This window comes from Delphinus delphis, chromosome 4 (genome assembly GCF_949987515.2).
Source record: "Delphinus delphis chromosome 4, mDelDel1.2, whole genome shotgun sequence".
Classification (NCBI taxonomy): domain Eukaryota; kingdom Metazoa; phylum Chordata; class Mammalia; order Artiodactyla; family Delphinidae; genus Delphinus; species Delphinus delphis.
The window spans coordinates 23989107-24133285 of NC_082686.1; the positions used below are offsets into that span (position 1 = coordinate 23989107).

General features: G+C 36.0%; 1 pseudogene; it reads left to right on the forward strand.

Moving 5' to 3' along the window:
* Positions 1–30711: 30711 nt before the first annotated feature.
* Positions 30712–102414, forward strand: LOC132424354 (ubiquitin-conjugating enzyme E2 J2-like; annotated as a pseudogene).
* The last annotated feature ends 41765 nt before the right edge of the window (positions 102415–144179 follow it).

Genomic DNA, 144179 nt, shown 5'->3' on the forward strand with positions numbered 1-144179 from the left:
AAGCCTAAAAGGATCTGAAAAGAGTGGAGGTCTCAAATATGTGAAATGAATCTTTATAAAATGTTTTATTCTGGGTTATTATAAAGACTACATACATTCACCAATGTCCCTACACATCCTAGAATTCCAAATCATTATAGTTCCCTGTCATTTTTAAGTAGTAAAGAACAATCCACTTTATTACCATGAATGTATTTATTACAAGATTTCATGCAGGAATACAAAGAATATTTCCCTATTTTGGCGGGGGGTGGATTACTTTTCTGTAACCAGTTTGCTATAATTCCTGTGCAATTCAGTTCAGGTGGGATTTTCCACAACATTGAGAATCTTGGCTTTTTAAAGTGCAATATGTATGTAGTGATTAGAAGAAAGTATACAAAATTGAAGTCTGGAGCCAAAGAATGGTTTTGAATGTCAGGGGCTTTGGATGAATACACAGAGAATATTGTCATTGTTTAAAAAACCAACACCACCAAGGGTATCCAAAGATAGTTTATTTTTCTCGAATACCATAAAATCAAGGAAGAAGAAATTCCTGGCATTTATTTAGTTATTTAAAAAGGTCACCAAGGACTCCAGCTATTAATATATTTCCCTTATGTTATCCTTAGCCATATTGGCTTCATGTTCACAACTGTTGCCTCATGGAATCAAGATGACTGCTGCAACTCTACACATTATGTTCCACAAATCAAGAAGAAGTATGGAAAGGTGACAACAGCTAGGTCACTCCCATTTTATTAGGAAATTTTAAACTTTACCACAAATTCTCAGTAGACTTATGATTATATCTCATTAGCCAAAGTTGTCACAGAGCTGGTGCTACTGAAATGGTTGTTCCCAAATGAATATGTAATCAGTCCAAATATAATTTGTGACCTATTTTCAGTTACAGGCTTTTGTTTGAGATGGAGTTTGTAATGATCGTCAAGGAAAATAATAATGATTGTGAAGGACTCAAAGTATTTAAGCAGGTAAGAATCAGCTCTAGAACTGAGAGTGGGTAATATTAATCAGATAGTTTTGTTTTCGTTTGTTTTGTTTTGATGGCAATGATAACTTACTGGAGAAGTGGCTAGAGAAATGAAAACTAAGAGAAGGAGGAAATGGCAATTAATAGCTGCTAATAATTTAAATGATATTGGGGAGTAAGAATGGTAGATGTTAAAACATATAACTACAGTTTGAGATTCACTGATTTGGAGCCTTGTTTAAACAGTATTAGAAAAAAATAGAAAAGTTACAAAGGAAAGTTTTATGGGAAATGGTGACAGTGAAGGATGGAAAGGTTAGCTCATGAGAGTATCCCAGTTTATTTACAGTCATCTTGAAATGCAGAACTGGATCTTGGGACAAGAGATGCTGTTCTATCAGCCGGCTGAATACAAATAGTAAATGAAAGTGTGGCAATAGAAAATAGCCAATGAAGAGAGTATAGAAAACATGTAAGAAATTAGAAATTAAAACAATACTTGATATTCTAGTCTGTAGTTAGGTGTAGCAGAGATGAGGCAAGGGGAAAAAAAAGGAGGAAACACAGACCTTTTATGCAAAATTAAAGATTTATCACACACCTTCTCTGTGCCTAGCACCATACTAGGGGTTAGTTAAGCATGCCAAAAATAAGACAGTTTCTATCCTCTAGTAAGCTGTCCCTTAGAGGAGAAAACTAACAATTAAATGGGAATGACAATATAGTAGGATACAGGCTGTAACTGCAAAATATGGTGTTCCCTTGAAGTGACCTTCATCCCAATGTGGAGTCACTAGAGATGAAAAGTTTGTGGACTTAAAGAGGTAGTATCTTAGCTTTAAAAAAAAGATATAATCAAGTTCATGAAGGCTTTAAAGGTAATGTTAAAATTCAGTTGTATATGTATACCACAAATTCTTTTTTCATTTATCTGTCAACATACAATTACCTTGTTTCCATATCTTGGTTATTATGAATAATGATGCAATGAACATGGGAGTATAGATATCTCTTCTAGATCCTGATTTCAAATATTTTAGATATATACCCAGAAGTGAATTGCTGAATCATGTGGTAGTTCTATTTTTAATTTTTTTGAGGAAAAAATTACTTTTTTCCATAATGGCTGCACCATTTTACATTCTCACCAACAATGTACATGGGTCTCAATTTCTCCAAAGCCCTTCCAACACCTACGTTTTGGTTTTTAATTTTGTTTATTTCTAATACATGAAAAAGTTATTTGCATAAACAATGACAATTATGAAATAAAGGGTAATGTCAAGAAGATGTGTCAATTGACAGAGATGCCAAGAAAATGAAGCACTTAATGGCATTCCTGAAACTATACATGAATCTAGGAGCTCAGTGATATTCCTCAATAAAGCATTTATGATTTGGTGCAGGGGGAAAGAGAATACAATGTAGGAAATATTAAGAACTGTGTGGATAGCAGGGGAATTGAGGTAGCAAACACAGAGTATTCTTTTGAGAAGACTGTTGTTTAAGAGAAGGAAAAATGTAAAGATATAAATAAGTATGAGTATGGAGGCTAAGAATAGTTAATATTTCTAGATGCAAGTGAATATTGCTTTGGATATTTAATATATTTCAAAAAAATAAATGAAAGCCTATATCTGCCAGTTTCTTTCTCCCTTATGAAACTTAAACTCTCAAATAACCAAAGCAATATCCATTTATTTTTTTAACTTCCTTAAAGGTTGAAATCAATTCTATTTAGCAAAATAGCACACATTGTAGAAAGTAATATAAATTTGTGCTTCCGAAGTACAGAAGTTAAATACATGTGATTCAACAAAGGGCTAAGTGATGCCCCTCTCATATGGTATAGGTATAAATGGCATAGACCACTCAGCCTATCCTTGCCTAGACTAGACACTAATACCTTGCAGTTCCCCTGGTAGTTTGGCAGTACCCTACATGTAAGAATATTACATTTACTATAAGCAATATACATAAATTAAATAGTTTGAATTTTTGTTTGTTTTAAAAATTCTGGTAGTTTAATGGGTCAGGCTATTTTTAGAAAGTCTGAGATCAGTGTGTGTGTGTGTGCGTGTGTGTGTGTGTAGGGAGGTGAACCATGGTGCATGAGCCACATGCAGAGCCACCTGGTACATGCTTTTTTATAGCTGTCTGCCCCTGATTAAGGGCTGGAATACATCACTTGTAATACACTTTATTAGAGTTGTGCAAATCTATTACATCTTGAAACAGAGAAGTGCAGAAGTTATAAAAGAAATAAAAAAGAAATTTAAAATACTTTTTACTTTCATTGATTTGCTACTTCTAGGAAAATGTTACCTGCAATATGTAAAGTTTCTATCTGACTTTCCCCCCTAGACTCCATTAACTTAATCAAATCATTGTAACTTGGTGCTTGCCACCTCATTATCATGTATTATGTAGTTGTCTCTTAAATTCATTAGACAGAGACCTCCCATTTAAAGCACATTAGTTTCTCCACTCTTCTGAAACCTTTAGCCAGAGCTGGAAATTTATAAGGTCTAATGCAGTATCCAAAAAGAAAGACTTTTGACTTGGGATTTCATATTGGAGTAATAGCTGAAGCAGTTTTACCTATCAAATTAATGAAGCTTATTCTTTAGAGTTCCTCATTTTTCCTGTGTTTAATTTTACAATTTTATTCTTTTAATTAAAGCAGCATTTCTCAACGGGGGCACTGTTAGCACTTTTGAATGGATAATTCCTTGTTGCAGGTGTAGGGGGATTTGGGCTTTGTAGGCTATTTAGCAGCATCAATATCCCCTACCCACTAGATTCTAGGAGCTGTGACAATAAAAAAAAAGTCCAGATAGTTTCAAAATCCCCCAGCTGGGTGCCTGGGGATGATGACCATTTGAGAATCACAGACTTAAAGGCTCCCCTTCCCTCAAATTATATAAGCTTCAGCCACACAACACCTGCATCTGGCTTGGAGAGCAGTTATCAAAAAAACTATCGAAGAAAGTATAATATTATTTTAGTTATAACCCAGAATATTATGTGTGAATGATTTTTTAAATTTTATACTTTTTTTGACTTTTAACTAGCAAAATATCTTAGGATCTTGATTTGTTTTGTCTAACGTGTGACAAGCTTGCTGACTTGGAAGTGATGCAGTTTAAAAAAAATTCTTTTAAATAAATAGCACCCATTAAACAGAAAAATGTCATTAAAATGACTGTGGGGTATGAATTCAGACTACACACCATTTATGTGTTAGGTGCAATGAAGAGTAAGCATGTGACTAGAAGTGGATACTTCTATAATTGATGAAGTTAAATGTAAAATACTATACCCTTTGTGCTGTGTAACAGACTCTTTATGCCACAAAATGAAAACTTTATGAAGAAATGACAATTTTTGAACCTAATAGTACACTGCTATCAACGCTTTCAGTAGCAATGTAAGAAGATTATTTTTTCCCTTCTTAGAGAATTAATTAGTACCTAGAGATTCATAAAACAATGGTATATGTTATTTAAAAAATTGTTGATAAAAAGACATTTCAATACATAGGAGTTCCTTAATTTAACATGTTTGTAGTATTTTTTTTCTAAAAAACAGATAGTCATTGGAGAAGAAATAAATATCGTGGGACGAAAATGTAAAATATGGCAGGATAAAATAGCTAAATTATTTGCTTTTGAAATAACTGAAACATCAATATCAATGTCAATTTATATCATGATTTCTAAGTTTTGTTATAATCTCTAAAAAGAGTCAGGAAGTATCATTTTCAAACAGGTGTATGAATTTAAATATATTTGCTATTTAATTAAATAACTGATATAATTTTATAATAGTAAGTGTAAATAAATGTGTCTGGCAAATATACACTCTTTGTTTTAGATTTTCTGATTTCTCTTTCAATATAACCTAGAATTCTCTTAACCTAAAATATCCATAAGACTTAAAATATTTACTTTTGGGACAATATATTGAATCTTAATGTTATTGGATTAAAATAAAAGTATCATTAGTTTAAAAAAGAAATGTAACCACAAAGTCTGATTAATGCTACTGTACTGATTAACTAATATCAGCAAGAGTGTAACTGTTCCCTAGTGTCTCTCATTTAAATATATTTCCTGATGTCAAAGGAGACAATATCAAGGGAAGTCATTAGCAACAGTCAAAGATGAAAAAAAGCGTCTTTCCACCACATTCTACGCTTGAGAAATGAACAATGCATTTAGGAAAAAGACCATGCATGTGTGTGTATAAGAGAGAAAGAGAGAAAGGGAGAGAGACAGAGAAAGAGACAGAGAGAAACAGAGAGAACAAAGCACTGGGGTTTATGGGCGAAATATACTGTCCAGATCAGGGTTTCTTGATCTAGATTTCACTGACCTCTCTCAACCCCTCTGGAAGTTATATAATTCTAAAGAAAAGAGAGTGTCTAAGTGGTCATGAGCTCTTTTCTAAGAGAAGGAATTATCAGAGTATTTTTTTCTTTCCCCCAGCTTTCCAAAATATAAAGTTTCCCGTGTCTAGAGATGTAAATATAGCTTATAATGAACTGTTTTTGGTAAAATTAACTATGATGGAATAGTGTTTAGTGAAATAGAAGGAAAAAAATGCTATCTAATTTATAGTACACACATGCTTAACTAGTATGCAATTGACCAATAGGTACATCTCTGAATCTAACATAATTTTGTTCCAAAAAATTTAGAGAATGATTCCTCAATACTTGTCATTATTTTCACTTGCTCTGCAACATGACAAAGATAACAAATATCATTTTCTGCAATAATTAATAGGTAATATTTATTGATAACTCACTGAATACTCAATGCTGGGCTAAGTACTTTCAATGAGATTTCATGTTTCTTTTAATCTTTCCAACAACCTAGTGAAGTAGGAACTATTATTATATGCATTTTATTGTTTGGAAAACGTAAGCTTAAAGAGATGAATTGATCTCCTAAAGTTCAAAGCACTACTATATGAAAAGTAATATGTTTCAAGTGTGGGGTACTCACAAGTCCTACAGTGCTATACTTCTCTATCACTACTAGATGTTAATGTGGTATTGAATTACTAACTAAAGTGAGGTTAATCAAAGGGTACCATCAAAAAAATGTATTCAAACTTACATCAGCCATTGTGTCAACAAATTTTCACAGATACTCAACTATGCCGATAATTTCTGCCTTCTAGATTTTGCAGCCAAAAGCAGTACAAGTATCTAAAAACGTGTGGAAAAAGTTTTTCTACAAACCTGCAACAGAGGTTTTTCTGTTATTGTATAGGATTCTGAGGAAGTCACATGCAGAAATACTAATCATTGAGCAATTGGCGCAACTGCCTTTAACATGCTGGAAGTAGACAAGAAACACTGGAAAAGCTTTGTAAGATAAACGGCATTTTTTCCACTCCACCCAATGAGGGAATTGGTTTCAAAGAACATCCCAATCAAACACTTGCTCTCCACAGTAAATTGGCTTAAATAATTCACCCTTTGTGGAGAGCTCTAGCAGAATGTAGAGACAAATGGCTCAGGATCACCAAAATCTAAGAATATAGAGACACACCCAAACTAACACATACAAACACTTCAAAGTTACTAACAGACTAGATTTTAATTGTTCTCACCATGGAAAAGAAATGATAATTATGTGACATGATAGAGGTGTTAGCTATTGCTATGGTAATAATCATACTGCAGTATATAAATATATCAAATCAATATCTTGTACACCTTAAACTTACTCAATGTCATATGTCAATTATATCTCAATAATAATAATTATAATAATAATAAAAACACTGCCAGGCAAGCACTTCTCTTTCAGAAGACTGCCTTGACTCAGCTTATTTTTTCTATGCATGTCACTCATTGCATATACTCAAACTTTATCTCAATTAATTCAAACTCCCTTAATTTAAGTAAAATCTATGTGAAATAGATAGTCTTTTCTTTACTTCGTATACATGGAAACTAAAGTTTAAGGATCAAAACACTTGCTCAAAACCTGTTTTCCTGATGCCATCCTCTCACTGTTTTTATCATTGTTTTATAGGCTATCCTAAATTCTAACACAGCCATCTAAACAAGCTCTTAATATACTCTATTGTTTAATATTGTAAATTGAATCACATAATTTTACAGTTGAATGTCCCTTTGAGAACATATAAACTGGATGCATGATAAAATGATGAAATCACCTGAACACTAAATTAAGATCTCCAAAGTCATAAGCTATCTTTTAAAATCATATGGAATATGTCAAAATGGACATATAGAAGATAAAACTGACTTTATTTTACACTATTGTTCTAAGTGTAAACTTAGAAGAGTAAATGGACTCAATGGGAAAATAGAGTTTGGAAGAATTTTCTAGTAACCAAAAAGAAATTACTTTGCTTATGTGACATTTAGATGCCTCCACTTCTGGTGTTCCAGCAAATGGACAATGCCTTGGAAGACAGAATATGCAGTCAACTTCAGCGTCTAAATAATTTCTTCTACTAGATTTTTTCAACTACTCACATTCAACTCAGATGTTATTTCAACCACTTTGTCGTTATTCTAATTCAATGAAATTTTAAAAAGCCACATTCTAAAAAAGCCAATACAAATAATGTCCTATGTATACAAGAGTATTAGAATGCAAGTTAACCCTGATTATCAAGCAATCCAGTTAAATTTTTAACGTTTCCATGCAAATAACACCAGAGATTAATCAAGTCTTTGGCATGGAATACTTTTGCTCCCTGTCTTCATGAAGTTTAATGTCTTTAAATTTCCAAATCAGGTATTGCTTAGTTTATGAAGACTTCTTTCACCCTCTCTACTGTCTTTTTAATCCTGGCTGAGGCAACCAACCAAGCAACATTTCCAGTGTAATTATTTGCTTCCATGTTTACCTCATCTACAAAATAATGTGCTACATAGAGAAGAAAATAAAAAGTCAGTTCTTATTGGTCTTTATTCTCATCTGCCTAGCACAATATTTTGCAAGTACTAGGTGTCAAAAAAGTGTTTATTATATAGATGAAGAAATTAATGATTGCATAAATAAAAGTCATTTGATATTATATAATATGTCAGCCACATATAAGCGTAATAAGGTGTTTATATTAATTTAAGATTTCATAAAGACGCCCAATATGTTAATAATCTATTCTAAAAGAAATAAATTATCAATTTTTAAAGAAGATATAGCAAGAAATTAGACCAGGAAGCATAAAACTTGGACTTTCATTTTTGTTTTATCCCTTAACTCTTGAGTCCTTGCTTCCTTCAGCTTTAAAGTGCAAGCATGTTATGCCTGCATGTTATCTACAAATAGCCTTTAAATTCACACTGTACATTGCCCTTAAGCACTGAAAATACCTAATTAAAATTTCAACAGATTTAAGTTCTCTGATTACAAGGGAGCATGATATTTCTAGAGTGAAGATACTATTTTAATAGCATGCCATATGCTAGAAAATATACTTGAAGTATTAAGATTCAGAGAATAAGGTATGTTTACTAATTTATTTTCATACTATTAAAAATAATAATGTTATTAGCACATTTGGCACATTAAGATGAATTGTCTTGAAAGACTGTGGAGAAAGGAGTGACTTTCTTTTTCTTTTTCCCCTATATGTTGTAAACATTAATTCAAAATATGGGTATAATGTGTATACCCATATAGCCACATAAGCACAGGTTCAAAGACCTCATAAAACATTACTGATGAATCATAACAGGTTCAAACAAGCTGTTACAGCCTAGTGGGTTAAAACCTCTTTAATATTGATTTATAAAGCTGTAAGCATTATTAAAGAACAAAACATGGTAGTATTTTAAAAATTCTTTATTTGTTTACCTATCAGCTAAAAAATAGTAAATAACAAACATTTTCTAATAGTGCATGCCTGTGTGAAAAGTCTGTATTTCTATACATTACTGAGCAGATACAGCCATTCAGAAAGGAGGTAGTTTTATTTTTGTAGCAAAAGGAAAAAAAACTGAGAAAAGATATTAAGGATTTGAGTTTTAAGTCAACCTCCTTCGCTTTAGTTTAGTATATTTTAGAATATATTTTCTTTAGATCAAATTTGTATCTTTGTGTCTCACCAAAGCACAGCTGAAGAAAAAAAATATCTTCCATGTAGAAGACAAGGATTTTTTTTAAAAAAAACTTCTAAATTTATAACTAGGTTCAAAGATGGAGTTCTTAAATCAGGATATGGTTATAATTTTAGGAACATAATTTCAAAATGTCCTTAACTGTACTAAGTAAACTTCCATTTTAAGCTATACAAAGGCAAATCATATTTCCCAAAGACCATAATTTAGCAGCACTTTTTTTTTTTTTTTTTTTTTTTTTTTTGCTGGAAACAGATACATCTTTTTAGAAAACAAGAGAAAAGTAATCATATTATGAGATCATTGCTTTTACATACTGTATAGAAATACATGTAGGATTTTGGTGCATTCAGTCCCATGTTTCTTATTTTTCTCTCTTGTGCAAAGAATTATACTCTTGACAATATATCAAGAAATATTCACTTTGGTTCTTAAATACAATCTTTCTTAAAATTATACCCTTGAAATATATGGACAAAAATTTTTGATTTTTCAGGAATTTTGGTATAAGTTTTACACTTCAAATTGTATACCTTTTATTTGGTAAAATTTGTAACATAAATTTAAGATTCTGAAATCTGAAATATAGTACTGCAAGACGTTTTAGGAGATTTTTGTAATATCACTAAGGTTTACTCTGAATCACTTTAATATCTCCAGATTTTCTAGTGTTTAGTTACTTTGAAAACAGTAAGATAGCTATTTGGGCAGCTAACCAGAGGGGGTTATTTCTATGCATTTTTTAAACAATCCGATAACTGTTAAGTGAAAAGGATAAACTAAGCAATCTAAGTCAAATGTTTTATAAGGTCTCTGGGCACAAAATAAATATTTTCTCTTTCTTTTGCTGCAGTTGAAATAAATTTTTGTTTTTACTCCTTTCATTTTTTTAATGGTTTATGTCTTTGCCCTTTAAAAGTATGTGGCAGGTTTGCTCTCTACATCACCATGGTCTATATAGACATACTGCACTATTTATATATATATATATAGTGCAGTATGACCTGGTACGTACATGTCAATAATATATAATTCAGGAAATACTGTAAATTTACTAGTTTGCCTAATGGTCAGAGAGAATCAGAACTTTAGGTAATAAAGTGAAAAGTTTATTTTAATTGGACATTTTGTATTTTGAGGAATTATAAGAGGAATTATAAGGAATTATAGGAGGAATTATAAGTAAAATAATTTTTTTCAGATCATACATGCTTTTTTTTACTTGCATTTGAAGAAAGCTATTCTTTTATAATTTTATCCTTTTGCCCAGTGTGACTTTTTTTGCCGTTAAAAAGCAAAGGGTTTTAAAATAATAATGATAAAGAAGCAAAGGCAAAAAATGTTTCAATTAAAAACATTAAAAAATGTGTTAAACATAAAATGTGTTTGTTATTGAGAGCTCTTCCTACCAGCTTGCAAGAATTAATTGTATTAGTTTGTTAATGGTGCATAACAAACTACCCCAAACTTAATATCTTAAAAAGATACTCATTTTTTAGCAAACAGTTCTATAGATAGAAGTCTGGCATGTTACGGTTGGATTCTCTTCTTAACGGTATAACAAGGTTAAAATCAGCATGTTGGCTAGACTAAGTTCTTGTCCTGAGGCTTCAGGGGAAAACTGGCTTTCATGCCCATTCTTATTGTTGGTGTTATGAACTAGTAAGTCAAAAGGATAAACTAATCCCCCTAAGTCAAAATGTTTTATAAGATGGTCTCTGCAGAAGATAGATATTTCCCCTTTGTTTGGCTGCAGTTAAAATTCTATTTCCTTGAGGCTGTAGGACTGAGGCCCACATTTCCTTGCTACTTGTCACCAGGTGCCACTCTCAGCTGCTTGAGGCTGTCCTCATTCTTTGACAGGTGGCCCCCTCCAACTTTAAGCAGCAATACTGCTTAGACTCTGCTTAGACTCCTTCTACTTCAAATATCTAACTTCTCATTCAATCAGCGTAAGTAAACTCTGTGCTAATAAAGGGCTCATGTGATTAGATCAAGCCTACCCAGATAATACACATATCATAAAATGAACTGTACCATTTAACATAACCTAAATCATGAGAGTAAAACCCATCATATTCATTATTCTAGAGACTGTCCATAATTTTTACATAGGGTAGGGGTGAGAAATCTTGGAAGCCGTTTTCTTTTCTTTTTTTTTAATTGAAGTATAGGTGATTTACAATGTTGTGTTAGTTTCTGGTGTAGAGCAGAGTGGTTCAGTTTTACATACACACACACACACACACACACACACACACGCACACACACATATTTTATGGTGGCCATTTTAGAACTCTGTCTACTACCATACTCCCCCCATATCCTCACAGGTGCAGAATACATTCACACACTCCCAGTGTTTCCAAGGTTCTCATCCATTACAACGTCAGTTCAAAGTCCAAAATATACATTTAAATCTCTTCATTGTAAAAAGTCCACAATTTCATTTTCTAAACCATCTCAGTCAGAAACAGATGAGGCTACTGAGTGTAACCTATTATTAAGTATAACGCCTACATATAATTCAATCTATGAAACTAATGACACAAATAACCTGAGCTGAACATTTCCAATATCCAGTGGAATGATGAGAATAGAGTAATATTTTTTGACATTCTGGTTCAAAAAGAAAGAAAAAAATGAATGGTTAGAAAGGGTCATCAGATCAAAGTAGTTTTGAAATCCAGACAGGAACTCAATCTGTATTTCCTTGATTAGGAGTTAAATCCTGGGAATAATCCTCTATTAGCTTTTGGATCCACCCTCTGACCTCTTGCCTCTGCCATCTGGAATTTTGGCTGTGCATAAATGATAGCAACTTTTTTTTGAATCTGAGTTGTTTTATCAGCCTGGTCACTGTAGGTAGAATCTTTGGGTTTTAATAACCTTCTTTTATTTTCTACTTTCTCAGTTCCTATCAGTCCAAGTTGCCAGTGTTGTTGCTTATATAATTTTCTTAAAAACCTTATGGGCCTTTGTGGATTTCATTGGTTTTCATTAGTAGAACAAAGCCATGTCTACAGATCTGAGATAATCACTTTGGTTTCTACAGATATGAATTAGGAGCAATTCCTTTAAATCTCCTACATGTCCTATGGCTTAATCAAGACTCTCATGATGAACCTTTCCCCCCTTTTCCCCTGGAAGCAGGCCCTTAGCATTTTCTCCCTATGTAATGTTGCCAGAAACAATTTCTGAATGTTAGCATCTTTGCAATTTGGATAGGCTGAGAATTTCCCAATTCATCAAGACTTCATTCATTTTGTTTAAAAGTTCTTTCTTCAATTTACCTCTTTCCTCTTACACTTTACTAAAAAAGAAAGAAGAAACCAGGGCACATCTTCAAAATGTTGCTTAGAAATCTTCTTAGCTATATACCCAGTTTCATCACTTATGATTTCTGCTTTACCCGAAACTACAGGACATAACTTTGCTAAGTTTCCTGCCACAACAAAACAAGAGTCACCTTTCAGTTTCCAACAACATTTTTTTTTCACTTCCCTTGGAGCCTTCTTCAGCACTGTTTATGAAGTTCATATTTCTACCAATATTCTATTTATAGTGATTTAGGCTTTCTCTAGGGCTATTTAGAATTTCTTTATAATGTTCTTTACTTTTTTATGAACCCTCAGCTATAACATCTTTAAAAATCTATATTTTTACTAACAATCTGCTCAAGAAAATCTAGATTTTTTTCTATCATGCGTTTTGAAATTCTTCTGGCCCTCTCCCACTGTCCAGTTCCAAAGCCATTCACCCATTTTGGGGTTTTCCTAAGGAAGCACCCTACTTTAGGTACCAACATCTGTGTTAATCTCCTATTGTTTTGTAACAAATTACCACAGACTTACTGCCTTAAAAAACACCCATTTAAAAAAAGACAAAACAAAAAAACACCCATTTATTAACTCACAGTTCTATAAATCAGGAGTCTGGCACAGCATGACTGGATTGGATTCTTTGCTCAGGCCATAACAAGACTGAAAATAAGTTGTTGGACAGGCTCTCTTTTCTTCTGGAAACACTTTTCAATAATTTCCTTCCAAAATTAATCTTGTTTTTGGCAGAATTCATTTCCTTGTAGTTTTAGGACTGAGATCTCCATTTCCTTAATAGCTGTCAGCCGGGGTTACTCTTAGCTGGTTGATGCTACCTGCATCCCTTGACTCCTATCCTCTAAGGAGCCACATTGCATGGAATCCTTTTTGTGCTTCAAATCTGACTACTATTCCTTTTTCAGTTAGCCTAAGACTCTAACTTTAAAAGGCTCATGTGATTAGGTCAGGTCCACCCAGATGATCTCTTTATCTTAAATTGAACTGTATCATATAAATAACCTAATTACAGGATTAAAATCCATAATGCTCATAGTGGTGGTAATTATGGAGGTCATTACTATCAGAAAATCGCGCAGCTGTCTCAGAATTCTGCTTACTGCCACAAACTGTTACATTTTTAGGAAATATATGAGCTATTCGATGTTACTTTGATGGCTTATATCTGCCATTGTGATAGTATTTACACTATAGATATTGGCAGCAGCTAAAGATCCAGGCTTTTGTTGTTGATTATTGTCTTGTTGAATTTGTGTGGGTGTATAGAGGGTTTACTGACACAACATCAGTTTATGTATGTATGAGATAACTCTGTTCATCTATATCTATCTATAATAGATAAATATATATAGATAGATAATTACATAGATAAGTAATAGATTGAAACAGATATACTGATGGACAAGTTGAGAAAAAAATACCACACACTACTTTGTATCCTTTGTCTAGATTCATCAAATACAACTTTTTGTCACACTTGCTTTATCTCTCTCTTGCTTTCTCATATGTGTATATCTGCATATTATTATTACAATTCAACAAAAAATGGTTCTTTCCTTGCTTCCCTAAGCTTCTTATTTGCATGTCACCTTTTTGATTGCAAAAACCCTGGCTTCTACAATATCAGTACATTTAATCATTTGTTCAATTCCACAGTACTCACATGAACACAAAAATAGTTGCAGATATCTATGCCCATATCACTACAACAAACAAAAATACTAAGTAGAGTTCAAAATTAGTATACAATTCCTTTTATTTTTATTTGGCCAAGGATATATAAGCAAAATATTGAGTTTAAATTAATTTAGATGCTTTATATGCTTATTTATTTATAGTACAGTTAAATTTGTTTATGTCTGTATTCTATTTGAGCAATACTTCTCTCCATCTTTGTTAAATTAAATTTCATTTTTGAATATATGAAATATTAACATGTTTATAAAAGTGAAAATTATATATCTATCTATCTATCTATCTATCTATATATATATATACATACACACACACACACACACACACACACACACACACACTGAGAAAACTGTCATGCCTTCTTCCATGCCATCCTCTCCGTTCCCACTCATCCACTCCTCTACGTATTGCATAAGTTCCTGGTTACTTTTTCTGTTTTTTACAATTACTCAAAAGCACAAAACTATTCATGCTGTGGTTGTTTTTTTTCTCTTTCATTATTTTACTTAATATTAATATATCCTAAAAGTCACTCCATATCTGTTTACAGTTTATTCAACCATAATTTATTTAACCAATTTTCTATACAAGCAAGTAAGGTTTTTATTTTCTTTCTGTTATGCAACAATAAATAACAGCACAATTAGTCAGATCATACAAATATATTATAGTAATTTTTGAGGTTTTATTATCTTGGTAAGTTTCTAGAAATAAGATTTCTGAGTTCAAGGGTAAGGGCATAGATACTAATAATACTGCCTAATTCCCCTCCAGAGGAGATTCTATCACTCTGCATTGCCACAGGCAATGAATGTATCAGAATGCCTGTTTTCTCAGAGCATTGACAATCAAAGGTATTGTCAAGCTTTGGAATTGTTGCCAAACTAGTAAGCTAATAATATGTATTTAATTGTGATTAATCTGCATGATCTATGTAATGCAATATTTTTAGCATTTATATGCCTTCCATGAATGTTAAAATTTGAACTATGAAAATACAGTAAGTCCTATATACGAACATTCAAGTTGTGAACTTTCAAAGATGAGAATGAGCTACTACCCAGACATCACTGGATTGTTTTTTCAGAATGGTAGAACTGAATCCAGCAAGGAGCCAGATTCTGTGCCGTCAATGTCAGGTGTGAGCGAAATTGCAGCTTGCCCTCCGTCTCCTAATGCTGAAGATCCTTCAGCTCTACCATCTCCCACCTCCTGTCCCTCCTCCAGTCAGTAACTCTTCTTGCCTGTTCACTCGATGCCAGCCCCTGTATGCCAGCTATTGTATTGTACTACTGAACTTTCCAAGGTACTGTACTGTAAGATTAAAAATGTTTTCTTCATTTTGTGTTTTTTTAATGTATTATTTGTGTGAAAAGTATTATAAACCTATTACAGTACAGTACTATATGGCCAATTGTGTCAGTTGGGTACCTAGGCTGACTTTGTTGGACCTACAAACTGGACTTACGAACACGCTCTCAGAACGCAGCTCATTCGTATGTAGAAAACTTACTGTAAACTCATTCTAAAGAAATATGCGTGCATACATATTGCTCATTTAGAACAAAGGTAATATGAAAACTTTAGGCTGGCTGGTATTTAACTAGGCATGTAAATGTACTTTTAACATGACTTTTTTCATCAGAGAAATCTTACTAGCAATAGACTTCATGTTCTATAGATAATTAGTATATGACGATCAAAGACTGAGTATGTGAAGTTTGTTGGAGAACGCACCTGTAGAAACTTCACATAATCATTGACCATCATAGAAATATATGTGTGTGTGTATATATGTAGATATATATATATATATATATATATATATATATATATATATATATATATATATATATATATATACACACACACATATATATAAACATGTGTACATATATATAGTGGAAGTAGCCCCCTTTTCCTTCCTGCCTGACTGCTTAAACTAGGACACTGCTTTTCTGCCCTTGGTGCTCCTGCTTCTCAGGTCTTCCAATTTGGACTGTATGACACTACTGTCTTTCGTGGGTCTTCAGCTTACAGACAGCAGGTTGTAGGACTTCTCTGCCTCCATAATTTTGTAAGCCAATTCTACTAAATCTTTTCCTATAATATGTCCTATTGATTCTATTTCTCTGGAGAATCATGACTAATACATCCTCCTAAGACTGTGGTCACCAGGAGATTCTCATTTTCAAGCTAGCTCACAGTTCATTCTCCATAAATTTATTAAAATGATCATTTAAGTATTCCTCTAACTTTATGGTTTCAGCAGCTTCTGCTCCAGGCAATCAGATCTTGGCAGTGTCTCTCTGCATGTTCCAGATCTTAAAGCCAGATTTTGGGGTAGTTGTTTGCCCTGCAACCTCAATTCTCTGAAGAAATTGAGAAAAACATTTATTTCCAGTCTATTCAGGTTTTATTCTTTACAGTTGAGAGTGAGAGCGATGTGTTTCAAGATCTTTAAACGATAGAGGTGAACCTGGAAGTCTCACAATATTCCTTAATAAACTAATTATTTAGTGCTCCATACAAAATACCTATTATGAATGTATAACTGAATGAATAATTACAAAGTAATTATATTTGCATAACCATGACCTAGATGAAGTCATAGAATATGAACAGTACTCCAGAAGTAGCCCCATTTCCCCCTCCCAATCACTATGCTATCCTTTCTCCTCAAAGGTAACCATCATACTGACTACATTGTACTACTGCAACCTTTGAACAGTATTGCTCATTTTTGTAATTTATATAAGTGCCATCACTCAACATTTATTATTTTATGTCTGACTCTTTCATTCAGTCATTTATTTTGAGATTTATGCATGCTATTGTATATAGCAGTAATGTTTCTATTTTCCTTGATATGTAGTATTCTACTGCCTAGAGATACCATAATCAAATACTTTTTACTATTCAATGGCAGTTTATCCCCCCACCCCGCAGTTTTTAATCTGTTTCAGTACTGCCAATCATTCTTGAATATGTTGTTACACAAATACACACATATACTTTGCTATTATTTAGGAGCATGATTTCTAGGTCAGTTACATGAATATTTTATTTTAATGGATAATGTCAACCCGCTTTTCAAAGTGGTTGCACAAATTTACACATTAATATATTTCATTATATGCAATATATGAATTTGAAACAATTAACTTCTTTTGGTATACAGGGCAGATAAAAATCATATGCAAGATAAGTTCATTCATTATAATTATATTCTTTAAAGTTTTACTAAATCAAGTTTTAATATCTGTTACTGATGACCTGTCATTTAAGAATAGATAACCATCTGCTATTATGCTTAGATGAAATTTGCTGGAATGTTATGAAAAAGATATTGTGATTTTAAGTTATTAATACATTCCCTTACCTATTATTCATCTTTGGTTATGAATCACTATTTTCCACTAATTAACTATGATGCATACCTGTTTTATCATAGCAAATTTATAAAAAAGTGTCCTATTTGTATTAATAGGTTTAAAATGCAGTGTTTAAAATGCAGCTTGAGAGAGCAGGAGAGCCCCTGAGAGCAGTGTCCAGAGGGGGATCCATCATGTAACCCAGCTGTTCTTCCAGAATCGCCACACGCACCCCATGGTCTGCACCCTGACTTAGCTGACTGCAGACCCAGAGGGTGGGGATGAGGAAGAACCACCCATGGGTGCCCACACCCTGTGGCCTGAACCCTTTTGTCCAGCCAGGCCTCTGTCACCCGAGCCCTCTGGAGCTGGAGTTCAAACAGTCTGTATGCACGGCAATAGGGAAGGCAGATCTTCTCAGCATGCGGGGACCCCAGGTGTCATCTGTGACTTGTGGTGACTACCAAATGCAAAAGCAGCTTGGGGTGGCATCCATTGGCCTCTGAGGACCTCTGGCCTCTTGGTTCCCGGGCCCAGCCCAGGGCAATGTTCCAAGGCAGTCTTGGTTCCTGACCTGGGGGTGGGTGGACTCTGGGATGGGCAGGTGAGCACCAAAGCTGGAGAAAGGGTATTTCCTCCCAGGCTAGATCTGGTGTGCTGTGTCCCAATGGCTCCCACAGGATCTTTCATAAAGGTGATTCCATTGTCCCTGGCTCACTTCTGTTATGATGTCATGCAGGTGATTTTGTGGTGGCCTGACAGGCACTGTACCTCTGTTTTAGCCCTTTTCAAGGGGGTGAGGCCGTAAAAGCCGGGTCCCTTCCTTGGTGGGGGGCCTCAGTGGTAGCCTCATGGGGGCTATAAGGGGTCCAAGTATGGGGGTCATAAGCTGAGAAATAAAGGAATTATACTCATCCCCACCACAAATCTACTTCAGTGAGGCAACTGATTCAATGCCAATCTCATTCAGAAACATTGTCACAAACACATTCACAAATAATGTTTAATCTGAGCACTCTGCGGCCAGTCAAGTTGACACATAAAATTAACTATCAGTAAAGCCCCCACTCTTTCATGGGCTTTACTGCCAGGAATTCCACCAGGTTTTCAAGATGAAGATCCCAGAAAGATTCCCTCTTGGTTCTGGCAGAGGGAATAATCATTTTGAAACTCCTTCAGAAATTTCTGCATAACAGAAGCCTACTTTTCAGGGGAAAAGATGTTAGCAGAGTCTTTTCCCTCTGAGGGAGGAGCATTCCACCAACTATAGCCTCCTTTTACCCTCTTATCTCACCTCAAGTGTGAAAAAAGCTATACCACTGGAGAAAGACTTGTGAAGGTCACACCACAGAGATGCAGGCCCATCAACAGACTGAAATTTGATCATAAGATTCTCCTCCCACATACCTTACTACCATACTAACAGCAGCAGGGTAAAATATAGTCAATTCTCCTTATTTGCAGATTCTGTATTTGTGAATTCACCTACTTCCTAAAATTTATTTGTAACTCTCAAATCAACACTTGTGGAGGTTTTGCAGTCATTTGCAGATAAGGACAGAGTGGCGAAAAATTTTAGTTTCCTGACATGCATGCCCCAGCTGAGATGGAATTAGGAGATGCTCTGCCTTCTTGTCTCAGCTCTCATACTGGAAATATATCCTTTTTTAGGGTCTTTTTAGTGTTACATTTTTAAAAAATTGGGGGGCTGGTTTTGGTGATGTTGCTGTTTAAAATGGCCCCCAAGTGAAGTGCTGAAATGCTGTCTAGTGTTTCTAGAGCAAGAAGGATGTGATGTGCCTTTCCGACAAAATACGTGTGTTAGAGCAGCTTCATTCGGGCATGAGTTACAGCGCTGCTCCTTGTGAGTTCAATGTAAATGAATCACAATATGATACCTTCATAAAACAGATGAGGAATTTCACTGATCTGTATCTGAGGCTGCTCTGGAAAGTGCTAAAGTAACATCTATAGTGTGTCATAAAACTACTGGAGATATCAAAAAGCGCCTAAATTTTTGGATTCATAAGAAAAAAAAGAACAAGAAAACAAAAAGCATAGTGGACAGCAGTGTTGTGAGGCTGAAAGCTAAAGAAATTTAGGGTCACATTACTCAGGGTCAGGAAAGTGCTAAAAAGCCTTCTCGGCTAGTGCTGGCTAGCTTGCGCGTTTCCAAAGGCAATGTAGCATAAAAATGCTAAACTTACAGGCAAGGCAGTTTCTGCAGACCAGAGGCTGCAGAAAAATTGTTCAAAAATGTCTCCTAAATGTTGTACAGGCAAAGGGTTATGCAAAAGAGCAGGTTTTCTATGTTTTGTGACTGGCTTGGTTTTAAGGATGTTGTCAAATGGACCTACATAAACCAAAGAGCATTTCAGTTGGTGCAAAGGTTCTGATCAGACTTACAGGAACCTCTCCCTGTATGTACCCTAGCAACAACAGTTCAGTGTTAGTTCATTCAGTGTCTCTGGTGACTTTATAGAACACAAACTATGGTGAGGATAATAAGAATGGGTTGTATGATGACAGTGGATTACAGCTCAAAGAGCTGCAAGACACAAACTGTCCCCTGGGAGGAGAGCTCAGGCAAGACCAAAAGCAAAAGGACAAAAAGGAGGACATTGGAGGGATTTGATGTCTCTAACAGCTATAGATACAGCAAACATTAAACATGGCCCACCTCCTAGCCCGATTAATCCAGATCCTTATACTAAATGACTAGTTGGACAATATCAAGTTGTCTAATGTATAAGTGAGAAGTAGAAAAGTAACAGTAGAAATAAAATATATTTGAAGAATAATAGCCAAAACTTTTTCCAATTTTGAGAAAAATTATAAGATCTTACACCTAAAAAAAAAAATCAAAAAACTTAAACCCCTTAGCAAACACAAAATTAACATGAAGAAAAATAATACCCAGGTATAACATAAACATATTTCTGAAAAATAGTGATAAAAAGAAAAATCTTAAATTTTATTACATATCCAAAATCTCAATGATTCCCAAGCAGAAGAAATATGAATAGAGCAATACAAGAAACAACATGATCAGATTTCTGAAAAACAAGAATAAAATGTATTAAAAGCAGCCATAGAAAAATGACACATCACACATAGGAATTTCAAAAAAGAATTTTAGCCAACTTCTAATCAAACATTATGCATGCCACGAGACAATTAAGTGAGTCTTTAAAATCATGGAAAGCAAATAAACAAGTAAAAACATAAAAATCCTTTTACAGATAAAATATTTTTCCAAGAATAAGGGCAAAATGAAATCTTTTACACCCAAAATAAATATGAAGAGAATTCATCAATAGCAGACTGCAATATAATATGTGTTAAAGGAAGTGCCTCATGTATTGTAGAAACTCAGTTTTAGAAAGATAATGTGTAAGCTTGTAGAGAGCCCATGATTCTAAAATAGGAACACATACTAATGAAACTGGGTACTGATTATTCCAAAGCAACTAACTAATATTATCCTCAGAAGCAAACTACTCCAAAATGTAGTGGTTTAAAACTACAGCCATCAATAAATAAATAAATAAAAATTAAAAACTACAGCCATTTTTTTTCCTTTTTTTTTTTTTTATATTCCTGGATTCTCTGGATAAGGAACTTAGACAGTGTACAGCAGAGGTTGACTGTCCTTGCTCCTTAGTGTCTGGGACTTTGGCTTGTAAGACCTGAAGACTAAGCTTAACACAAGGCTGGAGTTTAGTATTAACTGGAGGCTCCTTCATTCATCTGTCTGGTACCTGAGCTGGAATGACCTAAGGACAAACACTGCCAACCAGAGAACCTAAAGTTGGCCAATCTGTGTCTGGACCCTCACAGCATGGTGGTCTTAGGATACTCAGATTTCCTACATGATATCTCATGGCTCCCACTTCAAATATTCCAGTGGCCAAGGAAAAACCTGCCTTGCTTTCATTACCTGATCTGAGGGTCACACGGCCTCACTTCTCCCATGCCCTACTACAGTCACAGCAGTAAAAAGTTGATGCAAGTCCAGTGGGAAGGGGTATTGATTCTCTCAATGGGAAGAATATCAAAGACTTTGCTGTCATTTTTCAAAACATATACACCTAACTACCCTCTCTGATTAGCCAACAGTTTCTACCACTATCTTTTTCCTTTTCTGGAACCACAAGGTCTGTAACTTGCTGCTTCTCTCTGAATATCTGCTCCAACTCTCTCCTCATCCATTCTCAACCAGCTTCCTTTTCTTCTTGAATATAGCACAAATGACTACCAATGGTCATTCAACATCGTAACATAGGACACACTACCTACAATAAGAGAAATTATCCTTTCCTGTCTTTTTGAGAGAGTATATGAATGGCCAAGCACCATTTGAAAATAAGGCCACTTAATTCATGAGTCAGTGACCAGCACTGAATTAGACAAGACCAGGAAAGGGTAGTAAGAAATGGAGTGGAAGAATTTTATGGCTTCCCCTGATAGAGGGAATCTGTCTGATGTTTCTTGAAAGCCTTCCTGGAATGTTTATAGCTACACACTGTGGTAAATGTTTTACCAAGGTCATAGAACTCTTGGTTTATGAGAGCAAATCACCAGGAAATAAAAGTCTGCTATAACAGAACTTTTAACAGCACAAGTCACAGGACAAATATTTAAAATAGCATTAAATATACAAAATATGACTCAAAACTATCTATATAATCTTCTCTTTTGAAATGTCAAGATTGTTACACATTTGGATAATCTATAGACAAGGTAATTAATTCATTTGAGGTAATGTTAATACAGAACTATTTTTCTGCTCTTTTAAAGAAAAATGAAGTATCCAATATCATACTTTTATATTATAATAAAATCAATCTCCTTAACAAAGAAAATGAATAAAGGACAATGTTAAATAGAACTTTTAGTGATTTTTTTTTCAAAACTTCAAGTTGGGAATAAATTAGAAAAAAAAAATCTCCTTTCTTATTGAAATGATTTAATAAAAACCTTACTCTCCAAAAACTTAATTAAAATATATCAAACTTTTACCATATAACAGATCTTACATAAGCAGTTCATTTTTCCAGTCCATATTAAAAGTCACAAAAAACCTAGAAGCCAGCTAGTATTATCTCCGTTTTCTAGATAACATTACTGAGATTTAGGGTTTAAGTAACTTAACTGGTACAGTATATCAATAAGGACAGAAGAAGAAATTAGATTTAAATCTATCTTATTCCAAAGTGGGGAAATTTTTAAAAATGCCTGATTGCAGACCTTCTACCAAACTAGTAGATAACAAGTTTAAAGCCTTATTATAATTGTATTTGCATAAATAAAGAGATGTGACTTTTCTTATATCCAGATATTAAAAAGATCAAGTAGATAGCATAAAAATAAGGATTCTGAAGCTCAAGAAGTTTAAGAAAATTACTAAGTGCACATATCTTGAACCATGGGCCACAACTCGAACTCAAGTCTCATTTCTCCCATGATGTGACACTCTCACCTTTTCACTTTGTCATAATACAGCATTCATTTGGAATTCCTATTGCAACTCCTTTCACAACCTCTGCATAAATTATTTATTACCTGTCTACTCCACAGATCTTTTTTATGTTATTTCACGTAAAAGTGACTTCCTAGAGCATTTATTCATGTTAAGACTCAATAGTGTATTTGCAGTAGCTTGGTATATATTATACCAATTAATTATCATGGTAGCATCACTTTTGTTAATTTGGTACTTTCTAGAAGATATGGAAATATTTTTTTCAAAGAACATATACAGATGGCAAACAGTTACATGAAAAGATGCTCAACATCACTAATCATCAGGGAAACACAAATCAAAACCACAATGAGATATCACCTCACACCTGTTAGAATGACTGTTACTGAAAAGATACCAAATGTAAAATAGATAGCTAGTGGGAAGCAGCTGCATAGCACAGGGAGATCAGCTTGGTGCTTTGTGACCACATAGAGGGGTGAGATAGGGAAGGTGGGAGGGAGAGGCAAGAGGGAGGAGATATGGGGATATATGTATATGTATAGCTGATTTTGTTATAAAGCAGAAACTAACACACCACTGTAAAGCAATTATACTCCAATAAAGATGTTTTAAAAACAAAATAAAGAAAGAACAAGTGTTGTCAAGGATGTGGAGAAAAGGGAATTTGTGAACTATTTGTGGGAATGTAAACTGGTGCAGCTACTATGGAAAACAGTACAGAAGTTTCTTAAAACTTTAAAAACAGAACTGCCATATGAGTCAGCAATTCCACCCTGGATACTTATCCAAAGAAAACAAAAACACTAATTTGAAAAGATACGTGCACCCCCATGTTACTTGCAATATTATTTACAATGGCCAAGACATGAAAAGAATTTAAATGTCCACTGATTGATGAATGGGTAAAGAAAATGTGCTATATATAGATACAATGGAATATTATTCAGCCATGAAAAAGAATGAAATCATGCCATTTTTTCAACAATATGGATGAAACTCGAGGGCACTATGCTAAATGAAATTGTCAGACAGAAAAACATAAATACTGTACTATCTCACTTACATGTGGAATCTGAAAAACAAACAAACAAATGAGTTTATGGATGTACAGAGCAGATTGGTGATTGCCTGAAGTGCGAAATAGGGGATGGGTGAAATAAGTGAAGGTTATAAATAGATCAAACGGTATAAAAAAGAAAAAAAAAGAGTTGGGTCAATATTACTACACAGCACTTATAAGTGTACCTTTATATGGAAGTTTATTAATGCAAACTAACATGGAAATTAAAGCAATCTTAAATTGCCAGTTTAAACTAACAAAAACTGTCTCAAGCATACTATACAGTAGTTTCTGGAAACAAAACAATTACCCCAAGAGCAAAATATATTTGCTCAATTATATTAACCTTCGATATTATTTAAAGGACTTATTTAGATTAAGTATGCTCTAATGTGCTGTTTTGTACTCTTAAAAATGTGTTCAATATTTATTTTAACCACTGCAATAATATTATTAATTATAAGAAATTAAGAATATTTTAATAGATGTTATCTTGCCAGTGTTCTTTGCTTAAAGATTGTAAAGAGCACAAGTTATGAGCAACTTTCATCTAGTGCAAATAATCTATCACAGAAGAACCATTAAAATTATTTTCAACAAATCAGTTCTGTAATTCAGAAACACCTGCCTATGAATAGATTTTCCCCAAGATCATTTTAAGTACCTAGTTGAAGTTATTCAGCCTGCCTCATCAAGATTTTAACAGATAATTCATTCTAAATTGTTACATACATGTCTCCAGGCACTACAAAAAATTATTTAAATATATTAGAATGAAATGTGTTAAACACTTTCATCATTATCCTGAATTGGAAACAAAAGATATAGACATTTTTTTCTAATTAAAAAAAAGTTTGCTCACAAAATATTAAGAAATTCAAATGATTGCTTTAAATATGCCAGATTAATACAATCTATTAGTTTTTTAAATATTTATTTTGGAGTAATCAAACATTTGCCAAAGTTCAAGGTTATTTAGGTAAATACACACACACACACACACACACACACACACACACACACACACACACACACACAGAATGAGAATATCTCCATTAGAAGATGCTTTTGTAACCCAGATAATAATACATCCTTTGAAATGCATACGACTCAGAGACTATTTAATGTTTAATGGGAGTACTACATCCATGCTTATATGGAGAAAGTTGGCAACCATAATTTCTTTAAAGCTGTTTAAATTATCCTCGAGTCTGTATGCTTTTTTTTGCTGTTGTTGTTCTATTTGATTGGTATCCTGCTCCTTGCTTCTACTTACATACGGAACTCAGTCATTTTGCATGGATTCTTTTAAATGAATTATGTATAAGGTGAATGGACACAGCCTTTACCTTGTAACATATAATAAATAGTCAAGGTTTCGTTCTGTGGAAACGTTACTGAAATCATGGACGATGGGAATTTGAATTACAATGCAACAGAAAACATAAACTGAAACGGGGTATTCTGACAGTTCGCAATTCTTTCCACTCTGCTGTTTTCATCCTCCTCCTACACTCCAGCTCGTGTCCTCAAATCACACCAGTGCTTCCCCAACCACGAGCACAACCCCGACGCCTCCACTATCACCACCTCCAGTGCCACTCCCTAAGGAAATTTCTTTAAAAAGATGCTACTGTAAATTAAATAGAAATGAAGGGAAAGCTTCCTACTTCTGTAAGCAAAGCACTTCAGCTCTTAATAGACATGCTTTGCCTTGACCCTCCCCTTTCAGACCCTGCCTAGGTCCAATCATTTCAATACCCAAATAGGCCAGCAGGTGTTTTCCTAATTAATTCATGTTTCTCCACTAATAGGTGCCAGCTTTCTAAACATATATTGTCTCAATTGTATGTGGTGAAGAGCAATTTTATATGTAACCATATTAATGATAAATTAAGCATATTGTTTCTATAGGGATTTATAAAGAATGTATTAATCATACAACTCATTTCTTTAAAATGTAACTGAATTTAATCTCTGCTGTTAGTGGTTACATAGGATGCCTAATTTAAGAGAGTTTATAGGTTTATTGAATCTTCAAATATTTTTAATTAAAATTGTCATGTGTATAGATATATATCCATAGGTACTTAGGTTAAAGATAATGTTTTTTCATTCACCAAATAGTATTTCAAGGAATAAAGAAATGGCTTAACGTCTTGCTCATGGTATAGAAGAAGGGAAGTGTATATTTTAAAATTAAAATCAAAGGGGTATTCTCTGTCGAATAAGAAAGGAAGTATAAGAGATATTCTTTCTTGCATTTTAGCACAGCATCTTTCTTAAAAAAAATCTTTGACTACCTCTGATTTAGGTGGCACAATAGCTTTCTTATGACACTTATGTTAATCTTTTTTCCCCTTTCCATTACCTGAACATATCAGTATGTTTTCTTGTTGAAATAATTTGGACTAGCAATTTGCAAATTTCCTCTGACAGCCCTTAAGGTACAATAAATTTCTCAAATCAGTGGGAGCCCTTGAAATGAGTTTTCAATACCTCTGCTGCAGATGAAACTAGCGAGCTACAAATGTGTAAGTGCACAGAAAATCAGAAAGAATGAATTTTTCACTTACACCTAATCAGATGTTTCCTTAATTATGTGCAACCCCAGGCTATACGGAAGTTTCTCATTTCAGAATTAGATTTTACAACCAGGATTTTTTTTTGTTTATATGCCTGTACTATATTTAATGAGTTTGGATCAGAAAAAACAGAAAGAAAAACTTGACCAAAAAATACATCACTCTTTTTAAATGTTTTAAGGTATTTCCTATAAACAGTGTTACTTCAACATATAAAACTTTACTGAGTGCCCATGGATAACAAAGGCTATGTCCAGTCTAAAGTTTTGAGGTACGTTAGAGATTTTCTTTTGTGGTTTTGACCATGGCAGGTGCAGGCGGAAGGGAATCCAATATGCTACTGATAGTATTCCATAGCCTCTATATTTTTAGACTTCTATGATTATGATATATTTTATCATTTTTGGTCTGTAAAAATTTTTGTTTTTTCCCCATTTTTGACAATTGCACTTTTGCCCTTGAGGCAGTATGCTGTGGTGATTAAACTGTAGGTCCTGAAATCAGACAATTGGGGTATAAATTCCTGCTCTTCCACTTACTAATTTGGGCAAGTGACTTAGTTTTTGTGGGGGTTTTTTTGTTTGTTTCTTTACTATGCATGAATCACATTTAGGATTGGTAACACATACAAGTAAACCCATTAGATATCTTAATGTCTTAAATGCCTAAGTAGCTACTTTTCTCTCTTATAACTTAATTCCAAAGGTCTTGAATTGCTAGGATGACTCCATTAAAACATCAGGGAAGCAGGTACCTTCTATCTCTACTGCCATCCTCAAGGCTACATGGTAATTGTTGGAGCTCCAGCATTTACACCCTTATTTCAGGAAGAAGGGTAGATAAAGAGAAGGACAAACAGTACAACCTAGCCCAGGAGTTTGTTTCCTTTAATGAGGCTTTATGTGATTTCCAACTCCCACTTAGATCTCACTGGCCCAAACTTATTCACTTAACTATACAGTCAGCTACTATTCCATTTAGTATCACTGACTGGCCACCGCAAACTAACTGGAATAAAGGAACAACTATTTTATTACACTGATAGTTTTCATCAGTTAGGGATTTAGAAAAGCCATAGGAAGAATGGCTTGTCTCTGGTTCCACGATGTTTGGTGCCTCAGTTAGGAAGACTCAAAACCCAGGAGTAACTTGATGACTCTGGGCTTGTATAATTTGAAGGCAACTCACCGACATGCCTGGAAGCTGATAATCACCGTTGAGTGAGATCCCAACTAAGACATCTAGACAACATCAAGATGACATCTGTGTTACCTCCACAAGGTCCCTGGGCTTCCCTAGAAGATGGGCTGGATTCCAAGAGTAAGCATTCAACATAAAACAGGCAGAAGCTGTGTGCTCTTTTCTATTCTAGATTTGAGTAGCACACAGTGTCATTTGAATACAGTCTTTTCCTGCAATCATACTAAAACCTTCCTTCCTATAGTAAAGAGGAGAATTATTAGACTCCACTCTTAATGGGGCTAGTGGCACATTTGTATTATATAAAACCATTTGTTGTGAGAGATATTGTTTTAAGTCATCTTTGGAAAATTCAATCACCTGCCTTCATAACTGAACTGTTGAAAATCTAATCCTTTAACTGGGTGCATTTTACCCCTATGAAAATTACGGTTTGGCTCCTTCTAAGAAGAAGGAAAGAAAGGATATTCATCAGTCTTTGAAAGACCTCTATTTACCCATTTGCAAAATAAGTAATATAATATTATATAGCTCTAAAAGTTCTTATCAGAGATAGGTGAAATAATGCCAGCTATCATTCTGGGGATATTGTAGAGTAATATGGTAACTAAGAGGGTTCCCCACAGCATGCTTTACTCCACATGGATACCATGGGCACTTTGGTGACACACTGACCTTTTACTGCCACGGACATTCTTCTAATGTATTATCAAAACCTAGTGATTCTCAAACTTTTTATATCACATCTCACATAGACAATGACATTTTACAGAAACTGGTGCGTCAAAGGTTGCTCATGGTCTGAGGTGACAGGCAAAGATCTCTGGGTCACTCAGGCCCAATCCAGTTCACCTGACTGCTGAGGAAATCAAGGCACACCTTTAACACACTATCATTATCAACTTTTCTCGGGTCAAGAACCTCTATTCTATAAACTATATAATTTTCTCTTTTACCTCCAAGCTAATGAACTACTTCATCAATCAAAGATACAAAGTTTCATTAGGAATTTATATAAACACATCACTCTCTCTGCCACAACATTCTTCCTTGATAATGATATGAGAATCAAAGTTGCGGTTTGAGCAAGGAGACTCAGCAGAAGGAAGACACCTGGAAGTGTAGCTCTACTGAAGAGATTTGGAGCAAATATACCTGGACAGGGGCTTCCCTGGTGGCGCAGCGGTTGAGAGTCCGCCTGCCGACGCAGGGGACACGGGTTCGTGCCCCGGTCTGGTAAGATCCCACATGCTGCGGAGAGGCTGAGCCCGTGAGCCATGGCCGCTGAGCCTGCGCGTCCGGAGCCTGTGCTCCGCAACGGGAGAGGCCACAACAGTGAGAGGCCCGCGTACCGCAAAAAAAAAAAAAAAATATATATATATATATATATATATATATATATATATATATATATATATATATACCTGGCCAATAACTACAGTTTTTCTATGATTTGCTGAGCTGTGCTAATATATTAACTGCATTCCTGGGGTAGAGCACACATGAATCCAAATCGAGCCATAGGAATGTCACCTATGGGTGTCTGATTTAGGGATGACTGACTGTCAGACTGGAGGCTGTAGGATTTGTGCTTATGCATATTTCTGATTTACTTGTTCTTTGCATCCTTTTCTATTTATGCCACTCTTTTTTTGCCTTTATATAGACCATTATTCTCTTTCACTTCACATTACTTTCTATTCATACACACTTCATGAATTCTTTGTCTTACAAGCTACATGCTTACTCTCCCTCTATGCTAAACACACCCTATATAAGTTTTCACTTTTCTAAATATTTTTATCATCTTCAGCAGAATTGAATGTTCTTCAATGATAGAGAAGACAAACATTGCACTTCAGTAATATAATTGTTTGAAACTATGGTTACATTTAATGAAAGAGAACTTAGGCACCGTGAGGATTCTGAACTCCAGATAACCCACACCTCATTCTGAAACTCAACAATACTGATCCTGTTTCATTGGTCATTGAAATCCCATGAAATTACTTTTCAGTAACTAGAGATAAGGACAACTTGTGTACTTACTGCAAGGGCCCTTCTCTGGTTCACTGACAAATGGTGCCTTTAAAAGTTTTTACTTGCCCTTTTGTGAAGTTTGAATGAGGATTCAGGTATCTTCTCAGGTCATTAGTCTTTAGTGCAAGATTGCCAGTAGCACTTAGCAGAAGGTTAATATGCAGGAAGATACTTCAGGAGATATAAACATCTATTTTTTTCCAGAGACAATTCATTTATTCATATGCATTTATTGACTACTACTATGACCCAGGTACTGTTGTAGGTGATGCAGATAGGGAAGAAAACCTGTGCTTGAATAGGTAGAGACAGTCTGTGGCATCCTTGAAATATGCTTTTCAGATCTCACTCAGGACTCTATTTGCCAAGAGTGTAATTGACAACCAGTACAGCTGTTGCATTATAAAATCTATCACTAGATTTGTGATATATGAGGACATGCTTTCTGTGTGTATTTCCCTGCCAATGACTGAGTGCGGCTAGGATATTCAGGCTCGCCCATTGCTGGGAGATTTGGTACTGGTCTCATGGGACGCTTTGGCTCAAGGACTCTATAGTAGCCTTGCCAAATTCTCTTAGGTCTGTATAGAAATCTCAGGTATTTCACTCCTCCCCTCCCCTCCCCTTCCTCCCTCCCTCCCTCCCTCCTTCCTCCTTCCTTCCTTCCTTCCTTCCTTCCTTCCTTTCCTTCCTTCCTTCTCTCTTTCCTTCTCTCTCTCCTTTACCCAGAGCCAACTAACATTAAGATCTGACAACTTTTCAGACTCCCCCAGATCCCTTCTATTTTTCCTCACAGGCATTGTCCCTCACAGAGCTCTTGAATGACTAATTCTGTCCTGATGTCTGTATCTCAGAGGAACCAGGCTAACCCACAGAACAACAGCAAAGAAACAGTAACAGATAACTGCTATGGAGAAAAGATAAAGCAAGAAAATAGAGGTAGGTTGTACAAGGTAAGTAGAACTGCTATTTTATGTAAAAAAAAAAAGTCTATTTTATAGACTTCAGAAAGTGAAGCAGAAAGTATAGTAGTCTCTGCTTATTTGTGATTTTGCTTTCTGAGGTTTAGTTACCCACAGTCAACAGTGGTCCAAAAATATTAAATGGAACATTCTAGAAAGAAAAATTCATAGGTTTAAAATTGCATTCAGTTCTGAGTAGTGTGATGTAAATCTCCAGGACTCCTGCTCAGTCCCTTCATGGATGTGAATCTTCCCTTTGTCCAGTGTATCATGCCCCTTAGTTACATAGTAGCCGTCTTGATTATCAATCAGGTTGACTGCCACAGTATCACAATGCTTGTGTTCAAGTAACCTTATTTTACTTAATAATAGCCCCCACATGCTAAAGTAGTAACGGTGGCAATTCGGATATGCCAAAGAGAAGCTGTAAAGTGCTTCCGTTAAGCGAAAAGGTGAAAGTTCTTGACTTAATAAAGAAAGAAAAAATCATGTGCTGAGGTTGCTAAGACCTACAGTAAGAATGAATCTTCTATCCATGAAATTGTAAAAACAGAAAAAGAAATCTGTACTAGTTTTGCTGTCACACCTCAAACTGCAAAGGTATGGCCACAGTGCATAAGTACGTAGTTAAGATGGAAAAGGAATTAAATTTGTACAATAAGATATTCTGAGAAAGGCAGAGAGACAGAGTGGAAAGAGAGAGCACAATCACATTCACATAACTTTCATTACAGTATACTGTTATAATTGTTTTATTTTAATATTAGTTACCATTGTTAATCTCTTACTGTGCCTAATTTATAAATTAATTTTTTTCATGGGAATGTGTGTATAGGAGAAAACATAGAATTTATAGGGTACAGTACTTTTTATTTCCCTTAGGAATTGGCATTTTTTAACATTGTAAGCATGTATAAATATTAATTTTAAATGGATCTGGTAAGACATAAAACTGTAAAGCTCCTAAAAGAAAACTTAGGGAAAACTTGCCTTGACACAGTTCCTGACAATGGAAACAGTAAAAGGATTTTGCAGATGTCATTAAAGTCCCAAATTTGTTGACTCTGAGTTCATCAAAAGGAGATTATAGTGGATAAGCCTGATTTAAAACAGGTTAAAGTTCTTGAAGAAAGGACTGGGAACCTCACTGAGGTGGGAGACTCTCCAACTGACATTGAAGAAGACAGCTGCTGTAAGTTCTTCATCAACAAGGAAATGGCTTTGGCCACAACCCAAGGAAGCTTGAAAGGTAACCTTTACCCAGTAGAACCTCTGAGGAGAATGTACCTCTGCAGACACCTTGACTGCAGCCTTTGGATGCCATAGCAGAGGACCCAGGTGAGCTGTACCAAGATTCTTGACCAATGGAAAGTGAGATAAAAATACGAGACATTTTAACCCAGTAAATTTTTGGTAATTTGTTATGCAGCAATAGAAAACTAATACAATTACCCAAGAGTGCAGGAGTGCTTTAAGAAAAATAGAAAACCCTAATAAGTAAATGCCTTTTACAAACCAAATCAAAAAGTGAAAAATTTTCCCTCTGAAAACATAGGTGTTTCATGTATTATTAAAGTATAATTTTAGAAAAAAAATATCTGGAATAGTGATAATCCCACATATACAAATTTGGACAAAGAGTAAAAATTAAAAGCTGTTAAACTCATGACCTAGTATAATTTGCCCTAGGAATGCAAGAATGGGTTGCTATTTTTTAAAAAATTATCACTGTAAATCACATTAACCAATTAAAGACAAAAAGAAAAACTCTCAGTAGATCCTGAAAATATATCTAATAAAAATAACAATTATGATAAATCCTAGCAACTTGATAAACTGCTCTGCCAAGAATCAAAGCAATATCACACTTGAGAGGGAAGAACATAGTCATTTTCTTTACTGTAAGTAAAATGCCAGCTTGCTCACTTATATAGCTCATAATCAGTAGGGTACTGGAAGTCCTAGCCAAAGAAATATAACCAAAAAGTTGAGGGAAAAAAGTGGAAAATGAAAAAAAAATGTAACTTTCTTAAAAATCACATAATGATGCTAAAAATCTAAGAAAATAAATATTAACTCCTCCATAGCTAAGATGTACTTAGCAGAGTAACTGTATCAAAATATGAAAATAATAGCATTCAAACAAATCAGCAATAACAAAGAATTAATATATACAAAAAAACAAGAAAAAGTATCATTGAACCTGACAAGCAAATCAATATATTATATGAAGCTACAAAAATTTTCACAAGTTAATGGAGAAATTTGCTAAATCTCATTGCATATAAAATTTTGACTCAAAATTTTAAAGTCTCTGTGATGTCAAAAGCATAATGAGTAATCTAAAACTGTTAAAAAGAACTGGGAAAGATGTTCACATATAGGACAAAAAATGCTAATTTAAATACAAAATTAAAAAACAATAACTATGTAACCCCCTGCCCCCAAAAGACAAATATGCCAGTAAGACAAAAAACAACAAAAAGCCAATATCAAAAACGATAATCAACATAAGAGGAAACCAAAGGCTAATGAACATACTAACTTATCTACAACCCTGAAAATATTTTATTCTATTAAGTTAGTAAATATTAGATACTCTCAAAATCCCATGCATTGGCCAGGATGTGGGAAAACAGAAAAGAAGTAATAATAAACTGCTGGTGGGATTGTAAATTTTCCATTTATTTAAGAGACCATTTCTTTACTATATGGTAAGATTTAGTGTTCATTCTCTACACTCATCAAGAGTGTCATAAGGAAACAAAGATTCCATGTAGCATTGCTTGAAAAGGCAAGTTTGGAAGAATTCTTGTTAGAAATGGAGAAGAATGGATAGGAAATATACATAAATGATAATCCCATAACCTGTGTGTACACTATTCTACCTTTATACTTTTCTGGATAATTTATGTATTTCATAATATACTTAAAAGTAAATAATAATAGTGAACATCTTGTAATGAATTTAAGAAGCCATATACATATGTAATAATCTGAAAAATGTATCTACAAATGAAAAGCTGAATGGCTTCATGAAACCTCAAGTCCCCAAATTCTCAGATAAAGAAATGAAACACAAATTTCCTTCAAAAAACAAAGTAACATTCAAGCTAGAGATAATAGGAAGTGTTTGCTATCAGAGTACAGCAACTGATATGTGAGAATACCATCAGAACACAAAGAAAATATGTTAGATTTGGTCAGGAAGACAAAAGGAGGTAAAGCTCAAGCTGAATTTTGAAAGACAATAATAAGATCACATCACTCAAGACCAGTGATTGGAATGAGAACAAAGCTCGAAATGACACCTGTAGGAAAACCTAATTTTAAGGAGTACAAGAACAGAAGCAGACACTTCAAAGAATACAAAAGTACACACTCATTTATCCTGTGCCTGGCCATGTACTAGGCCTTTCACACGTATTTTTTTCCCTACAAAATTATTATAAATAGATATTATCTCATGTCAAGATAAAGAAATTAAGCTTAGAGAATTTAAAATGGTAAAATAAGTTACTCTTGATAGACACAAATAAGACTTTCCTGATTTTAAAATTCTTCTCTAATAACTAAACTTGATAAGCATTATAAAAGTGTGAAGAAAGACTCTCAAAAGAATTATAGATACAACAGAGGAGTGAAGTGAAAATTATACAATTTGAGGGAGTGACCAATGGCATATACAGTGTCATAGAATGAGGATGGAGGAAATCAGTATGTGTTCAGTTGTAAAATGAGAGAAGTGAGGAACAAGGGATAATAAGTGTGCTATTTTGAGTGACTCCACTATGAAAGAAAGAAAATGAGAGAATGCTTATTAAAAATAATTATATGGATTTTTCATCTGAGAACATGTTACGGGTATGTAACAAATGATATTGTGATCTGTCGTTATCATACTGGAGGTCACAGCCAGTGCAATAAGAAAAGAAATTTTTTAAAAATGTGGTATAAAAATTGGAGACTTGGATGGTAATAAATAAAAGTGTATTTATTTTACAAATAACAAATAAACGTGTATTTCTTTTACAACCAATATATATATGAACTACAATTAGACAAATCAAAATAACAGAATTTACCAATGTAATTTATAAAAGCCAAGTTCTAAATATGAGGAAAAGCAATCAGGAAATAAAAGATAACATTTCTGAGAGCATAAGAAAGATAAGATGTACAGCAATAAATCTAGCAGAAGAGGAACATTAGCCCTCCCCTAAGAACAACAAAAATAGAGATATTCCAGGTTCAAGGTTTGGAAAAAACAATACTGTGGACACGTAAATTCTCTCCCAATTAATATACTGACTCAAAGCAACCCCATTAAAAATCCCCACAGGTGTCTTAGCAAAACTTGGTTAGCTGTTTCCAAAATTACATGAAAAATAAAAGTCAAGAAGGGCTTAGGCAATCTTGCAAAAGTATTAAAACATTAAAACAATCTGAGGAACTTTTGTTCTCAGATATACAGATGAATTATAAATATATAATAAATATGACAGAATACAACTGTAAACAAGCAGGACCCTATGGGGCCCTCCCAGGACAGATCCCACCCCCCAACCCATGTCCTCCACCTGCCTCTTATTTGTAGAAAAACTTTAGCCCCCTAGGCATTCCTCAAGTTCCAAAGAATAAATTTAATTGGAGAAGTGAGAAAACGCAGAAGCAAAGGAAAACAGTCAAGCAAGACAAAATAATAATAGTTTAGCCACTATACAAAGTCAAGGGCCTTTAGTTCCTTCTCAAGGGCTATAGATAATATTCTGAGCAATAGGCTTTGAGCTGTTTTACAGCTACTGAAACCCCCACCAGGTGGAAGAAGTTAACTGTATTCTGACCACAAGCACAAAGACCCCAGACTGGTTGGAACCAGAAGGTTGATGATGTTGGTTCCTGACTACCTCACCACCAACCAATCAGAAAAATGTCCACAAGTTGATCATGTGCCCCACAACCCCCTCCCCCACCCTGGTTAAAAACCTTTCCCTGAAAGCCATCAGGGAATTCTGGTCTTTTAAGCACTAGCTGCCTCCACTCCTTGATTGGCACCCTGTAATAAATGCTGCACTTTCCTTCAGCACAACCCAGTGTCAGTAGACTGGCTTTATTATGTGCAGGCATGAGAACCAAATTTGGTTCTGTAACACAATTAGCTCAGAAACAGACAAGAAGAATCCAATAAAGTGCCCAGAAATCTGACATTAAAAATTTGATATACAGTGAAATGGGGAAGAATTTGGCTTTGGTAGTGTAGTGGGTCCATTGGATACCCATGTGCAAAACTATGAATCTGGAGGCGGCAGCACTGCAGTGGTGCTTTGGACTTGGTCCCAGCACTGTGTGGCTCTCCAGCTGGGGCTCTGTTCCAAGCCCTACCACTGACAGCCTGAGCACAGTGGCAATGGAGTGAGATGAGCAAAGAGAGCAATAAGAGAGCTCCAAAAACAGCAACCCAGAGACTGAAACAGGACTATCTTCCAATTTAGAAAGACTGGTACCTTACATGTGTGCTGAGCTCCTCCTTTCCAATATTCTTGAATGGCACTACAGTTCAGCTGCATCCATAAGGTTATGCATGGCAGATTCAAACAACTACAAATGAAAAATACTGGGGAAAATATTACAGAGAATTCCAAAAAGCAGAACTTGAATTTGCCACCATGGGGGGCAACTATTTACATAGTATTTACATTGTATTTACAACTATTTACAAAGTATTTATATCATTATTAGGTATTATAAATAATCTAGGGATGACTTGAAGTATAGGGGAGGGTGTTGATAGGTTATATGCAAACACTACCCCATTTTAAATAAGGAACTTGAGCATCCTCTGATTCTGTGGGGTTTTGGAACCAATCCTTGGCAGATACCAAAAGACTACTGTATATGCACCAAAGTCCTGAGATGACTCCTTGTGAAAGTAGTTATTATCATGGACAACTAATTTTTTTCCAGAGAATTTTCTTTTAAACCTCCTAGTATTTATACAACTCCCAATGGAAAGTTCAAGTGCAATACAAAGCTGAGTCTTTTCATCATGGATTTCCCCACAGACAACCTAGCCTAGTCCATATCCACCATCCTGCCTGGGCAGTACAGAAACGTGGGACTTCAGCAAAAGACAACCGCCAGCACAAAGTTTAATGTTTAACTAAAAGACAATGTCTTTTTTGAATTACTGCTGAAGTCATATAGGAAATTGAAAACATATAGCACAAGACGAACTCAGCAGCAGACCCCAGACTTTCCCCTTCCAAGACATGGTTCCAGACAGAGAGGGACATACACCATGGCCAGAAGGTGCTTCAGCTCTTCTATGTGGTTGGGTGGGCCTAACCTTGCTGGGCTAAAGCAGGCCAATCTGCACCAAGGTCCTGGAAGGCGCCCTGGTGACCTTGTTTGTTATCGTTGAGTTTGCAGCCTTGCCTACGCTGTCAAGTAAGTTAATTACATGCTGAGAAGGGACAGTGCAGGAGGAGCCCAGATGTGGCAGAGGTAGTTGGCGATGCTGGGTCCCAGCTTGACACAGGCTGGCGGCACGCACTATCGAGTGCAGGGCAGACCCACCACACTCCTGGGGTTAGCTTATTAAAAACCTTAAGCAACAACAGCAACAAAAACAAAGTGTGAGGTTTGAATTTGAAGGAGATGTGAGATTCTCAGCCCTTGGGTATATATTATCAGGTGTAAATGACGAGCAGTCCTCGTGCTTTGGTTTTATACCTTATCTCCTGTCTTATCTTTTGACCTGTTTTAGTAAATCTGTTTCATTTTATTAGATTTAGTCACTTAAAAATATAAAACTTGGGACTTCCCTGGTGGTCCACTGGTTGGGAATTCACCTTCCAATTCAGGGGGTGCAATGGTCCGCATCAAAAATATCTTAAAAAAATATAAAACTTGGGGCTTCCCTGGTGGTCCAGTGGTTGGGAATTCACCTTCCAATTCAGGGAGTGCAATGGTCCACATCAAAAATATCTTTAAAAAAATATAAAACTTGGTGCCTATCAAAATATCAGATATAAACATTTCTAAGTATTAAATGAAAGCAACATTGGTTAAAGTACCTAGCAAACTAAAGGCACCTAATAATGTTTGTTGCTTCTCAAACTGAATGACTTTACCAAAGTAAAGTAACAAATGCACCTGTATGTAACTATTTTATAACAAACAAGTGTAAGTTATTTCACAGATCCTTTTAAATACTTCATCCTTAAGAGAAAGTTTGGGACTTCCCTGGTGGTCCAGTGGTTAAGACTCTGTGTTTCCAATGCAGGGGGCACGGGTTCAACCCCTGGTCGGGGAAATAAAATCCCACATGCCCTGTGGCGTGGCCAAAAAAAAAAAAGTTCATTAATCATTAGCAAAATATTGCTTTCAAAATATTTTAAGGCACTGAAATAGATGCATACATGCCAAATTTTCAATATAGTAAAATGTAATGAAAAGTATTCTGAATTAGAGAAGTATATAAAATAAATATGATCACTTTTATAACCTGGATAATGTATACCTAATTACTCACTGCATTCACAAAAATCTATTCTAGGTGCATTGTAGGCTTAAAGATATAACATATTATCTAGAAGAATATAGATTCTTGATATTTAAGATCTTCATGATATTGAGGTAAGGAAATATGCATTATATGGACTAAAAAAGATAATTTGATGTACATTAATCTAACCAACTTTTATTCATCAAAAGATATTAAGAGAATGAATAGGCAAGTTATAGACTAACTTACAGTTCGTATTACTGACAACTAAAACCCAGAGTATATATTGTACTCTTTCAAATCAATGAGACAGTGTATTAATTTGCTAGGGCTGCTGAAACAAAGTACCATAAACTGATGGTCTAAATAACAGAAAAATGTCACCTCAGTTCTGGAGGCTAGAAATCCTAGATCTAGGTGTCAGTAGGGCTGCAACTTCCTAAGGGCTGTGAGGGAGAATTCTGTTCCATATCATTCTCCTAGCTTCTAATGCTTTGCTGTCAATCTTCATCTTCACATGGCAATTTTCCCTTGTATGTATGTCTAAATTTCCCCCTTTTTATAAGGACAGCAGGCATATTAGATTAAGGTCCACCCTAAGCCAGTAGGACCTCATCTCACCTAATTACATCTGCAAGAATCCTATTTCCAAACAAGGACACATTCTGAGGTACTAGGAGTTAGGTCTTCAACATATGAATTTCTGCAGGACACAATTCAAAGCAAAACAGACAACCCAATAGATCAAAACATTTAAAACATGTAAACACTGGAAGAGATTCTTATGAGTCAGCTAATAAATGTGAAAAAGTACTCAACTATTTAGTCAGCAGGAACCTGCAAAATAAAATTAAATTTCAGTATACCACCACTAAAATGGATGAAATGGAAAAGACTGATAATATTGACATCAGATTGGAAGTCTTATATGCTGATAATGGTAGTTTAAGTCAGTCCAACTGGTTTGGAAAACTCTTTGGCATCCTCTACTAGAACTAATTATTCGACAATTCCATTCCCCAGCATGTGCTGTAGCAGCACTGCTTGAAATAGATAAAAACTTTAAAAAGCCCATTAAGTGTGATTGTGTGTATGTATTTATATATGTATACATATTCGCATATTTATATATGTATATATATATGTTTTTGTAGATTTATATAAAGTATATCATAATAAGGAGATAAAATAAATATTGTTTGGATGCATCTCACAAACAAGTTTGAGTAAAAGATGCCAGACACAAAAGAATATATACAGTAAAATTCCATTTGTACAACATACAAAAACAGACCAAACTATTTATAGTGTTAAACATCAGAGACATTATTATCTTGGTGGAGAATTGTTAGTGATTGGGAGGGAGCCTGGGAGTGGCTTCTGGGAGCTCATGATGTGTTATTTCATGAACTAACTGCTGGTTATATAGAGAATTCATTTTATAAAAATCCATCCACCTGTATATTTATGATTTTTGTTCAGTTTCTGTATTAATGTTATATTTCAATAAGAATTACTTAAAATAATGGAAAGTTACTATCTACTGTAATATCCAAAATCACTTACAAAAGAATCACAGGATAAATGACATATTTCTATATATTCGGTTGAAGAATAAATGTTTAAAATGAATTTGTTTTTAATAAAAAGATGAACAAACATGTAAAACAATATACGACATTTCTTTTTAAATAATTGTTGTGCTTTAGTTGCAAGAAACACTGGAATAAAAAACATACAATTTCACACATGAGTTCTTCAAATTTTTTCACTCCTTTATCTTGTATCATTTTTTAATGAATTCACTTTTTAGCTACAAAGAAACAATGTTTTTAAATATTGGGAAACTAACATACATTCATTTACTAAAGTATGTTTTTGATCTCAGTGCATGTACTCTCTATATATACCCACTGAAAACTTCCCTGTGGTTCTTAGATTATGGGAAATATGCTTAGGTTTCAAATACAATTTCTGGACTCATTGATGAGATTTTGTCGTTTATTTTTTTAAATTTTTAAACTTTTTTACCTTTCAACCCCCTATTGTATCTTTAACATGTTTTATTTGAAAGTTGTTTAAGCCATTTCTGTTGTTCCCACTATTTGGGACAACAGAAAGTATACTCAGATCTGTTTGTACATTAGGATATTTATACTTAGATTCAGTTTTGGGTAAAAAACATCACATAACTATGAATATTTAAATAAACTTAAAGACAGGAATCAAAAATACCTGTAAAAATGTAAATGCCTTTGCTTTCTCCATCACCAATGACTAATACTAATTTTCATATTTTGATGATAAGCCTAGTTGTAATTTTAAAAGTTTTCTTAACATAATACTACAGAAATAAATATAAAAAATTCAGAGTTGGCATTTAGATGAAAACCTTATTCATTTGAACTTAAGAGTTTTATTTTAATTTCAGTAAAATATAATAGTGTATATATATTGTTTTATTCTTGTGGTTAAAATCTCTCTTAGTATTATACTTTTTCCTAAAGTGAATGATATAAAACATTTCTTAGTGAAGAGAGAAAATTAGGTAGCCAGAGCCCTCATTTTATTGTTGTATTTTAGAGTTTAGGTTAAACATTGAACTAAAATATTATACAAATATATATGGAATATATATATATATATATATATATACACACATACATTTGTGCTATATATCATCTGTATATAGAAATATATATTATATATATTGTATATGTGTCTATATTCAAAATAGCATGCATAAAGCACCATAGCTTACTTATCCTTGTGAAGCTGACACAATTTTGTCATGTTTCCAAAGACTTCTAAATCTTTGGGAAAAAGAAGAACAAAGACAATTAACTCAAAATATAGCTGGCATTTTTAACTCTTCCACTCCTCATAACTACACATCTGTATCTTAACCTGACTTAATTTGATAACTATAGTTTTATTTTTTTTAACCATCTATTCCATTTTTTTAATTCTTTGCTGGAAACCTGATAAAATGGGTTATTTCTTGGGGCAAGGGTGACCGAAAATCATGTTTTTCTGAATTATCTAGGTCTAATTCATTACTGCCTTAATAGAAGTAATTTTCCATTGGCCAAGTCTACTGAGCAAAGGAATATTAAAAATTCTAGAGGATTTCTACTGGTCCTCTTTGCTCCCATTTTGTAACCTCCTCAGGAGCACCCCTTGTGTAATCTGAAACCTGCCCTGTACATGAAAGACAGGGAGAGACCTAAGAAAGAGGCAGCCCACTCTAGATTGGTAGGCGGCGGCTTTAAGAAGCAAGGGAACTTTCAAGGCTTGTCTTGGGCAGCTGCAAGACCAGTAACTTTTGCACCTACCCACCAAATCTTAAAAGTTTATACAGATGCTTTAACTGGGTTCAATCATGTACACAGTCCAGATGGTCTCAACACCATATTACCATTATTTCAAAGCTGTGTCCTTGGGTAGCTTCCAGCTTGGGAAAGACAAGCAGAGCACACATTCCAAGGTGGGGCATGGGGATGGTGGTATGAACAGCCTCCAAATGCTCTGGTCCAGCTTGCAGGTCAAACTGGAGGTCGTGTCTTTTTGATGACCTTTCTCAACAAGCAGCATCCCAGTTCATGTTTGGTAATCAGAATTATTCACCTTGGCTAGTAAGTACAATGACCCCTTTTTCTGCCTGTTGGTTCAGTGGTATGAGATTTCAAAAATGTTAGTGAGTGAGTGAGGAGTCAGCATCAGTTTCCAAACCACTGGAGATATGAAACTTTTCCTAAGGGAAATAGTTGTTCATTGAGCACAAAAACATCCAAATACTCCAATCAATTTGATTCAGGATTTGGAAGAAAAATATCTTAAGTAGATAATTAGTTGTAACAGTGAAAGGGACCACATCTCTGTCTTCTGCCTGGTTCTTGGACCCATGTTGTTTCGCTAAGGAGTAGATGTTATCACATCTAACCTATTAGGCATGGGTCCTATTACTAAGTCTTTAGTGTATTCCATTATTCTGTTAAATCTGCTTCTTCTAACTGTGTATTCAAACTAATGAATCCTGTACATGTTGACCTCATTGTTGTACTCACTTTACCATAACTAAGCAGAGATATTCTATGGGATTACATGTTGATGGATAAAGCTCTTTGTAAGATCATGAATGATGATGATGGCCGAAGCACTGCAGACAGGAAGGGGATTTAATATTCAGAATATATCTAAACCCATGAGAACAAACCTGTACTCCCTTCATGATAAAACAGTCCAATATATTCAGCTTTCTTGCAGGTGGCTGGCTATTACCCCTGAGGAAAGATCCTCTATCGTGGCTGCATGTTAGTAGTTTAAGCACTTATTAGTGACGGTAAACAGATCATTCATGGCAAGGAGAAATCCATGTTTTAGTGCTAATGAACTGCCTCTGTCTTTGCCACCATGGTCAGTTTGTACATGGACCCACAGTGTAAAACTTAGAGCACCTACGAAAAAGGGCACACAGATGTCCACAGATTACTCATAAATGACCACTATAAAATTTCTATTTTCCCTGAGTCTTTGGATTTCTTCTTCAATACTCCAGAAATATTTTATAGTATCTTTCTCATTTGACTAAAGGTCATATTGGAGTTCAGGATGTAATTAACCAACTTAGTTCACACAATTACCTGCTGCTTAAACCCATCCCTAATACTGATTTGGTGTATCCATATCAATACATTTGGCCTGCCTAGTCTCATATTTTGTCCTCTTTGGTCAAACATCTCTTAGCCCACCCCCATATATGTTCCCGTAACTCCTGCTGGTACAAATTGGAAAGACCATGTTATTCTTTTAGTGTGTAGTCTGCTTTGTCCCAGACCACTTCTTGTACTTTTCCATTTGGGCTATGCTGGGGTTCCAATTCTTAAAGGTCTTAAAGGCCGACGGCAGAATGAATAGTTATAGTTGTGAATTTTGAGTAGACTAAGCAACTCCTCATGAAGAAACTCTCTCTTGTGAAGTCACTGGAAGGATTTTATGAAGAAAAAGTCAATTTCCTCAGACAGAGAAGGGTAAACTATTTCTAAGACAAGAAACACTGAGTTATTTTGGAGATCAAAATTATCACCTTCATCTGTGTCTGCCCAAATGTTTTTATCCAGTATCTCAGTATTCTACTCTTTCCCCTATTTATTTATATTCAAATGTGAGTTTAATGGACTATCAATTCTGCATCCCTGAAAATAAGTCTCTTGGTTTGGTTCATAGCGGCAATTAACAAGTTTTCTGATTTTTCATATGTGTTCTAAATTTTGTATTCAAGACCTTTATACTGATTCTCTTCCACTCCCTTTAGGAAAGTTAAAATAAGCTAGACCATGTAGAATGTTTATAACTGCCACAACTACTGCTTCTTTTAACTCCTTGCCTCCACCTACACTCCATTCCATGCTGATAGTAGTGATGTTTTTTGTATCAATGCTGCCACTATCAATGTTCCATTTGCTCCTGGCTGGAGGTTATCCATGTGCGCTAGACAAGTATCTGATAAGAAACAGGCAGTATACTCAGAAGGAGTAATTTAAAATACCTTAATGAAGAGATGGTTTATAAAAGTATAGGCAGGAATGGTGAAGTACCCTGAGGCTATCTACAGAGAAGAGCCATTAATAGAAATACCCCGTATCCACTATCCAGTATCTGCCATGATTGTTTCATCTAAGATTCTAATTGTTAACATTTTTTTATAAATTAGAAACAGAAATTACTATTATATTTGTTAGATATATTATAGTAAACTATAACAAAGATTGTGTACTCCAAGTGTGTAGCAGTTAAAGTTAGGTTTTTTCCTCAGTTGCATATATCTAAAATATGTGACATCAACAAGACAGAGTTATTTTTCCCTCATAATAGGCAAGACCTAGACAGCCTAGTGGTGATAACATGTCTAAGTCCAGAAGCCTTTAGAGATTGAGGTTCCTTTGTGCTCAACAATTCATCCCTCATTAAAGATGCTGTCCACAGCTCCAGGCAATAGGAAGAAAAGAAAATAAAGTCTTCATTTGAACTGTCTTTCATGGAGTGTTCTTAGAAATTTCCTTGTGACACTTTCTATCACTTCTAATTTCCTAGAACTTACTCACAGGCCAGATCTCATGAAGACAGACTGAATACTATATATTTCTAATCTTTGGTGGTTATATTTACAGCTAAAGAGTTTTCTTACCATATAAAGGGGAACACCTTTATTGGAGTTCACTTAGTTGTCTCTGACTCACAACAACACTGACAAATTCTAGCCTAAGGCAACATAAACATAAGTAGGAAGAGATCTAGATAAATATTTTTGAGTTTTATATTTGACTCAGCCAAGCCATTGAAATATCATTCAGGAAATATCAGAATAGGGAAAATAATTTTCATACAAATAGTCTATTATAAATATACTCATACTTGAAAGAGAGCCTTAGAGTCATCACTTATAAAAATTGTAAAAAATAAAATGCTTGAATTGCCATTAATATACTTCTTTTCTTGAAACCATCATTATATTTTTCATAATAAGATAATTTTCTAATTCACTAACATTCTACATTTTGTGCAAGTAAAAATCTAACTTTACCTATGGAACTTAATACTTAATATTGGTTACATATATAAAATTTGGTGAGTTTAAATTATCTCTAAATGATTTGATATTGTAACATCATTTTGACCACTCAAGAGTATAATTTATCTATTGTGAATAATAAGAATTAAAATGAAATCAGTAATGTCATCCTGATTTAATAAAACAAATAGTATATAATGGAAAAAGTCTTTACAGTAGGATTCAAAATATTAAAAAATCTTCAATATCATTAACAACATCGTTACACATGTCCTTAATTATTCTAACATTAGATAATAAAATTCTGCATTCTGGTGTTTTTCTGCTTCTATTTCTTCTTTTACTCACTAATGTTTTCCAAATGAATGTTATTTCCCAGATTAAAAAAAAAAAAATTAAAAATTGTCACGTGATAAAACTTAGGGTTTCCCTTTTTTTCCCCCATAGAGCTATCTCTCCAACATTGGGTTGATTTCTTTTCAGGGAAATAAATAAATAAACAAATAAATAAATAAATAAATACTATGAAGGGCAATATTTAAGGAATTAAGAAGGTTCTGTAATCCACACATCATAAAACCATTAACTATAAGTAATACTGTAAAAATGAACCAAAAAAGAAAAGTGGCTATTTCTTAATGAAAACTATGAGATTTGTTTGTTTGTAAAAATTTTTTAGCATAAAGCAATTAGGAAACTTCATTTACCAATTAAATAATATGTTATTCAAGTGTGATTTCTTTCAGGTAAATTATCAAGATAAAATTTGAAAAATAAACAAGTAAAGCAGAAATAAGAAATAAAAACAACCAGGAAATAAAAGGCATTTGCTCAAGAATTAAACTAGAAGTCATCACAATATACAAAAAAACCCCAAACAAACAGTTATATCAGACAAAATAAAAGGGCCATATAATTTTTACTGAAATATGCATCAGATACCATTGAAATATGTAAATCTCTAATAATTCACCTTTGAAGTAGTTTAGAAAGGATGGCTCTATCAAGCTATAAAGAATTTGAATTACAACACATTTTATAATGTGTGTCTATTCGTTGAAAAGTTTACAAAACAGAACGTATTAGGAAGAATTTACTCTAAAAAACTGGAGACTTGATCTTAGGCAAGAATCAAACATTTGCTTAGGTGTGATTCAAAAAGCTAATTAAATATAAATCTTTTTTATCTTTAAAATAAAATAAACTCATTCCTGTATAATTTTTTCATATTTTGACTGAGGGATAGATCACAATGATCTCTGAGTTTTCATATTTGAAAATGGTCTTGCTCTCCTGATATTATCCTTTATGTTAACTTCTTCAAGAGTAATAGTCTGAGTAATTAAACAATACACACACTAAAAATCACCTCATTAGTATACACTGTAATGATTCCAGTCGATAAAAATTGGTAAGTCCACATGAAAATATTCATAATTTGTGGTTAGGTGGCCTTGTATACGTTATTCACTGATTCCTACATTCATCCTTTTATTTGCTCTCTTATTTCTTAATTCTTAAAATTCTTAACTCATTCCATGCCACACTCAGTTATCTTATAAACTTCTTAAGCATCTATTCTTTATTTAGCCCTATATGCACAGGCATTAGATATTTTGCTCATGTGCATTTTATTCAGGAAAAAAACCCTGAGTATTGAAGGGGATGACAATCAATTCCACCTAAGTCCACAAAAAAGAATTGGACTCAATATTAATTTTGGAAGCTGTTGGTTTGAGACATGATAACCACTACAGAAAATGCAGGAAAGTAACATATAAATGAATATGAATAAGCAACAATGCTGAATGAATAGACTATAAAAATAGACACATTTTTCACCAGCATTTTTATTTTTATGGAAATAGTGTCTTGTGTTTGAATATATTTGATATGGAGAGAATATAGAGCAAATAATTTACCTAGAAATTGCAAATACAAATAAACAATAAAACATTTATATAAAATGTTTTTACATATTGAAATATTACTCTAAAATAAAAACAACTTTTTGAAAAGTTTAACTCTGTTTTCAGAAATGGTTTTAGATAGACTTGCAAGTAGTGAGTTCAAGAAAAGTTAGACAAGGTACGTAACTGCAGATTACTAAATTTAACTGGAAAATCAAATTTCTTAATGTTGAATTTAAATGTGATAATAATATCTTACTTAATAGTCATTACATTAACTTTGTAGAATTTTAAGACATTAAGTTTCTCTTTCCAAATTCCTCTTTCACTCTACTTTTATTAAGTTCTATTCCAGCAGCCACTTTGGATAACTGTTTTGATGATTTGTACTCTTTCTCTATAAAAACTGAGCCATTATTTAGCAGTAGATATCTGTGATAAAATGTCATTTTCATTCAATTGCTAGTTTCCTCCTTCACTTTGAGGTTGAAACTACTTTCCTGGGAGACATTCCTAATTCAACTCTGTCTACAGAAGTCCTCTGCATTATTCCTTTTTCACTTCTAGCACAAAGCACCATTTCCCCTATATTGCTTTTTTAATACTTATTATCATTGGCTATTATCAGCAAGAAATACAAACTCTTCAGCACTGTTCGGTTTTCAGGTGGTACACTGACACAATATATTTTAAATACACTATTAATTTTAAAAGAAATATATTCAATTGAATGAAACCAAGTATTTTTTGCTCTTTAATGCCTTAACATCTTTATTTTCTCCTTAAAGAATTAATGTGATGAACCGCAGACCTTTTCAGTTTATCATGTTCAAAAGATATGTTTTAGCCCCATTTCATATTCTAACCACAACTTTACACAAGGATTTGTAAGGAGAGTATCTGGGGCAAAGTTTTCCTTATTGTCACAATGAGTTGAATTGTGTCCTTCAAAAATTCAGATGTTGAAGTCCTATACCCCAGGATGGGAACTTATTTAGGAATTGGGTTGCTGCAGATATGGTTAGCTAAGCAAAGATGAGGTCACACAGGATTAGGATGGGACTTTAATCCAGTATACATGGTGTGTTTATAAAAAGGGGACATTAGGCTTCACACAATGCCATGTGGAGATGAAGGCAGAGACTGGTCTGATGTAGCAGAAGCCAAGGAATACCAAAGACTGTCAGAAAACCGCCAGAAGCTAAGAGAGAGGCATGGAACAAAATTTTTATCACAGTCCTCAGAAGGAAACAATCCTGCCAACACCTTAATCTGAGATTTCTAGCCTCCAAAATAGTGAGAACATAAATTTTGGCTACATCACCCATTGTGTGCTACTTTGTCATGGCAGCCCTAACAAAGTGAAACAATTGCTAGGCCTTAAAATCACATGAAAATACTTTTTATTTAGTCACTTATATAAATGTCACTTTAAAAGATTAGAATTTAATCAATTAACATTATAATTTTTACTTTGACAGTGTGTTGGTTTATTAAACATTTGTCCCAAATGCTCATTTTCAATACTGTAGATCATTCTGTATAAATATAACACGTAGCAAAACAGTTAAACAAAGAAGTTTTATTTATTTTTCTAGTACAGCCACCCTACATGCCAGGACTTTATCTGACTAAAAATGTGCCCCCTAAATTAAGCAGTTATTGTCTTAAAGTCTATTTAAAATCTATTAATTTATATATTTCTTCTCAACAAAGAAATGGTCAATATAAACAGAGTCTAAACACAGACTTTACATTCTCCTCAAAAATTAACTCAAAATGGATCACAGACCTAACTGTATAACACAAAACTATACAACTCTTAGAAAATAACACACAGAAGAAAATACAAACAATCTTGAGCATGATGATAACTTTTTTAGTTACAACCTCAAAGGCATTATCCATGAATGAAAGAATTGATAGGCTGGACTTTGTTAAAATGAAAATATTTTGCTCTGTGAAAGACAAAGAGAATGAGAAGACAAACCATATACTACAAGAAAATACATTCAAAAGACATGTGGTAGGGCTTCCCTGGTGGCGCACTTGTTGAGAGTCCTCCTGCTGATGCAGGGGATATGGGTTCGTGCCCCGGTCAGGGAAGATCCCACATGCCGCGGAGCAGCTAGGCCCGTGAGCCATGGCCGCTGAGCCTGCACGTCTGGAGCCTGTGCTCCGCAACGGGAGAGGCCACAACAGTGAGAGGCCCAAGTACTGCAATTAAAAAAAAAAGACATGTGGTAAAGGATTGTTACTCAAAATATACAAAGAACTCTTAAAAATCAACCATAAGAAAATGAATGACCTTATTAAAAAGTGGGTAAAAGACATGAACAGACACCTCACTATAGAAGATATACATATACATCTACCTATCTATCATCTATCTATCTATCTAAATGGCAACTAAGCATATAAAAAGATACTTCACATCATATGTCACTAGGAAATTCAAATTAAAACAAAAATAAGAAGATGGCAGAAGAGTAAGACTCGGAGATCACCTTCCTCCCCACAGATACACCAGAAATACATCTACGCGTGGAACAACTCCTACGGAGCACCTACTGAACGCTGGCAGAAGACCTCAGACCTCCCAAAAGCAAGGAACCCCCCACGTACCTGGTTAGGGCAAAAGAAAAAAATAAACAGAGACAAAAGGATAAGGACGGGTCCTGCACCAGCGGGAGGGAGCTGTGAAGGAGGAAAAGTGTCCACACACTAGGAAGCCCCTTCGCGGGCGGAGACTGCGGGTGGCAGAGTGGGGGAGCTTCAGAGCCGCGGAGGAGAGCACAGCAACAGGGGTGCGGAGGGCAAAGCGGAGAGATTCCAGCGCAGAGGATCGGGGCCGACCGGCACTCACCAGCCGAGAGGCTTGTCTGCTCGCCCGACAGGGCGGGCGGGGCTGGGAGCTGAGGCCCCGGCTTCTGTCGGAGCGCCGGGAGAGGACTGAGGGTGGCAGCGTGAACACAGCCTGCAGGGCGTTACTGCGCCACAGGTAGTCGGGAGGGAGTCCAGGGAAAAGTCTGTACCTGCTGAAGAGGCAAGAGACTTTTTCTTCCCTCTTTGTTTCCTGGTGCACTAGGAGAGGGGATTAAGAACACTGCTTAAGAGAGCTCCAGAGACGTGTGCGAGCCGCGGCTAAAAGTGCGGAGCCCAGAGACAGACATGAGACGCTAAGGCCGTTGCTGCCGCCACCAAGAAGCCTGTGTGCGAACACAGGTCACTATCCACACCCCCTTCTGGGGAGCGTGTGCAGCCCACCACTGCCAGGGTCCCGGGATCCAGGGACAACTCCCCCAGGAGAACACATGGCACGCCTCAGGCTAGCAACGTCATGGTGGCCTCTGCTGCCGCAGGCCCGCCTCGCACTCCGTGACCCTCCCTACCACCCCCCCCGCACCCCCCACCCCTCCACCCCCCACCTCCCCACCTCCCCACACCCCCGGCCTGAGTAAGCCAGAGGCTCCGAATCAGCGGCTCCTTTAACCCCGTCCTGTCTGAGCAAAGAACAGATGCCCTCCGGCAACCTACACGCACAGGCTGAGCCCCTGGGAGCTGTGAGAAAAAAGAGAAAGGGAAATCTCTCCCAGCAGCCTCAGAAGCAGCGGATTAAAGCTCCACAATCAATTTGATTTACCCTGCATCTGTGGAATACATGAATAGACAACGAATCATCCCAAATTAAGGAGCGGTGTGGATGAAAGGCTCTTGGTGCTGCAGCCAGGAGTTAGTGCTGTGCCTCTGAGGTGGGAGAGCCAACTTCAGGACACTGGTCCACAAGAGGCCTCCCAGCTGCACATAATATCAAACGGCGAAAATCTCCCAGAGATCTCCATCTCAACACCAGCACCCAGCTTCACTCAACGACCAGCAAGCTACAGTGCTGGACATCCTATGCCAAACAACTACCAAGACAGGAACACAACCCAACCCATTAGCAGAGAGGCTGCCCAAAATCATAATAAGTCTACAGAAACCCCAAAACACACCACCAGACGTGGACCCGCCCACCAGACAGACAAGATCAAGACTCATCCACCAGAACACAGGCACTAGTACCCTCCACCAGGAAGCCTACACAACCCACTGAACCAACCTTAGCCACTGGGGACAGACACAAAAAACAACAGGAACTACGAACCTTCAGCCTGCAAAAAGGAGACCCCAAACACAGTAAGATAAGCAAAATGAAAAGACAGAAAAACACAGTAGATGAAGGAGCAAGATAAAAACCCACCAGACCTAACAAATGAAGAGGAAATAGGCAGTCTACCTGAAAAAGAATTCAGAATAATGATAGTAAAGATGATCCAAAATCTTGGAAATAGAATAGACAAAATGCAAGAAACAGTTACCAAGGACCTAGAAGAACTAAAGATGAAACAAACAATGATGAACAACACAATAAATGAAATGAAAAATACTCTAGATGGGATCAATAGCAGAATAACTGAGGCAGAAGAACGGATAAGTGACCTGGAAGATAAAATAGTGGAAATAACTACTGCAGAGCAGAATAAAGAGAAAAGAATGAAAAGAACTGAGGACAGTCTCAGAGACCTCTGGGACAACATTAAACACACCAACATTCGGATTATAGGGGTTCCAGAAGAAGAAGAGAAAAAGAAAGGGACTGAGAAAATATTTGAACAGATTATAGTTGAAAAATTCCCTAATATGGGAAAGGAAATAGTTAATCAAGTCCAGGAAGCACAGAGAGTCCCATACAGGATAAATCCAAGGAGAAATACGCCAAGATGCATATTAATCCAACTGTCAAAAATTAAATACAAAGAAAGCATATTAAAAGCAGCAAGGGAAAAACAACAAATAACACACAAGGGAATCCCCATAAGGTTAACAGCTGATCTTTCAGCAGAAACTCTGCAAGCCAGAAGGGAGTGGCAGGACATATTGAAAGTGTTGAAGGAGAAAAACCTGCAACCAAGATTACTCTACCCAGCAAGGATCTCATTCAGATTTGATGGAGAAATTAAAACCTTTACAGACAAGCAAAAGCTGAGAGAGTTCAGCACCACCAAACCAGCTCTACAACAACTGCTAAAGGGACTTCTCTAGGCAAGAAACACAAAAGAAGGGAAAGACCTACAAAACCGAACCCAAAACAATTAAGAAAATGGGAATGGGAACACACATATTGATAATTACCTTAAATGTAAATGGACTAAATGCTCCCACCAAAAGACACAGATTGGATGAATGGATACAAAAACAAGATGCATATATTTGCTGTCTACAAGAGACCCACTTCAGACCTAGAGACACATACAGACTGAAAGTAAGGGGATGGAAAAAGGTATTTCATGCAAATGGAAACCAAAAGAAAGCTGGAGTAGCAATTCTCATATCAGACAAAATAGACTTTAAAACAAAGACTATTAGAAGAGACAAAGAAGGACACTACATAATGATCAAGGGATCGATCCAAGAAGAAGATATAAAAATTGTAAATATTTATGCACCCAACATAGGAGCACCTCAATACATAAGGCAAATACTGACAGCCATAAAAGGGGAAATCGACAGTAACACATTCACAGTAGGAGACTTTAACACCCCACTTTCACCAATGGACAGATCATCCAAAATGAAAATAAATAAGGAAACACAAGCTTTAAATGATACATTAAACGAGATGGACTTAATTGATATTTATAGGACATTCCATCCAAAAACAACAGAATACACATTTTTCTCAAGTGCTCATGGAACATTCTCCAGGATAGATCATATCTTGGGTCACAAATCAAGCCTTGGTAAATTTAAGAAAATTGATATTGTATCAAGTGTCTTTTCCGACCACAACACTATGAGACTAGATACCAATTACAGGAAAAGATCTGTAAAAAATACAAACACATGGAGGCTAAACAATACACTACTTAATAACGAAGTGATCACTGAAGAAATCAAAGAGGAAATCAAAAAATACCTAGAAACAAATGACAATGGAGACACGACGACTCAAAATCTATGGGATGCAGCAAAAGCGGTTCTAAAAGGGAAGTTTATAGCAATACAATCCTACCTTAAGAAACAGGAAACATCTCGAATAAACAACCTAACCTTTCACCTAAAGCAATTAGAGAAAGAAGAACAAAAACCCCCAAAATTAGCAGAAGGAGAGAAATCATAAATATCAGATCAGAAATAAATGAAAAAGAAATGAAGGAAACGATAGCGAAGATCAATAAAACTAAAAGCTGTTTCTTTGAAAGGATAAACAAAATTGATAAACCATTAGCCAGACTCATCACGAAAAAAAGGGAGAAGACTCAAATCAATAGAATTAGAAATGAAAAAGGAGAAGTAACAACTGACACTGCAGAAATACAAAAGATCATGAGAGATTACTACAAGCAACTCTATGCCAATAAAATGGACAACCTGGAAGAAATGGACAACCTGCCAAGACTGAATCAGGAAGAAATAGAAAATATGAACAGACCAATCACAAGCACTGAAATTGAAACTGTGATTAAAAATCTTCCAACAAGCAAAAGCCCAGGACCAGATGGCTTCACGGGCGAATTCTATCAAACATTTAGAGAAGAGCTAACACCTATCCTTCTCAAACTCTTCCAAAATATAGCAGAGGGAGAACACTCCCCAACTCATTCTACGAGGCCACCATCACCCTGATACCAAAACCAGACAAGGATGTCACAAAGAAAGAAAACTACAGGCCAATATCACTGATGAACATAGATGCAAAAATCTCAACAAAATACTAGCAAACAGAATCCAACAGCACATTAAACGGATCATACACCATGATCAAGTGGGGTTTATTCCAGGAATGCAGGATTCTTCAATATACGCAAATCAATCAACGTGATACACCATATTAACAAATTGAAAGAGAAAAACCATATGATCATTTCAATAGATGCAGAGAAAGCTTTTGACAAAATTCAACACCCATTTATGATAAAAACCCTGCAGAAAGTAGGCATAGAGGGAACTTTCCTCAACATAATAAAGGCCATATATGACAAACCCACAGCCAACATCGTCCTCAATGGTGAAAAACTGAAAGCATTTCCACTAAGATCAGGAACAAGACAAGGTTGCCCACTCTCACCACTCTTATTCAACATAGTTTTGGAAGTTTTAGCCACAGCAATCAGAGAAGAAAAGGAAATAAAAGGAATCCAAATTGGAAAAGAAGAAGTAAAGCTGTCACTCTGCAGATGACATGATACTATACATAGAGAATCCTAAAGATGCTACCAGAAAACTACTAGAGCTAATCAATGAATTTGGTAAAGTAGCAGGATATAAAATTAATGCACAGAAATCTCTGGCATTCCTATACACTAAGGATGAAAAATCTGAAAGTGAAATCAAGAAAACACTCCCATTTACCATTGCAACAAAAAGAATAAAATATCTAGGAATGAACCTACCTAAGGAGACAAAAGACCTGTATGCAGAAAATTATAAGACACTGATGAAAGAAATTAAAGATGATACAAAGAGATGGAGAGATATACCATGTTCTTGGATTGGAAGGATCAACATTGTGAAAATGACTCTACTATCCAAAGCAATCTACAGATTCAGTGCAATCCCTATCAAACTACCACTGGCATTTTTCACAGAACTAGAACAAAAAATTTCACTATTTGTATGGAAACACAAAAGACCCCGAATAGCAAAAGCAATCTTGAGAACGAAAAACAGAGCTGGAGGAATCAGGCTTCCTGACTTCAGACTATATTACAAAGCTAAGTAATCAAGACAGTATGGTACTGGCACAAAAACAGAAATATAGATCAATGGAACAGGATAGAAAGCCCAGAGATAAACCCACGCACATATGGTCAGCTTATCTTTGACAAAGGAGGCAGGAATGTACGGTGGAGAAAGACAGCCTCTTCAATAAGTGGTGCTGGGAAAACTGGACAGCTACATGTAAAAGTATGAGATTCGATCACTCCCTAACATCATACACAAAAATAAGCTCAAAATGGATTAAAGACTTAAATGTAAGGCCAGAAACTATCAAACTCTTAGAGGAAAACATAGGCAGGACACTCTATGACATAAATCACAGCAAGGTCCTTTTTGACCCACCTCCTAGAGAAATGGAAATAAAAACAAAAGTAAACAAATGGGACCTAATGAAAATTAAAAGCTTTTGCACAGCAAAGGAAACCATAAAGAAGACCAAAAGACAACCCTCAGAATGGGAGAAAATATTTGCAAATGAAGCAACTGACAAAGGATTAATCTCCAAACTTTATAAGCAGCTCATGCAGATCAATAACAAAAAAACAAACAACCCAATCCAAAAATGGGCAGAAGACCTAAACAGACATTTCTCCAAAGAAGATATACAGAGTGCCAACAAACACATGAAAGAATGATCAACATCACTAATCATTAGAGAAATGCAAATCAAAACTACAATGAGATATCATCTCACACCAGTCAGAATGGCCATCATCAAAAAATCTAGAAACAATAAATGCTTGAGAGGGTGTGGAGAAAAGGGAACCCTCTTACACTGTTGGTGGGAATGTAAATTGATACAGCCACTGTGGAGAACATTATGGAGGTTCCTTAAAAAACTACAAATAGAACTACCAAATGACCCAGCAATCCCACTACTGGGCATATACCCTGAGAAAACCGTAATTCAAAAAGAGTCATGTACCAAAATGTTCATTGCACCTCTATTTACAATAGCCCAGAGATGGAAACAACCTAAGGGTCCATCATCGGATGAATGGATAAAGAAGATGTGGCACATATATACAATGGAATATTACTCAGCCATAAAAAGAAACGAAATTGAGCTATTTGTAATGAGGTGGATAGACCTAGAGTCTGTCATACAGAGTGAAGTAAGTCAGAAAGAGAGAGACAAATACCGTATGCTAACACATATATATGGAATTTAAGAAAAAAAAATGTCATGAAAAACCTAGGTGTGAAACAGGAATAAAGACACGGACTTACTAGAGAATGGACTTGAGGCTATGGGGAGGGGGAAGGGTAAATGGTGACAAAGCGAGAGAGAGGCATGGACATATATACACTACTAAACGTAAGGTAGATAGCTAGTGGGAAGCAGCCGCATAGCACAGGGAGATCAGCTCGGTGCTTTGTGACCGCCTGGAGGGGTGGAATAGGGAGGGTGGGAGGGAGGGAGATGCAAGCGGGAAGAAAGAAAAAAAGAATACTATATACTATTTCATTCACATTTTGATTTGAATTTAAATTAAATATTTGATGATATGTAAAAAAAAAAAATAAGATACCATTACACATCTATTAAAATAGCCAAAATCCAAATCAGTGACAACATCAAACGCTGGCAAGGATTTGGAGCAACAAAAGCTCTCATTCATTGCTGGTAAGGATTCAAAATGGTACAGTCACTTTGGAAGACAGTTTGGAAGTCTTACCAAAATAAACATGCTTGTGATCATATAATCCAGCAACTGCACTCTGTGATATTTACACAAAAGGGTTGCAACTTAAATCTACACGGATGTGTGTAACAGCTTTATTCAGAATTGTTAAAACTTGGAAGCAAACAAGATGTCCTTCAGTAGGTGAATGAATAAGTAAACTGTGACACGTCCAGACACTAGAACATTATTCAGTGCTAATAAGAAAGGAGTTATCAAGCGATGAAAAGACATGGTGAAAACTTAAACACATGTTACTAAGTGAAGGAAGCAAATCTGAAAATTCTACATATTGTGTGATTCTAACTCCATGGCATCCTGAAAAAGATAAAACTATGGAGACAATAAAAAGATCAGTGGTTGCCAGGGGTTGGGAGGAGGGAGAGATAAATAGACGGAAGCACAGAGGATTTAGGGCAGTGAAATTATTCTACTATAATGATGGATAATGTCAATACATTTATCAAAACCCATAGAATGTACAACACCAAAAGTGAAACCTAAACTACTGACTTTAGGTGAAAAAGATGTGTTAATGTAGGTTCATGGATTGTAACAAGTGGACCACTCTGGTGCAGGATGTTGATAGTGGGAGAGGCTGTGTGTGGATGTGAAGAGGGGAGCAGAAAGTAGCTGGGAATTGTCTTTACATTCTGCTCAAATTTTCTGTGAACGTAAAACTTCTCTAAAACGTAGGATAAATTTTAAAGGAAGAAAATAAATACCTACCTGTGTGTGTGTGCACACTCACATATATTAAGGTATATTCAAAATAAAAATATTGAAATTTGTAGACATCACTATGACATAGTTATTGTTCTTATATATGGTTGTGTAGCTAATGATAAATTTCGGTGTCTAGTTTTTAATAACTAAAGAAGTTACTAAAAACTGATATATTTCAGTCCACCTAATTATAAAGGAATTTATGTTATTTTATATTTTTAAATAATCCTTGCTGTGTAAGTGCTAACCAAACTCTAAGCTGTTTCCTTGTTAAAGTCTCTCAAGTATACAGTAAAATAATCATCTAGTGAACCTTTCTTTAGTATTTTTCCACCATGCTGTTCTGCTTGAGATTAAAAGACAGATTCTCCCAAGTTCAAAGGTAACACATGTCTCGAAAATTCATTTTTTTTTTAGAACCATGGACTTCAAGCTGCTTCAGTAATAGAATTTCTATTTTCATATAATACCACTGATGGTTTTAGCTTTTTTGATTTAGCAATACACACATATATATATAAATGAAGTGTAGGGCTTCCCTGGTGGCACAGTGGTTGAGAGTCTGCCTGCCGATGCAGGGGACACGGATTTGTGCCCCGGCCAGGGAAGATCCCACATGCCACGGAGCGGCTGGGCCCGTGAGCCATGGCGGCTGAGCCTGCGCATCCGGAGCCTGTGTTCCACAACGGGAGAGGCCACAACAGTGAGAAGCCGGCGTACCGCAAAAAAAAAAAAAAAAAAAAAAAAAAGAAATGTGGACCAATACACGAATGGTTGATTTAACATTTGTAAATTTCTGTTTAGATAATAAAGTGGAAAATTTAAAATAAGACTGTCAGAATGAGTCTTAACATTAAATAACTGTAAATGAAAAATCCTGAGATATATTTAAGAAAAATTTATGTCTACTTTGTAAATTATCCTTTTTTATCAACAAACTATTTAAAAAGTACAGTTTGCAATAACTGAATAATTTTCGAAAAAGTTACACATACACTACGTGTCCACCACTGTTCTGTAAAACAGTAGTTTTACATCAGAGAACAAAACAGAAATTCTCAAAGTCACAGAGCTTACATTACTGCAAGAGAACATAAAATAATAATAAGCATAATGATTGACTAAATTTTGGAGCATTCTGGAAGGTGATAGGGCTTATGTCTATGAGGTTCTTAGATCTTCATTTCCCAGCATTTTATGTCTAGAGATGGCTGAATGTACAACTGTATTTCAATGGACAATGTGTACATTCCTTTCCTCAATTGGAAGTTCTTATTCTAATGGACTATTTCAAATTATAAGAAAAAAGGAAAATTCATTTGCAAACACAACTAAATTATTTTAGTTACAGTTAAAAGGAAGTATTTGTTTTTCAGTCTCAAGAGCATCAATTAAAACTATTATACAATATAAGATAATGTGACTGTTAATACAAGAATTTTGCTTTTATTCTGCATTACCTTTCTATATCTAACAACAGATAAACTTTATTACAACACTATTACCAGGGAATATTTTAATGCAGTGTGATTATTCTTTTCCTATTTCCTTGTCCCTAACAATATCAAGAATTTCTATTTGACAGCAACATGTGTGTACTGAATGGAGTTTGTGGAAGGTAAGAGAGAATAGAGTGAAAATGAACCAGTACATTCTGATAGTACTTGATCTCTCCATAATAAATATAGACATAGGAATGGACCCAAAGTGTTACTGATATATGTGTGTGTGTGTTATATACATATTACATATATATACATATATATAAAATTATGTTATATATATATACACATATATATATACACACATTATAATACTATATATGTCTATATATTTTATATATAGAAACTATTTTTTAACATCTTTATTGGAGTATAATTGCTTTACAATGGTGTGTTAGTTTCTGCTTTATAACAAAGTGAATCAGTTATACATATACATATGTCCCCATATCTCTTCCCTCTTGCATACAGAAACTATTTGAATGAAGTTGTCACAACATGTAAGAAATTTGTGCCATTTACAGATATAGAAGTAGGAAAAGCAAGGCAAACCAGGTAGACAAAAAGTTTAATTTTGGATATGTATACAACAAATCCAAGCATAAATACCCATATGAATTTGAATTAATTTCATGGACACAAAATTCACAAAAGATAAAAGCCCTTAACATTGATTTTGATTCACAAGGCTTATGTTGTAGTTATCATTATAAGAGTGAAGTAGAATGGGTATTGGGGATATAAATTGACTAATGATAGAATATTGAAAATTACAGCATTTGAAAAGCTGTAAAAGAGAACACTATTATTAAAAAATATATAAAACATAGCAAGTGAAGGGAGAAGGGCAGGATACCTGGAAAGGAAATAGACACGTTAAATAAAGTTCTACAAATGGCTAATAGTGTTTAATTCTAGAAGAGTTCAATTATATAAGGACAGGAAAATCTCCATTTTTATTTTGCTACTGGTATGATATTGGATATATTTGCAGAGCAATTTAATAGAACAAAAAGATTAAAAAAAACCAATGCATTGACCAGTTTCTGTATCTGAGGAATTAGAGGTGGCAAGTATAAAGCAGTCTTTCTAGAAGTGTGAGTGTGAGGGTAAGCAGGGAGGTAGACAAGTTGCCAGACTAAGGAGAGGGTAGCTTATATGTTTGTACACATGTATTGTGAAAAGTGATACTCCTGCATAATTTAAATGACTAAAGTGACCATACAGAGAATGAAGTTCAAGACACAAGACAAATGTAAACCGACATTTGGAGAAAGGTCCTGTTAGAAATGAGAAAAGAAAGTGCTTCAGGTATATATAAAAGAGGACAAGAGATTTCTTATCATTAAAAAAAATAAAAAACTTTTCAGAAATAAAATCATTAAATATATTTTTTTGAAAAAGTATACTCTTTCTGATTTGAGAATGGGGGTAGAAAATGGACTTTCTTGCAGAGAGAAGGCATAGCTGCCTTGAGATACACATAACACCAAATTTTATCTAGGTCTGTTTCATATTTTTATTTCTTTGGCCATAATTCCTCTGCATTTATCCTTTTCCTCCTTAAAAACTCCTATTTATTTTATAAAGTAGCAATAAGACATAATTTCCTCTGAATATCTTTTTCCCCTATCTTAACACTTCAAATAAAATTAATCTCATCCCTTATTCTCCTTTCACTCTGTTATATGTATCCACCAACACACAACATATATTTTGGTAACTGTAACTGGTCAGGTTCTAAATTAACTGAGAAATAAGGCAAACATTGGTTGACTCTCCATTCCTTTGCAGCCTCAGTTGCAAAAATAGTCTAAGGTATTACCTTTATTACTGATAATTATCTAATTTGTCTTTGTAGTTTTTTATAAAAGAAAGACTTTTTTCCCCAGGAAATACAACACTGGACCTGGATGGAATTCAACCTCTCTATACTCTTCAATTTCCAACCCTTCAGAGGAAGAATTTTCCTGAAAGATCAGCAGAATGTATTTTCTCTGCAAATAGCTTGCTTCCAAGAACAAAACGATGTCAAGAATGTTAGCTTCATATACTCTACACAGCCATCATCTACTATACAGTCACTCATCTGGCCTTCAAGCCATTGCTAAGGCCTACATGACTTTGGAATAGGTCCCTCTCTATAGCAGACCAAAATCAAGACCCACACTATGTCAAAACTTAGTCACCTCTCTATATGACAGCAATCCAAAGAAGGCCAAAGGATTCTCTAAGAACAACCAAGGTCAAAGTGTGACACCTTTATGTTAAATTTTTACCTTTATGGGTAAATGCTATTAAATTACAATTACAAAATGCTATTAAATTACAATTAAATTATTTCTACTATTTCTCCTCTTGTTGCTTAACTTTTCATCAGTAAATTAAAAACAGGTTTATCAACCAAGAGTGGTATAAAAGAGGAGCTCTTGGTTGTTTGAGGAGAACAAAGAATATTGAAGAAAAAAAGTAAGGTACTAGCAATTATATTTCCTGTTTAATTTTCAATATTCACCTGTAATCTGTTAAATGTTTGTCTTTCCCCAAAAGAGGAAAGAACCCTGCCCCTTCATAAATCTTGTAGTATAGAAGAGTACAATGTTGAGCAATGCTCTAGCAGACCTGTTTTAAAAATATAATAAAGTAGTGCTTCAGGCAGAAGAAATATGGTTCCAGAGGGAAACACAGTAATGTAGAAATAAATGAAGAGCAACAGGGATGTAACTACACAATTAAGTTAATATTCACTTAAAACCAAGTTAATGTTGTATACAGTTTAAATATCTATAGATACAGAATTAATTAAAACAATCACATAAATGTTGAGGGGGTAAAATGTTTTAAGGTAATAATATTATCTGAAAAGTGGTAAAATTCCTCATTTAAATGAGGATCTAATATGTCAAGAATTCACATTGCTAGGGTAACACTCAAAGAGTAAAGAGTGTACATTAGTACTAGTAGAAGGGAAAATAGAGTTTTAAAAATCTTGATTAATCCCAAAGGAGTTAATATAGGGGAGAAAGAAGGCAAAAAGTCAAGACAAATGGAAAATAAAATGTAAGACAGTAGACATAAATCCAAATATAAGAAAGATAACAATGTATGTCAATGAATTATATATTCCAATTAGAAGACAAAACTTGTCTGTCCTAGTATCTTCAATTAAACCAGAAAACAGAACTAATAATAGATTTTCCATTGTTTCTTATGAACATTTTTATTGTCCTAATTTTCTGTTTATTCTTTTCTCTATGCAGATTTCCTACCACATGATGATGAGATTGATAGGGAACTGTCAAAAGACACAATATATTTTTAATGTTAAGTTATATGAATATTCAAAGATTTTGACTCAAACCAGACTTTAGATAATCAGAATTCAAACGTTCCATACTATCCAGATTCAATCGTTCCCATCAGAAAAAGCCCGTTTTTCAAAATAAAGATGTCCCACGCATGGTATTCTAGCCAGGGTCACTCTCTTAGTCACCCTACACTTGAGATTCTGGCCACATGTTACCTATTCATCATACACAAGTAACTGGCCCCAAATGACCCTAACACATTTTTTTTTAAAGGCAAACAAGATAGCTTTCATTGGCAAATATTTATCAGTAGTTATTTTATACAAAACGCTGAAGCAAGATTGACATTGGACTATTCAATGGACATAATTTTGTCACGATGAAAATATTTCTGAGAGTCTACAATAAGCCTGGGAAAATCAAAGGTCAATGTCTTCATTAGGCCGTTCCTTAGCAAAACTAGATTTCAACCTTGAATGTGATTTATTACATCAAGCTTCTCTACATTTTTTCTCAAGTTCTGCCTTGAGTCTTTGCCAGACTGATTTTCTTTTTGTCTAACTTATGAAGTTCCTTTATAAAAGCCTGTTAATTTTACCCTTAAAATTATGTTATACCTATCCTTCCATTTTGTGGAATTAAACTAGGTTAGTTCTTCTAAGAGTGATCTGCTTGGTGATCTCCTCTTCCTTCCTCTTCTATCATTTATTTTGTTGCCAGAGTAATCTTGCTTACACCAGTACTGTTTATCTCATCTTATCCTACCTCATCTCACCTTATCTTGTCCTCTGCAAAATAAATTCAAAAATTATCTTTTCCTGAATTTCGTTCTCTTCATAATCAGCTTTCAACCTGCTTTCCCACTTTCCTACTTTTACTTTTCCTATACTCCTCCATCTTACCTATGATGTGTGAAAATTGGAGTAAGATTGAATATGCTCCCTTTACTAGAGTTGAACAACATCTGATGCTATAACAGATTATATCTCAAATATCAAAGTTTAACACACACACAGATTATGTGTCACTCATATAACTGTCCCTCATGGATATTCACTAAATGGTGTTTTCCAAGCAGAAGCATCATGTAATCAGGGTCTTTCCATTACACGGTTCCACAGTCTCTACGGCTTTGAAACTTTTGCTTCCAGCAAGAACTTGAAGGAAAGTAGAAGGACAGTTTTGTGCAAGGGCCTAGATATGTTCCCCAGGCTAAAACTCAGTAATATGGATACACTCAACTGCCAAGGAGGCTGAAGTATGGTGTACTCTTGCTGGGTACCAAGGAAGAGTAAGAATGTGATTTCTGTGAACACACTGAATTTGTACCACAATGCCATGTTCATATGTTCTCTCCATAAAATATGCTTCCTCCTAAATCTTCCCCTTATATTCTCTATGATTCAGTATCCAACCTCATCACTTTCATAAATCTAACTTGATACTTTTAACAGATTAACTGAAATTTATTTTTGTATGCATCAGATCTTTCCTAATAAATTGTATTATTCCTTAGGTCAAGTATTGTATTTTAGCTAGTTGTTAATCCCACACATCATTTACAATATTTATTTATGCATGGTAGGTATACAATAAAAATGCTTATTAATTATTCTTCCCTAATAGCAGAATTTTTCCAGGCATATCAGAGAGATCTTTGTTTCAATTAATTATTTTTGTATGTTTGTTAATGACAAAATAATTAGTAAAAATATAACAAATATTCAATGCATCCTGAACAAAAATAATCTCTTAATTAGAATATGTTTTTTTTTTCCACAAATGAATTGGCTACAAAACATTTTATAAGCCACTGGAAAAAAAATCCCCATTCATTCTTGTTCCAGATTTTTAATTAGTTCTGCCACTTTTGTTTTCTTCAGTTAATTTAACTCTCTACATATTGAAGCAATTATTGCTGCCTACTCAAGCACATTTGTAAAACTGCTACATATTATGAATATTCATGCCAATATATGAAAGTTAAACTGGCCAGCAAAGGACTTGTACCAGAACATTTACCATTAGACTGATGTCTCATACATAAAATATAACGACCCATTATCTCACAAACATACACACACATACTTTATGTATGTACAGAAATAACTAAAATGTATGAATATAAACGTGTAAATATTAACACAGCCATTCAAAGAGCTTCGAGAAGCTATAGTTTAGTTAATGCCATGACATTTACTCTTAACTAAATGTTGTTAATCATCCCCTTAGATAGCTCCATTACTTATTGAAATAACAGAATGCAAAGCAGAGCAAAATTGTGATAATATTCATACAAATGAAAATATCTAAACAAAACTTGACTTGAAATGTGAGCCAGGTAATTTGAAGCCTCTATTGAAGATGTTCAATAATATTAGGAAAAAGCTCAATTTTACAAAAAATATTTTATTGATAGAAAAATCTTGACATCTAGTAAATAAGATCACAAATATACACTCATTTTTAAAAGGTTAATTTCTAACAAGATGTATAAATGGTTGGAAGGATAAAAGAATTTGATGTGTGTAATAATTCCCTAGGACAATTAACAGCAATTGATTTTAGTGTTAAACTAGAAAATACACGGTATGAATTTTCAGGACAGAAAGTTTGGGAGCCATGTATCATATATTAGGGTGTTTTATTTGTTTGCTGACCAGTAAGCATTTAAAAGCGGATATCATCAAAAAACATTAATCGTAGAAATAAAATGATCACATCTGTGGCAAGGGTACCATCTGCGGAAGAAACAGGAGTCAGAAAAAAACGGAAGAAAGGCCTACGAATATGGCAATATTAATAAGTGTTCAAAATAATAAATGGCAGATTGCTATCAGTAGGAAATTGTCAGGCAGAAAATGGCATTATAGATAGAAAAGAATAATTGTGAGTTGGTAACTCTAAAATTGGGTAATAGGATCAGCACTTATATTTTTAACTGGATAGAAAATTGAGAATTAAGAAGTTTTTAGCAGGAAAAGCGATTGCCACTCTGTTAGCCTTGTTGAAGTTACTGTAGATCATCATCTAGGAAAGGCAAAACTATGGAGGAGACAATAAAAAGATCAGTGGTTGCCAGCGGTTGGGGGATGGATGAATAGGCAGAGCGCAGATGTGCTTTAGGGCAGTGAAAATACCCTGTATGATATTATAATGAAAAGTATATGTCATTTTACACTTACCCAAACCCTTAGAATGTACAACACCAAGAGTGAACCCTGACTTTGGGAAAATATGGACTTTGGGTGATTATGATGTGTCAATATGGGATTATTCCTTGGTAAAAAATGTACCTTTCTGGTGAGTGATGCTGGTAACGGGAAGCTTTGCATGTGTGGGGGAAGGAGGTATATGGTAAATCTCTGTACCTTACTCTCAATTTTATAGTAAACCTAAAACTGCTTTAAAAATAAAGTCTTAAAAATTAAAACAAAAAATTTTAAACACTGAGCTGTTATGGGTTGCTACCTCTGAGTAGGGAAATGGAAGTGGGGGTGTCTAAGGGAATATTTTAAATGTGGAGAAACAAAACTAAGAACAATGATTCTGTATGGTTTTCTTTTTAAATTTACCTGCTACTTGTGTTAACACAAATACAAAAGGGTTTTAAAATGTTCTAACACATTGCACAATGGCACTGACTACAGTAGTTAAGCATTCAGTTTTAGACTCAGACTGAATAGACATAAATTCCAGTTTCAACTGTCTTACCCTTGTTTCTGCAGGCAAACAACATCTTTAAGTCTTTGTTTTCTCAACTACAGAATAAAGATAATAATCACACTTTTCTCAAACAGATGACCTGGATATTAAATCAGTAAATCATGGGAAGAATATAATATAAAACAAATATTCAAAAATGTTAGTTACTGTTATTTATAATGTATAAAGTAAATTTTTATGTAAATAAGTATTCAATATGTTAACATTATTGTAATGTATAAAGTACAAATTCTGAATGTTTAAGCCTATTATCATTTTAAAAATTCATTTGAAGTTGTCCTTTACTGCCCAAGTAGGTGTCTGCTCTCAGTGTTATTTTACTTTATTATGTATCTGTTACGGTATCAACAAAGAGTTGAAATAAATTCCCCATGTCACACATTTGGCGAGTTGGGGTTAGAATCTGAATTCAGTATTTCATGCCATAGCCTATGCTTTAACCAATACATACACAGACACACATGTATACAAGTATACAGGTACTTGCACTGTTCTGCCGCAAATTATCTCTGGGTCTTTCTTATACATCCTCTCTTTATATATCGCAACTTAAATGTCACCTACCTGGCTAAACAAAATCACAATACCCTTCCTATTTTTTCATAATACTCATCATGAACTGTACTTTTCTTATATTATCCTTACTTATTGTTTGATTCTTCATCTTTTCCACCTAAACATATCTTTATAAAAGAAGGGAGGAAGAATATCTCTCCACTGCCTATACATGAATCTGGCACAGAGTGGACACTTGGTATATCCTGTTCCATGAATAAATACAAGTACATAAGGGGAAAGTAAAATTATTCCTTTAGTGGACTGCGTTATTATCTTCACTTATTTACCTTCCTGCAACCGCTCTTTGCCATGATACCATGTAGACCCTCCTTAGAAAAGGGCAGTTCAACTTGGTATGCAGCTTGGGCTATTAAAATGAGACAGGTCTGACAGGGTGCCAGTTTTCAGCCTAGTTCTTAAGAGATCTTACAATTTTTCACTTTCAAGTAAAAAGTGTCTGCCATCAGCTGAAATCTTTCTAAGGACATACATTTAAATTCCGGTGGACCTCAGGGTTTTTGGCCTGAGCACCTGGAAATGTGGGGTTATCAATAATTGAGAAAGTCTGTCAAGGAGCAGGTTTTGGGGAGGAGTTCTGGAACTCCAGTTTGCAGATGTTATAGTTGATATGACTATCATACATCCAAATGGAAATGTGGAGAAGGCAGCAGGATATGTAAGAGTTTGAAGTATTCGAGAAAGATTCTATCACCATGTCTTTCCAACTTTGTCTCCTAACAGTTTTCCTCATTTACTATCTTCTAGAACATGACTTAGCAAACTATAGACTACTAGCCATAATAGCATGTAATAATTATAACTGTTATAGACCTATGTTTCATATGACATTGCTACTAAGAGACAGAGCAAAATTTTAGTTGAGATCTTTTCATTTCAGTTTTGTGTTTTCTCTAAATCTCCAGGAATTTGGGCAATGTGGATTGCTTATGGTTGTTGTTACTGATTTTGTTGTTCATACTTTCCCCCACAATAGTGCCTATAAGTCTTTCAGAAACATTTATCTCCCTGGGATGCTTTTATGATCATCAGGGAACAACCTCTCTATGTTACCCAAACTGATGGTGTCCAAGCTGTCTGACTGGCTTCTCTGCTCTACTCTCTTACATTTATTTCTTATGATAATTTTTTCATGAGGATACTGGCTTATTTCTGAACCTCAGTTGATAATCTTGGGAAGACTGACTCAGTCAACAAGTGTTTCTGGTCCCACTTTCTGAGGCACTATTCACGTTAGCTAAGATGTAGAAACAACCTAAATGCCCATCAACAAATAATCGGATAAAAAATGTGGTATATACATATACATACAGTGGAATATTATAAAGCCTTAAAAAAGGAAATCCTGTCATATGCGACAACATGGTTGGACCTTGAGGACATTATGCTAAGCAAAATAAGCCAGTCACAGAAGGACAAATACTGCATGATTCTACTTATATGAGGGTCTAAAATAATCAAACTCCTAGAATTAGAGAGTAGAATGGTGGTTGCCAGAGGCTGGAGGGATGGAGAAAGGGGGAATTGAGTTGCTGTTAAACTGTATGTTTCAATTATGCAAGATGAATAAGATCTAGAAATCTGCTGTACATTATGCCTATTGTTAACAATACTGTATCATGCAATTAAAAATTATTATGAAGGTGGATATCATCTTAAGTGTTCTTACCACAACAACAACAAAAAAGGAGAATGTGTATGGAAATTGATGAGCACATTGCTTGTAACTTTAGTTCCTTTTGTTTCTTTTTTTCTGTGGACTTAGATTTGAAGCATTTCCTCAACCTGGAGAGAGAAGATGGTACCCCTGCTATCTTGATCAAACTGCACCAGCCCTGCCTTTAAAACTATCTGGTTTGATCTCAGCTGAATAACAGGCAGTATGCTGCAACAAAATTTACTATATTTGAAAGGGAAATAACATAAATTCTTATGGCAACAGAGCTTAAGGTTCTTCACATAATGATTTGTACATATGGTAGTGGTTTAAAAGCATTCTAATCAATTATTATATCATTGTAAACATAGGAATAATTAATTTAGCCTTGTATTTTACTCTTCCCATCTAGGGAATTTATTTACCTTTACTATCATTGTAAAAGTACTGGTGAACTTGAGGGTAGAAGAGGATATGTTAGTGGAAGATCCTTTATTTTAGCTCACACTTTCTTTGGACTCAAAAAGCAGGCCTTCAGGCAATAAACTTATACTTTGACCTTTGATGAAAACTCAGTCAAAGCCCAAACATAATGAACAAAGGAAAAATCATAATGGAAGAAGTAATAGCCTTAGGCGCAGTTATGGAGTCCCTAGAGACTATAGTACCTGTAAACACCAAAGAGGGCTATAGATGACTTTGTGTCCATGCTTACTGACACTTGAAAATTGTCATCAATTCAACATCTAACAATAGAAGGATGATTGTGTTGGTTTCTACCACAAAAGATTTTTTTTTTTTAACTAAAACACCCTTTCTTTCTTTTGCCTTTGGTGGAATGCTATAGAGAGGGCACTCTCTTCCTTTACCCTGCCATTCCCCATCTTTGTTGAACTATTTTCAGCATATACTGAACTGTGAAAATAACATTTAAAAGAAAATACATTCATAATTTACAGAACAATAAATTAAAATAATTGCTAAGCTATTTTTAAAATTTCTAACACTTTTTAAAAGGATACCAAACAATGAGGTCTTAAAATTTCAGAAATTTCCTCTTTAGAGAATGAAAGATGTTTACAGATAGTGCTGCCTGACTCAGAGCTTTTCCGTGATAAAAAATTCCAGTTACTTCTAGAAGAAATAACTTCTATGAAATAGATTATTCATAAAGTTTAGCTCTAGAATTTATCACTGATTTTTAGAGTACAATACATTCTTGGGTACTTTCATTTACAGAACGAGCACATTTCGACATTTTGATTTCGGAAGAAGGAAAAAAGATACTTGTGATACTAGATATTAAATGTGCACTTATTTGTATATTTTTATGTATATAATATACATAGGAATGGTCAGCTTGTAAAGCAACATATAAATTAAATATAAATTTTAATATCTGATACAAGATGATTTAATTGATGTAAACTACGTACAGTTATTATTAAAGTAAGTATACTTAAGTTAAAATTACTTAACATGTGTATTTATTAGGGAAAGTATGTATATGTAAATATTTATGCACCTGTAATAATGATGTACCTCACTTATCCAGTGATATTTATTTGCTAGACTTACTGTGATAGTGAGAGTTATTTGAGTAGAGGCTCATATCTCTATTTGCATAATTACCATCCCTGGAAGCTCCATCTGAGGTTCTCTCATTCTTTTCAACACATAGTCTACTTTAGGGGCACCCCACTGGCTCCACAATATATTCCCATACTGCAAAATCTATCTGTGTCTGCAAATTCCAGGGGCTACCACTGGATATTTGTGCCATCACTTGCTCTCTACCCCATTTCTGTCTTCAGTCCATTTCTGCACAGTGGCAGAGTGTTTTATTTAAATTCTGCTAATCAATTTACTTATTTTTCACCAAGCAAGTTGTGCTTTATCGTTCATGTTTTTTAACATAAATTGGATATTTGTTTTCATAATCCTGTCCTGACTGTAGGATCTTTGATATGAATAAATGTAATTTTATGACACATATCAAAAATTTCCAGAATTTTCAGAAAGTACAGTTTCCAGATCTTTAGGAATTTCAATAATTTATAGGAGATACGATAATGAGAGATTGTTATGTAAATATCAAACTCAGATTCCCATTTTAACTTATGCGACACCATGAATTTCTTTCTCTTGGCTGAAAAAATTAAGTAACTAAAGACCTTATGGACTAATAAAACTGGCTCTACTTTAGGATAAAAAGTTGCCAATTATTATTTAGGTTTAAATATTAATATTTTGAAGACATATTACATATATTAAATCACACATTAAATCAATTTGTTTTAGTTATAATCCAGCCTTACATGATAACTATAGAAAGATTCTGAGTGGGATTAAGAACTATTTAATAACTAAGTGCATGGATTTTCATTATAATTTTAGAGGATAATACCCATGAAATAAAATGATAAAAAAATTTTGTAACAACTGATATTTCGACAGCTTACAAAATATGATACAATTACATTTTTCTAAACAATCAGGGATATTTATTCATAGGCTCTACTGTTGAGCATGTTCATTGACAATTTTATATTGAACAAATTAAATCTTCCCAAATCAACCACTAAAATTCTACTGTCCATATGTTAAGAGAAGAAATAAATTTCTTATTATGAAGACCTGGGGGCAGGAGTGCTGTAGTAGAATCTAAAGCATGCTAAATGAGGGCCAAGTTGGGAAGATAATTAAATTCGATCTAAAAAACATTTAAACTTCAAATTACATGCTCCAAGAAACTGGGGTGAGTTTTTTTGAGTACTGAAGTTGCACTATCAGATCTCTCCATTAGATAGTAAATGTGGAGGCAATATGCAATACATACTCTAGCAAAAGAAAACTGAATGAGTCTAAGGCAAGGAAAGCATGTTCCAAAACAATGACATACTCAAGGAATCAACTCTTAAAAAATGATGCAAAGCTGTTCTTTTGTATCACAGAGCTTGCCATTAACTAAAGTAAAAGGAAAACCTTAATATCTTCTTTTTAATGTTTGCCAATATGATGACCCATATAATATTACATGCAAATAATAGAAAAGTAAGCAAATAATCAATAAAAGAAAACTAATATATACTGAACACTATGTGCCAGCCTAAATACCTTGCATTTGTAATCTCACTTAATTTCGACAGAAAGCTTTAAATTATGTATATTAATTTTTTTCTTTTTCTTAACATCTTTATTGGAGTATAATTGCTTTACAATGGTGTGTTAGTTTCTGCTTTATAACAAACTGAATCAGCAATGTATATACATATATCTCCATATACATTCCCTCTTGCGCCTCCCTCCCACCCTCCCTATTCCACCCCTCTAGGTGGTCACAAAGCACCAAGCTGATCTCCCTGTGCTACGCAGCTGCTTCCCACTAGCTATCTATTTTACATTTGGTAGTGTATATATGTCAACGCTACTCTCTCACTTCGTCCAGCTTCCCCTCCCCATCCCCGTGTGCTCAAGTCCATTCTCTATGTCTGTGACTTTATTCTTGCCCTGCCCCTAGGTTCATCAGACCACTTTTTTTTAGATTCCATAAACATGTATGAGCATATGATATTTGTTTTTCTCTTTCTGACTTACTTCACTCTGTATGACAGACTAGAGGTCCATCCACCTCACTACAAATAACTCAATTTTGTTTCTTTTTGTGGCTGAGTAACATTCCATTGTATACATATGCCACATTTTCATTATCCACTCATTTCTCGATTGACATTTAGGTTAGTTCCATGTCCTGGCTATTGTAAATAGTGCTGCGATGAACATTGTGGTACATGACTTTATTTGAATTATGGTTTCTCAGAGTATATGCCCAGTAGTGGGATTGCTGGGTCATAGGGTAGTTCTATTTTTAGTTTTTAAGGAACCTCCAAACTGTTCTCCATGTATCAATTTACATTCCCAGCGAAAGTGCAAGAGGGTTCCCTTTTCTCCACACCCTCTCCAGCATTTACTGTTTGTAGATTTTTTGATGATGGCCATTTTGACAGGTGTGAGGTGATACCTCATTGTGGTTTTGATTTGCATTTCTCTAATAATTAGTGATGTTGAGCATCCTTTCATGTTTGTTGGCAATCTGTAAGTCTTCTTTGGAGAACTGTCTATTTAGGTCTTTCACCCCTTTTTGGACTGGGTTGTTTCTGTTTTTGATATTGAGCTGCATGAGTTGCTTCTATATTTTGGAGGTTAATCCTTTGTCAGTTGCTTCATTTGCAAATATTTTCTCCCATCCTGAGGGTTGCCTTTACATCTTGTTTATAGTTTCCTGTGTTGTGCAAAAGCTTTTAAGTTGCATTAGGTCCCATTTGTTTATTTTTGTTTTTATTTCCATTTCTCTAGGAGGTGGGTCAAAAAGGATCTTGCTGTGATTTATGTCACAGAATGTTCTATGTTTTCCTCTAAGTTTTTATAGTGTCTGCCCGTACATTTAAGTCTTTAATACATTTTGAGTTTATTTTTGTGTATAGTATTAGGAAGTGTTCTAATTTCATTCTTTTCCACGTAGCTGTCCAGTTTTTCCAGCACCACTTATTGAAGAGGCTGTCTTTTCTCCATTGTATATTCTTGTCTCCTTTATCAAAAATAAGGTGGCCATATGTGCGTGGGCTTTCTATCCTGTTCCACTGATCTATATTTCTGTTTTTGTGCCAGTATCATACTGACTTGAGTACCGTAGTTTTGTAGTATAGTCTGAAGTCAGGGAGCCTGATTTCTCCAGGTCCATATTTCTTTCTCAAGACTGCTTTGGCTATTTGGGGTCTTTTGTCTTTCCATACAAATTGTGAAATTTTTTGTTCTTGTTCTGTGAAAAATGCCAGTGGGGGCTTCCCTGGTGGCGCAGTGGTTGAGAGTCTGCCTGCCGATGCAGGGGACACAGGTCATGCCCCGGTCCGGGAAGATCCCACATGCCGTGGAGCAGCCGGGCCCATGAGCCGTGGCTGCTGAGCCTGCGCATCCGGAGCCTGTGGTCCACAACGGGAGAGGCCACAACAGTGAGAGGCCTGCATACCGAAAAAAAAAAAAAAATGCCAGTGATAGTTTGATAGGGATTGCATTGAATATGTAGATTGCTTTTGGCAGTAGAGTCATTATCACAATGTTGACTCTTCCAATCCGAAACATGGTATATCTTTCCATCTGCTTGTATCATCTTTAATTTCTTTCATCAGTATCTTATAGTTATCTGCATACAGGTTTTTTGTCTCCTTAGGTAGGTTTATTCCTAGGTATTTTATTATTCTTGTTGCAATGGTAAATGGGAGTGTTTCCTTAATTTCTCTTCCAGATTTTTCATCATTAGTGTATAGGGATGCAAGAGATTTCTGTGCATTAATTTTGTATCCTGCTACTTTACCAAATTCGTTGATTAGCTCTAGTACTTATCTGGTAGCACCTTTGGGATTCTCTATGTATAGTATCATGTCATCTGCAAACAGTGACAGTTTTACTTCTTTTCCAATTTGGATTCCTTTAATTTCTTTTTCTTCTCTGATTGCTGTGGCTAAGACTTCCAAAACTATGTTGAATAATAGTGGTGAGAGTGGGCAACGTTGTCTTCTTCCTGATTTTAGAAGAAATGGTTTCAGCTTTTCACCACCAAGAACGATGTTAGCTGTGTGTGTGCCATATATGGCCTTTATTTTGTTGAGGTAGGTTCCCTCTACGCCTAATTTCTGGAGCGTTTTTATCATAAATGTTGCTGAATTTTGTCAAAAGCTTATTCTGCATCAATTGAGATGATTATATGGTTTTTCTCCTTCAATCTGTTAATATGGTATATCACATTGATTGATCTGTATATATTGAAGAATCCTTGCATTCCTGGGATAAACACCACTCGATCATGGTGTATGATACTTTTAATGTGCTGTTGGATTCTGTTTGCTAGTATTTTGTTGAGGGCCTTTGCAACTATGTTCATCAGTGATATTGTTCTGTAGTTTTCTTTTTTTTGAGACATCTTTGTCTCGTTTTGGTATCAGGGCGATGATGGCCTCAGAGAATAAGAGTGTGCCTCCCTCTGCTATATTTTGGAAGAGTTTGAGAAGGATAGGTGCTTTAGCTCTTCTCTAAAGGTTTGATAGAATTCACCTGTGAAGCCATCTAGTCCTGGGCTTCTGCTTGTTGGAAGGTTTTAAACCACAGTTTCAATTTCAGTGCTTGTGATTGGTCTGTTCATATTTTCTAATTCTACCTGGTTCAGTCTCAGAAGGTTGTACTTTTCTAAGAATTTCTCCATTTCTTTCAGATTGTCCATTTTATTAGCATATAGTTACTTGCAGTAATCTCTAATGATCCTTTGTATTTCTGCAGTGTCAGTTGTTACTTCTCCCTTTTCATTTCTAATTCTGTTGATTTGAGCCTTCTCCCTTTATTTCCTGATGAGTTTTATCAATTTTGTTTATGTTCTCAAAGAACCAGCTTTTACTTTTATTCATCTTCACTACTGTTTCATTTCTTTTTCATTTATTGCTGACCTGATTTTTATGATTTCTTTCCTTCTGCTAACTTTGGTTTTCTTTTTTTTTTCTATTTTTCTTTCTCTAATTGCTTTAGGTGTAAGATTAGGTTGTTTATTTGAGATATTTCTTGTTTCTTGAGGTAGGATTGTATTGCTATAAACTTCCCTCTTAGAACTGCTTCTGTGGCATCCCATAAGGTTTGGGGACACTGTGTTTTCATTGTCATTTGTTTCTAGGTAATTTTTTGATTTCCTCTTTGATTTCTTCAGTGATCTCTTGGTTATTCAGTAGCATATTGTTTAGCCTCCATAGATTTGCAGTTTTTACAGTTTTTTCTTATAATTGATATCTAGTCTCATGGCATATGGTTGGAAAAGATACTTTATATGATTTCGATTTTTTAAAAATTTACAAGGCTTGATTTGAGACCCAAGATATGATATATCCTGGATAATGTTCCATGAGAACTTGAGAAGAAAGGTATTCTGTTGTTTTTCATTGGAATGTCCTATAAATATCAATTAAGTCAATGTGGCCTAATGTGTCATTTAAAGCTTCTGTTTTCTTATTTATTTCCATTTTGTATGACCTTTCCATCGGAGAAAGTGGGGTGTTAAAGTCCCCTACTACGATTGTGTTACTGTCAATTTCCCCTTTTTGCCTGTTAGCATTTGCCTTATGTATTGAGGTGCTCCTATGTTGGGTGCATAAATATTTACAATTGTTATATCTTCTTCTTGGATCGATCCCTTGATCATTATGCATTGTCCTTCCCTGTGTCCTGTAATAGTTTTTATTTTAAAGTCTATTTTGCCTGATATGAGAACTGCTACTGCAGCTTTCTTTTAATTTCCATTTGCATGGAATATTTTTTGCATTCCCTCACTTTCAGTCTGTTTGTGTCCCTAGGTCTGAAGAGGGTCCCTTGTAGACAGCATATATACAGGTCTTGTTTTTGTACCCATTCAGCTAGTCTGTGTTTTTTGGTTGGAACATTTAATCCATTTACATTCAAGATAATTATTGATATGTATGTTCCTATTTTCTTATTTGTTTCGGGTTTGTTATGTAGGTCTTTTCCTCCTCTTGTGTTTCCCGTCTAGAGAAGTTCCTTTAGCTTTTGTTGTAAAGCTGGTTTGGTGGTGCTGAATTCTCTTAGCTTTTCCTTGTCTGTAAAGGTTTTAATTTCTCCATAGAATCTGAATAAGATCCATACTGGGTAGAGTAATCTTGGTTGTAGGTTTTTCCCTTTCATCACTTTAAAATATGTTGCCACTCCCTTCTGGCTTGCAGAATTTCTGCTGAAAGATCAGCTTTAACCTTACGGGGATTCCCTTGTATGTTATTCATTGCTTTTCTCTTGCTGCTTTTATTTTTTATTTGTATATAATTTTTGATAGTTTGGTGAATATGTGTCTTGGCGTGTTTCTCCTTGGATTTATCCTGTATGGGACTCTTGCACTTCCTGGACTTCACTGAGTATTTCCTTTCCCATGTTAGGGAAGTTTTCAACTATCTCTTCAAATATTTTCTCAATCCCTTTATTTTTTTCTTCTTCTTCTTGGACCCCTACAATTTGAATGTTGGTGCATTTAATGTTGTCCGAGAGGTCTCTGAGACTGTCCTCAATTGTTTTCATTCTTTTTCTTTATTCTGCTCTGTGGTACTTATTTTCACTATTTTATCTTCAGGTCACTTATCCATTCTGCTTCCTCAGTTATTCTGCTATTGATCCCTTCTAGAGAAATTTCAATTTAATTTATTGTATAGTTCATCATTGTTCATTTGCTCTTTAGCTTTTCTAGGTCCTTGTGAAACGTTCCTTGTATTTTCTCCAATCTATTTCCAAGATTTTGGGTCATCTTTACTATCATTACTCTGAATTCTTTTCAGGTAGACTGCCCATTTCCTCTTCATTTGTTTGGTCTGGTGGGTTTTTACCTTGCTCCTTCATCTGCTGCATATTTCTCTGTCTTCTCATTTTGTTTAACTTACTGTGTTTGGGGTCTCCTTTTTGCAGGCTGCAGGTTCATAGTTCCCGTTGTTTTTGGGTGTGCCCCCAGTCAGTGAGGATGGTTCAGTGGCTTGTGTAGGCTTCCTGGTGGAGGGGGCTGGTGCCTGTGTTTTGGTTGGTGGGGCTGGATCTTTTTCCTCTGGTGGGGAGGGCTGTGACTGGTGGTGTGTTTTGCAATCTCTGTGAACATAGTATGACTTTAGGCAGCCTCTCTACTAATGGGTGGGGTTGTGTTCCTGTCTTGCTAGTTGTTTGGCATGGGGTGTCCAGCACTGGAGCTTGCTGGCCATTGAATGGAGCTGGGTCTTCATGTTGAGATGGAGATCTCTGGGAGAGCTCTCGCCGACTGATATTTCGTGGGGCCAAGAGGTCTCTGGTGGTCTGATGTCTTGGACTCAGCCCTCCCACCTCGGAAGCTCAGGCCTGACACCTGGCCAAGCAACAAGACCCTGCCAGCCATATGGCTCAGAAGAAAAGGAAAAAAAAAAAAAGTGAACAGATAGAACCCCATAACAAATGGTAAAAGCAAAGCTAAACATACAAAATCACACAAATAAACATACACACACCCATAAAAAGAAAACAAAGAAACAACAAAAAAGAAAAAAAACGAACAGGCAGAACCCAAGACAAATAGTAAAAGCACAACCTAAACAGACAAAATCTCACAAAGAAATGTACACACACACACTGACAAAAAGAGAAAAAAGGACAAAATAATAAAAGAAATTTAAATAATAATAAAATTTAAAAATAAAAAATTAAAAATAATAAATAAATTTTAAAAAAGAAGAGAGCAACTAAACCAGTAAACAAATCCAGCAATGATAACAAGCACTAAAACCTAAACTAAGATAAACATAAAAACCAGAAACAATTCAGAAACAGAAAGCAAATCCTAAGTCTACAGGTGCTCCCAAAGTCCACCGCCTCAATTTTGGGAACATTCGTTGTCTATTCAGATATTCTCCAGATGCAGGCTCATCAAGTTGATTGTGGGGATTTAATATGCTGCTCCTGAGGCTTCACAGAGAAATTTCCCTTCCTCTTTGTTCGCACAGCTCCTGGGATTCAGCTTTGGTTTTGGCCCCTTTTCTGTGTGTAGGCCGCCCTCAGTTGTCTGTTCCCTGCCCAGACAGGAGGGGGTTAAAGCAGCAGCTGATTAGGGTGCTCTTGCTCACTCAGGCCGGGGAGAGGGAGGTGTAATGTAGACATAATTGGAATGCAAGGCGAGCCTATGGTAGCAGAGGCAAGCCTAACATTGTAACAGCCTGAAGCACACTGTGCATTCTCCCAGGGAAGTTGTCCCTTGATCTTGGGACCCTGGCAGTGGTGGGCTGCACAGGCTCCTGGGGGGGGAGGGGGTGTGGGTAGCGACCTGAGCTTGCACACAGGATTCTTGGTGGCAGCAGTGTCACCGTTAACATTTCATGCCAGTCTCTGGGGGTCCACGCTGATAGCCACGGCTTGCACCCATCTCTGGAGCTTGCTTAGACGGTGCTCTGCCTTCTGTGGACACATGGAGCAGGAATCTCCTCTCCTCGTGCACCCCAAAACAATGGTCTCTTACCTCTTCAGCAGGTCTAGACTTTTTCCCTGACTCCCTCCCAGCTAGCTGTGGTGCACTAGCCCCCTTCAGGCTGTGTTCATGCAGCCAACCCCAGTCCTCTCCCTGGGGTCTGAATTCTGAAGCTCAAGCCTCAGCTCCCAGCCTCCACCCACCACAGAGGGTGAGCAGACAAACCTTTCAGGTTGGTGAGTGCTGGTTGGCACTGATCCTCTGTGCAGGAATCTCTCCACTTTGCCCTCTGCACCCCTGTTGCTGTGCTCTCCTCTGTGGTTCTGTAGTTTCCCCCCTGCCTAACCCCTGTCCCCATCAGTGAAGGGTCTTCCTAGTGTGTGGAAACTTTTCCTCCTTCACAGCTCCCTCCCAGAGGTGCAGGTCCCATCCGTATTCTCTTGTCTCTGTTTTTTCTTTTTTCTTTTGCCCTACCCAGGTACGTCAGGAGTTTCTTGGCTTTTGGGAACTCAGAGGTCTTCTTCCAGCTTTCAGTAGGTATTCTGTAGGAGTTGTTCCACATGTAGATGTATTTTTGATGTATTTGTGGGGAGGAAGGTGATCTCCATGTCTTACTTCTCTGCCATCTTGAAGGTTTCTCCAAATTATGTATAATATTTAAATGACGTATAATGATTTATAATATACAGAAGTCAAGTTGCTTGGTACTCCTAGATATAAATTGCAATGCCCATACTTGGTCCCACTTGCTTTCAAAGCCATTCCTCTGTCACTCTGCTAAACTGCCTCCCTGTAATTCCCTGAGACTTTGGACAAATAATAGTACAGACCATGAACCCAATCCACATCATTTCAACTGAGCACTTGAAAAAAGTGATAATTAATTCTTCCTGATTAATAAATTCAACAATTCCATGCCTTTATTTCAATATTCATTTTGTCCTACTAGCCTTTTCTTTCTTACATTACCCATTATACAGGACCTGTTGAAAGATCAATGTATTAATTAGTCATATTGTCTCTTAAAACAGTATTATTTTAACTAAAATAAATTATAAAAACTCTGAATTCAGTATAAAGTAATTAAGTAAAGAAAACAAGATTTTTGTAGTAAATCAAACTTTAATGGTATTATCTAACCCTGATATGGGGGGGACATGAAAAGTATCATTTTGGATCAAAGATACGTAGTTTGAAATAGTGCACATACATCATATCTAGTTTGCATGAATAACAGGAAGCTGTAAAAGTCTTCCAGCGCTAATTACACAATCTAAAAGTAGGTTTAAAACCTTACATTCATTTTCTGAATAATTCAGAGTTAATTTCCGTCACTGAAAATCACCTAATTTACAGTAAACTAATTTCCCATTAATGCTAGGACTGCTTATGTCACTAAAACCTCCTCAATTTATTTTTCATTTTTCATACATATACATTAGCTTCTCTCTTTCCTCAGTCTCACAGGTTATCAATTATCCAAAAATGTATTTTTTCTGAGAGATCACTGGGGTCTAGAATAGCTTTTAATATTTGGTTCTGGCCTTCACTGTTCCTAGCACAGAGGCACATGAGAATCATACACCTAGGTCTTTTCACTTTTGAGATACTGAAAATACCTTTATTATTCTTCAACCTTCTTCAGCATCTTTTGACATTAGAATTGATTTTTTCTAAGCAGATATAAGTATCTCACAGACCTATAAAGCTGAGACTTGACTTCTTTAGAACATGATCATACCAACTTCTGGACAGGCTGGAGAAGGAGAGTTACTTTCTCTCCCACCTAAGAAGATTAGCCATCATGTGCTTTAACATCTAGCACCTCATCTTCCATGTCTTTACTGTAATTTTTATTATTTTTCTTCAACTATATAATTCCTAGTTTCCTCATCTATATACATAAAATAAATATTTCAGAGCTGTGTTACGAATTGAATGAGACAAATACATTTTCTAACAGAGTAGCTAGTATATAATTGTATTTGTTATTAAATCCCAGATATACTCTTAATATTTATGAATCAGAAACTGTCCAAGAGGGACTTCCCTTGTGGCACAGTGGTTAAGACTCTGTGCTCCCAGAGGCAGGGGCCCTGGGTTCCATCCCTGGTCAGGGAACTAGATCCCACATGCATGCTGCAACTAAGAGTTTGCATGCCACAATTAAAGAGCCCGCCTACTGCAACTTGAGACTCTGTGCAACAAAAGAAAGAAAGAAAGAAAGAAAGAAAGAAAGAAAGAAAAAGAAACTTTCCAAGAATAGTGAAATGGTTTCATTTATGTTTGATGAAATAGTGCATGTGTTCAATAAATATTAGCTATCATTCCTATTTTGTACACAGTTTCAAAGAAATTTATGCTGGTCAAATGATATCAAAAATAAAGATGAGTGCATAAAAGTGCAGAGATAGTGCAAAGTAACTGATAGAGCTAAAGAAAGAAAGATAATATAGAAGACAACAAATTTCCATTACAGAAACTAACTTTAATTAGAAGCAACAAAAAGATGAGACAAAAGCTGACTGGTAACAAAATCAGTAATCTGACAGAAAACTGTATAAATCAAAATATAGAAAAATGTAAATAAAAACTGATTTGAAAGAAGCTGAAAGATATGGGAAAGAAATAAAAGAGAAAAAGGAGTGCTGTCCCTGAAGAAGAAATGATTACAAATATAAGAAAATTTATATTGAAGAAATATTAAAAGAAAACACTCTTGAAAGGAAGACTGAATTAAATATTCATAGGGAACACTCAATTATATTTTTTAAAAAGATACACATATTAATAACAATTCTAAAGAACTGATATTGCTCATCTGCATAGGGAAAGAAAATAAAATCACCTGCATAGGTGGATTACCCATGAAGTAAAATGCTAGCTTCAGAGTTCTCAAAAATAACTTTCAATGTCAGAACACATTAAGATCTGTAGATTATAATTCTTTATTTTATTTTATTATATCTTATCAAAGGACCATACTCAGAACTTCTAAGAAGAGTAGAGCAAGCCAATGAGACAAATTGTACTCATCTACTATAAAGCAAGAGCCAAGAGTTTTCTGTTAGAATCACTGATTGATAGACTAACCAGCCCAGTTTTGGAGGTGTGAAAGGAGGTGGCAGATCAGAGAAGTTAACAACAGGAGAATTTAATCTTATATTGGAGATAATTATTCAAAACAAAATCCTGGAGGAAAAACATCAACTAAACCAAAGTTTTTGGTTTGAAAGTTCAATGGACCAAATCAAGTCCACAAGTGCTTAGCAAGATTGAAAGGATCAATGCAGTGAAATATCTCTGATTTTAGCTCCTTTCTGAAGCCTTTAAAATGCCAGAGGATTTTTTACTCAATTTGTATCCTCATTCATACAGTAATCAAATGAAAATGTTCTCAAGAATTAAAGAACTCAGGCGATATCACTTCCATGAATGCCTCCAATAAAACAAACAAACCCATACATAACAACTCAAACAAACCAAGTAAAACAAAGAACTGATTGATTACAGTATCTGCACAAACAAAAGATGATTCGAAAACAACCAGAAACACCACTTCCAAAACACTTGTTACTTCTTCTATGGAATTTACTTAGTGATAATGGATTAATAATTCAGATCCTCAATTTTGGGGAGTGGTTTTTGAGATCATATAACATTAGGAGATAGAAAAGTTGGCATACTGCAGCCTGTAGGCCAAATCTAGCTTGTCATCTAAATTTCTTTTCCCTGAGCTACTCAGTTCATGGTGGTAAAATTTAGATTGTTTTACATAAAGGTCATCCAGGTTTGCAAAAAAGCAAAGAGCTTTATTTTGTCCATGTCAAGTTAAGGATGCCTAGTAAAGAACAACATGAGAAGTTAAGTGGATAGTTGGATATATGAGTCGGAAATTTAGGGGAGAAGCCATTGTTGTTTTTAAACAACTAGTGGTTCTTTAATTAACACATCTTATTTTTCAGAATGTGACCCATATGTGTTATCACTTCAGATTTTAAAGTGTTTTGCTTTTGTGAAGTTTTCATTTAAATTCAGTGTTTCCTTATTTGATAAAGTTAAAATTGTTTATGAACCCAGCAGTTTGATTTGACGTATTTAACAATAGCAACAGATAATAATTTCTGTGAGATTTTATCATTTAGTTTTAGAGAAATTCATTTTAATTGTGACACAGAACTAACAGGTAAATTTTAAAATAAAAAGCAGGAAATATCCATCCATCATTACTAAATAGATCACTTTATGAGATTATAAACTTTATGATATAGACATTAATCAAATTACCTTTAGAAATTTTGTGTCAAAAGTATTTTTCTAGCTATTTATTTTCTACAATACACTTTTTAGATTAATTAATAACATTGTTTATCAAACTTGTGAGTCAAGATAATTTTTAAAAATTAGAAGGCATAGAATAACTTTTTATATGGATTATGTTTATCACTATTTACCATATAAAAATTAAAATTTATAAAATATTTACATATTACTTTAACAAATAATAGTAATACAATTATTACATGTTAATAATGTATATATATGCAAATTATTATATTTCCCAATACAAATATTCATGAACAGAGTGACATCACTTTACATTTTCACATTGTCTGGCTTAATAGCAAGCAATCGGATTATCAAATCTATTCCACTTTAACTTTGAAATGTCACAAGTCATGCAGAACCTCTAGAAAACCTTATTTTTTCTCTTGAGATAATGAGTGTGAATAATGTCTTAGTATCATTATGCAAATAGTTTTGAGTTTGAGGTACTCTATAAGTCTCTACTTCTGAGGCCTCAGATTTATAACAGTACACCATTCTCTTTTTGCTATTTTTCTTTATTTTTCTTTCCTCATTTTAATCTTTTTAAAATGTATTTCTGCTTTCAATCTCTAACATGCTTGAAGTGGTCCAATAACCTTTGGGTCAACACCCTAAACCTTTTCCATGGACATTGTCAGAAGTGACTTCAAAGTGGAGATTCATCGTCTGTGGTTGTTGACATCAAGGACATTTTGGGGGTCACCCAGGAACTTGCCTCATGGAGAATACTTTTAGGAAGGATGCTGACTTTTACTGCATGCGTGCGTGTGTGTGTGTGTGTTTGTATTTTGCCTAAATTCTAAATAACTGGATGTTGCCAACTAGGAACTGCTCATACATTTATTATAATAATTTAATGTTGTAAACTGCATTCAAGAATGAGGGAAGATTTTCAACTGCATGCATAGAGGCTTCATGAGCAAACAATGAAATATTTGTAGTAATTATTTCAGAACCATCTCTCTCTCATTCTGTCTCCATCACCATTAATTCCCACCTTTCATGAAAGTTATGAATAAGAGAATTTCAAAAGCAAATAAGAAATGTACTAAGCTGAGAATTGCTTTAGAAATGCAATACTTGAGGCTACATGGAAGGAATCGAGATACACAAATACAGTCAGTTTGACAAAAATGCTCTTTTTGAAACCACAATTTTTTTTCCCACATGATTGATATATTAGTGAAAACTCTGAATGCAATGGGAATTCTGTGCTTGATTATGCATGATTTAACTGGTGAGAAATAAGTAGGTGAAGACAGAAAATTGCACTCAGCTGAACCAAACTGTGTAGGAAAATAAAAATACACACAACTCAAATGTCTACCAGCTACTTCAGTTCACCATATGTGTTATCCTATAAGGTTTGTTTTACTATGCTTTCACATTTGTGAATATATATATATATATATATATATATATATATTCCATATATATAGTTTTGTTTTTGTTTTAAATCACCAAGAAGTGGGGAAGTAGTGAGCAACTGGAAATGCAATTTATTTTATAAGGGCAAAAAAGGAAAGCAAAAAATCATCTGAAGATATTTTGCTGTGCAATTTACAGGAATTTGTACAGAGCTGTGGTGTGTGCATAGGTGTGTCTGCATGCAGGTGCTATGTATGTTTGTTTTTCTTACATAAACACACTCAAATGTTTTTTAACATACATAATAGATGACATTCTCATGTGAGAAGCATTTTTATGTTTGCTTTCCACCATTTCAGTGGCTACGGACTAGAAGAAATGAACTGTCATTTCCTGAAGTAACAGGAGCTTTATTCCTTTCCTGCTGACTGACCCAAAGTTGACTACCATCTTATGATTGTGGTTCTGACTAGTGCTCTATACATATGATAAAACCAAAATAATGCCACTATTTTTGTTTGAAAAGAAGTGAAAAATTTGTACTTTTCCATAGTTTTTGCTAATATTTCCACCTGGTTTCATGAAAAAAAAAAAAGGAAATCAATGAGCTGTCAGTAAAGAGAGATGAGGGGAGTGAACTTTCTTGACTTAAGTCTCCTGACTATTGCATTTGCCCATTGCCCTCTCAGTTTGAACGTATCACAGGAATATCGGATTGCCTGACACACATAATAATTAACTCATATTGGTTATTCTAATGTTTATCATCTCTTTTTCTGCAAATGAAAATACCCTCCAACTACTTGCAACAAAGAAAGAGGGAAAAAATGAAGGTGAGTTAGTAAACTGGGAAAACGAGTAATCGACATGACTGATTTTCAACCCATTTCTGTTCTTTTAACATTATTCCACACTACACACAGTAGGACTCAACTCTGAAAGAAAGCTCTGCATTCATGAGTTCAATAACATTTAATTTCTCATTCTTTTCTCAGTTTACTTGTTTTTGTTTTACTTGTTTCCTTCTTCTGATCACGAATCTCACTGTCTCTCTTTTGCCCATTGCCAGGTGCACGGTAATTAAAAATGCTTATTTGTCAAATGAAGTACTGGACAGTCGCATTGCTTATCCCCTGTCCTTAGCATGGAAGTCCAATTATTATTACTATTTTTTAAATAATTATAACTTCTGAATTTGACATTCTGTTTTCTGTGTAACCAGGATGTTCTTTCTGTCCAGGCATACCATAGAACTTTCCGTAAGTAATGGAAACTACAGGTAACAAACACTGGCACCTACTTTAGCTCTTCTCAATTATCAAGGTAATTTGATTGAGCCCAATTAATTTTGATAATACCAAACAATGAAAAATATCAACCGTATTCTTATTTGAACCTGCTCTTGTGCACTTTCCAAAGTAAATATTAAACTTCCCTAAAAGTCATTTCAGTAGTTGCAGGTCATAAGTTAGCTGGCTGTAGGTTAAAATTAATAAATGTTTAAAGGCATAATGGATGAAATAAAGGATAATACCAACTTGAACTTTAAAGTTTGAAAATGAAATTCAGAAAATGTAGAGACTACTGCTAATATACCTCTTCCACATTGGGCTAAGTTTTGCAGTTATCCTTTACTTTAGTCATTTTCTTTCTATCCATGTAATTTATTTAATCACCCAAGTAAGCTGAACTTGGATTTTAATTATTTTTCAATTTTAGCTTGAGCCTTTATAGAAAAGAGGGTTTAATGATAGCACAAGATAAAACTGAAATGGTATAAAAATCCCAGGCAAAAGAATACGGTACTTTAGTCACTTTTCACATGTGTTTCCAGGATATAATAAGATGTAGTGAAGGACAGCTTGATATGCAAACACTCAGATAACTGAAGATTATTCCTGATAGAGAATGGAAACTTTCTCAAATGCTTTTGTATGTCACCAGAGTTAGTGACACTGCTGTGTGTGTCACATTTGTTAAGGAAAAAATAGATTTAAATGCTCAAATATCACTCTGGGGCAAAAACATAACTGTTCTTTTGTCTAATACAGAGACTATTTTTCTTAATTTTTAAAAAATGTTTCAGTAAGGCAGAACTTTTAATAACATAATGATGATCATGCCATATAAGGTAAATGATTGCAATCTCACTATGCAAGAATACTCAGTATAATTATTTTGGAACCAAATTCAGAAATCAAACAGATACTCTGCAAAGCTATGCCTATATCCATATGTAATTCATTTTCCTCCTCCTATTAAGAAAAGACATACTTAAAGTTTGACTCAGCAAGTCAACACTGGCAAAGCCTGGTCAGTATATTTCATTCTAATTGTTTTACCTTTACAGTGGATACTTTTTTTTTTTTCTCCCATTGCCACTTTGGCAGGTCATTTGTCTCATCGGTCACTTAGGCAAAACTGTGCTTGTTCAGCAATCATCAGAGTAAAGTCAATACTAAGCATTATGCTCCCTGCTCTGTAAAAGGGAGAGTGGATAGGATAGAGCTTATCTACGCAAAACTTGGTGATGTTTTGACCTTATCTCTAAAGGTTTTTCAGGGCAAGACAAGTTGCCTAAGAGTTGCATGGTACTAGATTTCCACTCTCCTTGTCTTTATTTATGCTTCTTGACTCTCCACTATTTGTCATGGACTTATATTTATCGTGCATTCTCAGGTGCCTGACATTGAAACAAGTGGTTTGAGATTTACAGTTTTTATTTGCTCCTTGCCCTTAAAAGGCAGTTTAATGGAATGAACAAACACAGGCAAACAGATTACACTGCTAGGTTCATATGCTTAGACTAAGAAGTAAATAAACAAGAGAACAAAGAAAACATTTACAAACTAGGGATGAGGATTGACTGAGACTTTTCAGTAAGTGTGAACAAGCCGGGGGCCAATATATAGGTAGGGCTTTGGCATGAGATAAAAGTGCTCATTGCCCCAGAAACAAGTAAACTGTTTCAAACGTGGACCCACAGAGTAGACCGGAACACATAAGAAGATATATTTTAGGCAGAATAGACAATTCATTCACAGTTAATCTAGCAGGAAAACAAATAAACAAAAAAACTAAAAAAGTTAAATTACCAACCTCATAAAGATTAAAAAGATTTAAGTTAAATTATATATAAGGTATAGTAACATCAGATATCTCAAAATCAAGAAGTACATCAAATACTGCTATTCTCATTTCAAATATCCATATGTAAAATTTAAGTACATCTCATTAACATATATAAAAAAACCCTGATGTGAGTAGAAAGTTAGAAGCAAGGAGAGTACTGGTACTCAATTTTTCTTTAGACATCTGGATGGTATTGAACTCATCTGATGCTATCCCGCCATCTTCTCTAATTTGCTATTCCTTAACCTCTGTCACTTCACTGTTAATGAAACAATCAAATATCATTATTACCATTATTTTGAATTTAAGTGACACAAAACATATACACATAAATACTTATAAGTAAATACATAAAAATATATAGCTTCTGAAAGTAGAATTACATAGAAATTTGATTTGAATCATATTTAAATCCATGGTCTCAAGGCAGACAGATTTGAAATTACAGGTTAAATCCACCACCAACAAGTTGTATTATCTTGGAAAAATTGTTCAACTTCTCTAAACCTCCATTATCTCACCTGTAAAATAGTAATTTTTAGAATACCTTTCTCTTATGGTTGTTTTGAGGACTGAATGTATTGATTTCAATAAATGAGACAAGAACAGTGTTTGACACATAGTAAACCCTCACCTTAGTCAGTTTGGGCTGCTATAACAAAAATACCATAAACTGAGTAACTTATAAATGATTTACATAAATGTATTTCTCATAGTTCTGGAGACTGCAAAGTCCAAGATCAATGTGTGGGCAGTTTTGGTATCTGGTGAGAGCTCGTTTCCTAGATGTCCATCTTTTCACTTTAACCTCATATGGCAGATCCCTCAAGGGATCCCTCTGGGGTCTCTTTTATAAGGGCACTAACACCTTCATGAGGGCTCTGTTCTCATAAACTAATGACTTCCTAAAAGCCACCTTCTAAAACCATCACATTGGTAATTAGTTTTCAACAAACAAATTTGGGGGGGGTGGACACAAATATTCAGTCTGCCACAACTCTCAATAAATTTTAGCAATTTGTGATATCATTATTTTTAAATTTGGTCATTACTTTTATATATTATTTAATAAATTCTGTTATTTATCATGATATCAACTATATATGATATGTCACCATATATCAACAACTTTCTTCCATGATAATACCTGATGTACAATAGGACTGGAAAAAGAAGTAAGTAGCACTATTGTCATGGCAGGTTGTAGGTTTGAAGAATAAATCCCTGGGTGTCTAAAATTGGCACTTTATCTTACTTCTTCATTTGATACAAGGTACCCTGACTGCTCACAGTATATCTACATGTCTGATGCCTTCCCTAGTGCCCAGAAAATTTACCCATGAACTGTCATGGGCTCTTTAATCTTCATGTTGCCACTAAGACCATCCAACTTCTGCTACTTCCTAATCTACTCTAATCTACTGTGGGAATTCTTTCTTTCCATTCCAATAATCCTAAAGTCAGACTCACAGAGTAGGTGACTCTACACTATGTTTGCTTATATCCCTCACGTAGTCATTTTGGATTACTAAAATAATATAACTATATTCTGAGTGGCTTATATACAGAAATTTAATTTTCACAGCTCTGGAGGCTGAAAGTCCAAGATTAGAGTGCCAGCATGGCCAGGTTCTAATGAAAGCCCTCTTCTGGGTTGCAGACAGCTGACTTCTCCTTGTATCTTCACATAGCAGAAAGAGCTAGCTAGCTCTCTGGCCTTTTCTTTTAAGGGTATTAATACTATTCATGAAAGCTCCACCTTCGTGACCTAACTCATTTCCCAAAGGTCCCACCTCCAAATACTATCACATTAGGTTTAGGGTTTCAACATATGAATTTGGGGGGGGGGGGGCGGACACCAATTCTGCAGCTCACTGCAGCTTCCAAGGCACTTCCCAAAACAATGCTGCAGTATAGATACTACATGGTGATATTTCCTTATAACCTGTAATTGTATGAATGTATCCATATTTATTTCCTATTACAAACAATTCTCCAATGAATAGCCAAGAACACATTTCCTAGGAGTGGTTTAGGTAAAATGCAGATGTTCAAATTTTCAGTTTTACTAAGCATTGGCAAATTGATTTCTCGTCATAATATTTTCATTTCCAATTTCAATGTAAACTATATCAGGTTTTAACAATCTCAGAGTAGTTTCTAAGTAAATTCCAATTAAAATAAGGTAAAATAATTTTGTGAATAAAAAAAGATAATGTAGGTATGGTGGGTGAATTAATGTAAGGTGTTTAATGTCAGGTTTATAAATTTAGATTTTGCTGCTAGGTTTCTGACTTATATGATATAAATATAAAACATATAAAAGTGAGAGACATATTGTCTTGTAAAGTTGATGTACAATGAAAATGAAAAAGACAGATGTAAGAGTTTATTAACTCATATGTAGTAGCAAAAATCCAGACAGGAAATTAAAATAAGCTGGACAAATCGGTCTGTGCAAATGGACATGTGTTGAATAGGAAGGTTCTAGCTGATGACGGTGAAAGTGATATTGATATTGAAGACTGACATTTATCAATATCTACCACATGCAAATGATGTTAGTCAGTTTTATACAGTGCTTTATTTCTAGTATCTTATTACTTCAGATAAGGAAACTGAGACTCAGATATGCAAGAAAAAGAAAATAAGGAATAAAATAGTTTTCCAGAATAAGGTCTATATGGTATCAGATAAATACTCTTGCCATTGACAGGGATGAAGATTTGGAGAAGAGGTTCAAGTCTGGATACACTGAATTCAGTTTCTGAGAGGATATTTTTTGTTAGATATCAGAACATCTATTCAATTTCACATTGAATGAGTTCCCTTAAAGGATTTAGATATACCTATTCAGTTTTCAGCATTCTTATTGGAGCCGAAGTAAAATCATATTTACTTTAAGAAAGATTATACTCAGTTCAGTGTTTCTTATCAAAATACTAACAACAATCTAACTAGAAAATTGAGTGAAGAAAAAAAATGAAGCAACAGCAGATGGATAAAAATCAAAAAAAGTATTTAATATTTAAATATATAGAACTATGCCCTTAAAAAGAAATCACAGTTAATGCATTTTAGAGGCACTTATATTTATAATTCACAGTCTTGATTTCAATGCAAAAAGCTGACTTTCAGAAAATAGATTCTCACTATATATTATGTCTGTAATTGGTACTACTCTTTCTACATTTTGGCTTTAACTTTTTAAAGCCAAAATGTTATTTTCTAGGATCATTAATAATACAACATACCAAATTGTACTGTTAAATTCACTTAGCATGAAGAATTCACTAAAAACTGCAAACTGAGGTAATATTCTAAAGCTTCTTTTCCTTTCCATACCTGATATATATAATCTCAAAGGTTCATCTATTAATTCAGCCATCCATTTCTTTTGCTAATGATTCTTGGCACAGAAACTCTCACTTGAACAACATTTCTACTTAAAAATATGTAAACATACACAATTTTTTAGTGTTTGACTCATTTTTAATTTCTACATATACTTGCATTTTCTAGGCATTCTCAACCTGAACACCCTAAGATTTGCTGATCCTCAGATGGATGCCGCACTTTAGTTCTATCATTCAAATTAATGATTTTTTACTACATAAAAATTAATTTAATATAATCCCATTTTTTTCATTCTTTCTTTCAACATATTTATTGAGTCTATGCTTTATGCTATACACCTTCTTGGGTGGTGAAAATATAAAAATTAATAACACTATTTGCTTAGTGAGCTAAACGTTTACTAGGACAGACACTCAAACCATGAATTATGATACAATATCAAATTTTGAATCAGAGATAAACACAAAGTGCAATGGATACACAGTGGAGGAGAGAATTGAGTCTTCTGTAGAAGGAGTAAGAGTAAAGTTTAAAGCAAGATTCAATCTGAGATAGCAGAATCACAACTTTGTGCCATTCCTTCTCTTTCCAGTGTCTACCCTGCTGCCTCAGACATGTGGTCTCAGGCCAGGTCCCAACACATTCTCCCCACAAATGAATCATATGTGCAAGATATGATCTCTTTGTCACCTGTAGAGTGAGAAGCATGAGGAATGTAGATTGAAAGCACCAAGATGCCATAATAAATGAAGGTTGACTGTACCAGCCACTACAAGATATTAAGTAAGTAATGGGGAAGACTTGTGAAAATTGCTTGGAAACCTGATTGTAAAAATATATTATCAATAGAAAATTCATATGAAAGAGGAAATAAATATCAGTGGTTAATGTCTTGTAAGCAATAAGACATGAGACAGACATTTTTGAATGAGGCAGTGGGGTAAGGTGTTATCAGGAACCACAGTAGACAACCATAGTCATGAATCTTAAGCCCAGCATGATGTAGAAAAGGAAAAATGCCCTCTTGAAACTGTAAGACACTTTATTCTGAAGTCATTAGTGGCTGCTAAACATACATAAGGATTTTTGTTATGTAACATATTTTATTTTTATTATATAAGATTACTAAATAAATAGGAAGTTTGAAGTGAAGAGGAACTGAAATATGTACCACATTTAAGGGATAAATTTATTTGCTGTTTCTTAGCAAATGAATGATAAATAGCAAATAATTGCTTCATCAGTTTTCTGTTATTTTAACACCTTTTAATAAATAAAAAATTATTTTCTTGTTTTTTGTTTTGTTTTGTAGATTTTATTGAAAGGAAATAGAAGATGGTTAAGAAGTCAAAGAGATGCTCGTGTGAGCCTTCTCCTTGATATTATAAGATATATATCTTATAATATATATGAGATATATATATATCTCCTTGATATTATAAGAGCATGCAGAAGAATGCAAAATACATTTAAAACAAATTTGTGTTTCATTTCCATTATTTTATTTCTATTCAAGGAGAGTTGATTTGTAGATTTTAGAGAGAGAATCATGTAAAAGAGATGTTCCTGCAGAAAAATGTATAAAACCTTTGGCTATATCTGGTAGAAACTGATTTACTGTAAAACAAGAGGTCCAGACTGGGAATCAGGAGTCTTGGGTTTGATCTAGATACAATCACTAGTTACATCACTTACATTCAGTTATCATAATTGGAAAAGTAAGAATTCTGAATTAAATCAGTTTGTTTGTTTGTTTGCTTTTTAAGTAAATGCTGTGGTTTCAGAGTTTACAATCTGAGGGCTATTTGCATCCTGAAAGTGTTTCAGAAGACGGAAAAGGGTCTGAGAAACACAGGAATACATCTCAACTAATTGAGTTCAGAAACCATAACACGCTGCAGGGTATAAATTTTGGGTAATTTGCCTTCCTGGTGCCCCAAAAATAGCACCATATAGATGGTTTCTGAGTCCTGCCTACTTATTAAGTTCACTCCTAATAATAAGATGAAGCAAATAGCAAAAGCAGTTACTGGAAGTTGGAAGTCATTTTCAGGGATGTATTTAATAGAAATCACTCAAGTTCAATTTAGTAATGCAATTATTATTGTCTAAAACCTCCTTAGTAAAGAGCCAAAAAATTTTCCCATTATGACACAAAGGAAAATTAAATACTAAGATTTTATTACAAAGTATTTTATAGTGAAAAAAATGACACAGGAATGTATGGAGAATAATGTTTCCAACAACTGTGAAACAACCATCCAGTATTAACTCATAACGTTTCCATTATCTCTCTTCAACTATTAACAGATCAATCTTTACAGGTAAAATTTATGTCCACTTTGCTTGAATCTCTCAAACTTTTATATTCTTTTCTTACCAGAAACAATTACTATCAATAATTTTACATATAGCTATTCAGTCTTTATTTTTATATTTAATTATAAAATGCCTCTAAGTAGATTCAGGCACAAATGGAAATTTGGTATATGATATAGTAAGTCTTACACATTAGAGGGAGAAAAACAGACTCTACATTAAATCACACTGGGACAACGATCCTACTGTTGGGATCCTACTGTCTAACAGTCATAAATTCAAACTGCATTTTAATTGTGTATTTGAAAAACAAAGCTTTAAAACTATTTAAAATAAAAGTAAAAATTAAATAATATAGCTTATTTCTGCATTTGTATTTGGAAAGAAGTTATTAGACAATTTATGAAAAGCAAAACTCAACACAAATATTGATAACTGTGGTCACTTGAGAATTTAAAACTCAATATAGTTTTCTACATCGGTTTTATGAAAAGAAACACATCTACTGAAAAGAAATAATAGAAAGTCATGTAACACTGTATCCTTTGAATATTAATATCTTTACATAGAAAAAAGCTTCTCCTTTTTCATTATGTAGTAGAAAGAACTATATAGAATTGGTGAAATTCCTTAATCTCTCAGTTCTAGCTTCCTCGTTACCGAAGTAAGTCTAATAACATTAATTTCACCAATTCTTATGAGGATTAAGTGAGATAACATGTGCCTAGTGCTCCATATATCTTGGTTGTCTCACCCAGATGGGTGCAAAGTGCTGTTAAGAGCTGTAACTTCTATCACTAAAAGTTTCTGGGACTATCGATACATATTTGCTGCTTCTCCTCTGGAGGACACTGGGCTCCTAGTTAAAAATCAATGTGTAGTTTTTCAGGCCTGACAATAGGCAATTACAAAAAGTCCTTTCCTGGCAGGCCCCAATGGGGGAAAGCTGCCCTCCCCACAGTGACCTGGTGAACAGCTAATGCCTTGCAGTCTTTGAAGGAAGCTGCGGTCTAGGACTCAGAACCCCCCCTCTCCCCCACCTCCTCCCCACCAGTCACAGTGGTGCTCTTCACAAATCTGCATTCCTAGCCCAACGGCCTTCACTCCTAAATCTCTTTATCTGAGGTCCACTTTAGGTGCCTTCGCCAAGGGCTCCTGGGGTGGGGGGAGGGGAAAAGGGAATGAGGGAAAACCCTTTCTACTCCTAGTCCTACTCCCCTGCCTTCTCTCAACTCAGGGTCCTGGCCGTAAAACTGCCACAGCCTTTTATTTGGGGCTCCCTCAACAGTGAGACAACCTCATGTCTGTGCTGATTTACCGGACTCTCCACTGGAGCCCTGTCCCTTGGGAGAAATGGAACACAGGGAGCAAGTGCTTTCTCTGGTTTAGGCTTTTTTTTTTTTTTTTTTTGGCGGTACGCGGGCCTCTCACTGTTGTGGCCTCTCCCGTTGCGGAGCACAGGCTCCGGACGCGCAGGCTCAGCGGCCATGGCTCACGGGCCCAGCCGCTCCGCAGCATGTGGGATCTTCCCGGACCGGGGCACGAACCCGTGTCCCCTGCATCGGCAGGCAGACTCTCAACCACTGCGCCACCAGGGAAGCCCCTGGTTTAGACTTTCTTACACTCTCAGAGTAAGGGATTAAAGGGTTAACTTGGAGATTTTTATGTTCTCCTTATTTTTCTGCCTCTCACCTCAGAACTCATGAAGTTATTAAAAACCTTCTAATTTTTCTTTCTATAATAAACCTTAGAACCATATTGTCAGGCTATGGAAATGAACATTCCGATAATACTAATTTTATAACAATAGCAGAGAAAACATTCCAGGAACAAGAAGAAGTCTCTCTCCCTCTCATTCCTCATTTATCCATAATTTATCAATGATCTATCTATTTACCTACCATCTAACTATCTCTATATCTATCCACATACACATATAATTATATAATTATTGATATTTTCCTTTAATTTATAATCTTATCTGTTCTTTCTGAAATTTCAAAATTTCTGTAAAGAATTCGTTACCATATTCTTAACCTTAACCTTTACTGTTTATAACACTAACACATATACTATGTGTGTGTGTGTGTGTGTGTTTATACTTGGAAAGAAAACTTATGAAATTTGGAATCAGAAAACTTTGATGTAAATCTCATATCACCTGTCTTACTTTACAAGGTTTTCATAGCCTCTCTAAGCTAGTTTCCTTATCTGAAAAATTGGAACAATGTAACCTTCTTTGAATAATTAAAGAATTAAATGAGAAAATGCAATCACAAAGTGCAACACCATGTAGGTTTAAGGTGTTTTTTTCATGTTACATCTTATATCCAAACATGTATTGCTTATAAAACAAAGAATTACATGAGTGTCATAAACATTTTCTGTAACGTTTTATCTCCTTGTAAATTACTTCGTATCATCAACTCTGGATATCCTAAAGGTTTGGCCATAATCAAGAATCTACTACTGTGTTAAGGCTGAAACAGTAGAGCAAGAGTTTAAAACTCTCAACTTTTTTGAACCGGATTGCTCCAAACTTTGGTCAAATCACAGAGGGCTACAACCAATGATCTGTTTGAGACATCAATACTAATGAATAAAATAGGTAAGTCAACATGTATAGACGACTACCAGATTAAGTAACTGGGCACATGGTTCTCAAACTATGTGCCAAGGCACCCTAGGAGGTCACAGAAGAGTCACAGGCTATTTTAAATTTTTGAGAGAATCACAGTGATATTTTTTGAAACTATGCATATTACAGTGTTTAAGTTACCTAATGTCTTTCAGTTATAATTTTGTTTTTTGCCCACGAGACGTGAAAAAATACTGAAACACTAAGGTGCTCTGAATCAAGAAAGTTTGACATGAAAATTATCATAAAAATACCGTTTATTCAGGGATGCAAAGCTTTGGAGTAGTCTGGGCAAGCTTACTATTTTACACACAACGCAAATTATTTTTTTCTTATTTCCTTACCTTTTTTTCTGACTCATCCTCTACTCCCCTAGTTCCTTACATTTTCCTTAATCGTGTGATACAGGTCACACCAGTTGCCTGTAGTTTTTCAGATTAAAATGCCATCATTATAGACAGTAGTGTTATAGTATAATTTTTTTACAGACCTTAACTCCACTTGGTCAGATTCATCCTGTGATAATAGGTTTATCTGCTCTCGGGATATTTAAAAACATGAAAACCAGTCTAAAACTATGCCTTTTTCTTTTTGTTTTTTCTTTATCTCACCCCATTGAGGTCTAATTCTCTCTCATCAAAATCTGCATGTCTTTTCCAGTTTCTTTTAAATGTAACTTTTTTGTGCTGTCCTCTCTTTTATCATAGATCAGTGCTCCCACTCTCAAATTCCAACTTCAACTCAGTATTTCCTCTCAAAAAGTTCTCTCTTTACATATATATTTTCTAAAGGTAGACTTTATTTTATAAAATAAGTCATTCTGTAATATTTTCATCTGTATTTCTTATTGCATTTATTTTTCTCATATATTATGTTGCTATTAATTATGATCATAAAGAAAAATAATGATAACCGTTGTAATATTTCTTCACAATAAATTACAGAAAACAGCCCAATCACTTTTCTAAATTATCTTTTTAACCAAGCTCAATCAGTACATGCAAAAGAAATCTCTCTTAAATTCTGTAGCTATTGTATCTGTTCAATTTTTAAAAAATTTTAACATATTTTCTAGCCACATACCTACTTTGTGATTTGTTTTCCCCTCTACTAGTTGTAATAGATGGTCACTGTGTAGTTTCCTAAATGTCATATTCTAGTATTTCTTCAAACAAAATCTCTATTTATTTGCAAATGGAAATTAGATGAAGGATTTAGCCATTTAATAGCACCTTGTTCTATGTAACTGTCTAAACTAAGAGGGGCCAATATTGATTTTTTTGGGATTTCAGTATCCTTGAATGATCTCAAACGCACTATTTAGAATTACTCTTAAAATTCTAAGGACACAAGTAACAATGTGCTCTCTTGTCGCCAAAGAAATAAGATCACAGCCACACATACCTTGTTAGCTTATCCATGTCTATTTATCATCTTGATCCATCCCCAGCTTGCTCTCAGCTCATTGTACACCAGGCACCCAGTATTAGACACATATATCTAAAATAATTGTCTTGCTTCTTGTTAAAAAATGCATCACTGTAAATGCTTACTCAGAAAATGTGAGGTGGGGCCCAGGATTCTTCAATGAGGTATTTCAGACACATTCTGAAGGGCACTCAACTATCTACAGTATCCAGCTCTTCCACTAATAATGTCCCCAGAGTTCTCTACACCAGGTAAACAAAGTCTAAGTAGTCCACCAATAAAGAGTAAACCAATCACCACAGAACAGATAGAGCAAATACAGTGAAGAACAAACATAGAGCAAATACAGTGAAGGAAAACATGGTATGACTTTTCGAAACTAACATGGTAAAGGTAGAGAAAAAAGTGGCCTCCTCATGTTTATTCTGTTCTTTCTTATGTACACTTAATTTCTGGTCTCATGTTTTCAAGGAGCTATCAAGACAAGAAGACAAAATTAATTCCAATTATGGAAAAACTACGACTGTTTACTTTCATAATGTAATTCTCAATCAACTGAACTTATTATCCAAAATGTAGTAAATAAAATCATGAATGTGGTAGAAATTTTAAACTGTATTTAATAGTATTATAATTACTATTGTCAATTGCCATCCATGTAACTTTTTGTTATTGTTTACTTCAGGGGACTACTCATAAAAGGAACCTGAGCTGCATTAAAATTTTTGTGTTTATTAACTAATGCTTTAAACACATTGAAGAATAGCAACCTATTTACCTTATACTCTACTTTATTATCCATGTTCAGATACAACTCTGCAGTAACTGAGATGCCACTCTTGCCACTACAAGCTGATAGTAACAGCATTACAATTTAAGAGAATAATATAAGCATATAAACATAAAACGTATCACTAATAGCATCTAACACTCATCCTTAACAATAATATTAATATTACCGCTAATAATCCAGAGAAGGCTAAAGGTGAAAGAGAGGCATATTTGCACATTTAGGACAAGATACTTATATCCTCAAAGTTCCTATTGGTTTAATAGAAATCCACCAATGCTTGATATTTGAACTAATTGTTTTTCATACATCTCCAAATTGATTAGCAACATTTGGAAGGGATAATGTTAAGCATTTAAAGATATGACAATGGAATTCCTGAAGAGAGTTCTTCCTTTCATAAGAATGGATAAGGATGACTGTTTTATTACACAACAGTTTTGTAACACATCTCTTACCTATTTATACAAGGAAATGAAAAGAGCAAGTCTAATAATATCTTTTTAAACACTGACAAAATAAATTATTTTCCTTGAGATAAAACTCACAGAATTTATGAAGTTTGCTTAAGAGAACAGAATCAACTAACAGTACAATAAGAACAGTAATACATAAAACAAACTTTCTGTTAGCTACAAAACTGCGAACTCATGTTTGATTTCTTAGAGATTTTTACATTTCAAAATAATGTTTTGCCTTAGAAGATACGATCAAATATATTTTCACTGAAAAAGTAACAAGTTTATACCACACATACTGTGAAGACATATAGAAAGGCTTAATAATTTAAGGCAAATTACACGTTAATTCTACTCTATTTTATTCCATGAATTAAAATCAACATATGGTTTTGTCTTAAACTGTGAAGGTTCTGTGTATTTCTATATTTCCTTTTCTTTTCAGCTGGAATTTTAATGAATTCGAATAAGCCAAGTGTGGGGAGACAAAGCAGTTTAAAATCTCTGGAAGTTTCCTAATTAAAGGCTGTTTTTATATATCATTAACTCTTCTGTGGCCACTGTCAATTGCTCAGAAGGGAGATTGTGGCAGAGCAAGAGTCTTGAGAACCCTTGTTTGTGGCAGAAGTATACAGTGCCAGCCAGACTGTTAAGGGAAGAGCATGAGAGTCTGAAGAAAGCTGTCTGAGATCCAAACCCTGCATAAATACAGGTCTTAGTGGAACTGCACTAAGCAATTTCTTAAAAATGGCAAGGAACTATTTCTTATCTAATATGATAAAAAGGGGAGGCACTCCCAATGAGAAAGGAATATATTTATCACCTGAGACACCTATTCTTTTTTTTCTTAGAATGTTTCTAAGAAAATGACCTGGATACTGGATGGGTAGTTCTTCAAAGTCTGTCAACTATTCTAGGAAGAAACATGAAAAAGAGGGTAGTACTGGGAAAATAAGAAAACGTACATGCAGTTCAAACTTATCTTTTAGTAGTAACAAACTTTACCGCAAAGAGGAAGAAAATTAGTAGTCTCTTATTGAATTTGCACTCCAGTTCTTATATTTGAGCCCCCAGTTTATCAGTGGAGTATAGGATAAATTATATTAACTATCTGACGTCACTGAGCTATCAGACTTTGCAAACTGCTTTAATTCTGCGAGATACAGTCTTGTATGCACAATATAGATAAATTACTTTAATCAGAGGGATAGTAGATACAAATTTGAAAATATACACATTTCTCAGAGAATAAATTGTAAATATATAGCTGTTAGATTTCTTTATGCCTGAATGGACTTTGCAAGTCCCTCTTGGAAATGATTTTCTTAGTCTGGAAGCCCCACCATTAGTCTAAAAGAAATGCTGATTCACTACCATTTGTAGTTTCAATTAAAAGCACCAGATGATAGGAGTACCTTTACAGGAGCACCTCTATACATGTAACAGACCAATTAGCTAAATTTCTAATAGTTTTTAATGTAGATTGTCAGATAAATAATGGGAAATACACCAAAGTTCAAGCCATGAAACAGTGATTCTTAACGCTTTGGAGGTATATATTTCAACCTATTGCTAATGGGAATCTCGTAAACCAAAGCCACAAAATTGATGGGCAGGGATCAAGCACTTAAAAGCTGTTAGAGCATTCACCATCTAATGCTAAGACTCTCTTGCTAGGATAAGTTGGTCACAGATCAGTTTAGTTTCACACTAGGTCACCTGCCAACCTCAAGAAAATGTCTGTGCAAGGAGGTACACTGCACAATACCACAAAACCACCATTCAGCAGCACATCACTCTTAGGTATTCATTTGGCTCCAAGAGGCCCAAGGCTTAGCTAAAGAAATGGAATCCTCAAGTTTCAAAGAACTGAGTGCACCACTTTCTGTGCACTTTCAGAACTGTGGTGTGGAAGCTGCAGGTATCTACAGAAATGACAAAGTCTTACTAAAATAACCTAGAATTACAATAGCCACTATGGGAATGTTCCAATTAGACAAGATTGTTCATTTAAGAAGTATACTTAAAAGCAAGGGCTTCCAAATCAAACAGAATGGGATACCTATTTTAATTGGCATGCAGAAGCTGTCAAAAGGCTTCAAGATTCCAAAACAGTTTCATTGAATGATTCATTGTAAAAGGTTAATAAAATATTAAGGACCCAGGAGGTACCCAAAACAAAAGAGTCTAAAACTTACATGACTACTCCTACTCTCCTCTATTCTCTAAGGTACCTAGCCAGGAGTGATTAAGGGAGTTTTATAGGTACTAAAATAATTTATATTTATTAAATGCTTACAAATATATTATGTAAGAAAGTCTTAATAACCTCAAAGGTATAGATCAGGGCTGACATTTATACAAGATTTCATGTGTTAACTCTTTTTATCTCATTAGCAAGTTTTTACATAAAGTTTTAAAACTCACATCGCTAATACTTTTTCTTTAAAAATAAAATTCACAACTTATATAGCAAAATACTTCACTAACATAAAGGTGAGATAAATTTATATTGTTTTTCAACCTCTTTTAATTTGTTTTTAATTTAATGTTTTATGAAAACTTTCTCATGTTAGTACATACAGATTTTACAGAAAATTCCTACTTTTCTGATCTTTATCCCACATCTAATATTCTAAGAGAATAATTTGTAGTGATTTTGAACAGTTTATTCCCTATACCATATCCAGTGTCAACAAGAAGGTGTATTCAGTGACTCTAAGACTTATTTCTTATATATTTCTTTCTCTAAAGTAGAACATCCAGGGGACTTCCCTGGCAGTGCAGTAGTTAAGACTTCGCCTTCCAATGCAGGGGGTGCAGGTTCAATCCCTGGTCGGGAAGTTAAGATCCCACATGCCTTGCGGCCAAAAAACCAAAACATAAAACAGAAGTAATATTGTAACAAATTCAATAAAGACTTTAAAAATAGTCCACAAGGAAAAAAAAAATAGAACATCCATATTTTTCTCAGACCATCTTGGCATGGTTTTGTTTATTTGTTCTTTAATCTGCTGCTTTGATTTTCAAACTGTAACAAATGTGTGTGACAGAAAAGTATATTTTGAAACATTAACAATTATCCTTCTCCAGTATTTAGTTTCCATTGTTGATCTCCATTAGGCTATTCTGAGCTTCCTTTTTCAGAGAAATGAGGTGACAAGATATTAAAGAGGGAAAAATCAGGTGTAGCCTGGATTTTGCTCTTCAGAGGTCTAGATTCTTTCAGAACAACAACAAAAAACTTTTTAAAAAGATGTGGAAAGGTAAATGATCGATAAGAGCAAGGCCTCCCAGTGTGCTCTCCTCTCTCTCACCATCCTCTCCACATCTGACGGGAGAAGGGACGATTCAGAGGAGTAGTAGGTTGGGGAAAGGGACAGAGATGACATGTAGATATGTAACCTTAGAGAGATGGTGGTTTCCTGAACCACATCCTGACCTCAGTGATCACAGTAAATCCCATGTCCTCCAGAGGACGAGGGGCAACTGAAAAGCTATCAGATTAAAAAAGCAATGCAATGGAGAGCAAAGCTATGCTGGCCCTAAAAGAGAGCCCTAAGAAAACTGGGAATAGTGATTTTAGGCAAATTAAGATTTCAATACTCCAGTAAAATGAGGACTTGAAATAGTAATGACATTTTTTTAAAAGACAAAGAAGATTATGCTTCTCATTCTCTAGGCTTTAGGACTAATGTTTTCCTTATTATACAAGTAAATTAATCTGTTTCGTCTAAGTGAAATTGAATTCAACTGTTATTTGTATCATTTATTTAAGTCTATTTTTCTCCTGTTAATCTGTCTTGTGTCAGTTTTATTACTAGTCCAGCCACAAGAACTCAAGAGAGGTAGAATGGAAATTTCTCCTTCCCCAACAATCAAAGTTACTGATACTTTCTTCATCCTGAAAGATAGTAGTGCATTCACTGGTTAATAACTTAGATTAGGAGCCGGCCTGTAGGCTCGAATCTTAGCGCCACCATTTACCAGCTGGGTACGTTTGAACAAGTTACTTAAACAAGCTGTACCTAATTTTCCTTATCCACGCAAGGTGGATATTAGTAGTGCCTACCTTATGGAGTTGCAGTACTAAATATATTATTTAATGTGTATCAAGTGTTTAGAACAGTGTACTGTCTGACAAATATTAAATGCCCAATAACCATTAGCTATTAGACTGATCATCCTACTAGGTCTTACCTGGCTTCTACCTCTGGGTAATCCATAAAAATGACTGTGAGGAAGCAAATTCAATCTGGCCCTTGCCTCATGGCTACCTCTTAAAACAGAGAAAAATATTCCTTTCTCAACATAGAAAGTGTGTTTAAAAGAGAAGCTTCAAAGTACAAAAAAGGAAAAATTTCTTCTAGGTTCCAATCTACCCCAGTTTTACTTCCCTACTACAGTTCAAACTAAACTCCATCTAGAAAAACATTATCCCATCCATTTTAAATTTCAGGCAATAGGTAGAAAGGAATTCCCATCAAACCAATCCACGTCTAAATAGGATACCTGAAGTCTGATATAATATCTTTCTAATATAATGCTATTGAAACTGAAAGTAAAAACCATTACACCAAAAATCTTTCCTAATAAGTACTTTAATGTTCCAGATGTTATTGAGCCAGATTTTCATTCCCTATACCTCTCTAGAGCAGGAGTCCCCAACCCCAGGGCCAAGAATTGGGACACAGCAGGAGGTGAGCGTCGGGCAAGTGAACGAAGCTCCATCTGTATTTACAGCCGCTGCCCATAGCTCGTATTACCGCCTGAGCTCCACCACCCGTCAGATCAGCGGGGGCATTAGATTCTCATAGGAGCGAGACCCCTTCCGTGAACTGCGCATGCGAGGGATCTAGGTTGCGTGCTCCTCATGAGAATCTAATGCCTGATGATGTGCGGTGGAGCTGAGGGGGTGACGCTAACGCTGGGAAGCAGCTGCAAATACAGATTATCATTAGCAGAGAGATTTGACTACACAGAGACCGTAATAAATCAATTGCTTGCAGACGCATAGCAAAACCCTGTCAGTGAGTGGCAAGTGACAATTAAGCCACATCTGGTGGCAGGCTTTATAGTGGCAAGTGAGTTGATGTACTTCAACTGTACAGCTGCATCTGGTGGCAGGCTGTAAGTCAGAATCCGACACTTATTTTAGTTCGCGTGTGGCCCACCCATTATTTTACTTACCACTTCCATCCACGCCTCTTTCCCACACTATGCACTTGTCTCAGTCACAGTTTTGGTAAGCCCACAAGCTAACCCTAGACAAAATGAGTAACAAACAAATGTCGCTGGAGAGCTTCTTTACAAAGGGGGAAAGACCCAATGACGAGGCAGCAGAAGACTCTAAGACTGCCAACAAAAAAGGAAGCTGCAGTTAAAAGAAAATATTGAATCCTATTTAATTATGAGTTCATTGCAACCAGTGATTAACATTCTCCAAGCCCACTTTGTATAATATGTGGCAACCAGCTATACAACGAAGCCATGAAACATTCAAAACTGCTTTGCCATGTGGAGATCAAGCACTCTGCATTAAAAGACAAGCCTTTGGAGTTTTTCAAAAGAAAAAACGTGAACACGAAGAACAGAAGCAATTACTGAAGGCCACCACTTCATCAAACGTGTCTGCACTGAGAGCATCATTCTTAGTGGCTAACCACACTGCTAAAGCTAAGAAGCCCTTTACTGTTGGTGAAGAGTTGATCCTGCCTGCTGCTAAGGACATTTGTTGTGAACTTTTAGGAGAGGCTGCAGTTCAAAAGGTGGCACATGTTCCTCTTTTGGCGAGCATCATAACTAGACAAATTGATTAAATAGCAGAGGATACTGAGGCACAATTATTAGAGAGGATTAATGAGTCACCGTGGTATGCAATCTAGGTTGACACATCTACCGATGTTGACAACAGGCAACAATGCTTGTTTTTGTGTGATATATTTTTCAGGAAGATGTGCATGAGGATATGTTATGTGCACTTTTGTTGCCAACCAACACCACAGCTGCAGAACTATTCAAGTCTTTGAATGAATACATAGCAAGAAAACTGAATTGGTCATTTTGTGTCAGTATATGCCTGGGTGGAGCTGCTGCCATGACTGCATGGATTTTTGGTTTCACCACTCGGGTCAAAGAGGTCGCTTCTGAATGTGAGTCTACACACTGTGTCATCCATAGAGAAATGTCGGCTAGCCGAAAAATGTCATCTGCACTTAACAACGTTTTCCAGGATGTCATTAAACTTATCAATCACATTAAAGTACATGCCCTTAACTCACATCTGTTCACACAGCTCTATGAGGAGATGGACGCAGAGCACACACATCTTCTCTTATACACAGAAGTGAGACGGCTTTCTAAAGGTAGATCACTGGCCAGAGTTTCTGAGTTACGAGAGCCACTCCAGAGATTTCTATTAGAAGTGCAGTCACCACTGGCAGCACATTTCAGTGACATAGAATGGGTCGCAAAACTTGCTTACTTGTGTGACATATTCAACATGCTCAACGACCTCAATCTGTGACTTCAGGGGAGAATGACAACTGTGTTCAAGTCGGCAGATAAAGTGGCTGCATTCAAAGCCAAACTGGAATTATGGGGGTGACAAGTGAACATTGGGATTTTTGATATGTTTCAAACATCAGCAGAGATTTTGAAAGAGACTGAGCCAGGGTTTTCTTTCTTCCAGCTGGTGCATGATCACCTATCTCAGCTTTCAAGAGTTTGAGCATTACTTCCCAACCACAAAAGTGCCCTGAACTGGGAAGGAATGGGTCCACGGCCCATTTGTGAATAAGTCAGGTGAATCAACTTTGTGCCAAAAGAGGATCAACTGCTTGAGATCGCAAATGATGGTGGCCTTAAAAGTATGTTTGAGACAACTTCAGACCTCCATACGTTCTGGATTAAAGTCAAGGCGGAATATCCTGAGATTGTCACAAAAGCACTGAAAAGCCTGCTTCCATTTCCAACATCCTATCTTTGTGAAGCAGGGTTTTCTGCAGTGACAGCAACCAGAACGAGATCACGGAGTAGACTGGACATAAGCAACACACTTTGGATGTCACTGTCTCCCCCCACCCCCAGATGGGACCATCTAGTTGAAGGAAAAATGCTCAGGGCTCCCAATGATTCTGCATTATGGTGAGTTGTATAATTATTCCATTATATATTACAATGTAATAACAATAGAAATAAAGTACACAATAAATGTAATGCATTTGAATCATCTAAAACCATCCTCCCCATCCCCAGTCCGTGGAAAAATTGTCTTCCACGAAACCGGACCCTGGTGTCAAAAAGGCTGGGGACCGCTGCTCTAGAGGATCACGCACACCACCACGTATAAATGGCTTACTTGTGCTTTTGGTGAATAATTATACTCCTCTGTCTAACAGATGACATCTCAGTCTTGTGACTTGCTTTAGCCCATGAGATTTGAGTCATTAAGCTTTATGCCATAGTTAAATGTTAAATTAGAGCAGAAGATATCACTGGAATTGCACGGTTTAACTCACCCTCTTAACTTCTTTCCCTTTGCCACAAAAAGGGGGTGTTCTTCAGGTTGAATCTTGGAATGGAGACAATTTGAGCTAAAACTGAGTCAAAGCTCATGTTTGATCATCTATAATGTGAACAAGAAATGTATCATTATAAGCCACTTAGATTTTGGAGTTGTTTGCTAGGTGAATGATAGATGATAGAACTGCTAAAATGAAAATCAGAGAAGTTCCACATGTTTCACTATTCCAGACCAGGATACAGGGGTTATTACTTTAATTCACAATACTTTTACTCAGTTTATTCTGAATTGTTAGAATGGTTATTTCCATTTTTTGCCTTAGTACTGAATTTTTTGGATTGAAGTGACAGAAAATCTAAGCCAGAAGTACTTTGAAAAAAAGTGGGTGGAATTTATTGGTATACATAACTCACAATCCATGAACTTCAAGCAGAAGTGAAATCTGAGATTCAGATAGTTTCCCCAGGACAAAGTCTTCTCTAATCCTATTCTGTTCTGGATTCATTCTCATTCTCCATGTGGTATCTTGGTAGCTGCCAACTACTCTTGGCTCATATTCTCAGAAGTACAATTACAATTGTAATAGTCAATCTTTGAATGCTTTCAATGTGCCAGACAACACTGTAAGGAATTTACATGAATTAACTCATTTCATTTTTGTTGTTATTCCATAAAATAGAAACTAATAGTATCCTTATTTTATAGATAAAGAAATAAATGCATAGATATTAAGATGCCTCATAATAGCTACAATTAATAAAGACCTAATAGAAAAAAATAAATTCCTACAAAAGTATTTAAACAGAAGTCTTTTTTTTTTTTTTTTTTTTTGTGGTACGTGGGCATCTCACTGTTGGTGGCCTCTCCCTTTGCGGAGCACAGGCTCCGGACGCGCAGGCTCAGTGGCCATGGCTCACAGGCCCAACTGCTCCGTGGCATGTGGGATCCTCCCAGACTGGGGCACGAACCCGTGTCCCCTGCATCGGCAGGCGGACTATCAACCACTGCGCCACCAGGGAAGCCCTAAACAGAAGTCTTAAATCTCATTTTCAACAGTTCAAATTGTGTCATAATTCGATCATTAGTTTAACTTCTATGTTAAATAATACTCTAAATTTCCACAGCTGAGATGTATGTTTTCTGTTTAGCTGCATAGAATTTTTTCACCTGAAGAATATATAAACAAATTGATGGGGAAAAGTCTTTCCTCAGAGAAAAATAGGGTATTTGTATTAGATGAAATATTATGTATGCAATGTCGAGAAGTTTTAAGCATCTGAGATATTATGCTTCAAGTTAGCCTGCCAAAGATTCGTGGATATGGAGAAAAAACATGATATTCCTGGTTCAACTACAAAGAACTTTGTTATGACATAGAAGCAGCATTAACTTTGTATTCTCAGAAGTTCCATTTGTCCCAAAGGGGTGAGACAGACCAGTCCAAGTGCATCATGGGAATTTAGGCTTAAAATAAGTGGGACAATCATTGGCTTATAAAAGCTATATAGTTAGTCCTTCTACATTGTGGGATTTACCAGTAAATCAGAACATAAGAAGACACATTTAACAAATTGCTAGTTTAAGTTCACATTAATAATTAACTAGATAAGTATCTAGAAAGGTATTATCATTAACATCATCATCATTTTTATGAGAGATTTTATAAATAGAAGTTATACAAAATATTACAGAAAATTTTGTGTCTGATTTGGGCGGAAAGGCAAGTGTTACACACTGTTAAGTATAAAAAAGTTATTTTATAAAATTAAGACACAAGATAGTCCCATTACTAATATTCAAAATCAAACCTAGAAAAAAATTTATTTATTGATACTTAAAATCCAGTTTCCTAGTTTAAATTTATTTTCTTAAGTAGGAGACAAAGAACATTCTTTTGTTGTGGTCTGAATCCACAGATCTTCTTCGCCATTATTTTTGTGCTTACTCTAAGGCTTTTTTCAATACTGTAGTGCCTCTTACAGAGATGCTGTTCCTAATAATTTATAAACTTGCTAAACTCAATTAACCATGCTTCCGTTAGCAGATTGAGCTACAGTCAAAATGGCATAATACTTAGGATATCAAAAGTATCTTCCTTTAAAACTTGCCTGCGGACAGTCTTTCCCATCTCAGTTAATGGTGACTCCAACTCACTCAAAACGTCCTGAAGTAGAATTATTTTTCTTTTTTTTCTCCTGCATCACACATTCAATACGTTGCAAAGTCATTTTAGTTCTAAATAATATCCAGAATTTAAGACCTTTTCCAATTACAGACACCATTCTCTCCTGCCTAGAAGCCAAAGCCTCCTAACTGACCTCCCTGATCCTACCCTTTCCAATGGTCTATATTCAAGAAAGCAGCCAGAATAAAATGCTTTTAGAATACTATGATCACATTACTTAAATCCCTCCAGCAGCTTCACGTTTCACTCTGGATAAAAACCAATGCCACTTAAATGGTTCCAAAAGCATACATATTCTAGACGTACATTACATCACTGTCCTTTCCTCCAACTTCCTACTCTTTCCTCTGTTCCAAGCTCCTGACAGTCAAGGGAAACCTGTTCCTCACATCCTTAGTACTTTCTACTTCTATTGCCTGGAATATGCTTTAGTCATTCATTTAGGCTATCTTAAAAAATCTATGTATAGAATGAAATGAGGATAAAAATATTGGGTAAGCAAAGGATGGCTTTTGGTGGATACCTTTTGTTTTTAACTGGACTTGAATGTTGGAAGATATGGGGCTGAGTCTGCTGGCAGCTATTGGGCCACTGCACAGACCTGAGAATAAACCACTTTGGATAAGAGTAGAGCCAAGAGTTAGAGAGAAACCAGATCTTAAGATTATAATTTGAGCTACTGTATTTACTGCATTAAAACATAGTGAATAAGCGTTTAATTAATTAAACCCTTAATTCAACAAGTAGTTTAGATGGGGTTTATATTTATTTTATAATTAAAAAAAAACAAAGTTAACAAAATAAATTCAAATAATAAAGTATTTTCATAAGTATTTCATTTATATGTTATCTTCTATGCTGATGTTAAAATTTAAGATGAACATCAAGTAGAAGTTAACATTAGATAAAACATGTATCATTTCTAGTTGACAACTATCCACAAAGAAAAGGCAGATTCAACTACATTCTTATAATTGGACAAAAATAATTTATTCATTTCCCAAGTTAATTCAAGATAAGGACTGCTGCCTTATAAAATTAAAGTGGAAAGTCTTAAAATTAATATAAGAACTGGGTGGAAGTATAAGAGCAGGGGTGAAAGAATGAGGAATTGAAACCTCTGGTGAATATGAACTTATGTTAGGATTCTCTACCTTTCAAACAACTAGAAACATGGGAAAAGTTACTATGGTTTCAAAATTTAATATTAAATCTTAAAATGAGGGAATTTGCTACATTTCAAGAACAAAATGTAAATAAAAGGGAAATATCAAGTAGGAATTCAAATCTCAGTTTTTCAGTGAACGTAAAAGATTACAATATGAACTTTGAAAAAAGGAGGGGGGGATTAATACCATCAAAGAAACAAGATAAAATCTATTATTTAGGAGAGGCTAGGAATTGGAAAAGAGATTATACAAAAAGCCAAGTGCCTTAGTAGATTGTCCTATACATAAAAATTATTTAAAAATCATGAAGATGAAATAAGAACACATTAATTAGATAAATCATGAAAGGACCTAGAATTTAAAGATGATTTCTGAAAGAAACAGAGGTTTAGCTTTCAGTAAAAAGAAACACTGAGCTGAGAAAAAAAGAAGTGAGATGCAAGATGCAAAGGTAAGCAAAGACACTGCCAAACAGAATGATAAAGATAAAAAAGTGTTGAGCGTTGACAATTACATACACTAATTTAAGTGCAGAAAATAATTAAAAGACAGGTAGAAGTAAAATAATAGCTTCTTTTCATTAGGGATGGCAGGAGGGCAGAAATCTGTGTAAAAATATAGAAGTAAAAAGTAATCCATTCAAACAGGAAGAAATTAAAAAATTGGGAAGAGACAACTACAACCACATTGACTCCCCCAAAATATAAAAATGATTGAAAGTAGAAGCTGAAAAACCCCACAAAATTAGAAGACTCAGAATAAGTTTGCAGTAATTAGTCTAATGATCAGTAACTATGATATATGTAAGGACTTGGTTTAGGTATTTTTAAATGCAGCTATAAGCATCTCCAAAAACATGATGATATAGTAAAACTGGATATGAATGTATAAAAATTAACAACCAAACTCCAAACTGACAAAAAGATGGTGTCAAAATATTAATATCAGAGAAAACATATTATAAAATAAAAATGTTTTATGAGATCTAAATAGTCACTATTTAATCATAAAAGTGACAAAAATCACTAAGAAAACAACACCATAAATGTTTATACATTTCACTTAGTCTGTAGACTGATGTATTAAGCAGAAAATGAAAGAGTAGAGACAGAGCGAAGGAATGGACATATGATTCAAATAACATAGTATAAGCTTAGTCTAGTACAACAGTCACTTAAAAGCATACTTTTTCTAGTAGACATAATACATTAAAAAAACTTAATCAATAACTATACTAAAGAAATATATGTGTAAAATATAAGAGGAAAATATAAAATGATAATATATGGTCACATTTCTCTAAACATATTAAAATATAATATTAGAGAGCAAAACCAAAAACATTAAAAGAAATCTAATTTTTTCAAGAATTAGAAAATATAGTGCCTGCTATTCCATAATCAGAGATAATCACATTGCATGTTTATAAAATATTTAAAACTAAACAGCATATAAAATACTGCATTCCCTAATTATGATTTGCAGTTAATATACTAAATGGATGGAAATTTATAGGTTCAATATAAAATTTGGAGCCAGATATTTTCTGAATTCCAAAAAAAGGTATTTCAGTTAAAAAAATAGACAAATGGCAAAACTGAACAAAAAGAACAAATAGGAGAAAAAAGAGAAGAACAAGATATAATGGCGATAATAAAGAAAAAATTGAAATAGTTTTTTGAAAAAAAATAATACCAAGAGAAAACCTCAGGAAAGAATATTCAACAGCAAATTGAAAACACACTTAAATAATGTGAGAAATTATAAAAGAAAACAAATGACCAATATGGAAGAGAATAAAGTAATACACTAAATTTATTCTAATATTCTAAAAGAAATACTAAATTCTCAATCTTGGAAAATATGAATTACCAAAATTATTTAATAGAGAATGGACTTGATGCTATGGGGAGGGGGAAGGGTAAACGGTGACAAAGCGATAAAGAGGCATGGACATATATACACTACCAAACGTAAGGTAGATAGCTAGTGGGAAGCAGCCGCATAGCACAGGGAGATCAGCTCGGTGCTTTGTGACCGCCTGGAGGGGTGGGATAGGGAGGGTGGGAGGGAGGGAGACGCAAGCGGGAAGAGATATGGGAACATATGTATATATATAACTGATTCATTTTGTTGTGAAGCTGAAACTAACATACCATTGTAAAGCAATTATACTCCAATAAAGATGTTTAAAATATATATATATATACCTGAAAAACTTAAGGAAAATGAAACCTAAGTCCATAATTTTCCCACAATTCAGGCACAGTAAGGGCACCACCCGAAGGGAATTTAAGCAGAAAATGAAAGAGTAGAGAGAGAGCGAAGGAACAGACATATGATTCAACAACTCTTTAAGCAGTATGTATTACCTATCTTATACTGTCTATCTTACCAAATGGAAAAGGAGGGCAATCTATAAGAGCATTCATACTAACAACATAGTATAAGAACTTAGAAATATAAACTTATCTCATTAAAACGTAAATGTCTTGGATAAAACTACTCCCTAACTAAATCCGTATGATTGAATTATATATGTGTGCATGTGTGCGTAATATAAATTCAACATGTGTGCATGTATACGTCTAGTGTGTGTGTGCATGTGCCATATATCTTCTCATCATTAGGATTATCCAAAAAAAGCAATGACGTTTTATCATCAGAACATCTGCTAACATAATGCACTGCATAAATTACAGGAGAAAATAATTATCTCAATAGATACAAATGTACACTTGACATTATTCTACTCTAATCTATAATAAAATAATTTTAGATCACTTTAAAAGATTTTTAAAGATTTTACTATGGGTAAGTAATAAATTCCACAAAATAAATCACTAGAAAAACATTAGAAGCATTTTCTTTATAAGTATGTATGAAAAAAGGGCTACTATAAAGTACTTTATTCAAAAGTATAATATAGACACCAGGTAGTACAAAAGAAGAGTAATAAAGCAGAAAAACTGAAAGAAATAAAGCAAAAACATTCTTGTTGGCAAATGTTAAAATGCATACAGATAATTCTTAGAGACTCTACAGAAAATATTTTAAGTAAGACAAGGATAGCTTCAAGATGGCTGAAGAGTAAGATGTGGAGATCAATCTTCCTCCCTACAAATACATAAGAAATGCATCTACATGTGGAACAACTCCTACAGAATACCTACTGAACGCTGGCAGAAGACCTCAGACCTCCCAAAAGGCAAGAAACTCCCCACGTACCAGGGTAGGGCAAAAGAAAAAAGAAAAAACAGAGACAAAAGAATAGGGACGGGACCTGCACCTCTGGGAGGGAGCTCTTAAGGAGGAAAAGTTTCCACACACTAGGAAGCCCTTTCACTAGCAGAGACGGGTGTGATGGGAGGGGGGAGCTTCGGATCCATGGAGGACAGCGCAGCAATAGGGGTGCAGAGGGCAAAGTGGAGAGATTCCCGCACAGAGGATTGGTGCCGACTGGCACTCACCAGCCCGAGAGGCTTGTCTGCTCACCCGCCGGGGCGGGCGGGGGTTGGGAGCTGAGGCTCGGGCTTCGGTTGGATCCCAGGGAGAGGACTGGGGTTGGCTGCGTGAACACAGCCTGAAGGGGCTTAGTGCGCCACAGCTAGCCAGGAGGAAGTCTGGGAAAAAGTCTGGACCTGCCTAAGAGGCAAGAGACTTTTTCTTACCTCTTTGTTTCCTGGTGCGCATGGAGAGGGGATTAAGAGCCCTGCTTAAAGGAGCTCCAGAGACCGGCGCGAGCCGCGGCTAAAAGCGCGGACCCCAGAGACGGGCATAAAACGCTAAGGCTGCTGCTGCCGCCACCAAGAAGCCTGTGTGCGAGCACAGGTCACTATCCACACCTCCCTTCCGGGGAGCCTGTGCAGCCCGCCACTGCCAGGGTCCCGGGATCCAGGGACAACTTCCCCAGGAGAACACATGGCGCACCTCAGGCTGGTGCAATGTCACGTTGGCCTCTGCCGCCTCAGGCTTACCCTGCATTCCATACCCCTCCCTCACCCCCAGCCTGAGTGAGACAGAGGACCCTAATCAGCTGCTACTTTAACCCCATCTTGTCTGAGCAAAGAACAGACGCCCTCAGGTGACCTACATGCAAAGGCGGGCCAAATTCAAAGCTGAAAGCCAGGAGCTGTGCAAACAAAGAAGAGAAAGGGAAGTCTCTCTCAGCAGCCTCAAGAGCAGTGGATTAAATCTCTACAATCAACTTGATGTACACTGCATCTCTGGAATATCTGAATAGACAATGAATCATCCCAACATTGAAGTGGTGGATTTTGGAGAAACGATATATATATATTTTTCTCTTTTTGTGAGTGTGTATGTGTACGAATATTTGTGTGACTTTGTCTGTAAAGCTCTGCTTTTACCATTTGTCCTGGGGTTCTGAGTGTCCGTTTTATTTATTTATTTATGTTTTAGTATAGTTTTTAGTGCTTGTTATCATTGGTGGATTTTTGCTTTGGTTGCTCTCTTCTTTCTTTTCATTACTTTTTAATTTTTTAATTTTACTTTACTTTTTTCTTTCTTTCATTTTTTCTCCCTTTTCTTCTGAGCCATATGGGTGACAGGGTCTTGGTGCTCTGGCCGGTGTCAGGACTGTGCCTCTGAGGTGGGAGAGCCGAGTTCAGGACATTAGTCCATCAGAGACCTCCCGGCTCCATGTAATATCAAACAGCGAAAGCTCTCCCAGATCTCCATCTCAATGCTAAGACCCAGCTCCAATCAATGACCAGCAAGCTACAGTGCTGGACACCCTATGCCAAACAACTAGCAAGACAGGAACACAATCACACCCATTAGCAGAGAGGCTGCCTAAAACCATAATAGGTCACAGACACCCCAAAACACACCACCGGACACAGTCCTGACACAAGAAAGGCAAAATCAAGCCTCATCCACCAGAACACAGGCACTAGTCCCCTCCACCAAAAAACCTACACAACCAAACTAAGCCACAGGGGGCAGACACCAAAAACAATGGGAACTACAAACCTGCAGCCTGTGAAAAGGAAACCCCCCAACAGAGTAAGTTAAGCAAAATGAGAAGACAGAGAAACACACAGCAGATGAGGGAGCAAGGTAAAAACCCACCAGACCAAACAAATGAAGACGAAATAGGCAGTCTACCTGAAAAAGAATTCAGAGTGCTGATAGTAAAGATGATCTAACATCTTGGAAACAGAATGGAGAAAATACAAGAAACGTTTAACAAGGACCTAGAAGAACTAAAGAGCAAACAAACAATGGTGAACAACACAATAAATGAAATTAAAAATTCTCTAGAAGGAACCAATTGCAGAATAACTGAGGCAGAAGAACAGATAAGTGACCTGGAAGATAAAAGAGTGGAAATAACTACTGCAGAGCAGAATAAAGAAAAAAGAATTCAGGACAGTCTCAGAGACCTCTGGGACAACATTAAACACACCAACATTCGAATTACAGGGTTCCCAGAAGAAGAAGAGAAAAAGAAAGGGACTGAGAAAATATTTGAAGAGATTATAGTTGAAAACTTCCCTAATATGGGAAAGGAAATAGTTAATCAAGTCTAGGAAGCGCAGAGAGTCTCATACAGGATAAAACCAAGGAGAAACATGCCAACACACATATTCACCAAACTATCAAAATTAAATACAAGGAAAAAAATATTAAAAGCAGCAAGGGAAAAACAACAAATCACATACAAGGTGGAAGGCCAACTGGCCCGAGGCAGGGGAACACAATCAGATTCACAGGTTGCATCAGAACGAAATTCTCCGGACCACCCAGTTCCAGAAACTGCCCTGGAGACATTCCAGACCACCCAGTTCCAGGAACTGACCTGGGGACTTTGAAATCAGCCCAACCTTCCCGCCTTTTGAGGGGCGGGACTAACGGTCCACCAGGATACCCGAAAAGACCACCAAATAAGGAATACCCTGCGCCCTCCCAGATTCACTACACCCCTTTCCCTTCTTCCCCTATAAAATCTTGCCCAACCCTCGCCTGGGCGTGACTTCTCTGGTCCCCTTTCTCTCGGACCAGGGAACCTCGTCCGGGAGCGCTCCCTAATAAAGCTCACTTGAAGCTTTCCTCTATTTCGTGGTGCCGTTTGTTAAGATCCGACCTTACATTTGGTGCCGAAACCTGGGAGGGGTACCAAACCCCGCGGGTTACCGCGCGGGCCGCTCCTCCCCTCCCCCAGGAGACAACCAGGGAACCTCTACTCATCCACCCGATCCGGCAGAAAACAGGGTAAGTCCCCCTCCCTTGTTCCCTCCTACCCTCAGAGTCCCTGCCCACCGGACTCCCTGTCCTTAATCGCGGCCGCCTCATGGATTCCACCGTCCTCTCTCCGGGCCTCGGGCAACTGTGGAGACGTCCCAATTGCCTGACCGCTCTCCGACCCGCCGGGCCTCGGGTAATTGTGGAGACGTCCCAATCGCCTGACCGCCCTCCGACCTGCCGTGAATTGGAGACTGATACCAGGGACGCCTCTCTCCCTCTCCATTCACTCAGGGACAGACTGGGGGTCATGGGAACCTCACAATCGAAACCAGATCCTAAGACGCCCCTGGGGTGTCTCCTAGCCAATTTTACAGCCCTCAGTTTCTCCCAAGATCTCCGTCGCCGACGACTTATTTTCTATTCCACTGTGGCCTGGCCACAATATCCTCTAGACAATCAATCCAAATGGCCTCCTGAAGGGACTTTCGATTTTAACATCCTCCGTTATCTAGATAATTACTGCCGCAGGACGGGCAAATGGTCCAAGGTCCCCTATGTTCAGGCCTTCTGGTATTTGCGCTCCCGTCCTTCCCTCTGCGTCGATCGTTCCACTTCCCAGATCCTTCTTGCCAAACAGACATCTCCTACATTCAAGCCCTTAATTTCCTTTGACGATGACCCCTCTCCACTAGCCGACCCTCCCGAATCTCTCGCCTCTCCCCCCTCCAGAGCTCCTCTCCAACCTCCACCCTACCCTGAGGCGGTCCCTCCTCCTCCCGAACCCGCTCCGGCCCCTCCAACCGTTCCCCCGCCTCCCTCGATGGTTTCTCCTCCCACGCCCCTTGCTTCGCCAATTAGTGCACATACACGCTCTCACGACTCCCACGATTCAAATCTCTGCCCTCTGAGGGAGGTAGCAGGAGCAGAAGGATTAGGTAGAGTTCATGTTCCCTTTTCTCTCCAAGATCTCTCTCAAATAGAAAAGCGATTAGGCTCCTTTTCTGCCAACTCTTCCTGCTACATCAAAGAATTTCGCTCTCTCTCTCAAGCTTACTATCTAACCTGGCACGATATCTTTGTGATCCTATCTTCTACTCTGACCCCTGATGAAAGGGAAAGAATTCAAACCGCTGCCCGAAACCATGCAGATCAGGTTCACCTTACCGACAACTCCATGCCTGTCGGAGCGACTGCCGTACCTGGCACCGATCCAGGCTGGACTTATCAGGATGGCCAAGATGGCCGCCGTAAACGCCACCTCATGATCCAATGCCTCCTGGCTGGCATGCAGGCCGCCACTCATAAGGTAGTCAATTTTGAAAAACTAAAAGAGATAACCCAAGAACCTAACGAAAATCCAGCTATCTTTCTCAATTGCCTTACAGAGGCCTTAACTCTCTACACCTGGCTGGATCCCGACACCCCGGCAGAGGCAGCGGTCCTAGCCACCCATTTTATCACCCAATCAGCCCCGGACATCCGAAAGAAATTAAAACGGGCAGAAGACGGCCCTCAGACCCCTATTCGAGATCTGGTAAAGATGGCCTTTAAAGTCGTGGCCGTGAGGATTTGGCAGAATCCAGCCGACAGGCTCGGATGCACTAGAAGGTAGCCCTCCAAACCCAAGCTCCTGCAGCCACCCTAAGGCCGGCCATCTCCCATGGATCACAGCATCCACGGGGTCCGCAAAAGACAACCCCGCTGGGGGTCTGCTTCAAATGCGGAAAAGAAGGCCACTGGGCTCGCCAATGTCCCAATCCCCGACCTCCTTCTAAGCCCTGTCCCAGCTGCGGGCTAACGGGCCACTGGAAGAGTGATTACCCTACGACTGGCCCTCCCTCAGCGTCTCCACGCGGGGGCAGGCCGACCCAATGGCATTACCACTCGAACTGCTGGGATTGGCTGACGACTGACAGCACTCGGACTCGAAGACCCCCATCACCCTCGCCGAGCCCAGGGTAACGCTACAGGTAGCGGGTAAGTCCATCTCATTTCTGGTGGACACGGGGGCTACCTATTCGGTCCTGCCTACTTATTCCGGGCCAGTTTCTCCTTCCCAGATCTCGGTCATGGGTATTGATGGCAAACCATCCTTCCCACTCCAGACTGGTCCACTCCCATGTCATATCGAAGGACTCCCTTTTACTCATTCCTTCTTAGTCATACCATCCTGCCCAGTTCCCTTGCTAGGCTGAGATGTCCTTTTCCACTTAGGGGCCTCCCTCCAGCTGGTTAGACTTGACCCTAAGGTCCCCTCCTCCCAACTCTTGCTTCCTCTTCTCAGCCTGTCTCTAGAACCCTCCCCCTCCTATCCCCCTCTTCCAATCACACTGAACCCAATCAATCCCCAAGTCTGGGATACTTCTAAGCCCATAATAGCAACACACCATTCCCCCGTTCTCATCCGCCTAAAGGACCCCTCCAAATTTCCATCAAGGCCCCAATTTCCCATCTCTGAGACTCACCTTAGGGGCCTACAACCTATTATCACCAGACTCCTAAACCAGGGACTCCTTATCCCCACTGACTCTCCCTGCAACACCCCCATCCTGCCTGTCCGCAAGGCCTCTGGGGATTATCGCCTGGTCCAGGACCTCCGAATAATCAATGAGGCCATAATTCCTCTCCACCCAGTAGTACCAAACCCATACACCTTGCTCTCCCATATCCCCCCATCCACAACCCACTTTACGGTTCTGGATCTCAAAGATGCCTTTTTCACTATCCCCCTACAGCCCGACTCCTATTTCCTCTTCGCCTTTACCTGGACGGATCCAGATACTCATACTTCCAGTCAGCTCACCTGGACAGTTCTTCCCCAGGGCTTCCGCGACAGTCCTCACCTCTTCGGTCAGGCGCTGGCACGGGACCTCACTTCCTGCTCCCTTACCCCCAGCACACTCCTTCAATATGTAGATGACCTCCTCCTTTGTAGCCCGTCTCTCAGTCTCTCAAGACAACATACTGCAGATCTCCTCAATTACCTTGGCTCTCGAGGTTATCGGGTCTCCCCAGCCAAGGCTCAGTTATCTGTATCTTCTGTAACGTACCTGGGGCTCCACCTTACCCCTAACACAGAAGGTCTAACAGCCGACCGCACCCGGATTATCCGTGAACTCCAGCCTCCGGAAACAGTGGAACAAATTCTCTCCTTTTTGGGCCTTATAGGATTTTTCCGACACTGGATCCCTAACTTTGCTCTCCTCACTAAACCCTTATATCTAGCCGCTAAAGAAACCCCTCAAGGACCCCTCACCTCTCCTTCTGCCGTTCAGCAGGCCTTTCTCACCCTGCGTAACGCTCTGATATCTTCTCCTCCCCTTTCTCTGCCAACCCAAACCGACCTTTTCACATTTTTGTGGATGAACGGGCCGGAATAGCCACTGGACTTCTTGCCCAGCCTGTAGGGCCTTCCTACCGCCCTGTGGCTTACCTCTCCAAACAGCTAGACCCAACCATTCAGGGATGGCAACCATGCCTTCGGGCCCTAGCAGCGGCAGCCGAACTGACCAAACAAACACTCAAACTGACTCTGGCCCACCCACTAATCGTGTTTTCCTCCCACCCGCTGGTCGACCTCCTAGGCCACAAGTCTCTCTCCCTCCTGGGCCCCTCCCGCATCCAGGAGTTCCACCTACTATTCACTGAAAACCCAGCTATTTGTCTTGATCTCCCCCCACCCCCTCCGCCCGGCCTAAACCTGGTCTCCCTCTTGCCTATCTCCAATACCGGGACCTCCCCTTCCCACTCCTGCCCCCAAGTCATAAAGGCCCTCAAACCACCAAGAGAGGGACTCTTTGAAACCCCTCTTTCAAATCCGGACCGCACTCTCTTTGTGGACGGTAGTTCGATACTCAGTCCTGACTCGGTCCTGACGGATGCCGACGGGCGGCCTACGCTGTGTTAACTATCTCAACTATTATCAAGGCTAACAGCCTCCCAGAAGGAACAACCTCTCAAAGGGCTTAACTGATAGCACTCACTCGGGCCCTCGACCTCTCTAAGGGCCATCTTTCTCCCTATGGTCGCAGGCATTTCCCTCGCCTCCTCTCTCACTGCTGCGGGCGTTGGGGGAGGAGCTCTAACACACAGTGTCTCAACATCTTGTGACATAGAACAGAAACTCCAACTAGCCATCGAGGCTTCTGCCACCTCCATCATCTCCCTCCAGCACCAGATCACCTCAGTAGCCTGAGTTGCCCTCCAAAATCGAGGAGCCCTGGATCTCCTGACGGCCGACAAAGGAGGTACCTGCCTCTTCCTACAGGAGGAATGCTGCTATTACATCAATGAAACAGGACTCGTCGAAGACAACATAAAAGCCCTCCATCGCTTAAGAGGAGAACTCCAACGCAAACACCAACAGTCCGCCTCCCCAATTCCCGATTGGTGGCGATCCACCCTCTATACCTGGCTAACACCAATCTTAGGCCCCTTAATTCTCATCTGTATCTTGCTCATGTTTGCTCCCTGTTTTCTTAGGTTCCTTCACAGGCACATAGAGGAAGTCTCTCGGGTGGCCACAAACCAAATGCTCCTCGGTTCTTACACCTTGCTTCCTACAGAACCCCCCACTGGTCTCCCCTAAGCCTCGGACCTCTGGTCGCCCGACTCCCCTTTCGACGCCCCCATTCAGCATGAAGTAGCCAGAGATCAGAACGCCGCCTCATTACACCAAAGATGTCGGGATGTAAGGCCAACTGGCCCGAGGCAGGGGAACACAATCAGATTCACAGGTTGCATCAGAACGAAATTCTCCGGACCACCCAGTTCCAGAAACTGCCCTGGAGACATTCCGGACCACCCAGTTCCAGGAACTGACCTGGGGACTTTGAAACCAGCCCAGCCTTCCCACCTTTTGAGGGGCGGGACTAACGGTCCACCAGGATACCCGAAAAGACCACCAAATAAGGAATACCCTGCGCCCTCCCAGATTCACCACACCCCTTTCCCTTCTTCCCCTATAAAATCTTGCCCAACACTCGCCTGGGCGCGACTTCTCTGGTCCTCTTTCTCTGGGACCAGTGAACCTCGTCCGGGAGCGCTCCCTAATAAAGCTCACTTGAAGCTTTCCTCTATTTCGTGGTGCCGTTTGTTAAGATCCGACCTTACACAAGGGAATCCCCATTAGGTTAAAAGCTGATCTTTCAGCAGAAACTCTGTAAGCCGGAAGGGAGTGGCAGGACATATTTAAAGTGATGAAAGAGAAAAATCTACAGCCAATATTTCTCTACCCAGCAAGGATCTCATTCAGATTTGACAGAGAAATTAAAACCTTTACAGACAAGCAAAAGCTAAGAGAATTCAGCACCACCAAACCAGCTTTACAACAAATGTTAAGGAACTTCTCTAGGCAGGAAACATAGGAGAAGGAAAAGACCTACAGTAACAAACCCGAAACAATTAAGAAAAGGGTAACAGGAACATACATATTGATAATTACCTTAAATGTAAAGGATTAAATGCTCCAACCAAAAGACACAGACAGGCTGAATGGATACAAAAACAAGACATGTATATATGCTGTCTACAAGAGACCCACTTCAGACCTAAGGACACATACAGACTGAAAATGAGGGGATGGAAAAAGCTATTCCATGCAAATGCAAATCAAAAGAAAGCTGGAGTAGCAATTCTCATACCAGACAAAATAGACTTTAAAATAAACACTATTACAAGAGACAAAGAAATACACTACATAATGATCAAGGTATCAATCCAAGAAGAAAACATAACAATTGTAAATGTTTATGCACCCAACACAGGAGCACCTCATTACATAAGGCAAATGCTAACAGCCATAAAAGGGGAAATCAACAGTAACACAATCATAGTAGGGGACTTTAACACCCCACTTTCACCAATGGACAGATCATCCAAAATGAAAATAAATAAGGAAACACAAGCTTTAAATGTTACATTAAACAAGATGGATTTATTGATATTTATAGGACATTCCACCCAAAGACAACAGAATACACTTTCTTCTCAGGTGCTCATGGAACATTCTTCAGGATAGATCATATCTTGGGTCACAAATGAAACCTGGGTAAATTTAAGAAAATTGAAATTGTATCAAGTATCTTTTCCAACCCCAACACTATGAGACTACATATCAATTACAGGAAAAAAATCTGTAAATAGTACAAGCACACAGAGGCTTAAAAATACACTACTCAGTAACCAAGAGATCACTGAGGAAATCAAAGAGGAAATCAAAAAAATACCTAGAAACAAATAACAACGAAAACACGATGACCCGAAACCTATGGTATGCACCAAAAGCAGTTCTAAGAGGGAAGTTTAGAGCAATACAATCCTACCTCAAGAAACAAGAAACATCTCAAATAAAAAACCTAACCTTACACCTAAAGCAACTAGAGAAAGAAGAACAAAAAAACCCCAAAGATAGCAGAAGTAAAGAAATCATAAAAATCAGATCAGTAATAAATGAAAAAGAAATGAAGGAAACAAGAGCAAAGATCAATAAAACTAAAAGCTGGTTCTTTGAGAAGATAAACAAAATTGATAAACCATTAGCCAGACTCATCAAGAAAAAAAGGGAGATGACTCAAATCAATAGAATTAGAAATGAAAAAGGAGAAGTAACAAATAACACTGCAGAAATACAAGGGATCATGAGAGATTACTACAAGCAACTATATGCCAATAAAATGGACAACCTGAAAGAAATGGACAAACGAGAAACACAGATCAATGGAACAGGATAGAAAGCCCAGAGATAAACCCACGCACATATGGTCACCTTATATTTGATACAGGAAGCAAGAATATACAATGGATAAAAGACAGACTCTTCAATAAGTGGTGCTGGGAAAACTGGACAGCTACATGTAAAACAATGAAATTAGAACACTTCCTAACACTATACACAAAAAGAAACTCAAAATGGATTAAAGATCTAAAGGTAAGGCCAGACACTATAAAACTCTTAGAGGAAAACATAGGCAGAACACTCTATGACATAAATCACAGCAAGATCCTTTTTGACCCACCTCCTACAGAAATGGAAATAGAAACAAAAATAAACAAATGGGACCTAATGAAACTTAAAAGGTTTTGCACAACAAAGGAAACCATAAACAAGATGAAAAGACAACCCTCAGAATGGGAGAAAAAACTTGCAAATGAAGCAATGACAAAGGATTAATCTCCAAAATTTAAAAGCAGCTCATGCAGCTCAATATCAAAAAAGGAAACAACCCAATAGAAAAACAGGCAGAAGACCTAAATAGACATTTCTCCAAAGAAGATATAGATTTCCAACAAACACGTGAAAGAATGCTCAACATCACTAATCATTAGAGAAATGCAAATCAAAACCACAATGAGGGATCACCTCACACTGTTTAGAATGGCTATCATCAAAAATTCTAGAAACAATAAATGCTGGAGAGGGTGTGGAGAAAAGGGAACCCTCTTGCACTGTTGGTTGGAATGGAAATTGATACAGCCATTACGGAGAACAGTATGGAGGTTCCTTAAAAAACTAACAAAAGAATTACCATACAAACAAGCAATTCCACTACTGGGCATATACTTTGAGAAAACCATAATTCAAAAAGAGTCATGTACCACAATGTTCATTGCAGCTCTATTTACAATAGCCAGGACGTGGAAACAACCTAAGTGTCCATCGACAGACGAATGAAGATGTGGCACATGTATACGGTGGAATATTACTCAGCCATAAAAGGAAACAAAATCGACTTATTTGTAGTGAGGTGGATGGACCTAGAGTCTGTCATACAGAGTGAAGTCAGAAAGAGAAAAACAGATATCGTATGCTAACATATATATATGGAATCTAAAAAAAAAAAAAAAAATGTGTTTGAAGAACCTAGGGGCAGGAGAGGAATAAAGACGCGCAGACGTAGAGAATGGACTTGAGGAAACTGGGAAGGGGAAGGGTAAGCTGGGACGAAGTGACAGAGTGGCATGGACATATATACAATACCAAATGTAAAATAGATAGCTAGTGGGAAGCAGCCGCATAGCACAGGGAGATCAGCTTGGTGCTTTGTGACCACCTAGAGGGGTGGGATAGGGAGGGTGGGAGGGAGATGCAAGAGGGAGGAGATATGGGGATATATGTATATGTACAGATGATTCAGTTTGTTATAAAGCAGAAACTGACACAGCATTGTAAAGCAATTATACTCCAATGAAGATGTTAAGAAAGAACTAAAGAAAGTAAGATGAATATTATGAGACCAATTATGTAAAAGTTTAAAACAAACCATGTTGCATTTATTTTGTGGATGCACTTTGTGCTGTATTTTCCATTGTCAACCTGGCACCACCATCATGTTATTGAAACCTGGGGACTACATTTCCTAGAATAACCCTCTTAATGTGTCCTCTTAAAGTCTACCAAAGAAAGGAGCTCACTGATTTTGAAGCTGGAAGTAAAGTGGTAACCAGTAGTTTCAGATTGTCCATACATGGTTCCCAGTGACCACTGGAGGGCAAGCAACATCTCAGGCTGCCCTAGGTCTTTCCCTTGACTGGCAACTTCTCCACCACCACTCTCACTCCAGTGCTTCAGGCTAACTTAATAATAATTTATTTTAAAAAGACTTTATTTTTAGAGAAGTTTAAGGTTCACAGCAAAATCAAGGGTAAGGTACAGAGAATGGTTATTTCACTGATTCCCTGGCTTTAGGTCTTTACACACAGCTGTCCTGTTTCCTGTGTTAAAGCCCACTCACATACCACCTGCTGGTGGTTCTGATATTCTGACTGACATACATAGTGGAACTGAAATAAATGGTCTGGAAAGATAAATAGCAACATCTAAATACCAGTTACTCTAAGGCAGAGGGAAGGAGAACAGGACCAGCATGGGATGCAAAGGTGACTTCCAACTGTGTTAGTTTTATTTTATTTACTAGAAAATACGCTCGGAAGAAAGTATGGCAAATGAACTAACACTTGTTAAAATTATATTAGGTAGATCAGTGTGTGTTAAAATATTTTAGGTATTATTCCAGATTTTAAAAATATTTCCTTAAAATAGAGGTTATAAACTGATCTTTCATCTGAGCCCCTTTCCAATATTTCCTTTTAAGTCATCAGATTTCTTTTTAACATACTCAATTATGGCCAAAAAAGTATAATTATACTGATGGATATGGCAGATATAAAGCACCGAAATTATCATCATCTCATCTGACATTAGGTGTCTAGACACTCTGCTATTAAAATGATATATTATTACTGTAAGAGGATTTCATGAATAAACTTGATTTCCATTTCAAATTCAAATTTTTAGTCAACCATGAAATATTACAGCAATGTTTGCTAAATCATTTCATTGAAGTGCTATTTTAAACTATCTCTGAGGAAGCTTGAAATTTGAAACTTCATTGAGAGAGGGAATGAGCACATCCCCATTACTTTTCCAAATGAATATCACTAGGTTCCTTCACCATGTTCACTTTACAGCCCAAATGAAGAAAATAAACCTCTTCAAACGCTGGGTTGAGTGAATTATGCTACAGCTACCCAATAATCTCTTCACAACAAAAAGAACATGGACATTAGTTAAATCAAGTTCACTTATAATTTTCAAAAAAGGATAAAACATTTTTATGAGTTTTATCATTATTATGGTTTTATTGAGATAAGAAGCATTAACATGGAGCAAGGGCATCAAAGTGATTTGAAACATACGGCTGCCTATGCCTATTATGGTGGCCTTGGTCTTACCCTTACTAACACCCTTACCCACCCCCCTGTCATTTCTTCTAATAATTAGTCTTTCTGTATCTCATCTTCTCCAAAAGAATACTGATGTATTTTTTTGTCACCTAAAATTGCAAATAAACTTCATCTCATGTTTAAATGCTTCCAGATGAAAGACTCGAAACACTCTGAGGGTTGTTTAAGAGTTTTCAGTCATTAGTAATGCATTAACCCCATCCTGTCAATCAGTTAGTGATATGCTCACAATCATACTTCATGTGAGCACACCTGGATAACTCAAAGCTATTCTTAAATGTACCTTTCATAAGTACCTTGAAGAACTGCAAATACAACTTGCTTTCTCTGGTGCTTTGGGATTAGGAGACAAAATGCCCTGTTCTCTCCAGAAATGCTTCCAGATATTTATTTTGACAACTGCCAGAATGGGAGAATGAGAGCTATATTTTAGCCCCTGAGAGAATCTGGGAATTGCATTTTGACCCTTTCTCTTCTCTAGCCTCTTTCTTCACCCAACACAATTAAGAGTCAGTGAACTGGCATCAGCCCACTGAAGTTGGCCTGAATCATTCAAAATTTCAAACAGCGTAGATGTTACTCCATAGTACAGCTGCTTCATAGAATAATTTCACTTCACAGCCTAAATATTTGAAGTGATATGACCATTCAAAAAGGAAATGTTTGAAGAGTAGACACTAAGAAATTTGTTTCTCTAAGTCAACATCAACAGGATTTAAAAGGATCTTGAAAGAGCTGAAAGTGATTATGGAGAAATAGTACTCCAAGCTGAGAAAAATGAATTGACCTTCAGTAAATGAGATCTGGTCTCTGACTGAGACACAGGGAGTTGGGGAATGCTCATTGTGAGTGTCCTTAGTGTTCCTGTATCATTGTGTCATGCAAATAGTATAGGTATTTTACAGATTAAGTCATTTATAAAAAATTACTTTAATTCATATCCACAGTGTCCCAATCAATGGGTTGGGAACAGAAGCCTGTTGAAAAAGCCCATAAAGTAGTATATAAATAAGTAAACAAGCAAACAAATAAGTACTCCTTCAATACAGTATGAGAGTGTATGAATGGATTACCCATAAAGAAGGAGACGAGGTTAGCCAAGTTCCTTTCAATCTTAAAATTGAAGTGAAAACCTCAGTGCATTGTTTCTTCAAGTTATGAATTCAATTTGAATATTATGTGGAAGAAGCTACTGAATACATTTGCTAGTTAATTTTACTTGCAATCTTGATAACTTTTTGACTGATGGATCTGTAGGACGCCTGGAGAATCAGGAACAGGGCTAAATAGTGACCAAGATTAAGGTATTTAATGTAGTGTAGATTGTTCAGCATAAACTGAATAGAGCCAAATTCTCCACTTAATAACCTAATTAACTGTTCTCCCTTTTTTTTTTTTTAATGTAGCACTAACTACTCATTCTATGGAGATGAAAGATTCTTGAAGCATCTGACTTAACAATTTGTGAGATTTTTTATTTCTTGGACTTACCCATTAATATATTTTGTGAACTAATTTGTGACAATTAACTTCTGTAATAAATGTCTCCACTATAAATAATCATTCCTTTACTCCCACTCACTCACTAAATGGGTGAGTGCTGAAGGTCAGAAAGAAGTATTATCTCCTATTTTGTAAGACACCTAAAATTTCTTCCACATATAAGTAATTTACTGCCACTAACTATATTCTTACTATGAATATTACTTTTTTTTTTTTACTTCTTCTACACAAATTTATTAGGCACCTACTGTGTGCCACACGTGGAGACAGACTGGAGAGAGTAACAGTCAGCATGGCGGCTCTGGCCATCACCTTGGGGTTCAGTCTAGAAGAAGTGGAAGGCATAGGCAGCAAACAAGCATCCAGCAAAGAGACCAAGACGAGGGGGCTGTGACGCCCAGTGAGGCCTGGATGGTCAGGGGGTCTTCCCAAGGGTGGGGAGGGTTGGCCAGGCCAGGTGGCCAGCCAGGGTGAGAGTGAGAAAGACCCCCAGGAGGGGGGTAACAGGCCAGGTGCAGGTCTGCAGGCAGCTGTGGGCTAAAGAGCATTGGGGGCCTTTGGGGAGCTGCAGATGCTCAAGGCCAAGGTTGGGGTGGGTTGCATTCCAGGTGGTGGGGAGACACCGGAGGCCTGGAGCAGCAGAACAACAGGTGGGTTTTTACCTCGATGCTCACTGGCTACCACGGGGTGGCTGACTGGGCTGGGGCCTCCATGTGGGGAGCAGGCAGACGACGTGGTGGCGCCGGCCTTTCCCTTGTCCAACTCCCCAAGTCCTATCTCCTGAGCACACAGCCTGTGGGTGCAGCACTCCTTAGATACTACTTTTCTTGTGGGCTCTGCTACTGAGACTACTACTAACACTACTGTTACTGTTATCGTTGTTGTTGTTATTTTATTTCCTGAGTGAAGTACTGGAATTGCTCAAATAGACATTTGTTTTGATGACAAATTGAAATTATAATAAAGTAATTGTAGTTCAGGCATACAAAAATGGTAGCCATTGAGGATCTGGTCTCAGACACGTTCCTGCACCAGTGAGAACTCGAATTTTCTCTGAACTATATCAAACCCAAGGACAACACCAAGTGTTTTGGAACATCTGTCAGCTCCAACTTTATGGTCTCAAGGCTCCCCCTTGTAGCTATGCAACCATTTCAGACCCCAACCAATCCTTGCTTAACAAGCACCCTTGCTTCTTGGTGGTTCCAATTACAATTCTTGACAAACAACTGTTGTAACTAACTGCAGCCTTTCAGCTTTTGCCTTTGTAAGCTTCGTTCATTTTGTAGTCTGGCAGAACACAATTCAAATGTTTCTTGAATCTGTCTCTCGAGATACAGTCCTAACAAACCCCAAATAAACATCTCTGTATTTCAATCAGGTCTTCATTTCTGAAATTTTGCTCAAGAGTCTGTTTGTTTTGCCTTTGATTTTGGTTTTGTTTGCTTTAAAAGGAAAGATGTAAATGTTTCTAGTAATGTGTATTGTCAAGTTCCTTTTCTTTGAGAGTGACCAGTGGTTGGTGCACATAATCTGTGAGACTCTATTTGTTAGACTGATTCAGAAGGTATGTCTGAAAAAGAAATGTCTCAGGCTTCTTGCCACAAACAAATCATGACAGAAGATGGAGAGATTATCTGGTCTCCTAGAGCTATCCATCAGGAGAGGCAATGCATATTTTTCTCACATAGCTTCCTATTTGCAAAAACTTCTACCATATTCTCTCTCTCTCTTTACATATATATATATATATATATATATATATATATAACACACACACATAAATATATATGATGCAATAAATACATTTAAATTATACATATAATTTTACAGAAACCAATACACAGTTAACATAACTATCATTGAGTTTTATTTTGTGAACTGAGTTGACTAAAATCTTGGCATTCAATAAGTATTTTATGTATCAGACCAGAACTAAACACTCTGGGACCTATACAGATAATTAGTATGTACCCCATAGTGTAAGCCTTGATACACTTAATATAAAGTACTTCCAAATCTTAGGTCAGTCTTGAAATATCTGTAAGGCAATAAGATATATCGAGAAGTGTATATATATTTATACACTGAGAAGTGTATATATTACACTTCTCAATTTTCTGTGATTTTCCTCATTTATAATCTCTTTGTCTGTGTCACATTTTGTTACTTGGTCTTTTCAGCACTTCCTTTTTTTTTCTTATATCTGAGTTGTGAAAAATCACAGAGTAGGAAACCAGGAATTGTAAGTATAAAGGCTTTTTTAGACAAAGGAAGTAGTATCACTGACAAGGCTTAAAACTGAGTAAGGCTCAGAGTCACTGACAGGGGAAAAGAGTATGAGAGGTTAACTTGCACTTGTTCTGAAGGCTGGATGACTATGCATGCTCTGCTGTGAACTTTGGATTTTAACCTGCAGTGATGAGCAATCATATAATGATTTTAAGTTTTATGAGTAGGATAACTATCACATCTGAGTTACAGGAAGATAAATTTGAATGCAAAATAAAGACTACAGAGAAGGGTTGTCAAAATAACTTAAAAGAGAAAAATTGTGGCTTTAAAATAAATGATTTTGATATATATCATAAAAAAGATTTTGATATGGATGTCAGATAAAGAATGATTAAAATTATTGTGTACTTATTGTCTTACTCTAGGTTCCCCAGGACACAGAACCTGAGTAAAAGCTATGCGCTACTACTTTATAGGTAGTGCAGTCCTAGGGTTCTGGGTTGAGGGAAAAAAAGAAGACAGGAGAGAAAGAAGGAGAGCCAATAAGAGGGCACTTTAACAATCAGGTTGTGTGCTTGTGCTGACAGAGAGACTATGAGATAAGAAGATGAATACATATCCAGAGTAAGTAGAGATACCCTTTTGTGAGTATGTACTGCTGCCCTTTTCAGAGCATGAAGGTATTTAAGATAGGTGACATGGCACTAACCATATAACTAGTCTTTCTGAGGGATGATGTCATCCTGAGACCCATCACTGGTCTCTGCTAATGGCAGTGTGGTTGTGCAGCAGTAGCAATTAGCTAGATCAGCCTACAAGCACTAGTGCATATATTATGACTCCCATGCATTGATTTCATCATTTACATAATTTTGTTGTTCCTGGACTACTGCCCAAACTTGGGTGGGATAAGAAAGGCTTATGAAAATCATAGTATTAGTCATTCTGGTACGCACGAACATGGAAAAAAAGATCCGTATGCTGTGTGCCCACTCCCATGTGTCTACCCACATGTCTTTTCCCCAGAACTCTACCTTCCAGTTTTCCTTCCTTTTTTTTTTTAATTTCCAAATCCAGATTTCATGTATACCCATACTTCTGGCCACTTCCCAGATTTCATGTATACCCATACTTCTGGCCACTTCTCATCCACAGAAAGTGACAACAAGGTGACCTCACACATCTTTGCCCACTGGAATAATGTCCCTCATAACTATACTTTAGTACCACCCCTTTGTAATACAAAGCTGTAGTGAGGCAACAGTCCCTTTTCACCTAACACAAACATACTGCAATAATCCATCTGTGAATAAGCTGAGATTTATCCTACTCCATCAGTTGGTCAAAGGGAACCCCCATCAACTAACTCATAGCATGAGTTGAAGGAAATTCATTTGTACAAAGAGACAGGTAACTTGGGCAGCAGGGTTACATGTTCATGTAATTTAAATATGTATTTGATCTGCCTGAGACAAGTCTCTACTGTGACATTCTAAGTTCACAATAAACCCTTCCTATTCTACCTGGCATTATGCCAAAATGAATACACTAAAACACACCTCAAAATGGACAGCTCCAATCATGGAAAATAAAGATCCACATGCTTTGTGCCTACCCCCTGGGCAAAGAATAGTCTATACTAGGTGCATAACACCCCCTCTAAATTCATTTCTTATTGCTTTATTGAAGAGAGTAGTATCTAGGCTATTCTGGATTCTTAAATATTAAATCCATTTTACCTTCCCATATTCTCTGAGTCTTCTGATTTCATTCTCACTACTATGTCAAAGAAGTAACAACATTTATTCCCAATTTACTGTAATTGAGTGCAGGATTTAAGTAGCCAGATTAATAGGTCATTAGGATATTTTACAGTGGAAATAAACTCTCAAAAGTAATTAAGTTGTCCCCTTCTAAACCATATTTTCCAACCCCTGGATGCATACACTCAAGATCTATGCCTAAATATTGTCCAATAATTCCTGCCAGCAAAAATTAGCTAGGTTCTTTACTTCCTTTAATGTGTACACTATTTCCTTATTTCTTCCTTATGGAAGAGGGATTTTATTTCCCTGTTTGGACCGTGCTTAATCTGATGTGTGTAATTGCCTTAGCGTCAATGAAGGGAGTCAGGGAAATTTATTTTATGGAAACGATTTTCATCTCTGTAAGCATCTGATTCAAGTGAGGTCATTTCAAAGTCACTATTCAAGGGGAGGCTGTTTTCCTCTAACAAGGGGATGGGGACAGCTTCTGCTGAAATAATGAATTCAGTGGAATTCGGAAATTCAAATTTATCACACTTGTTCATCCATATTCCTCATCATAAATTTCACAGTTCTACTCTTCTCCTATCAAAGTCCTAACATTGACAAATGAGACTTGTTGAGATTTCACACTTAATTATGTTATACAGAGCCTTACAATTAGGCTCTGTCCTGATACTGCAGCTTCTGGAAAACTTTATAGAAGCTACTCACAGTATGCCATGAGGTAGTATTTGATGCCCAGGTACTGGGAGAGTTAGCTGTTGAGAGTGCCCTCATTCATATAATTGCCATAGCCCAGTGCAGTCCTAACACCACAAACATCACATATCCTAATGCCCTAGATTCCACCTGTAACTCATTCAAAGCATTATTAATACTTTTGGTGCTACTGAATGCCAGGAGTTATAATCACTATATTTACTCTCAGCAATGTGGTCTTTATCAGAACTATAAGCATTTAAGCTCCCTGCTCTTAATCTGAGGGTCTGCTTTCTAGGGCCATACTTAGTTATCAATTGTCTGAGCTTGGGTTCTCCAGAAAGTAGAGCCTGAGAAAAATGTGTATATGTTCTAGTACTTTATTAGGCAAAGCAATCCTGGCATGAATGAGAGAAAAGGGAGAGACAAAAGTAAGAATAAAACACCAAACAATATATTGGTATTATGTTTTCAACTGGTCACCACATGATATGAAATAAAACTGATGACATTCAGGACTTTCTTATAAAACGCTGTATAAAGCACAAAACTCTAATGAACTAAATCAAAGAAGAGTCAAATAAATGGAGAGATATTCCATGTCCGTGGACAGGAAGACTCAATATAGTCACAATGTCAAGTTGTTCCCAATTTGATCTATAGATACAATGCAATCCTAATAAAAATCCCGGCAAGTTATTTTATGACTAACATAGGATAAAATCTAGATGACCTTAGGTATAGTGATGATCTTTTAGAGATATATCCTAAGAGTAAGTTATTTCGGCCCTTTACTATAGGTAAACATTGTAGGACAGTCGTCCCTTGGTATCTGCAGGGGGTGATTGGTTCCTGGACCTCCCACAGACACCAAAATTCATGGATGCTCAAGTCCTGATATAAAATAACATATATAGGTCCTCTGTATCTGTGCATTTAGCATATGCAGATATAGAGGGCTGACTGTATTAAGAAAAACATGGATCCAATTGGTTTCTTAGTCAGTCGGGGCTGCTATTACAAAATACCACAGACTTAGTGGGTTATAAGTGACAGAAATTTACTTCTCATAGTCTGGAGTCTGGAAGTCTAAAGTCAAGGTGTTAGCATGGTCAGTGAGGGCCATCCTTCAAGTTGAAGACTTCTTACTGTATCCTTACATGGAAAAAAGGGCTAGGGAGCTCTGTGGGGCCTCTTTTAAAGGGCACTAATCTCAATCATGAGGGGCTCCCCCTTCATGACCTATTTAGCTCCCAGAGGCCCCACTTCTTAATACCATCACCTTGGGGATTAAAATTAAGGGGACATAAACATTCAGACCATAATATTTTACCCCTAGCCCCCCAAATTCATGCTTTTTATATGCAAAATATATTCATTCCATGTCAATAGCCCCCACAGCCTTAATTTGTTCCAGCATTAACTCAAAAGTCTAAAGTGCAAAGCCTCATCCAAATATCATCTAGATCAGATATGGGTGAGACTCAAGGTATGATTGAGTCTAAGGCAAATTGCTCTCCAGCTGTGAACCTGTGAAATCAAACATGCTGTGTCTTTCCAAAATACAATGATGGGACAGGCAGAGGATACACTTTCTCATTCCAAAAAAGAGAAACAGAAAGGAATAAAAAAGAGTAAAAGGTCTAAGGTAAGTCTAAAATCTAACGGGACAAACCACACTAAATCCCAAGGCTTGAGAACAATGCTCTTTGGCTCAATGACCCACCTTCTGGACACACTGGGCAGGGGTTGGGCATTCCCATCCCCACAGCTTTGCTGGGTACAGTCTACTCCTCAGCTCTCACAGGTTGGAGTGGAATTTCTGCAGCTATCCCAGGATGGAATCACTAACTGGTGGCTCTACTGGTCTGGGGCTGAGGGGGTGGCCCCATCCGCAAGGCTCCACTAGTATTACTCTAGTGGGGATTCTCTGTGATGGCCCCACACTTGCAGCGGTCCTCTGCCTCAGCTATGTGTTAGTGGCTCCACGTGGCTCCAACCTTTGAAATCTAGGTGAAGGCAGTCAGGTCCCCCATGCTTTGCTTGATACAGTGCAAGCCATACCAGGACTCGCTGGAGCTGCACCTGCAGTGGCCGAGGAGTGTGGTGCTGGAATGCAGGGAGTGGAGTTCACAATGTAAGCAAGCATCAAATAGATGCAGCCCCTCCTTCAAAATCGTTGTGCCCATAAACCCCTGCAGCACTCTAGGCTTGTGACAGGAAGGGCAGCCCAGTGATCTCTGAAATGCCTTTGGGGCCATTTTTCTGTTGTCTTGGACAATAGGCCCAGACTTCTGTTTACACGGCTGACCAATCTCTCCCACTCTCTGGAGGTAGCTCCTAGTTGCTGTTAAGATGGCCAATCCAGAAGATTCTTATCAAATTTGGCTACAACCTTCATGTTAACTCACAAACTTTTTTTTTTAATTCCTTTTACTATGGATAGGCCAAGATGGTTCCAAAATTTTAAGTTCTGCTTCCTTTTTGATTAACAACTCCATCTTAAAATTGTTTCTCTTCTCACATTACTATAAGCATTCAAGAGAAGCCAGCTGCTCCTTCAACATTTTGCTTAGTTATTTTCTCAGCCACATAGCCAATTTCATCTCTCACAAGCTCTACCTTCCAGAAAATTCTAGGTCACAAACATAATTCAGCCAGGCTCTGACACTTCATAGCAAAGGATCACCTTTCCTCCAGTTTTCATTAACATGTTCCTCATTTCTGCCTGAGATCTCAAACGAATAGCCTCTACAATTCATATTTCTACTAACATCCTATTCACAAACACTTAAGTATTGTTTAAAATGTAGGTTTTCTCTGTAGCTCTCTTCTTTCTGATATCTCATGAGAACTGCTTTTAATGGTCCATTCATGGCAATATAGACTCTTTCTAGCATGTACTTCAAAACTCTTCCAGCTTCTACTCATTACCTAGTTTTAAAACCGCTTCCACACCTTTAGGTGTTTGTTACAGCAGCATCCCCACTTCTCAGTAGCTCTATCTTTATTAGTCAAGGTTTTCCAGAGTAACAGGATGATTAGGGTATACAGAAGCATGTAAGAGGAGATTCATTATGGGAATTGGCTCAAGCAATTATGGAGGCTGAGATATGTTACAACATGTCACCTGCAAGCTGAGAAACCAGAAAAGCTGGTGGTATAATTCAGTCTGAGTCAAAAGTCTGAGAACCAGGACCTCCAATGTCCAAGAGCAGGAGAAGGTAGATGTTTCAGCTTAAGAAGAGAAAGTGAGACTTCCACTCTTCCTTTACCTTTTTACTCAGTTCAGGCCCTCTATTAATTGGATGATGAACTATATATTCAGTGGTCTCATGCATATCCACTCAGAGGAATTAAGCAAAACAAATTTCTCTGGGAAGGTTGTTTCAATTCCTTTCCAACATAAAAAAATAATTGATATTGTCAGGTCTTTAACAAAAATATAAGTAGTGTTTTGGTAGAAACCTACACTTTTGTCTACAGCATTTGTTTAGAATACAAACTAAATAAAAATATTGATAGCTCACTTTACAAAACATCATAAAACATTAAAATCCATATTGTACTTATGTATCCTTCCACCTGTTCTCCCAGGTATTTCATTTTGTAAATCAACTTTCCTGGTCTTTTCTATCTAACTATCTGGAATTGCTATATAGAATGAAATGAGCAATACTATCATACTTTCTAGTACTCATAATTTAAATCTTAAAACAAAAGTTATGGGCTTCCCTGGTGGCACAATGGTTGAGAGTCCGCCTGCCGATGCAGCGGACGCGGGGTCAAGCCCAGGTCCGGGAAGATCCCACATGCTGCGGAGCAGCTGGGCCCGTGAGCCATGGCCACTGAGCCTGCGCATCCAGAGCCTGTGCTCCGCAACGCGAGAGGCCACAACAGTGAGAGGCCCGCATAACGCAAAAAAAAAAAAAAGTTATTTAATAGAAGAAAATATAAATATTATCCACCCTAAAAAGACAATGCTAAACTTTATCATGAATTATGTCTAGATTAAATATTATATTTAAAGACAAGATGGTTTCTGAACATTCTAACAGTTGTTCTTAAATTTTAAACATCCCCAAACTTAAATCTTGTCCTTTCTTTATGACCCAGGTAATTTTTCTTTACCTTAATACTTTGGTTTGTGCATTTATGCTTGGCTCTCATTTGAACTCCTTCATACCCATAATTGATTCATGAGGGCTCCAGGGAGAATTACACTTACTTTTAAATAATATTGCTTATGGAAAAGTCACAACTTTAAAAAGTGATTCCAATAATTCCCTTCTCTTGCTTTCATGTAGAAATCCATGGATAAGTTCTCACAAAGTTGCCAAATTTGACCAAATAAAGTCACACAACTCCTGGGTGATAACTGAAGTATAAAGGACTAGGACTATATATGCAACATCCCTATAGCTTTATCTGATTCCTTGCTCTGGATCCAATCAGGAAAATATGGTACTCTCAGCAAATCCACTTATCTGTAGACTTGTAAATTGCACTTGGTACATTTTTCTTGAGAAGAAACTAAGACAGTTTATACACTGGCTAAGCCAAGAGCACTACTTGGGGAATTTAACTGTCTCACCCAGACTACAACTGGCCATCTGTTATTGAAGAGAGCTCTTTAAAGCCTGAGTCATCTACTTAGGTTAAGGCTACTGATAAAATTGCTTGACTAAATACTCGGTTTTCCACTTCATTTTTTAAGATGCATGCTGTATGAGGAAGGAAGAACAGGTTTTATCATTTCTTAGCATTGATATTGCATGTCTATAAAATTATTCAGTCATGGTAGAATCTCTACATTTCAAATCTTCGTGTGTCAGTGAGTGCGTGTGAAGATGTTGCTGCCGTGGCTGGAGTTTGTTTATTTTTTAAATTCAATTTATGATTTACTTGTTCGGTTTTGAATAGTTTGAAAAAACACCAACTGAAAAAATACTGAGGAAGTCATTTAAGAAAATAAATATTTGGGACAGTGTGCCCTGAATTTTGGTTCAGGTTCAAAGTATAAAAGATTAAACATTTTGGAGTAGATATGACTTTTTTTTATTATCCAATTTACTCTAAGAGAATCTGAAACTCCTAGCTCTTTTCTTTGTGATGAAAAAGAGTCTTTTTTAAAAAATTGCCCACATAAGAGTGATGGTAAAGGTGAGTATTAGACTAAAGTTAGGTAACCAACTTTACTTTTTGAAAATCAAAAGCAGAAAAATAGTAGAAATAAATTAACAGGTTATCAAAAATAAATTGTCAAATAATTCATTACCTTCACTAAGAAATCTTTGATGCATATTTATAATGATATAAAACATTGTTTTTTAACACCTAACATGTACCAAGAAAGGAATTAAAATGCTTCATCTAAATAAACTCATTTAATGCTCCTTAAAAGTTATATTATTATAAAGTCAGAAAAAGTACCTATTTTATTGATTTTCCTTCAACATGAGTGAGCATACATGTGAACAGCAGTCAACCAGATGTTCCATATAAATGGATATTTTGCCTCAGTTAACTGATTATCTATCAAACATCTACAAGAGTGCTCAGGAAAATAATAATTTTGAATAAGTTATCTGAATAAATAAATGAAAAGAACACAAGCATTTTAGATATTACACTTAACTATACTTAAATATAATGATTATATCATTTTCTTTGATGAAATGATTCTGTGCAACTGTAAAGCAGCCATTGCCCACCTACACTGGCATTTTCCACATGTAGGGACTGTCCTCCCACATATACCAAGAGGCAATGGTAAGGGGAATAAATAGGAACATGAAGGTGGATGATGACATTTCATGACAAATTATTCTGATGGTCTCATTATTATCTCCAGTCACTGCAATCATGCCAATCCTTAATAAAATTTCATTTTCTTCCACAATTAAGGTAATGGACTTTACGTGATAGCTAAATAAATGATTTATTTAATTGGAAAGTTTATAGCAATATATGCCAATGGAAAAAAAGATATAGGTGTTTTGACCTTTTTACTCCTCAGAGAATATATAAGGATTCTGATGTCACTTTAAAAGTTTTAAAGGGCATTTTTATGTGATAAAGAATTTTCAATATTAAGATCTCATATTTTATGTTAACTTAAGCTCAGAATGATAAATTTACAAAAGTTGAGAGATAATTTTAATTAAAGGCTTTTTAAATAATGTAGCTGATATAGTTCAAATATCCTTCAGCCTTTTGTGGCACCACATTCTTGTTTGTTTGTTTTGTTGTTTGTTTTGAGATTTAAGCTCACACTGGCTGTTCAGAAAAATAATATGTAAGGAAGCATAATGAACTTATGAAAAATGTTGTTTTGAACAGGCTGAAATAATGAAATGATCTGATATGCTTGTTATAACTGCATATGATAAATCAGTCTTCCAGACTTAATAATATGCTTTATTCCTTTGAATTAAAACTATTACATTCAGATTTCAAGTACTTTTAAAGATGGATGAAATGTTTTGTGGACAGATAGAAAAATGATATTATCATTGCATTTCATTGTCAATAACAGTATTTTGTATTATTTCAAAAGCTGAAAGTTCAACTCTAGTTTTTAATTTATATTGCAAATCTTATAGGGTTTAAAACACAGAATTTGTGGTAAAACATGTGAAATTAATCTTTAAAACATAGGAAATATTATATGTATAAAGATGCCATGTGCTCCTCCCAATTTTATTAATTTAAAACACTTCTTAAATTGTTATGCTAAAATACTTTTGGGCTATTTGACCTCTATCCTGAAAGAAAATGAATGTCTACAGGTGGCATTTTAAAAACAAACAGACATACACTCATTCTTTGAGAGGGCTGAATACTGAAAGAGAAGAAAAAAACACAGAGTGCAAATGTGATCCAAATTTAACAGCAACAGGACAAACTAACTTTACTTAAGGTGGTATATACAGATTATTAATATTTATAATGAAACTAGCATATATTTAATGGGATTATTCAAAAGCAACAATTAGAGAAGTATATTTCAAACATGAATAGCATATTTTAATAATATTGGATATTTTAAAGGGCCACATTTCTGAAATTCCCTAAATGTAAACATAGTTCCCCCAGGTGTCTACCACTTCCAATTTTCAAATACTAACCTAAGAAACTAAAGTCTTATTTTATGTAATTGGCTTCCAAATGAAAACTGTAACTGTAAATTTGAGAAGGTCTGCCTTTACACTTGATTTAAATAACAGCAGCAACAAATGTAAGGGCCCCACCAAAAAAATACAAGAGTCATTTGCATATGGGGACTCACCTGACTTCAAGATTGTTCTTGTGAACCCTAGAGTAAGATTCATTCAACATATTCTGTATTGTTCCATTTTTATCATCACACCCTTATGCTTTTAATAAGATATTAGGTGAAACACTCTAAGAGAAACACTTCAGGGGGTGGTGGTGGTGGGATGAATTGGGAGATTGGGATTGACACATATACACTAATATGTATAAAATAGATAATTAATAAGAACCTGCTGTATAAAAAAATAGATAAAATTCAAAAAATAAATCTGAGCATATTCCTATAATAAAATTCTATTCAGCAATAAAATAAATGAACTATAGCTACTCACAACAAAATGGCTGAATCTTAAACATGTTGGGAGAAAGAAGCCAAACACAAAAGAATACATAGATTATAACTCCATTTAAATAAAGTTGAAAATGGTCTTAACTAAAAAAAATAAAGAGAGAGAGAAACTTTTTTTTCTGAAAAAGACATGTAGAAGAGAATGTGTATGTGTGTGTGTGTGTGTGTGTGTGTGTGTGTGTGTGTGTGTGTGTGTGTCTATGCTGGCTGATCCCTTTATAATGTGATGTTTTACATGTTGATAGAAATACATTATTATAAATTGAGCATCAAGCTCAGTAACAGCATGGGACACAGGTAATGATGATGACATCTGTCAAATTGTTATGGGCAATCTCCTTTAGGGTCATTGCATGATGGGTCACAGAGGAAGCAGGGCAGGAGAGAAGGAAGTATATGGAGAAGGATGGAAGTCAAGGACCTCATTTTATATTCAAGTATCAAATCTATAATATAGGTATAGTTTTCATTTTAAAGAAAAGGGAAGTAAAGTTCATGAAGATTAAGCCATTCACCTAAAGTTCTAGTATAATATCAGAAGCGGGATTTTAACTTTTAACATATGACTCCATTGAAAGTACTCAAATATTTAGAGAAGCTTATAAACTGACAAAATCTTCCTTCACGTTGGCATTGCTTCTCTACCCTAGACACATCTTCCATATTTTCTCAACAGCAGTCAACTAACATGCTTTATTCCTGATTTTTGTTGTCAATTAAACCTCCTCCTCTGTCTACTGCTTAAAATATAAAACTATATTAATTATCAACAGCTTAAAACATGCCATATTTGGAGTTGTAGGAAGGGAAAGTAATCACAGTTTGACAAACGACAATTAAAGAAAAACCATTTAGAAGAGATACAAGTGCTAAGGAGATGCTGCAATAAATATAAATATTTCTCAATAATATATTTGCATAGACACCCAGGAGATAGGAAGAGAAACATATATATATATATATATATATATATATATATATATATATATATATAGTAAAATTATTATTTCAGATATCCATTCCCCAGTTCTCTTAATGTTAGATTTCTCTTTATATTTTCATAAAGAAATATGGCTTCACAATGTATTTGGGGTATAAGACAAAGTTCTTATCATGAAGGCCTTGGCTTTGTGACCCCTTCCTACTACTTGCTCTCCACTACTCTTCCCCTCGCTCACTGATTCACTCTGGCTATACCGGTCTCCTTGATGTTCCTCAAACCTGCCAACAACTCTCCCGCTCCTCCGGGCTTTTGTACTTGCTCTTCTCTATATCTGGATAGCTACAGGATTCACTCCTATACCACTTTCAACTCTGTTTAAATGTAGCTTCAGTGTCTCTGTTAAAAAGAAACATGTTACTTTGGAAAAAATATAACATAGTTATTTTACAAAATATTTATTTAATAGCAATAACTTAGGAATTTTAGTGTGCTTATTGAGAGCTTGTTCTATTGCCACTTCCCTCTACAGTGTGATAGTACAGAAAGGATCTGGAGGCTTGCCATTTGCAAAAGGAAAGGTGGCAAACCTATAAGAGTAATCTCTTAATTATCAAAAATAGAATGCATAAAGTGACTTTCACACTCTTGAGTATAAAATACATCAATGATTACCATTAGACATCCTCTTACAGCTATAATTCACCCACTTGATGTTACAGGTTTTCAATGTGCCTGATTTGCTTGGCCTGTTTCTCTCCCTGTCACTCATTATCCCTATTTTCCTCTCCCACTGACTCTTCAATTGGCACATTTCCATACTCCCCATTATGCTTACAAATAATCTCATTAAAGGAGTTCAGCTCACCAAAGAGCACTTGTTACATCAAGGGTGGAACTGATATTAAGACTCATTTCTCCATGAGCAACATTCAAGTGTTTTAACAGAAATATACCCTCACTTCTGGTTGCTGCTCAATGGTTAAGTGTATAGCCTCATTACTGAGATCAACTATTGCCTGAGTTAGTAAACAGTTTACAACATGATGACAAGATGAAAAATACAGTCTTCAGTGAACCGGTCATTGACTGAAATATCAAGTACCTCTTGTGTCAAAGTGCTAACAATTTATAATCTAACAGAAACAGTGTTTCAAGATCACACACTGATTATTTAGGGGTATTTATTCAGCATAATATCAAAAACCTGTGCAATCTTTGTGACTGCTGGGATCACAAAGGCCCAGTTAGCAGTGTAGCTAAGATATTAAAGATGACAGTTTTGCATAATTAAATTTCCATTTCCCATTCTTGATTCTGTTTACTATTTCATTTTGATCCATTTTTTACTCATACATATTAATATCAGGAGAAACTGAAGATACTTGTAAAATGATGATTTGAGTTTGAAATGAAAAACACACCCACCCCAAAACTTGGTAGAACAACAGCTAACTATCAAAGAAAAGGACACATACACCTCCTCATTCAACTACCTTCTGCCAAGAGAACCAGGGCTCCCTGCCTGCTTAGATAACAGGTTGGCACATCACGTACATGCACTTCTGAGGAGTGGGTGGTAGTGAAGGAACACAGCAGGGGTGGACGGGGTAGTGGGAAGGATTCCTGATGGACGGGCAATTGCACAAAAAGGTCAAGAGAGCAATTGTTGGTCCAACATTGAATATGCCTTCACAGGGCCTGAGTTAGTGACAGAAGGTAGACTGCACAGCTCTGGCAAAGTACATTTGTAAAATTACATAAAAGTAAATTTTATTTCACAGATGCCTGCTGCCTAATATTAAATTTGGTTTCCATGCTCAAAAACATAATTTACCCCTTCATTAAGCCCTTACTTTTTGAAGTAACCATTTTTATAGTCTGTCACTTGAGGTTTAAAATACAATGATTTTCCTTTCCAGGAAGAAAAGGTAACATAATGGTGAAATATTTTAGCACATAAACATGCTAAAAAAGCCAACATACTAGACCAATTCCAGCAATCCTTTCTCATTCATGTAAGTGGAGAGCTATATTATTCTTTTTCTAGTTACCTTAAGGGAGTCTGAAAATTATACCACTACCTTAAGCAACATCTAAGATCATTCCTATGTCTCATCAATCAAGCAATGCCAATTGACAGGCATCTTCTTTACAGTAAATCAAATTCTGACAATTAACAAAAGATTTTCAAAGGAAAATCTGAAGTGGATAATTCTAAAAATTATGTATTTATAAAAACATGATATAAAGGTGAATTAGCAACTGACTACAAATGACTCTTTAAAAAAAGATTGACTTCTTTAGTTTCTTTGATCCATGAATAATTTTTAAATTAAAATTTTTTGTAAGGTTTAAATAATATATAATAAAGTTAAACTCATATACTATATCTAAATAACATTAAGCCTATAAAAACTATACAGAACAGAGTATAATACCCAATATAAGAAAATAAATTGGTGATATTTTGATGAGAAAGAATGATGGCATCCTTTCTTTATGTAAAGTTTTCTATTTTTTAATAAGGCATATTTTTCATAAGACCAATGAAACTTCCAGTGTAATAATTAATTAAATACTGACACTGACAATGCTACTGGGTAGTTGTGTTTACCATTCCTTCCAACTACTGTTAGGATATTCCCCAATGATTATTTAGGAAAATACAATAATGCTGAGCAAATTTCTGTTCCAGAAGACAATCTGCTAATTTTCTCCTCTGAGAAAGCTCAGGATATGACAGGAAACCTCAGGTATAATTAGAACAAATACTAGTGCAAATCCTAATGGACATAAGCATTCACTGTAACCAATGCCCTTCAAAATTCTGATTAAAAACAATCTAGGAAACTGGATTATGAAACAGTTGTTTTTTTAACTTTAAATTATCCCTTCCATTTTAAAATTCATATTAACAAAATAAAGAAGCTTTTTCAGTTGCTACTAAGTCAAATACTGTGGTTACATCATTTTACCCAAATGAAGCAGTTGCATCTCTACTTATTTCTATAATATCAAAGAAACATTTTGAAAATAATTCTTTAAAATTAAAATTATATATTTATTAACATGGAGTTAATAATCTCACAAAGTATTAGAATCAGGAGTACAGTAGGTCCTGGAAGTATTGAGTAATAACCCATCATCAGCACACTCAGGAAGCAGGGTGCCTGAAATGAAGCCTGTGCCTGGGCATGGCATGGAGCTATGGCTTTTCTTTAAATGTAAGGGCCTCTCCAAACCAAGAGTCTCTCTGGCTGTCCTAGAAACAAGGGATGAGACTTTTGCTCCAGAGATAACATACGAGCTCATAGCAGCACTAAAGAGAGTGATAATGGAAGAAGATCCTACTGTGTAATCATGAGATAACAGCATGCTTTTAACATGGAAGCACCACCAAGGTGGTTAATAAAGCATACGTGTGTGTGTGAGTGCACACACATTTAATGTTCTTTTTCATAGATGTATTGTGTGATTTCTTACTAGGATATAATTTCTTTGAGTTCCAAAAATATATCTGATTTATACTGGTAGTCTTTATACCGTCGAGGTCAGATCTGAAAGAAACAAAACACACATATATGCATGTGTGTGTGTTTGTATGAATCATTACTGAAACAAATATATTTAAGGGCTCCTGTAACATATATTTTAAAAAATACTCTCATATACCCATAATTTTTATCTGTATTCCAAAATAGAAATCCTTAGAATGATAGCAATTATTTTTATTTTGTTTGTATCTTGTTTGACAACAATGCACTATATAAGTATAATAGTAACTTGATTGTTTATCATTTTGCTTGAGTTCTTAGATATTACACACACTATGTAACAATGTATCAGTGTTGATTATGCATTTAAACCATACAAACTACTTTAATAGAGAGAAGCATTAAATATATTGTTAGAATAAGAACACAGTTTAAAATCAATCAATCATATCTCATTTCTTAATTTTCATTAAATTTCTTTCATATTGTAATGGCTAACAATGATAGCATACTGCAAATTAAAAAATAAATTTAAATTCAATATCATCCCTATAATAAATTCACTCTTTGTTAGCATCTTTAGTTTAGTTTATAACAAGATTTTTTTCCTCTATGGATTAAGAGAATGAATGGGTCATGTTTGGTAGTGGGAGCGTGGGTTAGGGGCAGGTTGGGGACAAGAAGTAGAGCAAGTAAAATAATTTTATAAAACTATGTATAATTTGTACATTTACATTTGTATCTGCACGCTTATCTAACATTATTTGTAAGGATTTCCTAAATCATCAAACTTCAAAAGTAACATTTTATAATGCACCTTTTAAAAATATCATGTTTGTTATTATTTTTTTGATAAAAAATAAAAACTCACTGGAATTATAGCTAAGATCCCAGAGTATTTTTTAATTCTCTATATATGTGATAAATAATTTCCAGTATCTTCTCTTCCTGTAAATTACTAACCTCTAAGCTTCAGTGCTTTCAAAATCTAAAATACTACTCAGAGAATACATACTTCTCTTTAAATTAAAAACAAATTGTAAGAAAGAACTATAACCAAACATGCAAAGTATGTAGAAACACAAAACAAAGGGATAGAAAGAAATAAAAGAAGGAAGGAAGAAAAGAAGGAAGGGATTGAGAGGAAATATTAACAAATCTAAACATATAAATAGAAAAAGCTTAAAAGGAACATATGTGGCTGGGAAGTATTTAAAGAAAAAATATCTGTTATTTTCTACTTGCCATCACTAATAATTATTGCTGAATTATGTAATAAAATAATACATATATAAAGAAAACTTTTCAGTTTTTCATCCAGCATATTCAGTATAGATAGGTTTGCTGAATAATCTTTCTAGCTTAAAAAAAGGAAGAAAAGTAGCAGTTAGAATGCCCCACCAAATGATTTGTGCCAGCTAACTTCTGATTGATACAGTAATTTGAAAAGCCATTACTCTAGGGTAGATAGCATTATCA